Consider the following 144,179-nt stretch of genomic DNA (forward strand, 5'->3'; position numbering starts at 1 on the left):
ACGAAGTGGAATCCAATAGCTACTGGAGCTGGAGGAATTTTTTTTAAGTCTTGTAACTCCCATCTAGATCGCCGTCCTCTACACCAGCAGTAAGAAAGTGATCATTGTCTATTCGTATTTCATACATGTTGCCCAGAAAATCTTCTTGTAAAAGTATTTTCATCCTGCTACTTCACTTCATTCTCCTCTCACTGTTTCATTCTTTTTCTCTTATTTTCCACGTTTTTTCCACTACACTTTCCTCTGTCTTCGTTTTCTTCCCTCGCCTTTGTCCACTCCACTCACCATTCTCCTCTTTCTTACTTTGCCTTTTGGATTCTCTTCCTCATTCTTAACTTGCTCCCATTTCAATCTTTCAATTAGGGTTGCCAAGTTTTCAGAATGTATATGATTGTATAAGGGACAGTTAGGGTCAAGTAGGGCTAAATCGATACTTACTTACTGGCTTTTAAGGAACCCGGAGGTTCATTGCCGCCCTCACATAAGCCCGCCATTGGTCCCTATCCTGAACAAGATTAATCCATTCCCTATCATTATATCCCACCTCCCTCAAATCCATTTTAATATTATCTTCCCATCTACATCTCTGCCTCCCTAAAGGTCTTTTTCCCTCCGGCCTCCCAACTAACATTCTATATGCATTTCTGGATTCGTCCATACGTGCTACATGCTCTGCCCATCTCAAACGTCTGAATTTAATGTTCCTAATTATATCCGGTGAAGAATACAATGCGTGCAGTTCTCCTTTCTCCTGTAATTTCATCCCTCTTAGCCCCAAATATTTTCCTAAGCACCTTATTCTCAAACACTCTTAACCTATGCTCCTCTCTCAAAATGAGAGTCCAAGTTTCAAAACCATAAAGAACAACCCGTAATATAACGGTCGTGCCAGAGAATCAGTCCCATTCCGAGGCTTATTTGAAGGATTCGTAACAAGCTGTTTTTTACGGTGATGGGTTGTCAGCCCTTCGCCCAACCCCCAAGCTGGAGGACCACCCCTCATCGGCTGTCCGCGACTGCTTATTCAATATATTCACAGCTACCCTCCATAGCTGGAGGCCGTCTCCTCGATCCGCAACCTGAGGACGCACCATGACGTGGTGATAGGGATCCACCATACATGGGGGGCTAAATCGATACAGTAAAAAAAAAGCAGGGGTAATCTAATACAGACTTTCATGCTATAACGGCTGGGGTGTCATCGTACTAACCACAAGATACCTCCATACTGATTGGATAATCGTCCACCTCTGTTTCGGCATATGAATGTGAGGCCAGTAACCGACTGGTCGGTCTTGGCCCTTCATGGGCTGTTGCACCATGGATTTATTTTTTATTGTATGTATTTTTATACTGGTTGAGTGGAAGAGAAGGCCTTGTGGTCTTAACTCCGCCAGTATCAATAAAATTAAATGAAATAAATGAATGAACAAATAATTTAAATTGTAGCAAAGGCCATCCTAGTATCAATCTTTATCATTAGAATACATGTTCAACAGTGTCTGTGGTTTAATTTTGAATCCTGAACAGAACGTCAACTGGAGCACAAACAAGATGCAGGTTTTCCCTGATATTATCTTTGCCACGCGCCAAATATGATGTTACGCCAATATAGTAGTAGTACGTTTATTTTGCCTGGCAGAGTTAAGGCCATGAGGCCTTCTCTTCCACTCAACCAGGTTTCAATAATACAAATACATATAGTGTATGAACAACTAACCTTACCTCCATATGTCCTGGAAGAGAATAAGGTTCCTATTTATTATCTTCAAGAATTTTAACTGAGAATGAACATGTTAATACAATGATGATAGGGCCTATTGAATTTCAGCCACCAAACTTTCCATTAAAGATGTTCTATCCCAAAAAGCTACAAAATGCTAAATTGTTACATTAAAATTGCTGTTGTTGAATTTTAAAGTGTTATACTCCTGAGAAATTTACGCCATCATAATATCCGAAAACTAATAGCACAAGCCCTTAGAAAAAGATCCTTCGAGGTCCATGAAGAGGTGCACTGCGTTGCGTCTGAAGGCAGCGGAATTAGAAGAGCGGACATCGTGGCTCTAGACAAGACTAACAGTAAAGGCTTTATACTGGACCCAACTGTTAGATTTGAGATGAGCCAGACCCAACCCTCTGAGGTCAACAAAGAGAAACAACAAATTTATGAGCCTACTATTCCGTATTTTCGTGAAAAATATCAGATGGAAGGCACCTGGGAAGTACATGGTTTAATGATCGGAGCGAGGGGCACCATCCCACGATCAACTGTAAACACTATCAAAACATTTGGAATCCATGACATCATTCCAAAAATAATTACTTCTAGCATTAAAGGGTCTGTGGCAATTCTGAAGAATCATTTATACGGAATATCATAATCCCCTCCCTCTTTCTATCCGTTAGTGTGTGATTGTTACAATATATGTACAAATTTATTATTTCTTAAATTTAAGCTCCTAGTTCACATTTCAATTTGACTCACCTATTTTACTGTAATCGCTATTATTCTTATATGTGTGTTATTCTGTGTTTTTGGCAACCCAGGATGCCTGGGCAGACTATTTCTTGGAAATAAATTATATATAAGTTGCTAAATTCTACCATCTTTACATACTAATGTAAGTCAAATCACGCCAAATGCTCTGAATGTTTCGGGCGATTTCTAGACGAAGAAGAGAAATCAATTAATTCATTTTCAATTACTAAGCAGCGCTAAACTTGAAGATGTAATTCGGCTTCATCAAAAGGCCTTGAAGGTCAAACATGCGGAAGATCGGTTGGAGGCTGATTAAGACGAAGATTCGATTGCAGAACAATTCCGCCTTTGAGCCTGAGCACGTAAAGCAGAACACCACAAAGTTAACCCTATGAGCAATGCGAAGCAAATTAATAACCGAACTTCTGCCAAACTTCTGTCACTGACTGCTGTCTGTTCAAGATTCTATTTCGAGCTTTGAACGCCAATGAAATCTAATAACAATTCTAAGTCTTTGTATTACGTAATCTTCAAAATTTAATGTCTTCAGTAATGTCTTAACAAACTCTAAAAATCTCAAATGATGAACATTACACATTTCGGTGTAGCATTACTGAAATTTTTACGTGAGACGACTGTGTTCGAGGTACAAATGATAAAAATTGTAACGTTTTGACATGAAAGTTTACTGTGACGTCACTCGTGGTTTACCTTGCGGTTCGTCTCGCTATAGTGGAGAAGTGGGTACACTAAGACAGGGATAACAGTGAGACATTTTTTATTAGATGGTAAATTTTGATGTTGAGATGTTGGTAACAGTGGAGCTTTATGTTGTATGAGCAAAGTAACAGTGTTTTCATACTCAATTTTATTCTAGTTATAAAGGTGAGTGATGAAAAAATAATTCGTATTTTTTCACTCTAGAAATAAAATTTTGGCTTGTGTTTAATGAAGGTTATATTGGTTATACAAATGAGATATACATATGAATGTTTTGTTACCTAATACAATGGTATTTGAGGTTATGTTTGGCAAAGTTTCGTCCTTCTTGTTTTAATTTTGAAGTGATGGCGTCATTTTTAAATGAACTATGCTTAAAGGGAACAGTGAGACATGCCATTGAAGGGTACACTGAGACGTCTCACTGTTCCCATGTACCAATGATTTGCAAAAACAAACTGTAATTATATTACATTTACCAGTAACTAACATTAAAAATGAACATACTAGTAACCAATTTAGGAACTATAGCTTAAAATAATGGATACATTACATTTTGATGGTTTCTTCTTATTCACAAAATTTAAAAAATAGTTAAACAAATAACAAAGAATTAATTAAATTCTTATAATTATATGCTTTGTTGTCACCAAAAATTCATTTCATTTTTTCGCAAAAGTTCGAAATGTCATGAAAACTTCACTTTTCCAAATGTTCCAGATGTTTCAATGTTTTCGAAGTCAGACATCAAAATGATTCTAAATAAGCCTACAGAACATGTCAAGATAAAGAGACAGCAGGTTTTTGTTTTCTTTTGAAATAAATGTAAATCCTGAATGGGAACAGTGAGACATTTGCATTTTTTTGAGAAACACGTATTGTATATTATGTCCTTTATCTATTAACATTTTTGTTTATGTATTATTATACTCCATGTTTTAATGTCTATTTCTATTGCACTTGATGTTAAAAACACTTGAATTATCACTTGCATACATATGTCTTAATATTTTGTGTCTCACTGTACCCACTACTCCCTTATTGTTTGTTTTAATGTGACTGGAGTTCAAAACCTTCAACCGGGATATACGAGGGAGAGTCAAAAGTAACCTTAAACATTGTTCTATGGCTGGGAGGAAAAAGGTCTTAAGTAAAAATTTTATACCTTTCAGGAGAGCAGTAGAAAGACTGAAATTGGTGTCAATTATAGAGTTTTTTTAAATAAGAGGTTTTTCCTGGATATTTTTTGTTTATATTTCTTATAAAATAGGTAATGTTGCCCATTTAACAATTTTCTTGATTATTTCCAAAAATAGCCGCACTTAAGCTCTTTTAAGACTACAACCCAAACTGAGTAGAAGGGACTATTAAACATAAGACCTTTTTCATGTCAAAATAAATAGGAAATGTAAATTTTTAGGAATGCAAAATGGGTCTTAAACAATTATAGGACTGTCTACCCTGATGCTTAAAGTTTTAAAAGAAAAGGGCATTTGTATGTGATAAAATAGCTAAAATACAAGTTAGACCTTTTTAATAGGGAAGCATGGGAAGTAACCATGTGATGTTTGTAAGGAATAAAGTATTAAATATTCTTAAGTCCTTTATTCTGTGTGTGCTCGATTCAAAAAGTACTTAGGATATTTGGTAACGCTTTATAAATCCAGTCAGGAGTCTTATTTGACTTTAACCGTTTTACCAGATTGTAGAGAATTGTTTCTAGTTTCAGAATATATAAAAATCTCATTTTCACAAAAAATTGACTTAAGACCTTTTTCCTCCCGGCCACAGGTTTTATCAATTGAATATGTACAATAAGACTACAAACACTTCAACACTTTTCAACATAGTCCCAACTACGTTCAATGCAAGTGTTCCTGTTATACTATTTTGAAAAGTGATGAAGTGTTTGTAGTCTTCTTGTACATGTTCAATTAATAAAACAATTATTAAGGTTACTTTTTGACTCTACCTCGTATTTCAATAGATTCACCTCAGACCCAATTCTCCTAAATTGAGAAAAGTCATCCTGTCCGTGGTTTTCCTAAAACGCTAAGTTGTCGAGATAAGTCCTAAAAGGAACGTACCCTCCCTCCCTAACAAGTTACAGCATTTTTCCTAATTGAAGCCTCAGAAATAGTAGTCTTGTCTTTGGCATAGCGCCTTCGGTATTTGGGGCGAGTTAACACGAATGTCCCTCGCACAGTGCAAGGGCTCGGAACGCTTCTCTTGCGAGGACTCCGGCAGTCCCACTTGATGAGCAGACTTTTAACATCTTCAGCTATCCTGACCTGTTCCTGTTCTGTTATTTTTCTCCCCCTTATGTGGTAGCTATTATGTTACGTCAATGTTTGGCTTTCTACTTCAAAATTCTTTAAACGGCGAAATTCGGAATGAGACAAGTGGCCAACTGTCTAGGAGCTCACAAATTCAGTTTTTCTCAGTCCCAAATTTACTTGCAAGGACGAGTTTTCGCGTAACACTTATTAAACGTTTCTCTTCCAATTCATCCATCCATCCATTCATTCATTCATTCATACATTCATTCATACATTCATTCATTCATTCATTCATTCATTCAAAATTATAAACATTACAGTAACTCCCTAGGAACAGTCAATAGTATGATGGCTTTGGATTGTAAAGAATCCATCTCTTGTCAGAAGTCAACACACTGCTGAGTAGCTTCATGGCCGTAATGAGTAAGCAGTGAAACCCAACAGCTAACTGTAACGTCTATACAAAGTTTAATAAAAATCTGTTAGGACAGAAGTTATTAATTTTGTTCAAATGCGCCCCCTCTAAGCGGATAGTTTCTCTTATACTAACGTAATCAGAATTTGAACAGAGAAAATGTTTGCTACCTGTAACGTCTGTACAAAGTTTCATGAAGATCTGTTCTAAAGGAGAGAAGTTACTAATTTTGTCTAAATGCGCCCCCTCTAAACGGTTAAGTCCTCTTATACTAACGTAATCAGAGTTTGAACAGAGAAAACTTTTGCTACCTGTAACGTCTGTACAAAGTTTCATGAAGATCTGTTCGATAGGACAGAAGTTACAAATTTTGTCCAAATGCGCCCCCTCTAAACGGATAGTGCCTCTTACACTAACGTAATCAGAATTTGAACAGAGAAAATGTTTGCTACCTGTAACGTCTGTACAAAGTTTCATGAAGATCTGTTCTAAAGGAGAGAAGTTACTAATTTTGTCTAAATGCGCCCCCTCTAAACGGATAAGTCCTCTTATACTAACGTAATCAGTGTTTGAACAGAGACAATTTTGGCTACCTGTAACGTCTGTACAAAGTTTCATGAAAGTCTGTTCGATAGTAAAGAAGTTATTAATTTTGTCTAAATGCATCCCCTCTAAACGGATAGTTCCTCTTATACTAACGTAATCAGAATTTGAACAGAGAAAATGTTTGCTACCTGTAACGTCTGTACAAAGTTTCATGAAGATCTGTTCTAAAGGAGAGAAGTTACTAATTTTGTCTAAATGCGCCCCCTCTAAACGGATAGTTCCTCTTATACTGACGTAATCAGAGTTTGAACAGAGAAAACTTTTGCTACCTGTAACGTCTGTACAAAGTTTCATGAAGATCTGTTCGATAGGACAGAAGTTACAAATTTTGTCCAAATGCGCCCCCTCTAAACGGATAGTGCCTCTTACACTAACGTAATCAGAATTTGAGCAGAGAAAATTTTTGTTACCTGTAACGTCTGTACAAAGTTTCATGAAGATCTGTTCTAAAGGAGAGAAGTTACTAATTTTGTCTAAATGCGCCCCCTCTAAACGGTTAAGTCCTCTTATACTAACGTAATCAGAGTTTGAACAGAGACAATTTTTGCTACCTGTAACGTCTGTACAAAGTTTCATGGAAGTCTGTTCGATAGTAAAGAAGTTATTAATTTTGTCTGAATGCACCCCCTCCAAACGGATAGTTCCTCTTATACTAACGTAATCAGAATTTGAACAGAGAAAATTTTTGCTACCTGTAACGTCTGTACAAAGTTTCATGAAGATCTGTTCTAAAGGAGAGAAGTTACTAATTTTGTCTAAATGCGCCCCCTCTAAACGGATAAGTCCTCTTATACTAACGTAATCAGAGTTTGAACAGAGACAATATTTGCTACCTGTAACGTCTGTACAAAGTTTCATGAAAGTCTGTTCGATAGTAAAGAAGTTATTAATTTTGTCTAAATGCACCCCCTCTAAACGGATAGTTCCTCTTATACTAACGTAATCAGAGTTTGAACAGAGAAACCTTTTGCTACCTGTAACGTCTGTACATAGTTTCATGAAAGTCTGTTCGATAGTAGAGAAGTTATTAATTTTGTCTAAATGCACTCCCCATAAAGTGGTGGTTCCTCTTAATATAAACGTAAAGAGAGTCTGTACAGAAAAAAAAAAATACATACTTCCTATAACTTCTAAAAACAAAATTTAATAAAAATCTGTTAGGTGGGAGAGACGTTATTAATTTTGGTTTAAATGCACCCTCTATAAAGGGATAGTTCCTTTCATACAAATATAATCAGAGCTGGTCCAGAAAGAAATAAATGCTATCTCTAATATCTGTGCAAAGTTTCATGAAAATCTGTTAGGTAGGAGAGAAGATATTGTCTAAATGCACCCCCAATAAAGGGATAGTTTCTCTTATAGAAACGTAATCAGTGTCTGTACATAAAAAAATTATGCTACCTGTAAAGTCTGTATAAAGCTGCTTAAAACTTGTTAGCTAGGAGAGAAGTTACTAATTCTGTGTAAATGAACCCCCTATAAAGGGTAGTTCATCGTATACATACATATTCAGAGTTTGTACAGAAAAAATATGTGCTCTCCCTGTAACAACAGTACAAAGTTTCATAAAATCTGTTAGTCTAAATCAGCGGTCGTCACCGCAGAGCACCCTGGGGCTAGCGTCGCTTACCCGCGGAAAACACAGTGCACCATGGTGAACTCGTAGCTGCTAGTGGGCATTCTCTCTATCTCTTCCTGCTGCACGACGGTGCACACGGCACGGAACCGCTTACCCTTTGCACATTTCAGCGAGTGCTGACGACCACTGGTCTAAATGCAGTCCCCATAAAAGGATAGTTTTTCTTATAGAAACCTAACCAGAGTGTGTTCAGAAAAAAAAAATGTGCTATCTCTAACTCATGTTTAAATTTCAATAAAAATATGTTAGATAGGTAAAAAGAGTTAATTAATTTTGTCCAGCTAGATTTTCGTTTGATCCACTGTGGGGTCCACACCTGTGGAGTAACGGTCAGCGCGTCTGGCCGCGAAACCAGGTGGCCCGGGTTCGAATCCCGGTCGGGGCAAGTTACCTGGTTGAGGTTTTTTCCGGGGTTTTCCCTCAACCCAATACGAGCAAATGCTGGGTAACTTTCGGTGCTGGACCCCGGACTCATTTCACCGGCATTATCACCTTCATTTCATTCAGACGCTAAATAACCTAGATGTTGATACAGCGTCGTAAGATAACCCAATAAAATAAAAATCCACTGTGGGCTGCTCTGGAATTTTTGGCAACGAGAAAAATTCCGTCATCATCCGGGATTGAACCCGGAACTTTTATAAAAAAGAAGTAATTAAAATAAGTAATTCAAAGCAATATGGCAGGATTTTTAAAACATGTAATATTTTGCAACACACTTTAATAGACACGATACAGGTGTTCTAAGAACAGTTTGGTTCCACCAACAATATCATCTTCATTTCCATCTTTAAGCACATCGTCGAGTTTGAAGTTCATAAGGGTCGTTAAGTAGAGAACCAACACAACAGCCCAGAGTCTGTTCTGCGTATCTACAGGTTGGATCCACCCCTCAGATTCTTGCTGATTACATCTAACAGGAGACTTTGTGCATCACGTAGTACAGGCACGTGCAAAATCCGCTCGTGAAACCACGTTGTAAGTAACTTTCTGGGAGTGATAGATGAGAGGGTTTGTGTGAGGCGTCCTCAAAATTTCTAAGAGAAACTTCTCCGACTTCCTATAGATATCCAAGGTCTCACATTCCATCCATTTCATATGGTCGCAATTGAAATGAAATCAAATCTACTCTTATTACTAAAAATGAAATGTTCCGGACGGTGACTGTTTCTATATGAATGAATTCAACTTAAGTATTTTATGACAGGTACCAATACCCAAATTAAAAATGAAAAAAGTTTAATGAAGTTTTGTGTTCGTAATTTTCTGTTCTTTGTATTATTATTATTATTATTATTATTATTATTATTATTATTATTATTATTATTATTATTATTATTATACTCATATGGGAAATGCGTGTTATTATTCGGTTGAGAAGCTTTTGTCATCTAGTCTTCTGTCAAAAAATCTGAAAGTTAGAATTTATAAAACAGTTATATTACCGGTTGTTCTCTATGGTTATGAAACTTGGACTCTCACTTTGAGAGAGGATCAGAGATTAAGGGTGTTTGAGAATAAGGTTCTTAGGAAAATATTTGGGGCTAAGAGGGATGAAGTTACAGGAGAATGGAGAAAGTTACACAACGGAGAGCAGCACGCATTGTATTCTTCACCTGACATAATTAGGAACATAAAATCCAGACGTTTGAGATGGGCAGGACATGTAGCACGTATGGGCGAATCCAGAAATGCATATAGAGTGTTAGTTGGGAGGCCGGAGGGAAAAAGACCTTTGGGGAGGGCGAGACGTAGATGGGAGGATAATATTAAAATGGATTTGAGTGAGGTAGGATATGATGGTAGAGACTGGATTAATCTTGCTCAGGATAGGGACCAATGGCGGGCTTATGTGAGGGCGGCAATGAACCTCCGGGTTCCTTAAAAGCCAGTAAGTAAGTAAGTAAGTAAGTAAGTAAGTACTCCTATTATTACATTCTTATTATATTATTATCATTATTTTATCATTATTATTATTATATTATCATTATTTTATCATTTTTTATTGTTATTATATTATCATTATTTTATCACTTTCATTATTATTATTATTTTATCATTTTTGTTATTATTACGTATATTATTAAACTTATTATATTCTTATTGTTGTATTATTATTATTAGAATTATTTTATTACTATTATATAATCATTATTTTATTATTATTATTATATTATCATTATTTTATTATTATTATTATTATTATTATTATTATTATCATTATTATTACTACTACTACTACTACTACTACTACTATTATATTATCAACAATAATCTCACTAGAAGTTTTGATGTTATCGATAAATCTGCGAGTGGAACACCAGCAGATTTATCTAGAGAAAATCAAATACTCGAGTGGGATTTAATTGACTATTACACGATTAGAATAATGTATATAAAGATTAGAAGTAACGAAGTACTCCAATAGGTACAATAAAATATTAATTGACTCACGAAAATACAAAACTGTCTTCAAATTTGTACCATCTCAACATTACAAATATTACGCTAGTAGATGGCAGTAGTGTGTTATGGTTAGCTATTTTCTTGTTATCAGTTGTGCCAACTATGGAATCTTCATTGAACTCTGGTCGGTTACTGGTCAAGAAGGCTTTGTTGATTCAGTTTCATTTTTATTAAACAGTTACATTCCACTTCATTATATCGATCCCAGTAATCAACGTCACTTGACAGATGATTTTCAATAAATCTTAGTATTAAACAATCTCTGATACATGACTATTCATAATATCACATAGCAGAAGCTATAACATAACCTAAATAATATGAACAAGTGTTAAAAAAATTTTAATTGGGGATGAAATAAACAAGAAACGTTTTAATTAACGATGATGAAATAAAAAATAAACATAAATAATATTAAAAGAAACAATTATTGAAAGTACAATTTTCAAATCTGAATGTTTTAGTGGTTGGTGGTTCAGTTGATGTTATATTGGAAGTGTGCGTAAAAGAAGTGAATCGTTGATGTACATGGTGTATCCCTCAAGTTATTCAAGATTTCCGAATGGTGCTCTTCAATTATTTCAGGGAAGATGCATAGCTATGACCAGTGATCTTTATTAATTCTTGTTCTTGAATGCCAATGCGAGTCATATTTGAAAGTGCTGTGCATCGACTGGAGTGGTTTATAATTTCATGTTTTTTGACTTCCAAACCAGAGCAGTTTGAAATGTTAGCAAACAAAGAAACAAATACTAGGGTAGTGATAAAAATAAACAAATGCTAGGGACGCGATAAAATTAAACAAATGCTAGGGACGCATAAAATTGTGGGATAAGCAGCCATGATTGGTTGAAAGACGTCCTTTCGTACGGCTTTATTGGTCAAAAGTAGTGTGACGCAGTAAAAGTGTAACAGTAATTATTTTATAATTTTTGTTATTATTATTATTATTATTATTATTATTATTATTATCTTTGTGAACTTCAATTATAATATAATATATTGAGAGAAAATTTGGTACTATTGTCACCAGGTGCTTAAACGTTTTCATTGTAAATAATAAATACATATTGTACATACATTACCTATACGAGTACCACATACAAACGTAACATAACATAAATACATAATGTACATACATAAAATAAATACATATCCTACGTACGCAACATATATATATATATATATACATATATACAGTCCTATTCCAAGGCTTATTGTAGGGATTCGTAACAAGCTGTTTTTTGCTGTCCAAAAATGTCAAAGTTAGAATTTATAAAACAGTTATATTACCGGTTCTTCTATAATGGTTGTGAAACTTGGACCCTCACTCTGAGAGAGGAACATAGGTTAAGGGTGTTTGAGAATAAGGTGCTTAGGAAAATATTTGGGGCTAAGCGGGATGAAGTTACAGGAGAATGGAGAAAGTTACACAACACAGAACCGCACGCATTGTATTCTTCACCTGACATAATTAGGAACATTAAATCCAGACGTTTGAGATGGGCAGGGCATGTAGCACGTATGGGCGAATCCAGAAATGCATATAGAGTGTTATTTGGGAGACCGGAGGGAAAAAGACCTTTAGGGAGGCCGAGACGTAGATGGGAGGATAATATTAAAATGGATTTGAGGGGGTGAGGTATGATGATAGAGACTGGATTAATCTTGCACAGGATGGGGACCGCTGGCGGGCTTATGTGAGGGCGGCAATGAACCTTCGGGTTCCTTAAAAGCCATTTGTAAGTAAGTAAGTATATTTACAGTACGTACATAACAAATACATACTTTACATACATTACATATACGAGAAGATAAATACATAACATTCATACATAACTTGCAATCATTTAAGATTGACTTTGGAACAGTTCAATTTTTTGCTTATTTTTTTAAATTTGGGTCATTGAAATCCCACAAACACATTTGCACTGCATATAAATCAAGGCACTTAATACTCGTGATTTCCTCACTTCCTCACTTCATTTTGTAAATCAATCCAAACATCAGAATGTGCTTAACCTCGAAACGCCGTGAAACTGCAAGTTTCATTTGACGAAAAGTTGGAAGTAGTCGAAACTTTCTTGTGTCGTAACTCAGTTTAGTCCACCCCTGTGGAGTAACGGTTAGTCTCCCTGACCGTAAAACGAGCAGGCCCTGTTTCAAATCCTGGTTTGGGGTTTTTTCCGAGGTTTTCCCTCAACCATTGGAAGTAGAACTGCTGGGTAACTTTCGGCGTATAGGGTATCAGTATCGACTTCAAGCGGGAATAAGTTGGAAGGACCTAACACAGCACTCACCAGCTCTATTAGGGACTCTTTGCAAACAAAGTTAATATGTGGCCCTTGGTTCAGAAGTGGATTACAGATATAAGAAAATAAAAGGTTACAAAGACTCTACGGTTGCGTCACAATACAATGAAACCAATTTAAATGACTGTGGAGGCATAATAGTTATGGTAATGTATGAACTGGAGTGTAAAAAGACTTTTGTTTAGATAATTGCTTCCGTATACAGCCAGACCGCCATTTTGTTCCCCACTGTGTTACTTTGAAGTAATGTAAATGAAAGATAAGTCTATATCCGGTGATAAGTCAGACTTGCAACCCGAAGTTCACCATGGCAACGAACTCTGAAATAACAAGCTAAGTCTGTGTTCATTGGAATGCATTTGAAGTCTGTTATGCAACAAGAACTAGGTGAGTCTTTTAAATGAACATAGTACGCCTATCATCACTTGAGAACGGATTAAGATATTATTATTATTATTATTATTATTATTATTATTACACCTGACATAATTAGGAACATTAAATCAGACGTTTGAGATGGGCAGGGCGTGTAGCACGTATGGGCGAATCCAGAAATGCATATAGAGTGTTAGTTGGGAGGCCGGAGGGAAAAAGACCTTTAGGAAGGCCGAGACGTAGATGGGAAGATAATATTAAAATGGATTTGAGGAATGTGGGATATGATGGTAGAGACTGGATTAATCTTACTCAGGACAGGGACCAATGGCGGGCTTATGTGAGGGCTGCAATGAACCTCCGGGTTCCTTAAAAGCCAGTAAGTAAGTAAGTAGGTATTATTATTATTATTATTATTATTATTATTATTATTATTATTATTTACTATTACCATTAACTTCGCTCTAGAATATGCCATTAGGAAAGTCCAGGATAACACAGAGGGTTTAGAATTGAACGGGTTACATCAGCTTCTTGTCTATGCGGATGACGTGAATATGTTAGGAGAAAATCCACAAACGATTAGGGAAAACGCGGAAATTCTACTTGAAGGAAGTAAAGCGATAGGGTTGGAAGCAAATCCCGAAAAGACAAAGTTACGATTATGTCTCGTGACCAGAATATTGTACGAAATGGAACTATAAAAATTGGAGATTTATCCTTCGAAGATGTGGAAAAATTCAATTATCTTGGAGAAACTGTAACAAATATAAATGACACTCGGGAGGAAATTATACTCAGAATAAATATGGGAAATGTGTGTTATTATTCGGTTGAGAAGATTTTGTCATCCAGTCTGCTGACAAAAAATCTGAAATTAGAATAATAAAACAGTTATATTATCGGTTGTTCTGTATGGCTGTGAAACTTGGACTCTCACTTTGAGAGAGGAACAGAGATTAAGGATGTTTGAGAATAAGTTTCTTAGGAAAATATTTGGGGCTAAGAGGGATGAGGTTACAGGAGAATGGAGAAAGTTACACAACGCAGAGCTGCACGCATTGTATACTTCACCTGACATAATTAGGAACATTAAATCCAGACTTTTGAGATGGGCAGGGCATGTAGCACGTATGGGCGAATCCAGAAATGCATATAGAGTGTTAGTTGGAAGGCAGGAGGGGAAAAGACCTTTAGGGAGGCCGAGTCGTAGATGGGAAGATAATATTAAAATGGATTTTAGGGAGGTGGGATATGATGGTAGAGACTGGATTAATCTTGCTCAGGATAGGGACCAATGGCGGGCTGATGTGAGGGCGGCAATGAACCTCCGGGTTCCTTAAAAGGCAGTAAGTAAGTAAGTAAGTAAGTAAGTATTGTATTATTATCATCATCTCGAGCCATGGCGTCGTGATCTAAGGCATCCTGTCTAGGACTCGCATAACGGAATACGCGCTGGTTCGGGTCCTCATGGGGCAAAGAATTTTCTCATGAAATTTCGGCCAGTGTATAGGGCCGATGCCCACCCATCATCGTGATACACTTGGGGAATTAGGATAGGTAGCAAAATCCGGTTACGAAAACCAGCTATAATGGCTGGAGGATCATCGTGCTAATCACATGATATCTCCATTATGGTTGGATGATTGTCCACCTCTGCTTCGGCATGTGTTGTGAGGCCAGCAGCCGGCTGGTCGGTCTGGATCCTTAAAGGAGAGTAGCGCCACGGATTATTATTATTATTATTATTATTATTATTATTATTATTATTATTATCATCATAATCATCATCATCATTATATTTTAAGATTGTAACAACTGGACATGTCAGAAATTATTGCATTATCGCTCCTAAAATTGCGCTTAAACTAGCATTTATAGCCCTATGCCTATGAAATGTAGTAAGTCATGTAACATCAGTAGTCCGTCAACACTCGCTGAAATTGGCAAAGGGTAAGCGGTAAGCATCGTGTTGTGCCCCGTCGTGCAGCAGGAAGAGCTAGGGAGCATACACGGCAACAGCTACGAATACACCATAGTACAGTGTCTTCTCCGCGGGTAAGAGACGCTAGCCCGAGGGTGTAGTGTACTGATGACCGCTGTATTACACCGTAGCAAAAATTTATACACGGTGTAAGGAGTCGTCGGGGACGGTCTACAGCAGGCCTGCACAAGATTTGCGCTCTCTGAGCCGGCTCGCAGCTCATGAGCGGAATGCAGATATTAGCTGCGCTCTGCATAAGGGTTGCGCTCTGTATAAGGGTGGACTTGAAGAAGGGGTGATATCGTACAAAATATACACAATAGGAAGTACTAGTAAGAGTGTCTATGAAACGAATTCCCGTTCAGTGTTTGCAAAACTATCTTGGACTATTATTAATGAATAAAGAAATATTTATTTTACAGACATAATAGAAATTCTATAGCTACTTAAATGTACAATATCATTTTGTTATATTTTTATTTATCAGGACATGAAAACCAGGTTTTATGCTGTTGGCAGCTGAAAAGAACAGTAGCCTACTGATCGTAATGAAACATCAGTTACAGATGTTCGATGTCTGCCTTTATTAAAGTTGATTATGGAAAACAGTTGCTCACAAATATAAATGTTGAGCCAAACATAGCAATCATTTTCACAGCCAACCTGTGTAGTCGTGGATATTATTGCTAATGTTTAGTCTTGTAAAACTCAACCAGGCTAGTAGTATTATTCAAACGATCTTTAGCCTTTAGGTCACATTGATGACCAATAAGTGAGAGCTGTAAATCATTAAATGTTAAATGTTATGTTCCGTCTTTTAGATTCCTCCATACTGTACTGTAGCAGTAGGTAAGCAACGTGAAACAGTTACTGAGAATAGGCCTACACACTGCACTCCACTAGATAACTGAGTGGTCGTTTCCCTCTCCTCTACCTAAGCAAGTCTATGTCATTCTGACGTATCTTCTTCTCCGTTTCGGCGAGCGGTAAACACCGCTCTCCCGCTCTCGTAGAGCGCTGTTTGTGCAGGTATGGTCTACAGGATCAAGAAATGTCCATACAACATAGGGTCAAAACTTGATAGTTTTCCCAGAAAAAAATATATTAATTTTCTTATTTTATTTGCGTTATACTGCTTATATCGTTAGTAAAATTATGAAAACAATTACATCAGTAGATATATCTATGCAAAGAGTTAACTTACTTACTGCCTTTTAAGGAACCCGGAGGTTCATTGCCGCCCTCACATATGCCCGCCATTGGTCCCTATCCTGAGCAAGATTAATCCAGTCTCTATCATCATATCCCACCTCCCTCAAATCCATTTTAATATTATTTTCCCATCTACGTCTCGGCCTCCCCAAAGGTCTTTTCCCGTCTGGCCTCCCAACTAACACTCTGTATGCATTTCTGGATTCGTCCATACGTGCTAAATGCCCTGCCCATCTCAAACGTCTGGATTTAATGTTCCTAATTATGTCAGGTGAAGAATACAATGCGTACAGTTCTGTGTTGTGTAACTTTCTCCATTCTCCTGTAACTTCATCCCTCTTAACCCCAAATATTTTCCTAAATTAGCCAAAATAAATATGTGTGTGTTCTATTAGGTTTTCGTGAAATTAAATAAAATTGCAAGCTTTAATTTGTTAATATTCTGGCGTGAGAAACTTGGCAACGGTCAGCAGGCAGTACTCTGCACAGACGTAAGTACGAGTCAGCTGAGTTCAAGCCCCCTGTCCATAGGTCTACTGCCGAGCGGATGGCAGTTCAGTACAGGGTATTCGATTAACAAGTTACAATGCCATTCAGAGTTTAGGAATGTCATATGTTATTAATTTATGGAGAAAGTCGTCGTAATTCAAGTGAGGCAAGAAGGATGTTCCGCCAGCGTTTTCCTCAAAGGAAGTTACCCAATTGGCGAACTTTTGTAGTAGTTTCTCAACGATTATTAGAAACTAGAAGTCTCTTACCCCGTTTCGAAAATCACACAACCAGATATTTGTTTAAAAATGATACATAGGAATGAACGATCATCGACCTCCACTTGACAGGCACTTTATCGAGGAGAGAGGGCCCTTGCCATCCATTGTATGTAAGGTTCTTCCCCCTTCCGACCCTGGAAAGTTAGGCAGTGCAGTGCAATGATTTTAAACACGTGTGTGCAGATTCTACGGCGAGACGCATTGGGGATGCGTGGTTACACCGAACCCCACTGGCTCTGCGATGAATGACATATTTGGTCCACAGGGACACACAAAAATATGAATAAACCGAGTAACGTCCATTTCTGTATTCACCGTAATGCACTCTCATGGCTTTCCAATGTATCACCATCAGGCTGCGCATTTTCGTTCCCAAACAAGTTAGAGAAGTTATCGGTTAGTACAGGGACATCATTTTATTTTTACTTACTTACTTACTCACTTACTTACTTACTTCCTTACTGGCTTTTAAGGAACCCGGAGGTTCATTGCCGCCCTCACATAAACCCGCCCTTGGTCCCTATCCTGAGCAAGATTAAGCCATTCTCTATCATCATATCCCACCTGTCCACACCTGTGGAGTAACGGTCAGAGCGTCTGGCTGCGAAACCAGGTGGCCCGGGTTCGAATCCCGGTCGGGGAAAGTTGCCTGGTTGAGGTTTTTTCCGGGGTTTTCCCTCAACCCAATACGAGCAAATGCTGGGTAACTATCGGTGCTGGACCCCGGACTCATTTCACCGGCATTATCACCTTCATTTCATTCAGACGCTAAATAACCTAGATGTTGATACAGCGTCGTAAAATAACCCAATAAAAAAAATATCCCACCTCCCTCAATATTACTAACATTTCTAATATTAACCTGGCTATACATTTGGACCAACGATTTAGAACCGGAAACACCGTTTGCTGTCCCCTTCCACGACTGGAGTTCGATGATTTTTTTTTTGTATTTTATTGGGTTATTTTACGACGCTGTATCAACATCTAAGTTATTTAGCGTCTGAACTATATGAAGGTGATAATGCCGGTGAAATGAGTCCGGGGTCCAACACCGAAAGTTACCCAGCATTTGTTCATATTGGGTTGAGGAAAAACCCCGGAAAAAACCTCAACCAGGTAACTTGCCCCGACCGGGATTCGAACCCGGGCCACCTGGTTTCGCAGCCGGACACGCTGACCGTTATTCCACAGGTGTGGACAGTTCGATGATACTGGCGTAATATACAAACAAATCACTTTACTAGGTATAGGAGCGAAGAAAAGTAGTTCATCCATTTACGTAAACTAGGAAATATCACGCTTTTGAGTTTGATAATTTTCATTAGGTTTTTGTTTAATCAAAATACAGTACAGTATTAACAATGAGTGTTTTTACTCACGAACTGAGTTGTCCATGCGAACGTATTCATTATGCAGTGTACTGTCTACAGCACATTAGCGTACACTATAGAGAATGAAGTCAAATTGAAAAATAATCATAATATGGATATTTAAACACATTTTTCTAAATTGTGGCCGTTCATTTCGATATAGGCTTCAGTTCTAATGTGCATATTATCGCACTATAGACTATTGTACGTAATTCTAATTACCAGGTTCGTACTTCGTATCAGTAACTCATGTTGAAATAATTCTGTACCTACTCTATAAAAGAGTACCTTACGTACTGTAAATTCAATCTTTACTTCTGCTCGATCCGAAAAGATAAAATTACTCAGACATGCTATCTACTGTCCGTCCAAGTGGTTATGTCGCAGGGTCGTAGAAAGGGAGGCAATCACGTGACAGTTAATTACTTAACGAGGCCCTTCTATTTAAGATAATTTAAACAATTGTATGGGTATAATATTACGTAGACGTCCAATTCCTAACAGAAATTAATGTTCTCAGAAAAGAGCTAAGACAACCCAGCCACTAGCATTTACAGAGAGGCGAATAGAAGCAGGTGGGGGAAACCGGGATGCGACGTAGGCAAATGGACGAAAATGATTCAATATTGAAAGCTCTTTCGTCACTGGAAAAGGTGAATATATTTTTGGAACGTACTGTTTAATATGACCGTAAGGCTACTATGACTGTATATGCTGTCTTGGATGTGTGTGGAGGACGGTTGAACTTCATTAGTAGAAGGAGTGGGAGTGAAGTACATTAAAAAACTCAGATACAATAAAAATTGAAGCAAAAATAGAATGATGTCCCTGTACAACCTGGCCGTTCAGAGTTCAAATTCTGACGCTAAATGCTTACGTCAGGACGCTACGAAAGGTATAGTTTAGTACATAATAATAATTGATAATGATAACTGTAAGTGGGATTGCTACTAAATTGAAATGGTCTGTCAGCAACTTTTTAACCACATAAACGCACTAAAACTTCGAAACTAGCGCTCTACAAAATATTAGTGTTAGATATGACAGAAAATATAATTAGATAATAATACTGAACTAGTATATAGAATATAATATATTATACAACATAATAGTAAACATGATACACGTTAACTGTAAATATTCTACAGGAACATCATTTTATTTTTACTTCAATTTTTATTGTATCTGAGTTTTTTAATGTACTTCACTCCCACCCCTTCTACTAAGGAAGTTCCAACTCCACACAGAACCAAGACCGCAGATAGTAAGCAGTACTGAGTTACTGAGTATAGTACGTTCCAGAAATATGTTCGCGTTTTCCAGTGACGAAAGAGCTTTCAATATTGAATTATATTTTCGCACAGGTACTGTCGTCCGTTTGCCTACGTCGCATCCCGATTTCCCCCACCTGCTTCTGCTCGCCCCTCTGTAATAGCTGGGCTGTCTTAGCTCTTTTCTGAAAACATTAATTTCTCTTAGGAATTGGAAGTTTACGTAATATTATACAGCTGTTTAATTTAACTTAAATAAAAGGGCCTCGTTAAGTAATTAACTGTCACGTGATTTCCTCCCTTTCTACAATCCTGCGGCATAACCACTTGGACGGACAGTAGATAGCATGTCTGAATAATTTTATATTTTCGGGTCGGGCAGAAGTGAAGATTGAATTTACAATACGTAGAGTAGGTACAGAATTATTTCAACATGAGTTACTAGTACGAAGGACGAAACTGGCAATTGGAATTAGATGCAATAGTCTATAGTGCGATAATATGCACAAAAGAACTAAAGCCTGTATCGAAATGAACGGCCACAATTTTCAAAATTGTGTTTAAATATTCATATTATGATTATTTTTCAATTTAACTTCTTTCTCTATAGTGTACGCTAATGTGCTATAGACAGTATAATATACACTACATAATGAATACGTTCGCATGGATAACTCAATTCGTGAGTAAAAACACTCATTCTTAATACAGTACTGTACTTTGATTAAAGAAAAACCTAATGAAAATTATCAAACTCAAAATCGCGATATTTCCTAGTTTACGTAAATGGATGAACTACTTTTCTTCCTTCCTATACCTAGTAGAGTGATTTGTGTTTTACGCCAGTATCATCGAACTACAGTCTTGGAGGGGGGAGCAAGCGGTGTTTCCGGTTCTCTAAAGGTATAGACAGGTTAATATTAAAAATGTTAGTAAAAAATAAAATGATGTCCCTGTATATAAAATATATGCAATTAATTCATGTAGCAAAATCAGTTTCGTTACGGTGAACAAAACATGCCTTATATTCTGAGATTATGAAATTCATACCTTTTACCATAACTATCAGTAAAAAATTTGTTTAAGCTAATAAAATGTGCACGAATCATGAGAAATGAAGCATTCTGATGAAGTTTGATCTTGCCTTTTTTGTCGTTTACGCCTTTTTTTACTTTAATATGTACTTTTTTTGCTCTTTTCTTGCTTTTATATGTACCTTTTTGCCTTTTTCTTTATATGACTACTCACTCAACAATACTGCATTTATCTCTGCGTTTGAAACTAAGGAAATTGCAGTTATTACAATAGCCATACATATGGGACACCCTGTTGCTATGCAGTGTTGTTTCGCTTACTCCGGAATCGTCCTTGTCCTTACCCAGCACTACTACCTGACTCCAGCATTGATAGCGCTGAATTGTAGTGAATGATGGGGGAATTTCAGAGAATGGTGGGGGAATTACAGACCATGGTGAGAGAATTGTACAAAATGGTGGGGTAATTGTATAGAATGGGAAGGGGATTGTAGGAAATGGAGGGGAATTGTAGACAATGATAAGATAAATGTAGACAATGATGAGGGAATTGTAGACAATGGTGAAAGAGTAAGTGGAGAAATGTGAGGGAATTGTAGAGAGTAGTGGATGAATTATAGGCAATGGTAAGGGAATTGTAGTGAATGATGGGGGGAATTGTATAAAATGGGAAGGGGATTGTAGGAAATGGAGGAGAATTGTAGACAATGATAAGATAAATGTAGACAATGATGAGGGAATTGTAGACAATGGTGAAAGAGTAAGTGGAGAAATGTGAGGGAATTGTAGAGAGTAGTGGATAAATTATAGGCTATGGTAAGGGAATTGTAGTGAATGATGGGGGAATTGTAGAGAATGGTGGGGGAATTGTAGAGAATTGTGGGAATTGTAGAGAATTGTGGGAATTGTAGAGAATTGTGGGGAATTGTGGAGAATGATGGGGGAACTGTAGAGAATAATGGGGGAATTATAGAGAATGGTGGGGGAATTGTAGAGATTTGTGGAGGAATTATAGGTAATGATAAGGGAATTGTAGTGAATGATGGGGGAATTGTAGAGAATGGTGGGGGAACTGTAGAGAATTGTGGGGAATTGTAGAGAATAATGGGGGAATTGTAGAGAATGGTGGGGGAACTGTAGAGAATTGTGCGGAATTGTAGAGAATGGTGGGGGAATTGTAGAGAATAATGGGGGAATTGTAGAGAATGGTGGGGGAATTGTAGAGAATTATGGGGAATTGTAGAGAATGGTGGGGGAATTGTAGAGAATAATGGGGGAATTGTAGAGAATGGTGGGGGGAATTGTAGAGAATTGTGGGGAATTGTAGAGAATTGTGGGAAATTGTAGAGAATGGTGGGGAATTGTAGAGAATGGTGGGGGGAATTGTAGAGAATGGTGGGGGAATTGTAGAGAATTGTGGGGAATTGTAGAGAATGGTGGGGGAACTGTAGAGAATTGTGGGGAATTGTAGAGAATGGTGGGGGAACTGTAGGGAATTGTGGGGAATTGTAGAGAATGGTGGGGTAATTGTAGAGAATGGTGGGGGAATTGTAGAGAATGGTGGGGGAATTGTAGAGAAGTGTGGGGAATTGTAGTGAATGATGGGGGAATTATAGAGAATGGTGGGGGAACTGTAGAGAATGGTGTGGGAATTGTAGACTATGGTGAGAGAATTGTACAGAATGGTGGGGTAAATTGTATAGAATGGGAAGGGGATTGTAGACAATGATAAGAGAAATGTAGACAAAGATGAAGGAATAAGTGGAGAATTTTGAGGGAATTGTAGAGAATAGTCGATGAATTATAGGAAATGGTAAGGGAATTGTAGTGAATGATGGGAGAATTGTAGAGAATTGTGGGGAATTGTAGAGAATAATGGGGGAATTGTAGAGAATAATGGGGGAATTGTAGAGAATTGTGGGGAATTGTAGAGAATAATGGGGGAATTGTAGAGAATAATGGGAGAATTGTAGAGAATTGTGGAGAATTGTAGAGAATAATGGGGGAATTGTAGAGAGTTGTGGGGAATTGTAGAGAATAATGGGGGAATTGTAGAGAATTGTTGGGAAATTGTACAGACTGGTGGGAGAATTGTATAGAATGGTGGGGAATTATAGAGAATGGTGAGGAATTGTAGAGAATGGTAGGGGAATTGTAGAAATTGATGGGAGATTTATAGAGAAAGGTGGCCGAATTGTAGGGAATGGTGAGGGGAATTTTAGAGATTTGTGTAGGAATTCCAGAAATTGATGAGGGTATTGTAGAGATTGGTGAGGGAATTCTAGAGAATGGTGGGGGGAATGTTGGAGAATGATGGAGAAATGGCATTTTAACCACTATCTTACACTTTATTTAACGTCGTTTTCAACTGTAAAGTTTATTCATCATCTAAAATCAACATGAGTGGGGAAACGGCCGATGTATTGGATCTCTTAACGCTGTTAACTACAGGGATCTTTTAGGCTCATAAATATACAAGGGAGCCACGACATTACTTCGCTGTCGGAGAATGTGGTGATAAGAATTTTATTGGCTTCCACCGGATTTGAACCCACGAATCTTGAATAAAATGGACGTAATGTAACTGTGAGATCATCGAGGATACACCCTGATCGTGTAGTTAACCAGGCGCAGGCCACAGTCTGTGATAACGTTAACAGCCAACAGCTAAGTCTCACACAGTCTGTCCCTGGGGCAAATCTCTCATTGTCTCAGTAACCGCACATCACTCTCCTGGATTTTTACACGGAGAAGGACACATTATTACGCACATAAAGTCACCAAGTCAGAGCGAATGAGGTAGAAGCAACGCGACAACATTCAAAGGTTAAATTAAATTTTCCTAATGCAGAGTCTGGCCTCATGAATGATGAAGATGTATGTCAGTGGCGTTGATTTCCCCGGGTCTGAAGTCTGTTTACTGTTTGCCGCGTCCAACTCTTCAGGGATGCCTCTGTCTCCCTCAGGAACAATGTTAAAATTTTCATGACTTCGGACCTGAAGGCGTAACAGACCCGCCCAACTGTCGTGCTAGACAAGTTGCGTACTAGAAAGGCGAAACATACAGCTCGCCTGCTGTTTCCAGCACCAAACAGGATCAACGTGTGACTCTGATGTTACACACACGCTGAATGCATGACAAGGTGAAATAGTAATACAAAAATATTGCTTCTCTTTTCTTCATTTGGTAGTATGCGTGGTGAAAATAGTTTGGCTGCTGAAGTAAAAGGCGAGGGCATTAAAATATAAAATGCAAATTGTGAAATATGCAGCACTAATCAATTAAGAAATGAATAGGTAAAAGGGGAGAATATAAAATGTACTTAGAGATATTTAGTTTTCGCAAACCAAGGACTCAAGAAATTCACTTTTTCAGCCGATAATAGTTATTTATGGTACTTGTGAGGTAAGTGCATCTTTATTGCGCGAGTGGAAAGATTTAAGCACGAGGCGTGAGCCGAGTGGAAAGATTTAAGCACGAGGCGTCAGCCAAGTGCTTAAATTACACGAGCGCAATAAAGATCACGCTCACAAGTACCATACGTAATTTTATCCATGACCATAACGAAAAATTATGTTTTATAAAAGAAAATATGTTGAAAATAAATCCTCATATAATCACATATCATGGCATGGATTTTAGAATCAATACGTGTACTAGGTAGGTTATGATGTAGGAGGCCATGATTAGTGAAGAATGGTATCTAAGGCGTTGGATAAATAACAAATTATAATTAATTATATAATTTTAATATATATTTTTCAATTTTAAACGTGTATTTTCGTCTTTTTGAAGTTTCAGGCATTATTTAGAAGTGTTCACGGGACTAATGTTATTAAAATAATTTCACATTTTATTTCTGTAAACTTAAGAGGAATATTAAAACGTAATTAATCATCATGTCTGTTTAGGTCAGTTAGCGTGTTGTTATAAAATCTTATAAACTATAAACGAAACTTCGTACGTTCAAGTCTCCTCGCCTCCCAAAAAGGTAAACTATTACAAATTAAAAAAAAATACATATTAGATATGAATGCATTGCGCAAATTACGACGTAGTAGATAGAGAAAAGAGAAGGAGATTGAGTGTATGTATATTTAAGAAATGGTAATAAAGAAGTTCAGGTAGTGACATCTAGTAACTAATATATTAACTTCTTGAGTAATAGTTGAATGGAAAAGTATACGTGTGTGCCCGGGTACTAGGAAAATACTAATGAACTGTGAGATAAAGTTCAAACTGTGAGGTAAAGTCTTTATCTCACTAGTGGAATAAAGTAATGTTGAATAAAAGTCTACTTTACAAACACAAAAGTATTTAGTAAAGGCATGTTTTTCGTTATGGTCTTGGATAAAAATAAAAATTCTATTGATCAAACCCTTCCAGAATAAAATATCGTAAGTTTAAACTCGCAAAATGACGCGAAATTTTGTGTATCTCGAAATTGTTGTTTTTTTGCACGAATTTATTTGAAATTGGTGTTTTTTTTACGAAATTTTAAAGTGCACAAAATATATTATATTGTGTTTATTGAAAGTCACATGATCTAATATGTACGTGAATTAATACAATAAGCTTTGGTTAAGCTAAGTTCTCTGCCTGCTGTATATTGTTTTGGCAGGCCTGGCAGTGAAGTTAACTGTATGTACAATAATTTTGTTTTAATTATTTAGATAGTGGAATTTTCTTCAAAATTGTAATTGAAATATTTTTTGCATTATTATCATGTACAAAATTTTGAGTTCAATATTAAAATCCTACTTCAATAACCACAAAATTTTCAATATAGTATTGAAATTGTATTTCGAGTGACTTTATCTTTAAATAGCCTGAATGTTCTTTTGGTGCCAGTTAGTTCATATTATTAACATAAAATATATGAGGCTCTTACACAACAGTTGCTGTAAATTTAGTTTAGTTGTGGCTCTTAAGGAACCCACACGTTCATTGCCGCACTCACATAAGTCCGCCATCGGTCCCTATCCTGAGCAAGATTAATCCAGTCTCTATCATCATATCCCACCTCCCTCAATGTATATGTGTGTATGTATGTATGTATGTATGTATGTATGTATGTATGTATGTATGTATGTATGTATGTATGTATGTATGTATGTATGTGTGTATGTATGCATGCATGTATATGTATGTATGTATATATATGTATGTGTGTACGTATGTAATGTAATGCATGTATGTATATATGTACAGGGACATCATTTTATTTTTACTAACATTTTTAATATTAACCTGGCTATACCTTTGGATTAATGACTGAGACCCGGAAACGCCGTTTGCTACCCCCTTCTACGACTGGAGTTCGATGATACTGGCGTAAAATACAAACAAATTACTTTAATAGGTACAGGAGGGAAGAAAAGTAGTTCATCCATTTACGTAAACTAGGAAATATCGCGATTTTGAGTGTGATAATTTTGATTAGGTTTTGTTTAATCAAAATACAGTACAGTATTGACAATAAGTATTTTTACTCACGAACTGAGTTATCCATGCGAACATATTCATTATGCAGTGTATATTATACTGCCTACAGCACATTAGCGTACGATATGGAGAATGAAGTTAAAATGAAAAATAATCATAATATGGATATTTAAACACATTTTTGAAAATGGCGGCCGTTCATTTCGATACAGGCTTCAGTTCTTTTATCGCACTATAGACTATTGCATCTAATTCCAATTACCAGTTTCATCCTTCATACTTAGTAACTCATGTTGAAATAATTCTGTATCTACTCTATAAAAGAGTACCTTACATACTGTAAATTCTGTCTTCACTTCTGCCCGAGCCGCACAGATAAAATTACTCAGACATGCTATCTACTGTCCGTCCAAATGGTTATGTCGCAGGATCGTAGAAAGGGGGAGAATCACGTGATGGTTAATTACTTAACGAGGCCCTTTTATTTAAGTTATTTTAAACAGTTGCATAGTATTACGTAGACGTCCAATTAATTCCTAACAGAAATTAATGTTTTCAGAAAAAAGCTAAGAAAGCCCAGCCACTAGTCTTTACAGTGGAGCGAGCAGAAGCAGGTGGGGGAAATCGGGATGCGACGTACGCAAACGGACGACAGTACCTGTGCGAAAATGTGATTCAATATTGGAAGTTTTCGTCACTGGAAAACGCGAACATATTTCTGAAACGTACTATAATCACTAACTCAGTACTGCGGCCTAGGTTCTGTGTGGAGGATAGTTGGAACTTCGTTAGTAGAAGGGATGGGAGTGAAGTACATTCATAAACTCAGGTATAGTAGGATCGCTCTTTGGATCCCCAGTTAAAGACAGAGGCTACCACACGCTGAGCGGTTGTCTTTTGAAGTAAGACGGTCCCCCCAACCTTTTCTGTCCATTCGGGGGATGGGGTAATCTCTGTTTCCGCTTTCTGAGGCAAACATAAATGTTGCCAATTCTCCCCTGAATGCTAACACTAACTGCAGTCTTTCTTAATATGTTCAAACAATATCACAAGTGCTTTTGTTCGCTGTTTGAAAGTCTTCTGCAATTTTATTATTATTATTATTATTATTATTATTATTATTATTATTATTATTATTTCGTGGAGTAGCCTATATTGTAAATTACCTAGTTTTTTACAACACCAAGATAGCAATGATAGATAAACAGCAATTTTAAAGACATAATTAACTTTATTAGGAAAATAATATAACCCTGCCCAACCCCGTACCCATCAAGGGAGTTATGTTGCAGGATATCAAATCAGCAATGCAGTAAGAAACATGCAGTGGAGGAGCTCGCAGCCTCATATGGACACGTTGTGTTACGATTTCCTCCGTACAACTGTGTTCTAAATCCTTTGGGAATGTTAAATGCTCGCAACTGCGAGGTTATATCAGCGTCACCGGTGTGCCGGGATTTTATCCCGCGGGAGTTCTTTTACATGCCAGTAAATATACTAACATGAGCCTGTCGCATTTAAGCATACAAACGCCATCGACCTAGCCCGGGATCGAACCCGCAACCTCGGGCATAGAAGGTCATCGCTATACCAACTGCGCCAACCAGGTCGACCTTCGGAAATGATCTGGCATCAACTGAAGTCTTATGTTAGGAAAAACAATATTATCCCGACTTGAGTTTAGTGTGTTAACTTCTGCGTGATGGAGATGCAACAATCGGTCCTCATAATTGGTCCTCCTGTGTTCAACATGCAATTAAAACGGAAGTGAATTATATGAAGCACGACAGGGACAGTAACCAAGAGAGATTTGCGATTCCTTTAGGAGAGAGTGACGACGAATAGAGGTAAGAGAAGAAAATTGCCATATTTTATTACATAACATTTCAGATTTCGCTGCGAATTTAGACACGAAACACAAATTGACAATATTCTTTCTGTGTTATTATTATTATTATTATTATTATTATTATTATTATTATTATCTTTCGTAAAATTAATAGTTCGGCTGATTGTCAAATTCTTCAAAATGACATTAATTCAATTTTACAATGGTCTGTTGAAAATGGAATGAAAATTAATCAATCCAAAACTTTTGTTATTTCCTTCTCAAGGAAAACTATTTCCCAAAAATTTAATTATTCTCTTAGTAATGTCGTAATTACTAAGAGAGATTGTATTAGAGATCTTGGTGTTCTACTTGATTCAAAATTATATTTTCATGATCATGTGCAATATATTTATACCCATTCATTAAGAATGCTTGGTCTAATTAGGTCTATAACTTATTCTTTTTCTACTCCTATGTGTTTATTAATTTTATACTATACATTGGTTAGATCCAAGCTTGCATATGCATCTGTTGTATGGAACTCCATTACTTCCACTGACTCGGCTAAATTGGAGAATATTCAAAGAAAATTTATTTCCCTGTGTTCTTATAGATTTTTACCAAATTTCGATTATAACTATGAGACTAATTGCGAATATTTCAATTGCGGTAGTTTGTTCACCAGACGTCAGGATCTTGATTATTTATTTTTTTGTAAAGTCATTAAGGGTGATATTGATTGTGAATCTTTCATAAGCAATATCAGTCTTCGTATTCCTGCTAAGGGTTTAAGATTTCATAAATTGTTTTATAATAGGAATTCTAAATCTCTCTCTCCGGTCTGCAGATGCATTAAATATGCTAATTTGCATGGATTGAACTTGGATCCATTTAATGTGTAGTATATACTTTTCGAGTTTTATGTCAGTTTTATTATTTATGCCATTGTTAGATATGTATCATACTATTCTCGTCATTTGCATAACTTACAATATTAATTATATGATTCCTGTCTTCATTTATATGATTTCATTAATTCATTTGTAATACATTTTATTTAATTGCCATCATTTTAATTATCTCACTGAACTAATTTTAATAATATTATTTGTGCTATTTATTTTGTTGCATTTTGGTCAATTGAGTAATGCATACTATTATATTGATTGTATTTTCATCTCATTGCCATTTTCTATCATTCATTCTCATCATCATTTTGTTTTGTTTCGTTTTGTACCTGTGCTAAACTGTAATTGGCCTTGTGCTGTTGTTTCGCACATTAATATTCTAAATAAATAAATAAATAAATAAATAAATAAATAAATAAATAAATAAATAAATAAATAAATAAATAATAATAATAATTATTATTATTATTATTGATATAGTCTAAGTATGGAAATATATTAGTTTGAAGAAGTTGACCGTACAATTATTCTATAAGGATATTTATACACACAGTAACTCAAAATTAACCATTCATTAATTCGTGATTGATTGCATGAAAGTACAATTTGTTGTATAGAAATAAATATACCATTGTTTCATACCTACGTGGCGAAGTCAATGTAAAACGTGACAACTGCGCGCCTAGAAATTTCCGCACGCGTCCCTTAATGACCGGGTGGACCGTGTGGCTAAGTTCTTCTAGCAACAAAAGAGACCGACTGGGGATCCTTTGAAAAATCCTACTATACAATAAAAATTGAAGTAAAAATAAAATGATGTCCCTGTATATGTATGTATGCATAGAACTAGGAAATTTATAACGGTGGCTATGTTTGTGTGCTATGCGCACAGTCTACTATATACAGTCGCGAAGCTTGAGGTGTTTTTTTTTGCAAATCTCGTGATAAAGCGCTCCAAGCGGTTAGCAACTAGAAACAATAGATTGTCCATGGTCGACTTTGGACTGTGTCATATTTCTATCGAGTACTAGCTCGTTGCGTATTTCACATTGATGTTTGTGAAATGTTCGTTATTGGTTGTAATGAAAATGTTAATGGCTGAAATATAATAATTGGAATAATAAAATGGGACAAGGATGAGACGTTTGTAGTGCTATAAATTGTAGCAACAGTAAGAGAAAGAGACCAGAGTTATCCTTTGTCCGATTTCCGAAAGATTCAGAAAGGTTCCTGGGTTTCCACAAGAATGCTGTGCAGAAACAAAACTCTTAATTTTGAAGTTCTTTGTGACTGTTAGAATACATTATATCCTTAAATTTCACAATGAAATGTTTTAGTCTAACCGAAAGGACATTAGATACCGGTTAAAGTTCTGTCACTTAGGCTGCTAAATTTCCAGAGAAATAAAGGTTAGGTCTACTTTTTTTTCAGAGGATATATTTTTAATTGTAGCTATTAATTTTGTTATTATTTTTATGTGTTATTTTACTAAAGACGTAGAAAAATTAAGTTTGTTTTAATGAAATTTATTGATCACGTTTTATTTTCAATTCTGGTGGGATTATTATTGCGTAGGCCTATTTTTTTCAAAGGATATGTTTTTAATTATAGCTGTTAATTGTGTTGTTATTTTTATTTGTTGCTTTACTAGAGACGTAGAAAAAGTCTGTTACAATAAAATTTATTGATCACGTTTTATTTCCAATTCTGGTGTGATTATTAATGCTTAACCTCATCCCACTTTTTTAACTACGTAAGCCTACACTACAAGTACCGGTACGAGTAAGTTACTCCATTAATTCCTATTTCCATTATTATTGTTATAAAGGGAAATGAAAATTGATGTTTATTGGTTTCATAGTTAATTATCGCTATAATCTTGAATGAGTGAAGCGATTATAGTAAATTTCAGTTCGTTTTGCACAAACAAAAATTATATTAACTTATTTCTTGCAGGTATCTTCGAGTTTATGGTGGAATTTAATATACCTCATTAAAATAGTAAATTAACTTTATGCATTTAATATTTCAATAATGGAAGGAAGGTGTTAATTTTTCCAAAAGAACAAGACAACGAAAGTGTAACATATTTTGTCGTCTGCTAGGAGAGAGATCTGCGATGATGAGGCGATAGTAGCGATCCTAGTGGTGGGCAACTACCCATGTTTGCATTTTTACTACATATTGACCTTCGCGACTGTATATAGTAGACTGTGCTATGCGTGTATTTTTGTGACAACAGACATTGATCTATATAAAGTTGTAACTGAACTCCCTGATAGAAAAGTTTTTTTTCCTACAGTTGAGGGACCCTGAAACATTAGCACATTCCCCCACCCCCTTCGTATGTCCATGAAGCGCACAGAAAAAGAGAGAGGACTTGCGTTGTTGTTGTTACTTAGCAACAAGATTCGTAGAAGTGGAGCTGGGAATAGAGATAACTTCGTAGTCGGGGTGAAAGAAAGAATGACGTGCTCCTGTTTTTGCATTTAATATGTTAAAATAATTTAATTAAAAGTTGCAGTAAAACAGAGCACGTGAAGCTGGAATTAAAACAAAATTTAGAATGTCAGATTCACGCCACTCACAATGAAAGTAATGTGACTTGTACCTGTCATGCGGAGATGAGGACTTACCAGGGTTCGCAACGACTGCCTAATATCAAGATAAGGAGCAAGACAAGTCAACATATACATTAAGACATAGGTACATTTATTAGCTGAGGGCGCGTCTTAAGTTGAACTTTATCAAGAGAGAGTCCTACTTGTGAAGTAAAATTCAATGTAGGTTGCTTCTCATGTAAGGAAAGTACATAGGAAAGTCTATAGATGAAATTTTGACAAAATAAAATTACTTTTGTACGAGATCGTGCGTATTTGCTTGGTTTCCGCACAAAACCAATCCGCGGTAAGTCTAAAATTCCACATTCAGTATTCCCAACCGAACACACATAACAATTTCCCTCTTCTTACCGCTTAAGTGACATATTCATTTTACTGCTCTAGGCTTTTAACATATTATTTTTAGAGACATTCAATATAGTAATAATTATAAATTGGAAACTTGCCACTGCAATTTCACCTAAATTGCACTGTTAATTATTGGTTTTAAATATTTGCAAAACTTCAGTAAACTCTACAACTCCACATTAAGGAAGCCGTTTGTTTTAAGTTCGCATTTATAAACTGGGGAAAAAAAAGACAGACGTATATCACGGCCTGCTGGAGTATAGTAAACACAGAAAACATTTTAAAGCAACAATGTTGAAGATAGATATTTTTGTTTTGCAAATTTGCCGTCATTGAACAGAAACCAAGATGGAGATTTCATTGCAACTAATTAGAAATTCCTCTTTCAGGTATGTAATAAACGATCTTCGCACAAAATAATGTACGATACACGAGCGATATGTTTTCTTTCAATTCTCGGAAATTAAAAAAGCTCAACTACGTTTCGCTTTTTCAAACTTTTCCTCGAACATGAAAACTTCAACATACAGCTCTCGTAACGCATATTACTATAATGCATTCGCCGCTATTAAAATGGGGTAGTGCCTTATTTCCATAAAAATGTTTACATTTCGTTTTATAAGTGTTAGTCACTTTGGTAAGTAACTATGGCAACATTTAGCAAGATGATGTTACTTTGTACTGATTAGGCATACGTCACATAAGTCTTATCCGTGCATAACGAGAAAAATAGGGTACGGTGCGACGTCACATTCTTAGTCTTCTCCGCAACCGTCCAGAGTTCTCAGCCTTCCGCAATATCTCTGCCAGGATTCATTCCTTAAGAGGAGAGGATGGTATTTTTTTGTGAAAAATGCGTAAATTAAAAAAAAAATTCTTTGAAATACTCTGATATGTGTGGAATGCATAGCATAACATTTTGTGGGCATTTGTGCCCTTATCGGATGTTGAGTCGCTATTTTTAAACTTCCTGCGTTATGGATTTTTAAATCACCCGCCCACTTTCATTGTTGTTTCCGGTAAATTAAATTTTCAAAAAAAAAATGTTTTTTTTTCTTTGAAATACCCTTTGATATGTGTGGAATGCATTGCATAACATTTTGTGGGTATTTGTGCCCTTATCGGATGTTGAGACGTCATTTTTAAACTTCCTGCGCTATAGATTTTTAAATCACACGCCCGCTTTTATCGGTTTCCAGTAACTTCATTTTTTTTCTACATTGCCAGACAAAAATGGATATAATTTCTGAACTATTAAAGATAAATGCATGAAATTTAGAACACACATTCTTTAGACTATTAGAAAACTTTTCTCCATAACAGAATTTTGTTAATTGATTTAATTTTAAAAATACGTCCGTTTGTTTGCAAGAAAGGAAATCAGAAAATTGTTATTAAATTTTAATTGTTTATTTTACAAACGTAGGGACCAATATCAAAATTCTGTTACAGAAAGTTTGTAGAACATGCTTTTTCAAATATATTGCAAAAAACTGTTTGAATCTATCTTTAAAAACGGTTTAGATATATCGGTTTTAGTAAGGTAAAGTACCCAAATAAGAGACAGGGCACTAATAAGAGATACCTTGTTAACTTCTCAGATATAATTTGCCATCTCTCGACAACTATGGTAAATCAATGTTTGAGCTTCTAAGACATCGTGTCCTTTGTCTAACCTCAGTTGAAAGTAAGCAACGCAGCTGAGAGCAAGAAAAGTAATTTTTCACATTTTGAACTTTTTACTGCTTTTTGTTGAGGAAGAGAACAACAGGTAATGTAAGCTACAAAAAATGTATTATTAATTTTATAAAATTGCTAGCAAAATGTTGCATATAATAAGGTAGATTGCCAATAAGGAAGATAATAACTTATGACCTTGGGAAGCTATTTCACTTTTATTTACTCCGTCCCCTAATAAGAGATACCTAGGGGTCCTATTAAGAGATAGTATCTCTTATTTAGAACCCTTATATTGATGCTCAACTTTGAGAGTTTACGAAAAGCGTTAATGCTTCCAGTCATGTCAGTTTGTCTGCCAGCAGCTACATAAGAAACAATGAAAGATTAATTGAACTATTAATTAAAATTAATTACGAATTAGGTCAATCATTAATTATCCATTGTCCTCAATTATTCATTACAAAAATTATTAATTGAAATGATTAAGTTATCATTATGAATGACTAAAATTATGCAAATCAAGATTTTCAGGTATAACTCCCTGTAAAGTTAAATTATTTAAATCAACTTTACAGGGAGTTATACCTGAAAATCTTGATTTGCATAATACACGTTACTGTACGTTAACAGAAAACCACAATTTAAGTCACACGGAGTTAGTGTGCACTCGAAGTTGGTTGCTTGACGGTTGTCAGCCCACTTTGAGGTCTGTGGATATAGAGGGAAAAATTGGATCGGTGTCGGTTAGAGTTCCCGAGTAGCTCAGTGGTAGAGCGTTGGTACGTTAAACCAAAGGTCCCGGGTTCGATACCCGGCTCCGGAACAATTTTTCCCTCGAAATTATTCAAATTATTCTGACTAAAATTAATTATTCATTGAGATGACAATAATATCAATAGCTAAAGTCAATTAAAATCAGCTAGTCCGACAATATTACCTTACTTAAAGATTAAAATATAAGCGCTTAATTCGTAAAATATTCTCTATACATTTCAAATAAAAATCTTGTGTAATTATAAAACTATTAAATTTAATTGTGATTCCTGATTTCGAAAATTTCGTCGGACCTGTGTAAATATCGCCACTACAGCCAGTCCCAGCGTTTGTGTCGCGTGTTCTTGAGTAAAAAGCCAGTCAGTGAGCACTTGTTGCCAGTGTAGCTGAGAACAGTATCACCCAACACGTCACGTAAGTAATCTGCCAATCACAGTTGCCAGTCTTGTCGCCAATTGTCTGTTTCAAAGGCAAGACACTCGCACTTTGCGTTTCTGGTATGTGTCCTTGAGTACACTGACTAGTCCACTGACTGGTCAGTGTACTCAAAGATCTGTGGCATCTGTTGCCACTTCGGTTGAGAGTGGTACCACCTCCTAAACAGATGTAACGTAAGCAATCTGCGAATCACAGTTGTCAGCTTTAATGCCCACAGACTATGGAAAATATGTTACTCGCTCTCAACGTTCCCATTACTTATTTCACGCGCCGGAAACGGTGACTTTGGTTATACCACAATTAGGCCTACAGAAGCAGCAGCAAGAGCAGCAGGAGCAACAATCACCACCTCAAGAGCCGTAAGCTTCAACCAGTCGGTAGTCGCATGTAAAGTCATCCAGGGCAGTAAAAGGAGCTATCATAATATCATTTCTGATCAGAAAAAAATTAGAGAGAGTTTAGATAAAGAAAGTCAAAGAAAAGACGAAGCTCGCAAGAAGTTGTTCGAAAAACAACAAAAACCACAGAAAAACTCAGTCCACTGCTTGAGTTCGTCCAGTGATGAAGAATCCGATGTGGAAATGGAATTAATTAACTCTAGTGACTCGGAATATGGAGAAAATTATGATGATGGAGAGTGCTTGTTTTGCACTGAATTTTTTTTTTCAGAGGACACCAGGGCTCAGGGGGAAGAAATAGTTTCAGTGTTCAAAATGTCGTCGTTGGGCACATGAAGACTGCAGCACTGATGATGAACCTTTCGTTTGTCCAACTTGCTCAATACAGCGAAATAAGAATTGTGTCAATTAAAGGGGTCGGCAAAATAAGTGCAATCAACCTAAAATTAAAATGCAGATCGAAATTTAATATTGTATCATTTTTCTTTCTCTAGCAAAATATTAACGTTACCAATAGTAGCCTAAACAAGATTAGTACATTCATGTCCGATTTGACCGACTTTGTGTTCTTTTCGTAAACCATCTTAATTTCACTTGGAAAAATGCCAAATAAACAACAGAATTTCTGTTAAGAAGAGTTGGGTCACTGTTGCACTGACCTCTTCAATTTTAAAATGTTCCTGAATTTATTAAAGTGTCTACATAACTTTACAATGTTATATATTGCTTCAATTTTCAGTCAAATTATGATAATTTTAGTCCATGTTCAAAAATAAACTTAAATAACACAAGTATCTCTTACTTGGAACCCCTTTTCAAAACATCAGTATTTCCCAGTTTTACTTTTTTTATAATTTAAAGTAATAATAAAAACTGACTAAAATTTGTATTGTCAATTCTAAAAATAGACGAAATGCTGTATGTATTCCACTCATTCAGATTAAAAATGTCTATTCCCATCCTCATTTATAAGCAGTTAAAAAAAGTGTCTCTTCTTTGGGTACTTACCTTACAATCCTGCATTGGGTATATATTTTTTTTCCAAATTTGGGCCCCCAAATAATTTTTTTTTCAAAATATTTTTATTTGGTTGATTTTCCACAGCTATGAGCGCTCTACATACAAAAGCTTAATATTTTACATCAAATATGAAAAAAGTTAAAAAAAATACCATCCTTTCCCCTTAAGAGCACTTTCAAGGGCGCTTCGACACCTTGGAAGGGCCGTTGGAATGGATTCTGTGCTGCTTGGTCACCTCGGCGGTATGAACTTAGAGCGGGAGAGGGTAGGAGGCCAATTGGGTGAACGGGTGAGGGGTCACATGCTGCCAGTGGGCTAGTACACCCTCATCGTCATTCATCCCATAATATTCGGGGTGTACAATAGGCCTCAGTATGGCCGAAATGCAAAGGATCGTTCTAACCCGCCCGCAGCCACCGTGACCTGACCTAACCTAACTTAACCTAACATGGTGGAAGAAAAAATATTAACTTTTTTATCTGCGTCCATGAGAACGTTTGCTTGTAAGATGTTTTGTGGTGGTTTAATACGAATTCATCTGTTTGCTTTTAGTTCGGATTAAGTCATTGTTCCATATTACTAAGTCTCACCTAAAGAGAACTCAAGCAGAAGCTTCTCGAATTGTGGCGGACTAAGAAACTTTATGGTGATCAACTACAAATGCATCTTACATACTTACTGGCTTTTAAGGAACCCGGAGGTTCATTGCCGCCCTCACATAAGCCCGCCATTAGTCCCTATCCTGAGCAAGATTAATCCAGTCTCTACCATCATATCATACCTCCCTCAAATCCATGTTAATATTATCTTCCCATCTACGTCTCGGCCTCCCCAAAGGTCTTTTGCCCTCCGGCCTACCAACTAACACTCTATATGCATTTCTGGATTCGCCCATACGTGCTACATGTCCTGCCCATCTCAAACGTCTGGATTTAATGTTCCTAATTATGTCAGGTGAAGTATACAATGCGTGCAGTTCTGTGTTGTGTAACTTTCTCCATTCTCCTGTATCTTCATCCCTCTTAGCCCCAAATATTTTCCTAAGCACCTTATTCTCAAACACCCTTAATTTCTGTTCCTCTCTCAAAGTGAGAGTCCAAGTTTCACAACCATACAGAACAACCGGTGTCTGTTTTATAAATTCTAACTTTCAGATTTTTTGACAGCAGACTAGATGACAAAAGCTTCTCAACCGAATAATAACAGTCATTTCCCATATTTATTCTGCGTTTAATTTCCTCCCGAGTGTCATTTATGTTTGTTACTTTTGCTCCAAGATATTTGAATTTTTCCACCTCTTCGAAGGATAAATCTCCAATTTTTATAGTTCCATTTCGTACTATATTCTGGTCACGAGTCATAATCATATACCGTACTTAGTCTTTTCGGGATTTACTTCCAACCCAATCGCTTTACTTGCTTCCAGTAAAATTCCCGTGTTTTCCCTAATCGTTTGTGGATTTTCTCCTAACATATTCACGTCATCCGCATAGACAAACAGCTGAAGTAACCCGTTCAATTCCGAGCCCTCTCTGTTATCCTGGACTTTCCTAATGGCATACTTTAGAGTAAAGTTAAAAAGTAAAGGTGATAGTGCATCTCCTTTCTTCAGCTCACAGTGAATTGGAAACGCATCTGACAGAAACTGACCTATACGAACTCTGCTGTACGTTTCACTGAGACACATTTTAATTAACCGAACTAGTTTCTTGGGAATACCAAATTCAATAAGAATATCGTATAAAACTTCTCTCTTAACCGAGTCATATGCCTTTTTGAAGTCAGTGAATAACTGATGCCATGCCCTATGTAATAATATAAAAGGCAAGAAAACTGAAATAAGTTGCGAACATATCACTTCCTAAAATGACGAAATTTACATGACATACCGAACGGTCGAACCCCGAACCCTTTGGTGAACAATGATTAAACTGAGCTACGGTTGAATCCGCTCTTTATTACAGACACCCTCGGGCGCTTGTGTAGTAGCGGCGATGAACCACCAGGCCCCTAGAGGGGAGTTCCATTATCCCTAAGTCTGGGCCCGTGTTATCGGGTCTGGTGTCTGTCATTAGGCAGTACGGGAGGTCCCGCACACTAAAAGCATTTCCTTGTTGCGTAGCGACAGACAGATATCGGGTGCGCTATTCAAATAGAGAAACAAGTGATTATTATTAACAATAAACCGACGTATTGTTGAATAAATCATGTCATTAACAATGGATTATTAGTAGCGCAGGTACATCAATAAACAAGGATTTAACAATGTTACAACAGCGGCATTACTGTTATTGCGTAATTAATCAGGATAATACACCGCGCTCATTCGTTGAAACAGCTGCCTGCGCCGTCTTTCCATTCCGTGCATGTCTTTTATTCCGCTAATACAATTTTGCTCCATTTACACCCTCTAACGTGTTTCAATTTTTTTCAATCTTTCTGTTAAACAGTGTGGTAAAGTTGCATATGTTCATCGACGTGTTTTGTTTCAAACAAGATAGACACGAGAGAAAGAAAGGAAGGCAAAATTAAATTGAAGTGAAGGAATTTAAAGAAATGAAGAATTAAAGTAGAAAGACAAAGTAAAAAGAAAGAAAACTAAAAGACAAATAAATAGGTAATGTCAAAATAAGGAAAGAACACTGTATATATACAAAAAAAAAGATATACAAATACAAAAAGAATTAATATTTCATAAATGGAGAACGAAACATTTTTTGCACGTATAAAGGAATGTTGTTCAATAGATAAAGGGATATTGTATAAACAGACAATGAAATATTGCGTAAATAGAGAGATAATAATTATTGTAGAAAAAGAGAAAAACATGTTATATGAATAAACGAACAGATATTGTACAAAAGAGAGAAACAAATACTGTATAACTAGAGGAACAAATATTGCATAAAATAAATAGAGAAAAAATATTTAATGAATAGAGGAGGAAGTACTGCATAAATATAGACACATATTATATACTGTAAATATATAAACAACTTACATGTATGTATGTATGTATGTATATATAAATATATATATATAGAAAGAAAGAAAGAAAGAAAGAAAGAATGAAAGAAAGAAAGAAAGAAAGAAAGAAAGGATTGAGTAAACAGAGAAATAAAATAAATATATTATAAACAAAGAAACAAATATTCTATAAATAGGGAAACAAATATTATGTAAACACATAAACAAATTGTGTATGCTATACAAACAGATAAACAAATATTCTATAAAATATTGTATAGAGAAACAAATATTTTATAAATAGAGAAATAGTGTATGAATAGAGAAAGAAATACTATATAAATGTAGAAACAAGTATATAAATATAAATAGAGAAATAAATTGTGTATGAATAAGTAAAGGAATACTATATAAGGTAGAAATAAGTATTGTATATGTAGATAAACAAATAGGCTTATTCCATAAATAGAGAATCAAACATTCCTGTATTTATAGCTATTGTTGTTAGGCCTTGAAAGTTAGAATTCTCACACAGAAACTTGTTGCTAGGGAAACCATTCTTCATAACATAAAACTATACTGAAATAGATCCATTACAGTGCACTTATTGTTACTTAGTTACCATTACAGTGCAGTTTTGCGAAGGCTTTGGAATAATATTACTCTAAATTTTCAATGCAAAATATATTGTATTTGAAATTTTGAAAAATATGAAAGTGCAAAAAGTGTTGTGTAATACACGTTTGTGAAATTCATTTAAAAATCTCGGAAATTGAAAAACTGGCTCTGCTAGTTTTTCAAACTTTTCCTCGATTTTGTAAAAAGCACTTCCCAATTTTGTATCATAATATAGGCTACTTTTCCATTTCTTTTGGCTTCTTGGACTGGCCTTCCTTTCTGTTATATTTTTCAAACACTTAGAACACTTAAAATAGTAGTTTGCGAAGCCAAGATGTTAACATAACAGCCAGAGAACTTTCATTGTGACCCATTTAGTACCTAGAAGAAATGTTAGTGGAGTATTGAGGAAAAAACACCCATTGGAATCCTCTTGCAATGTGTTTATCTCTTCAAAGTTGCAGCACGCGTGGTATTTTTCCCGCGTGATTTAACGGTGCGTCATTACCGTTCACGTCCATTAGAGCGCGCCAATATCTAAGCAAGGCAACCAAACAAAAGAGAAAATACCTCTCAGCTGGATGTTGGTATTGAAGTTAAAAGCCAGGGGGAAAACACGCACAATAGCAGTCGATTGTTTCGAATCTCAGCGAGAGGGCATAACTGCAAGAAGTTAATGTCGCCGTGGATTCTTATTGTTGCTGTGTTCATTAGAACTGAAAAGGTTGCGGACAGCTTTTACCACTAAGTGAAGCTTTATATTGCTCTCAGTGCGGTCCGGTACGATTGCAAAGGGTGATAATCTTTGCCTCGAAGTACGTATCAAGGCAATTTATTACACAAATATAATATCAACAAAGTCAGATGATAGCAGATTTATAGTATTACTGCGGTTCTTTATGGAGATAATCATATAAATAGTTAGTAATTTCTGCAACAGCTATTGCTTTTTTTATTCATATTATCTGTTAAGGGAAGTTGGTCGTTAACAGGATAAAAAATCACAATTTTTTATACGTTTAGATTAATGAGCGTTCTTTCCTGAATATTTTTATATTTGATTTATTGAGATTAAAGGTTGGTAATATTGTGATACGAGTAATATTATGATAGTTTTTTTTTTTTTTAGAATTTATTACGATTTTACTGAGCGAGATCGAGAGAAGGACCGATTTTGTACAGAAACTTGTCCACGAACATTCCCTTAAGGGGTTAGTTACAGCTTACAGCAGTAAAATGTTTGGAAATTTTCAACATTTTTTCCTCCATTACTTTATCTTGTACGATGATGAAAATTGGTATATCTAAACACTGTCCTTCTAATATATGAAAAAATATTTTCACGATTAAAAAAAATATTTATATATATATATATATATATATATTTTTTTTTTCAAAATGCAAAATGGTGGCAGTTCACTGTGCAGTGATGAAGAGTTTCCGTCATAACTCATAACCTTGTTAACTTTTTCATGTTCTCTCTATTTTATTTTATTTCTGAAACTCATGTTTACAATATCATACTCTCAACTATTCATTATTTTTTAATTTTGTGTTAGAAGAAAATAGGCCTAATGATATTTGACCATTTTTAAACGAATTAATTTTTTTATCAGACAATCTAACGAAGTTAGAAAAGTGATCTTGCATCGTATTGTAGATATGACATGCATAAATACACACAAACAATTTCATCAGAGAATGTTGGATAGTTTTTGAGTTATGTGGGAAATGCTTCATCACTGCACAGTGAACTGAATTTTGAAAAAAAAAAAATGTAAATAATTTTTTTAAATAGTATTTTTTTTTTCATGTAGCAGAAGGACAGTGTTTTACACATACCAATTTTCATTATTGTACAAGATACAGTAATGGAGGAAAAAATGTTGAATATTTCCAAAATTTCACTGCTGTAAGCTGTACCTAACCCCTTTAAATGTGCAGAAATTTGATATATAACTTTGTGTCCTGTAAAGGAATTTTACAATGTTACATTTTATTCAGATCTATATTCTATCTCATGTGAATTCGTTATCATATAAATTTTTCTGTCTCATTATAAATTCCATGTGTCTCTCATTGGTATAATATACATAATCGTCCAGTATATCTCGAGCAGTTTATGTCTTATAAATTGTATACATTCCAATTATACTTTGTAACTGATCTTGATTATATGTTATTTTCTATTTTATTTAATGCAATCTCTAAGGTATCTTCTTTTGTGTTTTTTGTATTCTGTTTATGTATTCATGTATATTATTCAAACCTGGTTGAGTGGAAGAGAATATAGGCTAGTTTCTATCTGATGCTTTTCCAATTCACTGCGGTCTAAAGCAAGGTGATGCACTATCTCCTTTACTTTTTAACTTCGCTCTAGAATATGCCATTAGGAAAGTTCAGGATAACACAGAGGGTTTGGAATTGAACGGGTTGCATCAGCTGCTTGTCTATGCGGATGACGTGAATATGTTAGCAGAAAATCCACAAACGATTAGGGAAAACACGGGAATTTTACTGGAAGCAAGTAAAGCGATAGGTTTGCAAGTAAATCCCGAAAAGACAAAGTATATGATTATGTCTCGTGGCGAGAATATTGTACGAAATGGAAATATAAAAATTGGAAATTTATCCTTAGAAGAGGTGGAAAAATTCAAATATCTTGGACCAACAGTAACAAATATAAATGACACTCGGGAGGAAATCAAACGGAGAATAAATATGGGATATGCGTGTTATTATTTGGTTGAGAAGCTTTTGTCATCTAGTCTGTTGTCAAAAAACCTGAAAGTTAGAATTTGTAAAACAGTTATATTACCGGTTGTTCTGTACGATTGTGAAACTTGGACTCTCACCTTGAGAGAGCAATATAGGTTAAGGGTGTTTGAGAATAAGTTTCTTAGGAAAATATTTGGGGCTAAGAGGGATGAAGTTACAGGAGAATGGAGAAAGTTACACAACGCAGAACTGCACGCATTATATTCTTCACCTGACATAATTAGGAACATCAAATCCAGACATTTGAGATGGGCAGGGCATGTAGTACGTATGGGCGAATCCAGAAATGCATATAGAGTGTTAGGTAGGAGACCGAGGGAAAAAGATCTTTAGGGAGGCCGAAACGTAGATGGGAGGATAATATTAAAATGGGTTTGAGGGAAGTGGGATATGATGATAGAGACTGGATTAATCTTGCACAGGATAGGCACCGATACGGGCTTATGTGAGGGCGGCAATGAACCTTCGGGTTCCTTAAAAGCCATTTGTAAGTAAGTATTTTATGAAATCTCTAAGATATCTTCTTTTGTGTTGTTTTGTATTCTGTATATGTATTCATGTATATTATTCAGACCTGTTTAAGTGGAAGAGAAGGCCTTTATAGTCTTAATAAAACTACCACCGCCACCACCACCACCACTGCTAATAATAATAATAATAATAATAATAATAATAATAATAATAATTATTATTATTATTATTATTATTATTATTATTATTATTATTATTATTATTATTTACGTAACAGTATGGACAGATACTTTTCCCTGCCGTGACTTATAACATTGTTATTCTGAAAGAGACGTGTCATTCATCGTCGCTCGAGAATGTATAGAAAATCGTTGTACTCGTATAAGCTTCAGTGAACTTTGAAATTAATATCGAATAAATACCTCTACGACGAGAAAGGAATGCAGCGTCACTGTGTATCTCAGGAATAAATGAATTGCGGTTCGCGCAGGACATCTGCGTGCCGATGTTGATTAACAATTGCGACTAATGCCTATATCTAGTGATTAAGTCACAAACAGAAAAACGTACAGTACCGTGAAACCTTCCTGACATGGCTAACACTGATTCCTCTCGCTCATGATTAACTTATCAAACAATTCGAATTCATTTGTTATGTAAACGTAAATAGCTTGTTGATGACGTTACCTGATTCAAGCAAACTTGTAGAACAGCGTTTCCCAAAGTGTGGGTCGTGACCCCCTGGGAGGTCGTGTAAAGAGCTGAGGGAGTTAGCGAGATGATTTACAAAATAAAACAAAAATGCCTTCTTATTATATTTATGTTGTATTCAGAAACATAAATAAAATTGAACATAAGAATAAAATACAAAAGTTTCAGTAGTCATAGCTAAAGTAAAAAAATAAAATTAATGCTATAAATGTGTCTGTTTTTGAGAAAGTAGCTCCTCAAATCTTCGCTCTGTATTCAGTATGCACGCAATTGTATCATTTCAAATTTCAAGGAGGTTTCTCGCTTTTGTTTTGATGGGAATCATGGACTGGAAACTTATTTTGCTTAAATACGAGTTTTCAAATGCTATCAAAACTGTAAAAGTTTATTTTACATGCTCGAGGTATTCTTACATTCTTTTGATCTAAAACGAATCTACTCTGTGAAAACATTATATGTAGACTGATCATGTAGAAATGACAAACGTTGTTATGGTGTGACTGCGTAGTCAACCTTGGAATTTCCTGAGTCACTTAATGGAAACTGGGAGAGGGTTGATGGAGTCGGAATCTTACCTTCATTCATGCTCTGGACATAATGTCCGTCCCCTTTTAATAAAAGATGGCAATTTCATTTTCCGTTGTTTCGATGGTATCCGTCATAATGCAAATGTTTCTGAGAACAAAAGGCAACTCTTTGACGGTGGAGAATTAGAAATAACCGTAGAGTAGTGTGCCTGAGAACTGAATGGCAACTCCTCGATGGTGGAGTGAGGCAAGGTCGTCACGCGTTGCCTGGATTTTCAGTACACCTCACTGTCTAGGAATCACTAATCCCACCTTTGTCCTTTTACTACAGGAGTAAGGAGCTTATAATGCTGTTCTTAGCACATTTTTTCAATTTTTTACAAGAAGGCCTGACTTCAAATAAGAATTTGTCAGGATACAACTCTTGTAAATTCAATTTTTAAAGTTCAATATAACCGAAGCGAGGGCCCACTATAAACGGAAATATTAATGTACTTTTTAATGTATGCGGGTCAGGACCAACGATTTAGATTCACTATAGCCGAATGTTCACTATAGCCAAAGTTGACTGTACTGCATTTCGTACTTTTTTTCTTAAATATTGATCACCTTAACACTATATAAGTATTATTTTAATGTACCGAAGTACATATGATATTTCCATGCAGATATTCTGCGTCATCATACGATGAAAGAGTAATGGAACGCAGAAAAATTCTCTCCGGCGCCGGGATTTGAACCCGGGTTTTCAGCTCTACGTGCTGATGCTTTATCCACTAAGCCAAACCGGATACCACCCCGGCGTCGGACAGAATCGTCTCAGATTAAGCTCCAACTCTTGGGTTCCCTCTAGTGGCCGCTCTCTGCACTACGTCATAGATGTCTATGAACGTAGGACTGAAGTCCACACATGTGCTGAGGTGCACTCGTTATGAGTGACTAGTTGGCCGGGATTCGACGGAATAAGCGCCGTCTTAAATCACGAAGTGATTTACGCATATCATATATATTATTTTAATGTACCGAAGTACATATGATATTTCCACGCAGATATTCTGCGTCATCATACGATGAAAGAGTAATGGAACGCAGAAAAATTCTCTCCGGCGCCGGGATTTGAACCCGGGTTTTCAGCTCTACGTGCTGATGCTTTATCCACTAAGCCACACCGGATACCACCCCGGCGTCGAACAGAATCGTCTCAGATTAAGCTCCAACTCTTGGGTTCCCTCTAGTGGCCGCCCTCTGCACTACGTCATAGATGTCTGTGAACGTAGGACCGAAGTCCACACATGTGCTGAGGTGCACTCGATATGAGTGACTAGTTGGCCGGGATCCGACGGAATAAGCGCCGTCTTAAATCACGAAGTGATTTACGCATATCATATATATTATTTTAATGTAGCGAAGTACATATTATATTTCCATGCAGATATTCTGCGTCATCATACGATGAAAGAGTAATGGAACAGAGAAAGACTCCCTCCGGCGCCGGGATTTGAACCCGGGTTTTCAGCTCAACGTGCTGATGCTTTATCCACTAAGCCACACCGGATACCACTTAGTGGATAGAGCATCAGCACGTAGAGCTGAAAACCCGGGTTCAAATCCCGGCGCCGGAAAGAATTTTTCTCCGTTCCATTGCTCTAGCAACTATATAAGTAGCCTATATAAGTGTTCTTTCATGAACATCTTTCAAATTCTGTTACAGATTTGGTTTCTTCGCCTCAGAACATAACATATGCATATACTTTCAAAACTTACCAAATTCTCAAGGGTTGTTAAAACTCGCCTTAGCAACGCGTTGCTAGGCGCACGTGACGTCATCAGCGCAGCGGCAGTGTTTTAAATCTGATCGACTGCGCCAGCGAGCGAGCAGAGAACCTCAATTGTTTGCTCGCGGTCTGTTGTACAAGCCATGATGAGTGTCAATGTTGCCAACTACAAATGTCGGTGGTAGCCCCCCAAGTACACTTCTTGACTGAGTGACGTGACGGGTATGTATAGGAAAACTGTCATACGACGCTGTGTATTGACAGGGCTGTGTCCCAATGTTTGTATACCGTCCGGAGAAATACAGCCTTCAAACAGATTCCTGACATCTGAATCGAAATTTACATTTTAACACCTTCCACTCCTAAATTCTCGATTTATCTTCTCTTACGCAAACCAGAAGTATGCGGACCGCAGCGACAACGAGAATAAGCTCTGCATACTTTATCTTTAAACAAATTTTATGATCCTTAAATAGGAGTGGAAAGTTTGGTTCAAATTGCTTTCACTTGGCTTTCTGGAGTGGATAACAGATCGTCCACGGGACTAGGTACTCCTGTGTTCTCACAGCGATGGCTGTGTCATGCTGACCACACGACCAGGAAGGGCCGCAGTATGAGCTTGTCTTCAGCGCCTGAACAAGAATGTATCCTTCCCTATGCCGGATTGGATTGTGGAAAAGGGCGGAGGAAAAACAAGACGAAGAAAGAAGATAAGAAAGAAAGAAAGGATGAAATAAAGGGAAATAGGATGAAAGAAAAAAGAAAGGATGAAAGAAAGGCTGAAAGGAAAAGTAGTGATGAAAGAAAGAGATAAAGGATGGCAGAAAGAGAGAAAGGATTAAAGAACGTAAGAAAGGATGCAAAAAGAAAGGACGAGAGAAGGAAAAAAGGATAAACGAAATAAAGGATGAAGGAAGGAAATAAGAAAGAAAAAGAAAGAAGAAAGAAAAAGAAAGAAGAAAAAGAAAGAATGAATTAAGGAAAGAAAGAAAGGCTGAAATAAGAAAGGAAAGAAAAAATGAAGTAAGAAAAGAAAAGATGAAGGAAGAAACGGGTTTTTAGCTCTACGTTCTGACGCTATCCACTAAGCCACACCGGATTCTAGTTCCGATGCCGGATTGAATCTCAGTTTAAGTTCTATCTCTCTGTTCCCCTCTGTACATAGTGTTGGACATTGTGCCACTGTCACATACTCGTATTCTGTGACACAGTACGAGGATAGGCCACCAAAGGGCTTCCACTAAGACACTTACAGGACAACATTAATAAGGGACATACACCAATGTCCGAAGCTAATTCGAAACTTCCAACACGTTGCATAATGGGAGCACGCCTTAAACAGCGTAGCCACCAGGCCAGCCGATAAATTCGTAATTCCTGATTACACTGCAACCTGCGCAATTGACGAGCAGAAGAAGTTGCCGCCTCAGCAAGGAAAATTGAATTCATTCAGATGTATGACACAGTCTCTCTGTCACGACAGGCTGAGAAACTATCCGCCATAGGAAGGAATGTATGAACGTGTGTAGGCTACGTACGATCTATGTATGTATGTATGTATGTATGTATGTATGTATGTATGTATGTATGTATGTATGTATGTATGTATGTATGTATGTGAATGCAAGGTAATCTATGACGAATCCTTGGCCTCATCTCGCCAAATACCATCTAGCTATCACCAATTTCATCGACGCTAAATAACCTAGTAGTTGATACAGCGTCGTTAAATAATCAACTAAAAATGTATGTATGTATGTATGCATGTATGTATCATCATTTTACTAGCTATCTCAAATATTAAATTAATTATAATTCATTGAATTAAATTAGCTCATAAATTAAGTTACTACTTTACCTTATAGATTTATCTAAATTTAAATAAATGTGTAGTGAAGATTATTGCTGGAGAACCTTTTAAGTGTAGTGAAAATATTTGTAATTTAAATTTATGTATTGTATTGATTAAGGCTGGTTGAGTGGAAGAGAAGGCCTTATGGCCTTAACTCTGCCAGCGAAAATAAAACATTATTATTATTATTATTATTATTATTATTATTATTATTATTATTATTATTATGCATTTAACCCATCGTTTCGATGCCGGAACATAGGTACACCCCGACTGAGGTTTCATTATCTAATGGACTTTAGTTCTCTAAAAGATTTCAGTTCCATGGGAGGATAATATTAAAATGAATTTGAGAGAGGTGGGATATGATGGTAGGACTGGATTAATCTTGCTCAGGATAGGGACCAATGGCGGGCTTATGTGAGGGCGGCAATGAATCTCCGGGTTCCTTAAAAGCCAAAAGTACGTAAGTAAGTACGTGAATAAAGAACTTTAGATCCATTTAGGCCTATTTGCCGACAGAGACAGAGGGACAAGTGAACTCATCGCCTCAAACGCTACCTAGTATGCAACTAAGGTATTACTGGGACGCGAGATAGGAGAAATTTTGTCTAGAAGCTCTATTTTAGGCTTGGAGATCTTTAACGTGTCGGAAAATTCGGGACACATGGCTTAAAATTCCTCCCGGAGGACTTGCGCCACGGATTTTTTGTCCTGAAAAATCCATCGATTCCAACCCGGGTTTGAACCCGCAAACCTTGGGCCTTAGAGGAGAGGGCTTTATCCCTAGACAGGTAGTTATACAGGAATTTGAAATTTCCCTTCTGGCCTCCTCTTTATGTTCGAAAATCGTACGACGCCCCCTAAAATCCAACCTCTGTCGTCCACGTCCCAGGGGGCGGGCAACGGGAAGTAGAGGTTTGCTTTTTGGGGTGAAGTAAGATGGGGACTTCGTGTGCTCCAGGCCGCTACGGTAGCCGTTAAGGCCCAACAAAAAATTCGAAAACCGGTAGAAGGGGCTCTGGTCTAGTCCTCCAAGTAGGGTGTTAGGCAAAGAGTTGGCACCACTGTAAAATAACCTCGCTACGTTTCCCCAGAATAATAATAATCAATAATAATAATTGTACGACGTGGCTAAATTTACTCACGACAAATTTTCCAATGAAGTAGGCTATTCTTCATTATGTTTACTACTATGCTAATTTTGACATGAATACTTCTTTGTTAGAGACAAAATTTGTGAGAAAATCTATCATTTTTAACGTAACACGAAGTTCAATAATTCTCCGCTAGATGCTGCACATGCTAGAGCGTGCTCGTGCTGCCATCTATTGAGTGTTAAGTAAACCGCTTGTAAGTGAAGAAAACATCAATAGGCTAATGCCATTAATAACCAAAAATAAAAAACAATGAAAATATTAAACATTAAATAACCATATCGCCAATATGATATAAATAACAATGAAATACACGACAATGAAACAAAGGCTATTCATTCTATCGTCATTCAATCCCCGTCACTTTTTGTTTCTGCACAGAAGATTCTTTACACAATAATTCCCATGAAAAAATAAACTTCCCTTTGTGAAGTTTTTCATGTTCTGAAAATTAGCGTAAATGAACCATTCTCACTGTACAGACGAGGCACACATTGTGTAATTTGATTGCTGTATGTTTTCATAACCACAAGCTTCCGCGTTGGCCAATCGGCATTGATCAGGAGATCAATAATAATTACTCATGGATGAAGGGGTGGCTCCGCCTCCATTGTTGACTTTGTCAGCCTACGTGCAGAACAACCAAGTGGTAACAGAGGAAGGAAAACTTTTGTTTGTTACGGAACCATCGAGGAATAAGACTCTCTATCAACCGTCTTGGAATTCTCCGTAATAAACTGAATTATAACCTGGGTACGAAGTGAACCTTAGAGTAATCAGTCAGTGTGGGTTTGGAAAATAAAATACAAATAAATTGAATAATTAAAGGAAGAAAATTTAATCCAAATCGGGGAAGGATGCAAGAAAACTTGTAGCATTACCGCGCTGAATGGCGATATCAATGCGCTGACGTAGATATTGACTGCTTCGAGGGTCCCCAGAAAGCTGCACTAAACTTCTGCCTATGGTGGAGATGAGAGCTTTGGCTTCACTACACCATGGTCCAAACGTTTCAACCGCAAAAGGGACAAAAATATAATTATCTGCAAGATGTTTATATTTATGGTGTTTACTGACAGCGGCAGATCCTGGTGTCTTAGAGGTTGAAGACAGATGAGAAGGGGCCAGTGTATCCACACATGTGGAATCCAAAATTAAGGATTTGTCTACACGCCACGGGACTAGAGTCAGACCATCGGGTCTCTTGCCGTCTGAACGGCTGATCCCGGAAGGTTCTAAAGGTACGGTCACACGTCGCTACTTTTGCAGCGCTACATTTATACTGCAGCTGCAAAAGTTGCGTGTCGTGTTCACACGTAAGCCAAAAGTAGCGCGCTGCACGCTACTTTTCGTGCTGCGCAACCCGAGTGCTGCAAAAGTTGCAACTGGAGGTTGCGAGTCTGTTCACACACATGGCGCTACTTTTGCAGCCGCAGTCATGCTGCAGGTTCCCATCTCCGTGTTGACTCCTCAATATACATTTTGTGGTTATGTTCGCATTATTAAGAAACTCATGCGAAAGCTTCCTTATCTATTATTTGCTTTTCTGTCGTATCTAGTATTCAGAAATTGACATTATTTTTACTATAAAGGTTTTAAAAACGCCTATATACTTAAATAATAACCAACAGTATATTCACGTAATAAATGTTGGCAATCCTCCTGTTTGGAACTACGCTACGGAAAATTTAAAAAATGAATTATATCGTCACAATTATGCTCAGACTGTGTTGTGTATTTAATAACTGTTACAAATAATTTATTTTCATCACATTTAACATTAAAATATATCCAAACAATAAAAGTATCATTGGCACATTTGGGTGGTAACACTGGTCGTAACCGCAGCAAAAGTTTCAACAAAACCGATATCAAAAATGCTGCGGCTGCAACCCTGAGAACCCTGTTCACACGTCGCTACTTTTAAGTTGCGCGCAGCATGGAAAAGTAGCGGGCAGCAGGTTCGGCAGCCGCTACTTTTCGGGTTGCACCGTTGTTCACACGTCGCAGTACAAGAGTTGCGCAGTTTTTTTGTACTGCATCGCTGAAAAAGTAGCGACGTGTGACCGTACCTTAAGGTAGATGGAACCCCTGAGGATGTTAATGCTCTTTTAATGATGTCATTGAGAGATAAATGACGAGAGAGACGCCCCTTACTCATGACACAACTTAAGGCATGGTGGCCATAAGAATCTACAATATTGCCACAGATTGAGAATCCGCCTAGCTTGAGGGTTAGCGCAATAGATAGTGAAAGGTTGTAGTGCTGGATCATATTGCTCCCCCTCCTCTCCCATTCCATTCCTGTATTTCATTCATCAGTGCACGCTACTGCTTGTGACGCCGTCTTAGTTTTAGCCTTGAAGTATTTACGTGTAGCAATGGAGCGTTTCACGTGAGCTGAAAAAAGGACATGCTGCTTGCACACGGAGCAAGATGTTGCAGTGACATTCGCATCACTTTCATCGCCAAAGACTATTTAAAGAAGAACTGTGTTACCGGATTCGATACTCTCTACCGAAGAAGAGTTACGTTTCCGATTCGTCTTCCCGTTTTTTTTTAAGGAGAGGCAGAGGTGAATATTTCAAAATCCATAAAATTGATCCGATTTGTTTGAAATTGATCATGGATACTAAGTATGTTATTAGTAATGGACATACCAAGTTTCAACTTTCTAAGTACAATAGTTCTGTAAATATTAGTAATTTTATAAAATTTTATATCGTTTGACATAAAAAGCACCATATTGTAAGAAATTTTCAATATTTCTTTTTATTTATATGTTCAGAGAAGGTATATAAATAATGATAAGTATTAGTTTATTATGGGAATAATATAGTAATACAGTTATCTTGGTTTTAATTTCATACTTTTAAGGGCACAAAATCAAAAACTAACATCGGAATATCAAAATAAAGATAATAAAAATTGAAACAAACCAAATTTTAATTTTTTCTTCAGTTTTGTTCAAAAATTTCACTTCTGCCTCCCCTTAAAGATCAAATGCTTTGAATCAATCTATTACCTCACGTATTTTGCCGGTTGAAGTTTTCTGCATGCTGATCATAGCCGAAAAACAATTATTCCTGGTTTGAACTAATGCATTCCCAATGTACAGTAGTGGCAAAAAAGAACCGGACCGACCCTTGTAGCTGATATCATAGCCTTGTTCACTCCAGAGCACGATAGACTGCTAACTAAGACTTTCGTGGTTCGAATCCTGCCTGGGAAGGACACTTTTTTTTTGTTCCTTACTTACTTACTGGCTTTTAAGGAACCCGAAGGTTCATTGCCGCCCTCACATAAGCCCGCCATTGCTCCCTATCCTGAGCAAGATTAATCCAGTCTCTATCATCATATCCCACCTCCCTCAAACCCATTTTAATATTATCTTCCCATCTACGTCTCGGCCTCCCTAAAGGTCTTTTTCCCTCCGGTCTCCCAACTAACACTCTATATGCATTTCTGGATTCGCCCATACGTGCTACATACCCTGCCCAGCTCAAACGTCTGGATTTAATGTTCCTAATTATGTCAGGTGAAGAATACAATGCGTGCAGTTCTGTGTTGTGTAACTTTCTCCATTCGCCTGTAACTTCATCCCTCTTAGCCCCAAATATTTTCCTAAACACCTTTTTCTCAAACACCCTTAATCTCTGTTCCTCTCTCAAAGTGAGAGTCCAAGTTTCACAACCATACAGAACGACCGGTAATATAACTGTTTTATAAATTCTAACTTTCAGATTTTTTGACAGCAGACTGGATGATGAAAGTTTCTCAACCGCATAATAACAGGCATTTCCCATAGTTATTCTGTGTTTAATTTCCTCCAAAGTATCATTTATATTTGTTACTGTTACTCCCAGATATTTGAACTTCTCCACCTCTTCAAAAGATATTCAATATATTCACAGCTACTCTCCATATCTGGAGGCCGTCTCCTCGATCCGCAACCTGAGGACGCGCCATGCCGTGGTGATAGGGACCCACAATACATGTTCTTTTTGTTCCTTATTCAAATTTATTCCAAATACTTTTCGATTGCAGCGATATTTTGCTACTTAATTAACTTATTATTCTCAGAACATGAATTTTACCAGCAATCGAAAAGTATTGGGAATAAATTTGAGTAAGGAACAAAAAAAAGTTTCTATCCAAGGCAGAATTCGAACTACGAAAGTCTTAGTTACCAGTATATCGTGCTCTGGAGTGAACAAGGCTCTGAAATCAGCTACAAGGGTCGGTCCGGTTTTTTTTGCCACTACTGTACTAATAAGTAATGAAGGCGGATAGGCTACACTCTATTCACATCACGATTAAATTCAGAGCGAATTGCGTACGTCCTCCAGATAAGCATTAGGTAGGCTGTAAGATGTGTCCTGATAAAACATTATTTTTCAGCCATTTAATAGAAATATTCAGACCTCCGGCCTGTCACACAGGCGGCGCGGGTTCGAGTCCCAGTCAGGTCTTGAATTTTTCATTGAAAAATCTATAGTGACACTTGTGGCGGTCAAGGTGGCAGTTGGTGTTTTTCTCGGGGTTCTCTCGTTTTTTCCCCATATTAGGCATCTACATCATTCCGTCATCATTTCTCCATTTCGTCATCATTCCATAGCATTCCCCGATCACCGACTGGCGACCACGGAGTTGGCTGGCCTAGGAACGGCGTGAAAGTTGCCTGCTCGAAATCTTGGTACGCAGCGAACCTTAGTGTAGTCAGCCGGTGTGGGTTTGGAAATGCGCCTAGCTTAAGGGTTAGCGCAATAGATCGTAACAGGTGCAGTGCTGGGCCATAGTGTCCCCTCCCGTAAATTCCATTCCAATTCCATTCCATAATAGAACTTTGCAACTTGCATAAAAGTTACAACTTTAAAAGTATTGAAATGTTAAAAAAGGTAATTACCTTGTTGGCAGAGGTACCGTTTCTACATCGGTGTAGTGTCGTCATGAATGTACCTCGAACTACTGCGGCTCCAGTTCGTCTTGATTTTCAGCGATTGCTGTCGTCAGTGGCGGGGATGTGCTGCTCTTACGGTGGTGGGGGGTTGTTTGTATGTTGTACACTATAACATAGAACGTTATTTTAACAATAAGTTGCATGAGCATGTACTCGTACAAGGTGAAACAATTACAATGTTCAGATTTACAGAAGAATTTAATAAATTTTAAAGAAGGAAGGGTTCGTCCAAAGGGCTGGATTCGGGAAGAGTACCTAAAACGCTCATTGCATTTCCGCGTTGAATAGCTACATTTAAGCGTTGACGCAAATAATTGGTGCAACGGCGATCACCAGTAATGGAGATCAAAATCTGGCCGATTTGAGATAGGCTACCAATATGTTGAGATATGATCAATTGTTCATTTCTCTTTATATGACATGTTCAAAAATGTCACCGTCAACCTCAATGAACTTTGCAGCTCTTGTAAGAACCTGTGTTGCTAATTTGAGCTGGTTCGGACATTCATTAATGTGTTCACAAACGCGGACAAACAATTTAATTTCATTTCATTTAATAATAACATATCAAACATAAAAACTTGCATGAAAATACGGCGAAAGAGCAAAGCTCGTGTTCGGGTACAGTTCCGTTTTAACAAAGTAATATGAGAATGACATGAAATGTTACATACTTACTTACTTACTGGCTTTTAAGGAACCCGGAGGTTCATTGCCGCCTTCACATAAGCCCGCCATTGGTCCCTATCCTAAGCAAGATTAATCCAGTCTCTATCATCATATCCTACCTCCCTCAAATCCATTTTAATATTATCTTCCCATCTACGTCTCGGACTCCCCAAAGGTCTTTTTCCCTCCGGCCTCCCAACTAACACTCTATATGCACTTCTGGATTCGCCCATACGTGCTACATGTCCTGCCCATCTCAAACGTCTGGATTTTATGTTCCTAATTACATGTTACATAATTCACAAAAATATTTCCGTTGTTTCTAAACTAAAATTTAAAATTCGAATACCAGAGTATTCCACAAATTATACGTAATTTACAGAAATAAAAGTTTCTGTAGTTTCCAATACGAATTTCAAAATTTCTTATACCAGAATCAAATAGGCCTATTGTAGAGGAGTAGACAAAAAGAGACATAAATCACATATATACATAATTTTTAACATTTAAACACCAGGATAAATGCATAAAAAGATGACAGTAATAAGTTAATAATAATAATAATAATAATAATAATAATAATAATAATAATAATAATAATAATAATATATGGTTTATTAGTAAGTTTTTATATTCCAACATTAGTTCTGCATTAGTTTCGTATAAAAATTATACACGGTTTACTAGTAATATCGTGAGAGATTAAAATCCATTGACTCTTATGTACTATAAATTATTTGATCCATTATTGATGTCTAAATTTCATTACTCTTATCTAAATTTAATTTAAAATGTACCTCTTTTCTTTGTAAAAGAGTAACAAAACTAGAGAATTAATAGAATACATATTTGTACAATTTCACGTGTACAAAATACTTTTATCCCTTTTATGTCCTAAATGACTCACTTAATAAAATAGGCATTTTACTGAACCAGACTAGTTCATGACAGAAATAGGATTACATCACTATATAAATAAACTTACGCACACAGAAAACTTAGTACATTTTAAAGAAGGAAAAGTTCGTCCAAAGGGCTGGATTCGGGAAGAGTACCTAAAACGCTCATTGCATTTCCGCGTTGAATAGCTACATTTAAGCGTTGACGCAAATAATTAGTGCAACCAGACGTAAGTGCAAGTTTGAACCAATAAATTATTGAGATTTGCGATAAATTAATTAGTTTAGGAAATTGTATATTTATTATATATACTAACTACTTTTGTATATAGATCTTTTTGTTAAATTATTAAGTTTGTGAACTAATATCAATAAATCTGTCTATCTATCTATCTATCCATCCACCCACCCACCCACCCACCCACCCACCCACCCACCCACCCACCCACCCACCCACCCACCCACCCACCCACCCACCCACCCACCCACCCACCCACCCACCCACCCACCCATCTATCTATCTATCTATCTATCTATCTATCTATCTATCTATCTATCTATCTATCTATCTATCTATCTATCTATCTATCTATCTATCTATCTATCTATCAGTAATGGAGATAAAAATTTGGCCGATTTGAGATACCAAAACTTTAGCGTCATGACTCCAAGGACCGAAGGTCTCCACAGCAAAGGGGATAAAGATATAATTGTCTAAAAGATGTGCATATTTATTGACTTTTTTCTTCACAGCTAATTCAGCAGCAGATGCTGCGTGTCTGGAGGTATTCGGCAAGTGAGATGGAGCTAGAGTGTCAACGCAAGTGGAGTCCCAAATTAAAGATTTTCCTCTAGACCATGGAATTAAGGTGAGACCATCGGGTCGTTTACCATCCGCGCGGCTAACACCTGGTGGTTCCAAAAGAGACGGGATGCCACAAGAAGTCAGAGATGAAATAATGTGTGTTGAATTGTAATTGTGAATTAAATATATGTTGTGGATATACTATTGTGGATATTAACAGATACTTGATATCTGGGGCCACTGCGTCGTGAGACGATATTCAGCGGGATGAGGTCGAGGATTCACCATACATTTCCTGAGATTCACCTTACGGTTGGGAACATCTCGGAAAAAACCCAACCAGGTAATCAGGCCAAGCGGGAATCGAACCAACTCAGGATCGGTAGGCAAACGCCTCAGCCGACTAAGCTACGCCGGTGATCTCATTCATATTAAGGAACTGTATGTAGATGCCTTGTTTTCCCACTTATTAGTTCAGTTTCAGTCTTCATTTTGGCAGGCTATATGCTACCATTTTTACTAAGAAACTTTATGCATAATATGTCCGTTTTTTTCCCTTCCACTTCCTTCAGAGTTTATTTTATTATTGACATTAGGAAAGTCCAGGATAACAGAGAGGGTTTGGAATTGAACGGATTACATCAGCTTCTTGTCTATGCGGATGACGTGAATATGTTAGCAGAAAATCCACAAACGATTAGGGAAAATACGGGAATTTTATTTGAAGGAAGTAAAGAGATAGGTTTGGAAGTAAATCCCGAAAAGACAAAGTATATGATTATGTCTCGTGACGAGAATATTGTACGAAATGGAAATATAAAAATTGGAAATTTATCTTTTGAAGAGGTGGAGAAGTTCAAATATCCTGGAGCAACAGTAACAAATATAAATGATACTCGGGAGGAAATTAAATTCAGAATAAATATGGGGCATGCCTGTTATTATTCGATTGAGAAGCTTTATCATCCAGTCTGCTGTCAAAAAATCTGAAAGTTAGAATTTATAAAACAGTTATATTACCGGTTGTTCTTTATGGTTGTGAAACTTGGACTCTCACTTTGAGAGAGGAACATAGGTTAAGGGTGTTTGAGAATAAGGTGCTTAGAAAAATATTTGGGGCTAAGAAGGATGAAGTAACAAGAGAATGGAGAAATTTACACAACACAGAACTTTACGCATTGTATTATCCACATAATTAGGAACATTAAATCCAGACGTTTGAGATTGGCAGGGCATGTAGCACATATGGGCGAATCCAGAAATGCCTATAGGGTGCTAGTTGGGAGGCCGGGGGGAAAAAGACCTTTAGGGAGGCCGAGACGTAGATGGGAAGATAACATTAAAATGGATTTGAGGGAGGTGGGATATGATGATAGAGAATGGATTAATCTTGCTCAGGATAGGAACCAATGGCGGGCTTATGTGATGACGGCAATGAACCTCCGGGTTCCTTAAAAGCCGGTAAGTAAGTATTGACATTACATCACACGATTCCATAGTAAAAGGTATTTTGCATAAGCATCCCCGCCTTCCCCTATATTTCCCGCAGTGTTTTGTCTTAAGATTCACAGACTATACGCTCCCCTTCTACGGCGAGGGGCCGTATTTCAGAAGCAGCGTGCTAGATAATGCGCCGTCAAGCCTGTAATTACAGAAATATTTTAAGTTATTAAATAACTATATAAATTAAGCGGCTTGCCTGGTTGCATGTCTGGAGCAAGCAAAATGGCCACCTCCACGAAAACGGATAACAAAGTCTCGGGGCGCTATCTCGTTAGTCCCTATTCACAAAATGTGACGTCACATAATGACGTCATCATCTACGAACAATGCGAATGCAGTATGACGCGTGTGATGACGTAGGTACCCCCCATTACCCCATTGTGTCCGCTTGCCTCGCATTACCCCATTGTGGCTGATAATCGTAATAATGATTGGTTGCCTGGCAGAGATGGATAGATACCAGAGAACAAAGCTGTGTATAGTGCGACGGCAACTCCATCTATGAACGTCAGATTTGAACCATGAGCCAGTCTCTCTAATAAGATACATTAATTAATGCGAAACTTTGTTTGTGAATGAGGTGCTTAAAGAGATATTTCTATTTTTTTTTTCATTTAGGACGATTCATTTTATTTTATTAGCTTATAAACCCTGTTAAATCAGCGAATTTACTGTGTAAAAAGAGGCGTTGGGCGAAGTTATGGTGGCACCGGCATAGCTCAGTCGGCTGAGATGCTTGATTGTCGAAGAGGAGTTGCGCTCGGACGCGGGTTCGATTACCGCTTGGTTACGTTTTTTGCGAAGTTTATTCCATCCGTAAGGCGAATGTCAGGTAATCTTCGGAGACTCTTCGGCTCATCTCGCCAAATACTATCCCACTATCATCAATTCCATCGACGCTAAGTAACCGAGAAGTTGATACAGCGTCGTTAAATTACCAACTGAAAAAAAAACTTTATGGTTAGGTTCATTAGCAAACCTACCATCGTTTCCATTTCAATTTCAATAATAGGATTGCTCTGATATAAAACCATTGTCGGGTGAAGTTCCCGGGTAGCTCAGTTGGGAGAGCGCTGGTACGTTCAACCAGAGGTCCGGGGATCGATACCCGGCCCCGGAACAATTTTTCTCTTGAAATTATTCAAATCTGCTTTACAGGAAGCTTTACCTGAAAGACTAGATTTGCATAATATATACGTCACTATGTACGTTAACAGAAAACCACAATTCCAAGTCACACAGAGTTTGTGTGCACTCGATGTGGGTCTCTGGCGTTTCGTCAGCCCAAGCGAGTTGTGTGGATATAAAGGGAAAAGTTGAGACGGTGTCGGGTGAAGTTCCCGGGTAGCTCAGTTGGGAGAGCGCTGGTACGTTCAACCAGAGGTCCCGGGATCGATACCCGGCCCCGGAACAATTTTTCTCTTGAAATTATTCAAAACCATTGTTATTTATTAATAGGTATTTTACAGAAACGCCGAAGAAATATAGTTCTATGTTCTTTACCCGTATTAGATAAAAACGTAACCACTACACTACTGAGTACATGACAGAAATCATAATGTGGTGGTACTTTTTACTGAATGTGATTTAAAATATCCGAGGCGTAATTTCTACAAAATTTGCGAATAGCTTCATTATGAAATGGACAATATATTTGGATTATTGTGCGAACAATGTTCTTCACAGAACTCCAAATAAAATATTCAGGTGAAACCAATACCAGCACGCAATTAGACGAACACATCATTACTCACTATTGACTGTGCCTTTGTGTACCGTTTAACTCAACTGGTGAAAATTCTACTGAGCCTGCTGTTTCAGGCTTATATTTCGTGCTTAGAGAACATCACACATACATACTAGGCCTACATTGAAAGTAATAAAATATAGACCGCACTTCGCTTCTTTCAGTACAATAGCAACCATTTCTGTTTCCAGCTATTTACTATACTGTAATAACCATTTATGTTTTTCGCTCGTTACTGCACTGTAATAAATATTTATGTTTTTCGTTGCTGTACTGTAATAACCATTTCTGTTTTTCGCTCGTTACTGCACTGTAATAACCATTTCTGGTTTTTGTTACTGCACTGTAATAACCAATTTTGTTTTTCGCTCGTTACTGCACTGTAATAACCATTTCTGTTTTTCCTTACTGTATTGTAATAACCATTTGTTTTAACGCGTTAGTGTACACTAGCAACCATTTCTATTTTCGTCTATTTACTGTACTGTAATAACCATTTCTGCTTTCACTCGATACTGTACTGTAATAAACATGTCTGCTTTTCACTCGCTATCGTACTGTAATAACCATTTCTGTTTTCACTCGATACTGTACTGTAATAAACATGTCTGTTTTTCACTCCCTATCGTACTGTAATAACCATTTCTGTTTTCACTCGATATTGTACTGTAATAAACATGTCTGTTTTTCACTTCCTATCGTACTGTAATAACCATTTCTGTTTTCATTCGATACTGTACTGTAATAAACATGTCTGATTTTCACTCGCTATCGTATTGTAATAATCATTTGTTTTTCGCTCATTACTTTTGTGTAATAAACATTTCCCACAAACGATTAGGGAAAACACGGGAATTTTACTGGAAGCAAGTAAAGAGATAGGTTTGGAAGTAAATCCCGAAAAGACAAAGTGTATGGTTATGTCTCGTGACGATAATATTGTACGAAATGGAAATATAAAAATTGGAAATTTATCTTTTGAAGAGGTGGAGAAGTTCAAATATCTGGGAGCAACAGTAACAAATATAAATGACACTCGGGAGGAAATTAAACACAGAATAAATATGAGAAATGCATGTTATTATTCGGTTGAGAAACTTTTATCATCCAGTCTGCTGTCAAAAAATTTGAAAGTTAGAATTTATAAAACAGTTATATTACCGGTTGTTCTTTATGGTTGTGAAACTTGGACTCTCACTTTGAGAGAGGAACATAGGTTAAGGGTGTTTGAGAATAAGGTGCTTAGGAAAATATTTGGGGCTAAGAGGGATGAAGTTACAGGAGAATGGAGAAAGTTACACAATTCAGAACTGCACGGATTGTATTCTTCACCTGACATAATTAGGAACATTAAATCCAGACGTTTGAGATGGGCAGGGCATGTAGCACGTATGGGCGAATCCAGAAATGCATATAGAGTGTTAGTTGGGAGGCCGGAGGGAAAAATACCTTTAAGGAGACCGAGGATAATATTAAAATGGATTTGACGGAGGTGGGATATGATGATAGAGACTGGATTAATCTTGCTCAGGATAGGGACCAATGGCGGGCTTATGTGAGGGCGGCAATGAACCTCCGGGTTCCTTAAAAGTCAGTAAGTAAGTAAGTAAGTAATAAACATTTCTTTTTTCACTCGTTACTGTAATCTAATCATTTCTGTTTTTAACTTCTTACTGTAATAACCATGTCTGTTTTTCACTTGTTACTTTATAGTAATAAACATTTCTGTTTTTCACTCGATACTGTACTGTAAAAACCATTTCTCTTTTCTCGCTCGCTTCTGTACCATAATAACCATTTCTGATTTTCTCTCGTTACTGTACCTTAATAATCATTTCTCTTTTTCATTTGTTACTGTACCTTAATAACCATTTCTCATTTCCATTCGTTACTGTACCGTAATAACCTTTTCTGTTTTTCATTCGTTACTGTACTGTAATAGGCGGCCGGGTAGCTCAGTTGGTAGAGCAGCTGGCTACGGACTGGAAGGTCCGGGGTTCTGTCCCAGGTGGTGACAGGATTTTTTCTCGTTGCCAAACTTTCAGAATGGCCCCGAGGTTCACTCAGCCTCCTATAAAATTGAGTACCGGGTCTTTCCCGAGGGTAAAAGGCGGTCAGAGCGTGGTGCCGACCACACCATCTCATTCTAGTGCCGAGGTCATGGAAAGCATGGGGCTCTACCTCCATGCCCCCCAAATGCCTTCATGGCATGTTACGGGGATACCTTTTTTTTTTACTGTACTGTAATAACCATTACTGTTTTTCATTCGTTACTGTAATAAGTATTTCTGTTTTTTGCTCGTTACTGTACTCTAATAACAATGTCTACCTTTCGTCGTTATTTTACTGTAGCATCCATTTCTATTTTCGATTGGTTTCTGTGCACTAGTAGCTATTTGTTTCTATCGCTCTTTGCAATGCTATAGGAACCATGTCTGTTTTTCGCTCGTTACTATACTGTGGTAACCATTTATGTCTTTCGCTCGTTACTGTACTGCAATATCGAATTCTGTCTTTCGCTTATTTGTATACTGTAGTAAACATTTTGACTTTCCGCTCGTTTCTTTGCAGCAGTATGTATTTTTTTTTTTTAGATTGTTGCTGTGCTGTAAGAACCATTTCTGTCATCGCTCACTGTACAATAGTAGACATTTCATCTCCTCCTTCGTGTGTATTTTCTTCTTCTCCTATTCCTCTGCCGCATCTCTTTTTCCCCTTTCCCTCTCGAACTATCCTTTTTTTTTTATTTCCTTTTCTTTCCGGTCTTTTTTGGACCATTTCTTATCCTTCCTACCTTCTTTCCACAGGCTTTTTAATCTGTTTTTCTAGGGATTACGTCACTTCCCTTCACGGTATCCGCTGTGACTAGAACGAGGATCTTTTTCCTAATTTTCAGGCCAGGTTGTCAGATGAAGGCAGAGAGACGTTTTCGCCGGTTGGCCTGAAGGATCGCATGCGGCGCGGCAGTGAAAGCAGTAACACAAGGTTTGCATCCTGTGATTAAATTATGATTCCTCAGCGGCTCTTTGGCTGGGCGCGGTGCAACAAGGCCGACATAAATACTGAATTTGTACCAGTGGACTGGAAGGTAGGAGCAGAAGGTTATTTAATCCATTCTCTACATTCATTCTGTTTCTCTTCTCCCCCCTCACCATTCCTTGCACATATTTTTCGGATTGCTGTCAGCGGAGGGATAAGGGCGGATTCAGAAACACTTGCGACGCGTGCTTTCGAAAGTACAGTTCAAAACAATTTCAGAAATACTTAGAGTAAGGGAGGAAATGGATAATATTTTGCTTTTTGAGAACAAATTCAATTCAAACAGTTACAATCTGAATTGCTCTGTATTACAATATTCTTCTAGTGCTTTTTCGAACTCTATAATTAATAAGTGGTCACTTACATAGTACTACTGTCCGATCGAATGATTAAGCCGCAAGGACGACGAAACGTGGGGGAAATCACGTCACAGTTACTTAAGATACTTATCTAACCTTGGGAGAAAAATTTGTAGTTTTTATCAAAATTTTAAAAATAATTTCTCCCAGTTTACTTGCACATAATTAAGGATTTTCACACAAAATAAATCCCTCAAATATATTTGGAGTGCAGGGGCGCAATTTTTTAAAGCGAAAACTGAAATTTGTTTGTTTTAATCCTTGGCCTACAGTTTTTATGTTAGAACAAAATTTCTTTCACAGTTCTTACTTCTAAAAGAACACAGAATAACCTATGAAAACAATTTTTTCCTATTTTAGCCCATTAAGGAAAAATGCAATTTTATTTTTGAAAATTTCAAACATAAAATAAAAATTTAAGATCTTGGAGTTTTAAATCAACTTTCTTAAGCAGTAGGACACTGTTTGTAGTTTGGCACGTAGCTACGTTAATCAGCTTCATTGTGGTACAAGAATGATGAACTTCTAAAAGAACACAGAATAACCTATGAAAACAATTTTTTTCTATTTTAGCCCATTAAGGAAAAATGCCATTTTATTTTTTGAAAATTTCAAACATAAAATAAAAATTTAAGATCTTGGAGTTTTAAATTAACTTTCTTAAGCAGTAGGACACTGTTTGTAGTTTGGCACTTAGCTATGTTAATCAGATTCATTTTGGTACAAGAATGATGAAAATATCTCAATTCTAAGTGCAGTTTCTGTTAACATTAGTGTTGTAACATGCTGTATAACTGAACATGGTGAAAAATCATCTACATCCTCAGATATGAAAAATTGTAAAATCAAACACACAGCTTCCCGAGTGTATGAAAAATAATACAGTCAAATTCTAACGCCAAATTCGAATTATTATTACACGAAAAATATATAAAATTTCCAGAATGTGACGGATTGACACTTGCAGAACTGCACTTCCGGTTTAAATAATGAATTGACCAAACAGCATAGACATAAAAATTGATATACATGGTAATGTCATTAATGTTAGGACGTTAATCTTAGAGATATTTCAAGCAAAAGAGTTTAATGCAGTTTTGCTCATTTTTGCTTCCTTTTCAAGATTGTTTTATATTAAATATTTCATATCGTGTTTTGGGAAATCCATTGATTTAATTCCCAGTTTCTTTAGTCAATTTAAGAGCACAGTTGCGAGATAGATTACATAACAACTATATTAATCTGGAGACAAGTCAAACTAATGTTACATTATTTACAAGAGCTAAAGATTGGAACATGTATTGTGGGTCCCTATCACCACGGCATGGCGCGTCCTCAGGTTGCGGATAGAGGAGACGGCTTCCAGATATGGAGGGTAGCTGCGAATATATTGAATAAGCAGTAGCGAACAGCCGATAAGGGATGGTCCTCCAGCTTGGGGGTTGAACGAAGGGCTAAGAACCTATCACCGTAAAAAAAATAGCTTGTTACGAAACCCCAAAATAAGCCTCGGAATGGAAGGATGAAGCACGTATGGATGAATCCAGAAATGCATATAGAGTGTTAGTTGGGAAGCTGGAGGAAAGAGAGGTCAAGACGTAGATGGGAGGATAATATTAAAATGGATTTGAGAGAGATAGGGTATGATGGTAGATACTGGATTAATATTGCTCAGGATAGGGACCGATGGAGGGCTTATGTGATGGCGGCAATGGACCTCCGGGTTCTCTAAAAACCATAAGTACCTAAGTAAAGATTTGAATTTTCCATTGCTGTTGGTGAAGAAGGAACTCACAACGTGTCCAAGATTGGGTCAATAAAGCAGACTTTAAAGGATAGAATACTCTTCTCAGCCGTGTTTTCATGTAAAAACGAAGACAAGTTCAAAGTACGAAACGTTGTGAATTTCTTATAGTTATTAACAGCAATGGAAAAGTCCAACCTTTAGCCTATTTCCATAATTATGGAGGTTGCGAACAAAACCGACCATTTCCACCTAAAACAAAAAAACTATGTTTAGAGACACATCTTTCATAATATATTATTGCATTTATTCCAACTCGGTCATTTCCATGAGAAAGCGTATGGTAAAATCAATATTTTCGATCAAAATCAGTATTTTCAATCAAATCAATTCCATATCATACTAATGCCAATATTTTCATTGTCTTTTTTGTATCAAAAACGGACATTTACAAATTCTGTATGTGTTGCAATTACCAATCCATTCAAAATCGGTCATTTTCACTTTACGTGCAACAGTGTTATAATACATTCATTTTTCCATGATACAGTATGTATGTATGTATTTATTTACACTGCAAGTAGGCAAGCACCCGGTGGCAGTGGTATATACAATATTAACAATACACAATAAAATGATTACCAATACACAATAAAATTTACAATACACAATACAATTTTACAACACATATACTATTTTACACACAATACAATAAGAATACACAATACAATAAGAATACACAATACAATTTAACACAATAATAATAAAACATAAAATAAAATACCTAATTTTACAATACAACCTACATAATTATCTATAGGTCCTACATAAGTTTCAATAGTCTTTCACTTTACTGTCATCTCATTCCCTGTAGTGGCACTATGACGCATTTCACTGACACTTTAGCACACATTTCACTGACACTCTGTAACACATTTCACTGACACTATAGAACACATTTCACTGACGCTATAAATTATCACTGATCGGAACTGTTCACTGTACTGTAAAACCATAACTTCACTGACTCACCTCGCTTCACTGATACAACAGTTCAAATAAGTCAAATAATTACATCCTTATGCATACTTATAAACAGAACTACATTTAAACTAAACATTTCTAGTCTAAGGCCCTCTTACACGCTATTTTTAAATAATTTACAATTCAGACCAAGGAAGTAAACTCGTCAGCCTAGATAAATACATGTCACCTTAAAAAATTAAATATTGAATGTCACCTTAATTTTAATTTTCACTTTATATACAACTTTTTAAATTATTCTTGAATCTCCTTAAGGAAGGACAGCCCTCAAAGACCGCTGCAGGTAGGTCATTCCAATCATTTATAGTTCTATTTAAAAATGAGAATTTACCTACATCCGTTTTCTGTTTCCTACATTTGATTTTAAAATCATGATCGTTCCTACCATAGTACGTTGGCTTTTCTAACCGAGCCGTTATGTCTACCCATGCTTTCTGACCTAGATGTGCTCTATACAATGATGTTATTCTAGTTTTCCTACGTCTGTTTTCCAAAGTTTCCCATTTTAGTTCTTTTATCGTATCGTTTCCATCTTCTCTTTTACCTTTAACAAATTTCGCTGCCCTATACTGGATTCTTTCTAAGGAATTTATCTGGTATATTCTATAGGGATCCCAACACGTAGTTCCGTATTCCATTAACGGTCGCACTAACGTTAGATATGCTATTTCCCTCGATTTGGGGCTAGCCTTTCTCAAGATTCTCATAATAAAGTGAAGTGCCCTCCATGCTTTACCCGTAACATTATCAACATGCTCTCCCCAAGATAGTTTGGAGTTTAAATACACTCCTAGGTATTTACAACATTGTTCTTGCGGAATTACAACACCACTGAATTCGTAATTAAGACTAGTTTCCTCTCGGGTTTTACAAAATGTTATAGATTTACTTTTAGAACCATTTATTTTCATCCTATGCTTTAACGCCCAGTTATAAATTTTATTCAAGTCTGTTTGAATAGCATCTACATCTGAATTATTTCTAGTCTTTCTATAGATAATGCAGTCGTCTGCAAATAGCCTCACATTTGATGTAATATTCTGGCATAGGTCATTTACGTATATTATAAAGAGTAATGAAAGTGAAGGATATCTAGGGAGATGTGTATGTTTTACTGTTATAAATGTCAAATACCTTTTTTCGAACAAAAGTGATCATTTCTTTCATATTTACAAACAAAACCATACATTTCCAAAATATTTTTGTCTATAAAAAGCACAGAAAATGACTAAAATCATGACTATTGACACCATTAGAACAACGGAAGTTACATGTACGACTCATAAAATTGTCGTTCTTTTGAGGAAAAGTGAAGGCTCGTTACAGTTTTTCCTACTTCCTGAAAAAAATACTATTTTGGAAATGGCCGCTTTTGTTCGCAACCTCCACAGTTCAGAGAGACTATTTAAAATAATGCAGGAAAAGGCAAATGCAGAGCACGCTAACTTTTATGCCTGAGTGTACGTCTCGAGTTAGCAGACAATGTGTATATAACACGTTACCATGGAAACAGGTATAAAAATATCCCTCTCTGTAAGATACAAATCCCTTTCTTTCCAATTGTAATCGATTCAGCGGGTTTAGGTATGTTAATTTCTATAACGTTGGATATTAAATTTCCATCTCAATTGTTAAGCATTTATTTATTCCAATTTATTCTTTTATGAATTTAAGACGGAATCGTAAAACTGTGAACAAAGAAGAATTCCAAACATTTAGAGAACAACCACGTGTATCTCAACAGAAGAATATTACAGGAAAATTTTAAATTATAATAAGAAATATACAGATCTACTACCCACCACTTTGGCTCACAACCGTATTTATAGATACAAATGAATCAAAATAACAATGTTATATAACATTTTAAAGAAAAAAGTGACGGACGATTTTGAGGAAATTCCTATTATTTCGTGTAACCACAGTCATGAAGCTTGAGTTGTTGAGGGTACTAGGAACAACAGACTGTGCCGGTACTATTTCGCATTGTCTGTGATGAGGCGATAGTAGCGATCCTAGTGATTAGCAACTATCTATGGATGCATATTTCCTAGGTATTGAGCTTCGTGACTGTATATACTAGACTGTTTATACAGGAAATAAGATAATATATAATAAAATTTGCTGTAAGGTTTAAGAGGGTCTTTATTAGAGATACCCACTTTTCGAAAATCACGGATTCGCAAAATATGGGTTTTCAGCTCATAAAAGCAAAATTTTTGTGTTTCAAGGCTTTCCAGATCAAAATGCCGTAAGTTTAAACTTGCAAAATAATGCAAAACTTAATAGTGTGAATTTATTTGAAATTGATTTTTCAAGGGAAATTTTGAAACTTTTTAACGAAATTTTAATTTTAAGTGCCCAAAGTTTGATATTTATGTGCAAAATACTGGCAAAGGAAGCATCATCTGTTAACTTCTGAAAAAAGAACTACGGAAAAGACTAGTGAAGTGTTTTGTGTGGAGTGTGACTTTGTATGGGGAGCAGAAACATGGACTTTACGACGAAGTAAAGAGAAAGCGAATAGAAGCATTTCAAATGTGGATATGGAGAAGAATGGAGCGTGTGAAATGGAAAGACAGAATAAGAAATGAAACTGTGCTGGAAACAGTAGGTGAAGAAAGAATGATGTTGAAAACGATCAGGAAGAGAAAAATTAATTGACTTGGTCACTGAGAAAGAAACTATCTGATGAAGGATGGACTGAAAAGAATGGTGAACGGGAGAATAGATCGTGGTAGAAGAATCTATCAGTGATATGGGACATTAAGATATATGGATCATATTCAGAGGCAAAGAGGAAGGCACAAAATATGAAACATTGGAGAATGCTGGGTTTGCAGTGAAAGCCCAGCCTCAGGTAGAAAAGAATGAATGAATGAATGAATGAATGAATGAATCTGAATAGAGAATTTTGAATCTAATAATGACACCTGATTCCACATAAGTTAATTTTTAAATATCAAGTATAAATCCTGAATGTTTTGTCGTGTCTATTAGTTACATTATGCACACACACAGATTTCTCTTCGCACTATGCAAGTGCCGATAGAAAACTTTAAGTATTGTTAAAATGTAATAAGATTCCCCTGACTATGACTATGCTTTATTTAACGACGCTCGCAACTGCAGAGGTTATATCAGCGTCGCCGATGTGCAGGAATTTTGTCCCGCAGGAGTTTTTTACGTGTCACTAAATCTAGTGACATGAGCCTGTCGCATTTAAGCACACTTAAATGCCATCGACCTGGGCCAGGATCGAACCCGCAACCTCGGGCATAGAAGACCAGCGCCACTCAGGGCGATGATTCCCTTGATGATAGACATCTAATCTTTGTAGAAATATGCAGTAATGCATTTTGCAAGACAAGAGTAAAAAAGTGATATTTTTTAAATGTAAAATAACACAGAATTTATACGTTTTCTGTACGAAATAACACCAAAATTAAACAAAATTTTATCCAGAAATTTAAGATTTTTATTCACCATAAATTTTATTTTAGTAGGTTATTTTACGACGCTTTGTCAACAGCTTAGGTTATTTAGCGTCTGAATGAGATGAAGGTGATAATGACGGTGAAATGAGTCCGCGGTCCAACATCGAAAGTTACCCAGCATTTGCTCATGATGGGTTGAGGGAAAACCCCGGAAAAAATCTCAACCAGGTAACTTGTCCCGACCGGGAATCGAACCCGGGCCACCTGGTTTCGCGGCTAGACGCGCTAACCGTTACTCCACAGGAGTGAACTCCACCATAAAATTCGATCATAATTTCTATAGATAAGAACCAATTCCTTAAAAATCTAAATATCACAGTAACATTGCATTCACGTTCCTGTAACAGTTCAAACGAATTTGACATAAAGCGTTCTCCTGTTGTGTTTTATTACTTCTTTTAATGACTCGCTTTAAAGCTATGTGACGGGTTGGTAATATTTCTGTTAGTTGAGAAAATTTATTTTTGTTTCAGCTCAAGAAATTCTTGCACCCATTCAGTGATTTATTAGACGTTTTTATTTTATATTTTACTGCTTCGTGTCACGGGCTGTCATCTCCGTTTATTTTCAGGTGCACATTTACAGTAACTTGCGCTACATTTAAGCTACACGAAATTAATGCTACCAAAGGACATTAAGTGTTTTAAAAACTGTGTTAAAATCAACCTAAAATAACATGCATAACACAACATACGCAATCTCTAATATTGTTGTAATACCGCTTTTTCTAAATGTGAAAATGTATAATAAATTTTATAAAGGAAAAAAAACTCATTCTATGTAAATTAAGGTGATTATTTTGCCCAAAATTCAGATACTACTGCTATATCGGTAAAGTTAAACACTTTACCTATGTAATTAAAAGTTACCTGAGTCTCTCAATAAAAGTGTGATAAAACTTTCCATACTCAGTTTATACCAGTGACTTGTGCAGCAAATGCTGCAAACTAAGGTCATTAGACGTTCAAATAAAAATTTTTCAGATTTATTTTCAATGAAGATTATCAGACATTTTGAAAGTTATTTGCTTCCGTAATAATGAAATATACCCCTCTGAATGTTTTTTTTTTATGCCAAATACTTTTTCTTGAATCTATCCACCTTCAGTTTTTGAGTTTCAACGCGAAAACGCAAGTAACAATGTCAGGACAATCAGTGGGTTTTTCAGGTGGGAGTAAAGCAATAGCTATTTCAGGTCATTGTGGATTATAGGTGAAAGTTAAAAAAAAAAATCAGGTTTGCTATGCTTTAAAGCAATAGACATAGCATATTGGTATAACTGCTGCATGTAGAGCTTGAAATGTAGAGGGTAAAATCATTTTATCCTACTAAGAGGTCTTGCTGAAATGATCGGGAGACTACATAATTTTATAGGCTTCTTATTTTATCAGTGAGTAATACATTTTGGTCTTTCCTTAGGAATTGTAATTTTTGCGCTTTCTCGAGTCAGTACTGAAGAGAATGACGCATATAAATATCTACATCACATCGCCATTAAGTAATATGAAAAAGACCCAATTTTACTTGATTAATAACTATAAAAATATTATTATCTTACGTAAGTTTTGTAGTTACATAAAATAGCCGCCACTCAGTGAATTATAAAAATGAAGATCTAATTTAAGATACTCTCTACATCTACTTACATAACCCCAAAACGTTTCACTTTCATATGCATAATTAATGAAAAATAATCATATCATGGCATTAACTATAATAATATTTAATTCCTAATGGTAATAATGTCATCAAACCACCTCAAGTTTTGTAGCTTTCAATATCCAATATACAGCTGTACTCAGAAAATTACACACAGCAGAATCAGAGCTGTAAATTATTTTGAGTAAGTCTTGAAGTTTTTAATAACCAATTGAATTTGAGCTCTAAATATATTAGCAATCTTGCAGGACATGGTCTTCGTGTAATATCCTATTGTTTATTGTAGTGTGTGTTTTGTTTTATACTGAAATGCAATTAGTTCTCAAAACTAACGAAAGATGGATTTTGGAAAATAGGAAAATTATGTAGAAAAACTAACGCTTCATTGAAAATTACTATTTTTCTGAAAAATCCTTGTATGCCAAGCTTCAAAATGACGGGTCATTCATTAAAATCCGTTCAGACGTCTTCCCGTAATTTCCATTACCATTTCAAATTATATACATAGATTTTCAGTGCATATTTAAGTGCATATATATATCTAAGATTTTGTTGGTACGCATATTTTTGGCAGTCTTTAGTATATCTATAAATTCTGGTTCTACTCATGAGACAGATCTCACAAAACTATCTGAAGACTAGCTCTCCCCCTTTGAAGAGCTTTCCAGTTATATGTCTCAGCGCCCCAAGAACCTCTGCTCCTCTGTGACAAAACTTGTATAGCTATCAGAAAATGTTAAGCTTGTCCGTTTTAGTTAAAATTTCAGACTTTCTGTCCTAGTTGCCATAGCAGCCACATTGATGACGCAATACAGTGGATATTCCTGAAGTTTTGGCGCTGCTATAGCACCGTGAAATATCAGCAGGAACGTCACAGGGTCAATATCTCCTCGCCTTCCCGGATATCACCATTGTTTAAACAAGACAGAGACAAATGAAGGTACTGAGCGCGACCCAACAATTAAATGATCTCATTGTTAGCGGGGGTATAGGGAGTCCCTGAAACATATTCCTGCATTTCGGTCATTTCCACGTATCAAATTAGCGTGAAATTAACTTTTAATTAAATGGCATTCCCCAATATCGGATTATCGTTCTCTAATTTAAAAAACTGGCATCGTGCAGGAATTACATAATATTTTTTTAAAATCGAAAATGGTTTCCAGTAGTGCAGTGGTTCCCAAACTGGGGATACGCGCTCCCGAGAAGGTCGTGTAAAGAGTTGATGGAGGTCGCGAAATGATTTACAAAATAAAATAAAAACACCTTATTAACATACCTACACTTACAACATTTAACATAAAATTAAATAAAAGTTTCACTGCCTACTGAAGGATGCAAAGGATGCACTGGAAGGAATGGTAAACGGGAAAAAAGTTCGGGGTAGAAGAAGATATAAGACGATAGATGACATTTTGACTATGCTGACATTTTACTGACTGACCTTTCCAGAGACAACAAAATGAAACTTCAACGTGCTCATAATTTGTGTGTACGTTTTGTAAGCAATGTTCGTAAATATGATCATATTACCCCATCCCTGGAAGCAATAGGTTGGCTTAAACTAGATAAGAAAAGAAATTTACATTCACTTCTCTTTCTCTTCGAAATCTTGAACTCTTCTATTCCTTCGTACCTGTCGTCTCGCTTCACTTACCTTTCTTCCCACCACAATCTGAACACACGCTCTCGCCATGAAACAATACTAACAATACCATCCCATCGCACCTCCTCATACTCATCCTCTTTCACAATAGCCCTGCCAAGACTCTGGAATTCGTTACCTGCTAGCATCAGGGACTGTCGAAATAAAATTGAATTCAAACGCAAACTTACTAGGCACTTGGTCAGTAATTGAGACTCGTTCAGACATGGTTTCTTGTAAATAGTTCTTTTAATCTACCACAAAATATCTCAATATCCGGTAATTTCATCACTATAGAATTTTGTTATTGTAGGTTTAATTTGTAATTTAGTAAATACAAAAATATTCTTTGTTCTTAACTTCTATGATAAAATGTCTAGCTTTCATTAATCAGGTATTCTTGTCGTACTTTAATTTTTATTGTAATTGTAATTGTAAATTTAATATTAATTGTAATCTTATTGTTCATGTTATAGTTGTAATCCCCTGGTAGAGGGGCAGAGAAGGCCTGACGGCCTTATCTCTACCAGGTTAAATAAATAAATCTAATCTAATCTAATTAAGATATATGGATCATATGCGGAAACAAAGAGGAAGGCAGAAAATAGGAAAGATTGGTGAAAGCTGAGTTTGCAGTGAAAGACCTGCCCCTTGATTCATTCACTCATAGTTGTCTGTCCAAGAGCAGGTCCTTCACTGCAAACACAGCATTCTCCAATCTTTTCTATTTTCCGCCTTCCTCTTAGTCTCCGCATATGATCCATATATCTTAACGTTGTCAATAATTTGGTGTAGTATTCTTCCCCGGGCGTTTCTGCATCCTTCAGTAGACAGTTTCTTCTTAGCCAGTGACCCAACCAATTTCTTTTTCTCTTCTTGAGCAGTTTCAGCATTATTCTCTCTTCACCCACTCTTTCTAGCACAGCTTCATTTCTTATTTTGTTTGCCCACAAGTTCCAATCTCCTCTTGTCATAGGATTATCTAACATTCTCATTACTAGGGCTAGGATTTGATGAAATCACATCTTTTTCCTAGTAAGCCAGAAACATAGCTGCTTTAGTATTTATATGTTATGTGATAAACTGAGTGTTTTAAAACATAATATGTTAGGGCATTTTTTTAATTTTCTATCTCTTACGACTCATAAGAGCATTTTTTTTGTTTTATTCGGTCATTTTTGGGGTATTTTCATATGATTTTGGACATAAATCCCCATTATTAATGTAATAGTACATTATGCAATGGTAGTAATTAAGACGCGAGTATGTTTATGAAACGAGCGCAGCGACTTTCATAATTTTCATACGAGCGTCTTAATTACCATTATAGGCAAGTTTCATACGACTTTTTATGCTCGACCATATTTCTAACTTGAAATTATTCATAAGTATTCATATTATTCTTATCTGAATGGGAGCGGAAGTGACCTTGTGCAATCTCGTAAATTGTGAGATGTGCGCAGACGCGAAAGTATTGATTTTTTCCGAGGAACAAATGTCATTGACCTTGATATAATCTAGAGAGTAAAATAAACATTAATCTTGATATAACCTGGAAATTGATTTAGACATTGAAAAACGAGATGACAAAATGAATCTATTTGAATATTATTTACAATTAACGCTAATTATTATAGTAACAGAACATAACCTTCTGCGACAGTATTGGATTTCCAGCCTCCGTGACTTTGCGCTAGTTGCATATCCGAGAATAATCGATACTTGCGCTTTCATATTACTTTCTGATTGGTGGAAAACCTGAACTTTAATGAATAGGTGTACTTTAATGAGGTCCATTAAAGGGCTGCTAGCAGGTGTATAATTACTACATTTCGGCATGGTCGAGCATAAAATATTATTTATTTCCTTTAATATTTTCTCTACGTATTTTTTCAATTGATACCCATTATTTTAATCGTTTTTCTACATAAATATTGTCATTTTAACGTAGTACACCCCATGTAATGGATCAGTCCAACCACCCATTCAATATAGACTCCTCTATACCTGCTAGTTCCGGATAATAGTTGTCTTGTGGTGAACTATATGGAACTACATCAGGTAAAATAGTTAATTAAAGTGTACTAATTAGAAAAATTATATAAAATTAAATAAACTTGAATGTTGGTACTAGAATTTAATTTAATTACTAGTCTAAATATTAATATTCCTACTAACAAGGAGAGGACACGCTCTGTATATCACCGAATGGAATAAGATTGTGTGAGATGAAAGTACAAGACGTACTGTTTAAAGTCATACCTGGTATGGGTGGCCAATGACCCCTCGTTTTGGAAATATTGGCTATTGTTTGTGACATACTTCCGTTAGGTGCTCAACAGGGAAGCATTATACTGTGTAACAGCGTAGCCCATATGGTTGGATACTGAGTTGTTATCCAGGAACCTGAGTTCGAATCTTAACTGGTTCTATATTTTTTTCTTTTAATAATTATTCACAGTAATCTATTTACATACCTATATCATATTTCTCAATGTATTGAATGCTTCATCATGTTTTAAACAAATTACTAATTAACAAATATTGTATTGTAAAGGATAAACAATGAAATACTGCTCACGTAGGAAGGTAAGATGTCACTGGCGTCTGTTCTGTTTCTGTAGCAGCTATTCCATTTCATTTTGTACCAGATTCATTACGATGTCATAAAAACACACAAAACATACATATTTCCTGCACCATGCACAGCAAATGAAAGAAGGTTGTCCACAGTCCACACATTTTTCCCACTTCTGCTGCGAAACAGACGTCCTTCACATTCACAAACACTTCTCGTTCAAATCAAGATTTCAGGTATAACTCCCTGTAAAGTTGATTTGAATAATTTCGAAGGAAAAATTGTTCCGGAGCCGGGTATCGAACCCGGGACCTTTGGTTTAACGTACCAACGCTCTACCACTGAGCTACTCGGGAACTCTAACCGACACCGATCCAATTTTTCTCCCTCTATATCCACAGACCTCAAAGTGGGCCGACAACCGTCAAGCAATCAACTTCGAATGCACACTAACTCCGTGTGACTTAAATTGTGGTTTTCTGTTAACGAACAGTGACGTTTATTATGCAAATCAAGATTTCAGGTATAACTCCCTGTAAAGTTGATTTGAATAATTTCGAGGGAAAAATTGTTCCGGAGCCGGGTATCGAACCCGGGACCTTTGGTTTAACGTACCAACGCTCTACCACTGAGCTACTCGGGAACTCTAACTGACACCGATCCAATTTTTCCCGTTCTCGTTCGTTTATCAATTTTGATGCATACCACGCATATTTCAACATGGCTTTGAATATAGGAACTGACAACTGAAAGTGAATTAAAATAATAATAATAATAATAATAATAATAATAATAATAATAACAATAATAATAATAATAATAGTAATAGTAATAATAATACCAAGCTTTAAAAAATGAGAAGGCATTAGGATTCGAACTCGGGTTGCCTGGATGACAACTCAGCATCCGACCACATGAGCTACGCCGTTACACAGCCTAATGCTTCCCTATTAGGCACCTAATGGAAGTATGTCACAAACAATAGCCAATATTCTCAAAACGAGGGGTCATTGGCCACCCATACCAGGTATTACTTTAAACAGTGTGTCTTGTACTTTCATGTCACAAAATCTGATTTAATTCGGTGATATACAGAGCATGTCCTCTCCTTGTAAGCCAATTATGTAAGATCAATTTTTAGGGCACTTTTAAGGGCATTTTTGAAAGGTTTTTAGTTCACAAATGCATTGTTTTTAGGACATTTTTTCATGATTTATAGGTCCTCAAAATCCAAGCCCTACTCATTACAGTTTGGTAAAACTTCGAAAAATCCCATTTAGGTAATCGAACCGAGCGGCATTCGAACACATGCTCGAGCATAGCAGGTAAACGCGCTATCGTCTGATCTACTCCGGTGGATCCATTCAGACAGCGTTGTGAAGACTTTGAACAAGAATTACATTAACAAGAAGTAGGGTCCCTAGTCGTGGGCAAGTACGATGCTCAATGCTTTGCTTATGACATTACAGGACGAACACGAGGGAGACAGTTCTCAGAGGATGAAGACAAATCTCCAAACTCCCTCTGGGAATCAAACCCTAATCCCCTGGCTTTGTAGCTACAATCTCGACCTCAGAGGAGTACTCCAGTGGCGGATACTTGATATATTCATTGTTAAATCTTAAAATTTTAGGAGCCAAATTTTGTCTATCTTTCGAAGTGTATTTACGATTTTATCAATTTTTAAATGTCATCTTAGGCTTTAAACGCTTTTATTTGGAAAAGAACGAAAGATTGGAGAAAGCTGCGTTTGAAGTAAAAGACCTGCCCTTTGGCAGAACACTAACGGCAAACCGACGCTGTAAAACACCTTGACATTTCCCCCGTTAAAGTAAGTACACTGCATATCCCTTTCAGTTCTTCAGTAAAAAATCTTGGCATTCACATGGATAATAATCTCAACTGGGACATGCAAATCACAGAAACCTGCAGATAAGTATATTCTATTATCCATGTGCTAAAAATGATAAATGTTCATCTTCCCTCTTGCTTAAAAAAGTCCCTTGTGCAGACACTTGTATTTCCCTATTTTGACTATGCTGACATTTTACTGACTGACCTCTCCAGCGACAACAAAACGAAACTTCAACGTGCTCATAATTTGTGTGTACGTTTTGTAAGCAATGTTCGTAAATATGATCACATTACCCCATCCCTGGAAGCAATAGGTTGGCTTAAACTAGATAAGAAAATAAATTTACATTCACTTCTCTTTCTCTTCGAAATCTTGAACTCTTCTATTCCTTCGTACCTGTCGTCTCGCTTCACTTACCTTTCTTCCAACCATAATCTGAACACACGCTCTCGTCATGAAACAATACTAACAATACCATCCCATCGCACATCCTCATACTCATCCTCTTTCACAATAGCCCTGCCAAGACTCTGGAATTCGCTACCTGCTAGCATCAGGGACTGTCGAAATAAAATTGAATTCAAACGCAAACTTACTAGGCACTTGGTCAGTAATTGATTTCTTGTAAATAATTTCCTTAATCTATCACAAAATATTTCAATATCCGGTAATTTCATCACTATAGGCACCGTGCAAGCTCCTCTGGTGGCGACTGTTGTTACTAACTGCGGGACAGCAGCGATAGAGTTGTGCTTGAAGCGTATGAATATACTTAACATCTCAGATTAAATGATTAGAAATATGTATGATCCTAAAAAGCGGAAAGATAACGCAAATTGCTGCGTTCTTGAGTGTAGTAATGCTTATAGGAACACACCAACCGATATTGTTTTTATTCATTCCCAAAACAGAAAACTGAAGCGCAAAGACGCTAATTGTGGATCCAAGCAGTACGCAGACGAAAGTAAATAGGGCTACACTGCTTGTAATCACAGTATTATTACATACTAGGCCTGATATAAAAAATAGAATATAAGTTATATTGTATTATGTTTATAAATAACCATTGAGTTAACAACGACAGGAATTTATCATTTAAATTTCAAAAAGTACATAATTACTGAGTTCTTTACATATATATTATGTATGATATTAGCAACAATAAATAATAATATACTTATTTTTAAATGTATTCATCATACAATTATAAATATGATGTATTTTTACCGCCACTTTAATGTAGTTGACATCCACAATGGTTACTGTAATTTTGGGTTTTGGCCTAGCAGAGAAAGTATTCAGAAAACAATGCCTGCAATATTGAAAAATGTAGATGTTCAGAAGTAGAACAGCCACCCAACGTGGATCAGATGGTGGCCTTCAAATCTAAATGCTACTGAGGCAGATCGAGTGACACATTCATAACAACTGACTGCGGATTATTGACTTTATTAGAAGGTGGTGATGAAGTCAGGTTTTCCCGGAATAATAATAAACCTCTACGATAAAGGGATCATTGTTGTTACTCCACCGTATCTGCACGATGGTAAATTAACAGCTGAAGAAGTTGAAACTACTTACAGCGTTGCCAGTGTTCGAATTCATGTTGAAAGGTGTATTCAGCGAATTAAAATATACAGTATTACATTTTACACAAACTATCAATTGAACTGCTTCCGCATGTTGATCTTGTTGTTTATTCAACTGTCCAAAGAGAAGTCTGAACCTCATAAGTGATACCAACAAGGCACCACTTATGAGGCAACTAGGCCAGAATATCATGGGGTAGAGTGGCCAGCTCCTTTTCCCTTCCATTGCATATATCGCCGACTAGCTACAAATTACACTAGTCAGACTTCATATGCATACAAACAATATTGTTCTTCCTCTGACACATGTTGTCAAGTGAGATGTAGACCGTACTGCCTGATAACAGATGTACAAATCAGTCAGAACCTCAATCAGAAGTAGTATGTTGATGATATTGTTCATATGTGTTGTGGTTTAGAGAATTTGCAGTCGCCCATTATTCAGGAAGTGTAATTAAGACTACTTTTAGAATAAAATCACATTAAAATACGTAATTTATAGACACATTATACACACAAATATTACGCACGTCATGACATAAAATATAAGTATATCAATGTTTTCGTAATATGACTGTTCACCCTCATTCAATGGTCTGAAATCTGATTTAAATGCCAAACAACTTCACTGATATTTCAGGAACTTTGTAGTTATATTTTTACACTCCTCTAGCAGTACTGAACTTTCCACTGAGTCTATAAAATAATTAAATACTGGAGATTGCTGGGTTTGCAGTGAAAGACCTGCACTTGGGCAGAAAACTATGAATCAATGAACCCATTCTCACTAATATTACAACTTTTTATCGGCAGAAAGCCGCATGTAATTTCTATATCACACATGACTGTAATTAATTAGGAATTGAGACACTACGCGGCGCCACCAGTACGATTTTGAGACCCATGCACGGTGCCTATATAATTTTGTTATTCCAGGTTTAATTTGTAATTCAGTAAATATAAAATATTCTTTGTTTTTCTATGATAAATTATCTAGCTTTAATTAGTCAGGTAATCTTTTCGTACTTTGATTTTTATTGTAATTATAATTGTAAATTTCATACTAATTGTAATTGTATTTGTAATTGTAATTATAAATTTAATACTAATTGTAATTGTATTTGTAATTGTAATTATAAATTTAATACTAATTGTAATTTTATTCTTCATATTATAGTTGGAATCTCCTGGTAGAGGGGCAGAGAAGGCCTGACGGCCTTATCTCTACCAGGTTAAATAACAACAACAACCACCACCACCACCACCACATGAATGAATGAAATTATTTCTTATCATACAGAGTACTGAAATTACAAACATACTCTGAAAATCAAGATAAGTCATTATAACATGCAAGGCGACATAAGACTGATCCCGTACGACGGAACTTCTCGACGATAGCTAACATTGTCGTGTTATTTGGTGCCGCATTGTTAAATCGCTCTGGGTCATTCCATGCAAAAAAGTATGTTTTTCAACCATGATGTCTCAAAAGTTAAAAAATATTGTAGTAGGTTATTCCGTGTGTTCTAAATGCGAATTTCAAGCAATACTATATTTATATCTTTCATAGTTTGACAGCAATCAGAATTTGAAATATTGGTTTAACAAAGAACACGGTTTCATTCATTGAAGTTTTCATACTATGTAAAGGAAGATGGAAAAGTGATTTAATGCAATTCGAAAAAGAAGAGCCTTGTTCATAAATGCGCTTAAAATGAAAATATATATAATTTTTTAAATAGCTACCCACCGTAAAGTAATTTGAAAAAAATAGAACACAAAATGCAATTCATTTTTACAGACGAAAAAAACATGTGTTTAATTCTTTAGGGTATATTGATTCCACTGTGAAAATTTCAGAAAGTTGACTTAAATATCATGTCAGTTTTTAATAAAAAAATAACTCACCGGAACAAAGGAGCTCAGCAGGTAGGCTCTCCCGTCGTACAGAATGTTGCGCGATCAAGGTCAGGGAGACGGACGTTTCAGATTACTCATCGTTACGAAGTCTCACGAACTCTGCGACCGCCACACATAGCAAGCGATTTTCAACTGTAGGAACAAAAATTAATAATTTTATTAATTTAATTATTCACAGGTTTCTTGAGATAAAGTCATAATAAAATTTTCTTCAATACGAATGAAATTCGCATGAATTTAATTTGTTGCATTCGAATATAAAACTATTTTTTTTTCAACGAGGTGTTTTTATGGGCATGCCTTAATATTATTCGGATTAGTCTTTAAGGTATTAAAATATGGTTATTCAGGTTTACAATGGCGTCTGTTTAGTTTCGATGACACTTCATACAGGGTGTCTAGAATATTTTAAATTATGTATAACATGTAACTGCCACCCATTTTTCAGTCATCCGTATGACTAAAATATTAATGATATGGCGGTCATAAATGGCAGTTTAATTTATTTTTATAACAACATTATTATATTAAAAGCCCAAAAAAATGAATGACATCGCTGGCATATTCTTCAAATTTTGTATGGAATGACCCCCCCTGGTACTGCTCTTCAAATTATCATATAAAATAAATGAATACTTCGTTGCTAAGGAAACATGGACAGCAGACGGATGATTTCAGTATTGTTTGTTTTGGCGCATACTGTATTTCATTTAATACCTTATTTGCAGCATCCTTATGGAGTCTAAACCTCTTAAAAACTCACTTTCTTTCGATCGTTGAAAACAACTTACTCTGTTTTCGCCTAAGAGTTCTTGCTCTGGGAAAAATTCTTAATACCTCATTATATCTTCAACTTCAGTGTGATTAAAAATCTCAATTAATTTCCCCATCACTCACAATATTATTAGCAATATTTTTTCTCCAATAAACAGCTTGCTTTCTAGACCAAAGCAAGATACAGTATTTAAACATTTTGCATAGTTTTAAGCTATCATCACAGTCTTAGTATATACAGTCACGAAGCTTGAGTTGTGAGGGTGCTAGGAACAATAGACTGTGCCGTACTATTTCGCATTGTCTGTAATGAGGCGATAGTAGCGATCCTAGTGGTTAGCAACTATCTATGGGTGCATATTTACTACGTATTGAGCTTCGTGACTGTATATATTAGACTGTGCTATTATATTGACTGGTTTACACTGAACTATTGTTTAGTTTAAACCAAGAAAAGCTGCTGAACTGAACTTCAGAGTACAGTTTTTTTAAACCACAATTTAAATTTAAAATAAGATAAAATATAGCTTAAACTACTATTGAGAATATGGCTCTACGAGTGTGTGTGTGTGTGTGTGTGTGTGTGTGTACGCGCATAGGTAAATAAATACAGTGGTGGGTTTTTTTTTATTCGGATATCGATAGCCCAATAATTTATTTATGTAAATGCAATTTATACTAGTAGGTGTTTCGTATGTATTTTAAAATTGAATTTATTTGCGTAATGCCTTTCCTGCTGCATCACAAACACAATTAATCGCTCAGAGAGTGGGAATATCCGCTGGTGATTTCATTATTTTGTCATAATCACCGAAAATATTTTTCCCTTGTAATCCATGCCTTATTATATTTGTACTACTATTTTTTATAAAACGTTCTTATTTATGTACACACACTTAATAATTTACATAATATAACAACAATAATAGTAATAATAATTATTATTTTTATAATTATTACTAGTGGCTTGTGTAGCAAATGCTGCAAACCAAGTCCATAAGAAGTTCAAATAAAAATTGTTCGGATTTATTTTCAATCAAGAATACCAGACATTTTGAAAGTTACTTGCTTCCACAATAGTGAAACATACTCCCTCTGAATGTTTTTTTTATGCCAAATACTTTTCCTTAAACCTATCCATCTTCAGTTCTTGAGTTTCAATGCGAAAACGCAAGTAACAATGTTAGGACGATCAGAGAGTTTTTCATGTGGGAGTAATGCAGTAGCTATTTCAGGTCATTGCGTTTTGTAGGTGAGAGTTAAGAAAATTTCAGGTTCGGTTAAACCAAAGAAATATGAAATTAATTTTGATTTAGTTTAAAGACGCAGCTGAAGTAGGAAGCATGACTCATTACTACCTAGAAAAATTAGAGAATCACAGACAAAAATATCTACATCACACTGCCATTAAATACATGAAAAAGACCCAGATCTCTTGATTAATAACTATAAAAATATTTCATTTTTAATAACAGCATTGTTACCTTTCATAAGTTTTATAGTTTTCAGTAACATTATATATAGCTATTACTCAGTAAATTATAGAAATGAAGATCTAATGTAAAATATCCTTTCTCTGTGTCTACTTATATAAAATTTCAAAAGGTTTCACTTTGATATCATCCATATAGCATTAATGTGTGTAATTAGTGGCAAATAGGTCTACTCACATAATTGCATTAACTATAATAATATTTCATTTTTAATGGTAATAATGACATCAAATTTTCTTAAGTTTTGTAGTTCTTAATATCCAATACACAGCTGTACTCGGAAAACTACAGATCAGAGAATCAGGCCTGTAAATTATTTTTATATGTTATCAAAAAAATACACAAATGAAGATCGACATATTGGCATTATGATGTTATGATGTCAGAGAATCTGAGCCATCTGAACTCTAAATATGTTAGCAATTCTGCAGGTCATGGCCTTCGTATAATATTGTTTATTGTAGGGTATGTTTTGTTTTATTCTGAAATATCATTAGTTCTCAAAACTGACGAAAAATGAATTTTGGAAAATAGAAAAATTATGTAGGAAAACTAACGCTTCAATGAAAGTTACTATTTTTCTCAAAATTCTTGGATGCTAAACTTCAAAATGACGGGTCATTCATTAAAATCCGTACAGCAGTTTTCTCGTAATTTCCATTACCAGTATATATTACATATATTTTGTCATTATAGGTACAATTTATTACAATTTAACAGTGTTCAGATTATTTCCACCGATTTTAGAATTCTTCGTGACTTACTTTATGATGAACAATCACTCAAGTTGAAATAACCGCAACAAGGAACTGAATCGATGCCTGGTTGTACCTGTTGTCCAATTTCTCTACTTTACGTCAATCAAATTAATGTAATAAAAATGGATGTCAGGAACGTGACAGTCAATCACGAGCATGTTAATCCCCGAAACACACGCTAGATGGAAGCACGGATTGACACTGATACTATTATCACACAACTGCATCGTCATTCAACTGTTAAAAAGAAATTCCTGTCTCTGTGGAAACCTGTCCATAACGACTAATACTACCTGGTGTGCTTTATGCCTGTGTTAATCTTTGAATGAAGCTTCCGGCAATTGTTTCTGTATATCCATGAAGTCTATCACAGAATCAGTTTAATTCTCAAGATATAGATAAAATAAATAGGCCGTGCCTGTAGTTTACACTAGGTACTGTTCTTTTGTTTTGTCAACAAATGAATGCAGCCATGTAGTATTAATGAATTAATAAATAAATGACATTCATTCATTCATTGTTCTGCCCAAGGGCAGGTCTTTCACTTTCTCCAATCTTTTTATTTTCTGTTTTATTAAATATTTCACGGAATTAGGCAACCTTACCCTACTTCGAGAAATATCGATTGTTTCACAGTCGATCATTTTCAATCACTTTACGATAGATAATATCGATTGCAGTATAAGATTAGGCCTAAATGAGAAATTTAAATATAGGGAACTTAAGGAATTATGTAAAAACTGGGGGTATTTGACGAAAATGGATTTCATCTTTGCAGAGAGCATGAAAAAGTCATTCAAAATGACCCTTCGTCATGTAAAGCGCCAAAACATGGCAACCCTGTGTAATTAACTTGTGTATTCCTAATGCTTATGGTTTATTTTAGTACTAGCCGTACCCGTGCGCTCCGCTGCACCCGTTAGAAATAAATATAAAGTAATTACATCATTAAAATAGGACATTTGATCCAGGGAACATTCGTGATTGATGGAAGAATAAATCGTTTAATATGTTACTTCATTTAAATTGTATTAAAAAATTAAAATGCGATCATTTTGATCCAGAGACCACTCATTTGGTCATAATTATTTTAGGAAATACAGGAAACGAATGCCTATCAAGTTTTCTGTGCATAAGAAGCTATTTTAATCTTACCTGTCCTCGATTCAGTCAGAAGTTATTGTAATAATAATATAGCATTATGTCCATCTAGAGAAACTACACTTTCCAATGGTGAATTAATAATTAATTATACAAATCGGTTAATTTAGCTTCCGATATTACTTCATACGAACACAGAAACATTCTCTGTAGGCTACCGTATGTTTCATAGCTTTCGATTGTTGTTGTCCAAGGCCACTTATTGACGAAGTCATTTGTTTTTTATTTCATTACACCGCCTTAGATGGCGTTGTTATTGTAATTTTGAAACTCATTTATCTCATTAAATATCAATCCTATCAAAATTTTGCATGGAATAAAACTTATCGGAAATTATTTTTAAAGAAACTTTTGTTATGTAATATTTTTCAATAAAATTAATAATAAGGGAGATATTTCGATTTATTTGATTCAAGTCCCCTTATAACCCTCCTTTTAAATAAAATATTTTGAATGCCATATAGCCTAAATTCTAAGTTAACGAACTTAATTTATATTCCAATTTCCATACAAATCGGTTCAGCCATTATCGCGTGAAAAGGAACAAACAGACAGACAGACAGACAGACAGACAGACATACAAACAAAAATTTCAAAAAAGCGATTTTCGGTTTCAGGGCGGTTAATTATATATGTTAGGACGAATTATTTTTGGAAAATCGAAAATTACCAGAAAAATTTCGGCTACAGATTTATTATTAGTATAGAATAGATATAAAATTTTATCTATCTCTTAGACAATTCTGATGCGTATATATCCTAGGGCTTCTTTTTATAATAGAAATATCTCGAGCAGAGTACTCGGTGAGTAGCCTTAGGCTAAGTGACTCAGCCACTGAGAGAAAAGGCTGAAGTGTTCCCTGGTAAACAGAAGTGTGCTCTAGCTGGGTACAGATGGGTTTGCTTGATGTGACGTCACGACGGCTTGTAATTACTGCGAGTTGAAAGAAAATCTCTCCGCGGATTTTTATATGATCCGTCGGTCGGCGGCTTTCTCATGAATATCTGAGCATCTCTATTGTGATTCCTGACAAGCCAAACTCTTCCTTCACTTCGCGGAAGTTATTTTGAAAATAGAGTTAAATTGAACTCCTTCCCCACGGCTTGGTCTGCATGGCTAGTCCTCCATTTAATCGCTTCGAAGAAGAGGAATTCTGAATTGTAAGTCATGGTTTGATCACCACTTGTGACTGCATCCAGGGTACTGTACAATGACTAAATATGCTAGGGTTCAATGATTATTTCGTATCTGTGTCTGTCGTTATCAAGAATTTTCATTGTCATAAATTTCTCATTCTTCTAACAGAATTAGTTTCAAAATTGCTTCCTTTTCTGTTTCATTATTTCGATGTTCAATTTCTACGTTCCTTCAATCGAAATTTCCTTAATTCGTTCCCTTCCACCTTCGCTTCTTTAGCTTCTCTTTTATTCCCACCCTCCTTTTGTTACAACATTCCTTCTACTCTTCACAATTTCGTTCCTTTCACTCATCCATTCCTCCATTATTCCCTTCGTACTTCCCTTCCTTCCTTCGCCATTTTGTCTTTTCCTTCCTTCGTTCCTTCTTCGCTTTGTCTTTCCTTCCTTCGTTCCTTCTTCGTCCCTTCGTTCTTCCTTCCTTCGTCCACTCTTCTTCTTCCCTTCGTCCTTTATGTTTGCCCATTCTTTTTCCTTTCCTTCGTCCCTTCCCCTTCCCTTCTTTCCTTTGTCCCTTCGTTCTTCCCTTCCTTCGTCTTTCCCCTCTTCCTTTCGTCCTTCCCTTCCTAACTTCGTCCCTAGTTCTTCTTTCTTTAATCCCTCCCTTCCTTCACCCTTTCTTCTTCCCTTCGTCCTTTTCTTTCTTCCTACGTCCCTTCTTCGTCTTTCATCCTTACCTTCTTCCTTCGTCCCTTCTTCGTACCTTCGTCCTTCCCTTCCTTTCTTTGCTCTTCCCTTCCTTCCTTCGTTCCTTCTTCGCTTTGTCTTTCCTTCCTTCATTCCTTCTTCGTCCCTTCATTTTTCCTTCCTTCGTCCACTCTTCTTCGTCCCTTCGTCCTTCTTTATGTTCGTCCATTCTTTTCCCTTCCTTCGTCCCTTCCTCTTCCTTTCTTTCCTTTGTCCCTTCGTTCTTCCCTTCCTTCGTCTTTCCCTTCTTTCTTTCGTCCTTCCCTTCCTAACTTCATCCCTAGTTCTTCGTTCTTTCGTCTCTCTTCCTTCAACCTTTCTTCTTTCCTTCGTCCTTTTCTTTCTTCCTACGTCCCTTCGTCTTTCATCCTTCCCTTCTTCCTTCGTCCCTTCATCGTACCTTCATCCTTCCCTTTCTTTCTTTGCTCTTCCCTTCCTTCCTTCGTCCTTCTCTCCTTCCTTCGTGCTTCCTTTTATTTCCTTTCTTCTTTCTTTCTTTCTTCCCTTCCTTACTTCGTTTTATTTCCTTCTTTCCTTCGTCCCTTCTTCTTCGTCCCTTCGTCCTTCTTTATGATCGTCCATTCTTTTTTCCCTTCCTCCGTCCCTTCGCTCTTCCCTTCTTCCTTTCGTCCCTTCGTTCTTCCCTTCCTTCGTCTTTCCCTTCTTTCTTTCGTCCTTCCCTTCCTCACTTCGTCCCTAGTTCTTCATTCTTTCATTCCTCTCTTCCTTCATTCTTTCTTCTTCCCTTCGTTCTTTTCTTTCTTCCTACGTCCCTTCTTCGTCTTTCATTCTTCCCTTCTTCCTTCGTCCCTTCTTCGTACCTTCGTCCTTCCCTTCCTTTCTTCGCTCTTCGCTTCCTTCCTTCCTTCCTTCGTCCTTCCTTTTCTTTTGTCCCTTCTTTCCTTTCTTATTTCCTTCTTCCCTTCCTTCCTTCGTCTTTCCCTTCTTTTCTTCGTCCCTTCGTCCTTCCCTTTCTACCTTCGTCCCTTGTTCTTCGTTCTTTCGTTTCTGCCTTCCTTCGACCCTTCTTCATTCATTCTTGGACTTTAAAATTGTCTTTCTTAATCAGTAGCACACTGTTTGTACTGTAGTTTGGCACTTAGCTACATTAATCAGTTTCATTTTGGTGCAAGAATGATGAAAAGATCTCAATTGTAAGTGCACTTTGTGTTAACATTATTTTGCAAAATGCTGTAAAACTGGATATGGAGAAAAATCCTTAGGGTATGAAAAATTGTAAAATCTAACACACAGCTTCCTGACTAACGAGAAATAATAGTCGAACCCCACTGCCAAATTCGACTTGTTATTACACGAAAAATAAATAAAATTGATAAACGGTGACGGATTGACACTTGCAGAATTGCACTTCCGGTTTAAAGAAAGGGTGTTTCCGGTCAATAAAAACTCAGCTAATTAATGAACCAAATACCATAGAGAGAAAAAAAAAACAGATATTTTTGAGAACTAGAAACTTCAAGCTTTCAGACGACATAAAAATAAATTTAAAAAAATCAAATTTTAGAGGGGAAATTAAAAATAAAGAGTAGATGAGTACCTTATCATAACTTTTTTTCCTGCTTCTTTAATTACTAGTGAGGATTTTCAAATAACAGTAAACATTCAGGGGAGAGGATGGTATTTTTTGATGAAAATGAGTAAATTTTGAAAAAAAAAAATCTTTAAAATATTCTGTGATATGTGTGGAATGGATAGCATAACATTTTGTGGGTATTTGTGCCCTTATCGGATGTTGAGTCGCCATTTTTAAACTTCCCACGTTATGAATTTTTAAATCACTCGGCCACTTTTATTGTTGTTTCCGGTAAATTAAATTTTCAAATTTTTTTCTTTAAAATACCTTTTGATATGTGTGGAATGCATTGCATAACATTTTGTGGGTATTTGCACCATTATCGGATGTAGAGACGTCATTTTTAAACTTCCTGCGCTGTGGATTTATAAATCACACGCCCGCTTTTATCGGTTTCCAGTAACTTCATTTTTTTTTGCTACATTGCCAGACAGAAATGGATATAATTTCTGAGCTATTAAAGATACAGGCATGGAATTTATAATACACATTCTTTAGACTATTAGGAAACTTTTCTCTATAACAGAGTTTTGTTAATTGATTTCATTTTAAAAATAGTCCGTTTGTTTGCAAGAAAGGAAATAAGAAAATTGTTATTAAATTTTAATTGTTTATTTTACAAACGTAGGGACTAATTAACTTAGAAAGCATGATGGAAATATTCAGATTGTCAATTAATATAGATAAACATATTATAATATTTGTTACTCAGTCAAATGACAAATCAATGTAAAATAATGACTTATATTATATGGCCATTAAGTTTTATATACATGAGCTACAAATTGCAAACGTTTCCGCCCATTCAGGCATCTTCAGGCACAATTATACAATATCTCAATATCAAACTATGTAGCTATTACATTGGTGGTAGATAAACTGTTTGAGATTAATGGTGTACAAAACATCTCCATAATTAAAATGTAATATTATAAGTCATAAATTAAAATAATGTTAAAAACCACGTAGTGTTGTAATTAAACTTCATAATATTCTGTGGAACTCTTGTTCAGTAGAGTCCAGTGAGTGATGAATTATGTCTGAAATATATAAATAAATACGAAATAGAAATAGGAAATTATCAAATGTAAAAGTGTAATCGGAATTGGATTGGATAAGTAAAAGTACTCACGTCGTTTGAACGTGGCAACTGTATAGATCACTATAAAACAATATGTTAAAAACCAAGTAGGGACTAATATCAAAATTCTGTTACAGACAGTTTGTAGAACATGGTTTTGCAAATACATTGCAAAAACTATTTGAATCTATCTTTAAAATAGGTTTAGATATATCGGTTTTAGTACAATCCTGCATTGGGTATATTTTTTTTTTTCAAATTTGGGTTCTCAAATTTTTTTTTCTCAAAATATTTTTATTTGGTTGAGTTGCCACAGCTATGAGCTCTCTACATACAAAAAATTAATATTTTACATCAAATAGGAAAAAAGTAAAAAAAAACACCATTCTCTCCCCTTAAGATGTCCCAGGACTCCCTGGTTACATGTCCAGCTAGGCGTGAGACCATCGCTTCAACACGACACCAGAGCTAGGAACAAGACCGAAGCTGCTACAAAAGGGGATTAATTCTCCACTCATTGATATTATTGGCACAGTATGGCTGTATACCACCTAACAGACATCTGAGCAATCAAGAAATGGCCACTTTGTGTCCCGTCAGAACACGCGCAACAGTCCCCCACTCACTGCGATGTTCCGAATGCACCCCTCTCAAACTAGATTCTTCCCACCTCCCTCACTCACCCCCAACAATTCTAGCTTCTCCGAGCACAGCGACTCCTCGAAGGGGAGAAACAGAAAAAACTTATATAGAATCATTTGGTTTGTTTTTGTTTCACGTTTTGAGCACAGGGTGGAATTAATGAGGCTTCACGTCATGGCGACCAGAAGACAAATGACAGTCGCTCTTTTCTGCCTTCTGGACCATTTTTCAGAAGATGGGTCTTCCCCTTTCACTTCTAGAGTGCAATTCGGAGAGATTACTTTTTGCTACTTTTTAGAGAGCCCCTGTTATGATACTGCCAACGCATTCAAAACTTTTTTAACGCCTCTGGCTTTGATACCTCAGACAGTCCCGAACTCTGCTGGCCGGACGAGGTGGATTCTTTTTTCTTATGTGTGATACTTCCAATACAAAATTAATAAATTGTTTTGTGCGAGATCGTGCGTCTTTGCTTGTTTTCCGCACAGGACCAATACGCGGTAAGTGTGAAATACCACATTCAGTATTCCCAACGTAACACACATAACAATTTCCCTCTTCTTACCGCTTAAGCGCGACATTCATTTTATTGCTTTAGGCTTTTAACCTATTATTTTTAGAGACGTTTAACATAGTAATAATTATAAATTGGAAACTTACCACTGCAATTTCACCTAAATTGCAATGTTAATTATTGTTTTTAAATATTTGCAAAAATTAAGTAAAGTCTACTACTCCACGAAACTGATTGCATTCCTGATACAAGTAACATTAAGGAAGCCGTGAAAAAATCAACAAGATTCCAGATGCCGATGTTATTACTGCAATATGTTATATAAATAATATTGTTAAAATATTAAAATGAAAAATAAATCATTACATAACCTTACCGTTTGTTTTAAGTTCGCATTTATAGACTGGAGGAAAAAAAGACAGACGTATATCACGGCCTGCTGGAGTATAGTAAACACAGAAAACATTTTATAGTAACAATGTTGAAAAAAAGATATTTTGGTGTTCCGAAGTTGGCGTCATTAAACAGAAACCAACATAGAGATTTCATGCAGCTAATTAGAAATTCGTCTTTCAGGTATGTAATAAACGATCTTCGCACAAAACAATGTACGATACACGAGCGGTATCTTTGTTTTCATGTTCTCGGAAATTAAAAAAGCTCAACTACGTTTCGCTTTTTCAATCTTTTCCTCGATCATGAAAACGTCAACATACCGCTCTTGTAACGTATATTACTATTATAATGGGGTCGTCGACAATGACGATAGTCAATATAGATTAATTTTTCACATGGACGAAAAATTGTCAGGAAGTTCTGTCTTGAGTCCCCTCGTTTCATTCTTACTCCCTCTCAGCTAAGTAAAACGAAGCCTGCTTAATTTCTCCTTCAAACTCGAATACATTATTTTTAATTTTATCTTTCTCGGCATTACGTATGTAAGAATCTAGAAACTTTCATTCTTGTAGCTATTTCATTACACCGTTTTCTAAGTTTGTTGCAAAGTGAGGTTTTTCCTCCTCCTACAGCTGCCAACATTAGTAACAAAACAGAAAAACAGGGCATAAAGACGAAATACTAATAATACTAGTATTTCATATTTGTGACCCACTGATGTCCTGGGAGCCTGCCCTTATGACGAAACATTGCGTATACATGGGCACCATACAATTAGGACTAAACTGGCCGATGCCCTTAGAAAACTAAAATACACCGTCTATGAAGAAGTCGCCGGAACTGCCGACAATGGCAGTAACAGACGAATTGACGTAATCGCCATTAGCGAATCCCTGTCTCAGGGTATGATAAGCGACCCCACCATCAGGTATGAAACGTATAAAGGACAGCCTGAAGACGTACATGAGGAGAAACGAGCAATCTACGTTCCAGCCATCCCGTATTATAAAGATAAATACCAACTTCACGATATCAGTGTTACGGGATTGATGTTTGGAGCAAGAGGAACGATACCTAACTTCTCTTCTCAATTCTGTAAGACCCTAGGACTGCATAAATCGTTTCTGAATGAACTGGCCCTCCTCATAATTAGAGAGTCAGTCAAACTCTTACTGAACCACCTATATGGACTCTAATTCAGTGTACTGAAAAAACTGACGCACCATAATCTTTTTTCTTTCTCTTATTAGCTTTCATTGCTTCTTTACTTGTAACTTTTTTTTATTCTGTAAACTGCCATTGTTTGTTGGTTTGTGTACTTGTTTACTTTTTTTTCCTTACCCTGTTATTTTTCATCATCTATTTGTTCTTGTATTGTTTTGTATGCTTTGTCTAATGGCAGCCTCTAATTTGAGGACGCTCAATAAAATAACCTCAAAACATATAATTTAAAAACGAAATCAATTAAACACACATTGTTATAAACATCGATTACTTATCTTTAAGAATATATGTAATTAATATTTTTAAGATTGAGGAATAACAATGTATATTTAAGAAAAGAACTTGCAGGAAAAATTTTCACTTTCCTCGAAAACGCAATAAAGATAAACGTTTCAACAGTTCAGCTTCTAACTGCAAACTAACACATTCCCGCTAAAAAGAGTATCAGTGCGTAGTAATCTGGAATGCTTCCGCTAGAATACAACACGTCTCATGTTGTGTATCACATTATTTCATATTTTGTACTTCTATGTCATATTTGTAACACTTCCTCTAGTAATAGTAGTAGTAATGGTGATACTAGCAGTAATAGTAGTAGTATCAGTAGTAAAAGTAGTAGTAGTAGTAGTAGTAGTAGTAGTAGTATTAGCAATAGTAATAGTAATAGTAGTAGTGGTAGTAGCAGTAGCAATAGCAGCAATAGTAATGGTAGTAGTAAAAGTATTAATAAAAGTAATAGTAGTAGTAGTAGTAGTAGTAGTAGATAGTTGTAGTAGTAGTAGATAGTTGTAGTAGTAGTGGTAGTAATAGTAAAAGTAGTAGTAGTAGTAGTAGTAGTAGTGGTAGTAATAGTAAAAGTAGTAGTAGTAGTAGTAGTAGTAGTAGTAGGCCTAGTAGTAACAGTAGGCCTAGTAGTAACAGTAGTAGTAGCAATAGCAGCAATACTAGTAACAATAGTAGTAGTGGTAGTAGCAGCAGCAATAGTAGTAATAATAGTAGTAGCAGTAGTAGTAGCAGTAATAGTTAGTAATAGTAGTAGTGCTAGTAGCAGGAGCAATAGCAGCAATAATAGTAGTAGTAGTAGTAGTAGTAGTAGTAGTAATGGTAGTAGTAATAGTAGTAGCAGTAGTAGTAGCAGTAGTAAAAGTATTAATAAAAGTAGTAGTAATAGTAGTAGTAGTAATAGTAGTGGTAGTAGTAGTACTAATAGTAGTAGTAATAGTAGTAGTAGTAGTAGTAATAGTAAAAGAAGTAGTAGTAGTAATAGTAAAAGAAGTAGTAGTAGTAATAGTAAAAGAAGTAGTAGTAGTAGTAGTAATAGTAAAAGAAGTAGTAGTAGTAGTAGTAGTAATAGTAAAAGAAGTAGTAGTAGTAGTAGTAGTAATAGTAAAAGAAGTAGTAGTAGTAGTAGTAGTAGTAAAAGAAGTAGTAGTAGTAGGTAGTAGTAATAGTAAAAGAAGTAGTAGTAGTAGTAGTAGTAGTAAAAGAAGTAGTAGTAGTAGTAGTAGTAGTAGTAAAAGAAGTAGTAGTAGTAATAGTAAAAGAAGTAGTAGTAGTAAAAGAAGTAGTAGTAGTAGTAGTAGTAGTAGTAGTAGTAGTAGTAGTAGTAGTAGTAGTAAAAGAAGTAGTAGTAGTAAAAGAAGTAGTAGTAGTAGTAGTAGTAGTAGTAGTAGTGCTTTATTTAAGGACACTTTGTACTGTATAGGTTATCCAGCCCTTTGTTATAGCAAAATAGTAATAGTAACAGTCGTAGGAGAGAAAGGAGAGAAGAAATCTATGATAGGGACCTTGGCTTTACTTCTTTTCCAAACCCAACTATGCTCAATACGATTATCAACTTTCAAAAACCATGGGTCCTATGAACTAGGGAACCTCATTTCTAATTTATTGTAATGAACAAACCACCGAAAAGACGAAGGTGTACGTATAATATGCTACGTGTGAGTTGAGCATCGAATGGAAACTGCACGGTTCGAAGTCTTGTGGTTCGTGTAGGCTGCAAGTAACATTGCCTATTGTAAGGGTAGTTAAATCAATGAGCAAGGGGAGTGGATGTATTGCTTGCGTAGGGCAAAGAGGTTAATTCCGAGAATTAGTTGTCAGTCCTGTTGAAACGGTGAGACGGAGGTACGAGAACGCTATCGAGGGGAATGCTGGGTAATTGGTTAGCATATCTATTCCAATGAGCATTGCAAAAGGTACAGCCTGGAGAACACGTCTGAACTTGCCTCTAGCAGTACGTTTAGAGTATTTCATATATGAGCTAATTTAACACATTAACCCTCAATTTCATATTTAATATACAGTCTGGCCATGAAGTCTAAACACAGAGGTAAACATATTAATTTTTTTCCCTTTCCTTACGTCTTCTTCTCTTCATATTTTCTTTTTCCTCAAATTTTTATCTCCATTTTCATTTTCCATTCTTTTCCTACCCATTTTCTCCTTTTCTCCTTCTTCCCTCATTTTCCTCTCCCATTACTTCACAGCTTTAACTTTTTCGTTTTTTTCCATTCTTCATTACCTTCTCTTCCATTTTTTACTTCTTTTTTCCTTCCATTTCTCCCCTATCTTCTATTCTTTCTTACTTACTTACTTACTGGCTTTTAAGAAACACGGAGGTTCATTGCCGCCCTCACATAAGCCCGCCATTGGTCCCTATCCTGAGAAAGATTAACCCATTCTCTATCATCATATCCCACCTCCCTCAAATCCATTTTAATAGTATCTTCCCATCTACGTCTCGGCCTCCCCAAAGGTCTTTTTCCCTCTGACCTCCCAACTAACACTCTATATGCATTTCTGGATTCGCCCATACGTGCTACATGCCCTGCCCATCTCAAACGTCTGGATTTAATGTTCCTAATTATGTCAGGTGAAGAATACAATGCGCGCAGTTCTGTGTTGTGTAACTTTCTCCATTCTCCTGTAACTTCATCTCTCTTAGCCCCAAATATTTTCCTAAGCACCTTATTCTCAAACACCCTTAATCTCTGTTCCTCTCTTAAAGTGAGAGTCCAAGTTTCACAACTATACAGAACAACCGGTAATATAACTGTTTTATAAATTCTTTTCTGTGGTCGTGCCAGAGAATCAGTCCCATTCCGAGGCTTATTCGAAGGATTCGTAACAAGCTGTTTTTTACAGTGATGGGATGGTAGCCCTTCGCCCAACCTCCAAGCTGGAGGACCAGAATGAAAGTCTAATTATATATAGACCGCGGATTTTTAGGCTCTAATAGGATAGGTTGCAAAAATGTTATGTAATACTCCCTAAATGTATGCAAAACGAGAAACTCTCAAGCGATGATATTGCCTAAAACTAGGTGTATTTAACAAAGTATGTTTCAGCCTACGCTAAACAGACCTAAAATCCGAGGTATGGTTATAAGAAATACAAAAGATGAAAATTTTAGCGTTTTGACATAAAATACTTAAGCCCCATTCACATTGAAAACATTAGCGTTAATTACCATTATAGGCAAGTTTCATACGACTTTTTATGCTCGACCATATTTCTAACTTGAAATTATTCAGAAGTATTCATTTTATTTGTATCTGACAGGAGATCGAAAGTGACCTTGTTCATAGCTCATGAATTGTGAGACGTGCGCAGACGCGAAAGTATTGATTTTTTCAGAGGAACAATAATGTCATTGACCTTGATGTAAAGAATAACATGAACTAATTTTGATATAACCTGGAAATTGATTTAGAATTGAAAAACGAGATGACAAATTGAATTTATTTGAATATTATTTACAATTAACGCTAATTATTATAGTAACAGAACATAACCTTCTGCGACAGTATTGGATTTCCAGCCTCCGTGACGTTTCCCTTATTATCTTTCGATTGCATATCCGAGAATAATCGAAAACCTGAACTTTAATGAATAGGTGTACTTTAATGACATGCATTAAAGGACTGCTACCAGGTGTATAATTACTACATTTCGGCATGGTGCAGCATAAAATACATTACAGTTTTAAAAAAAGAACATATTATATATTTTTTACTTTAATTAGATTATACACATTTTACTCAATCATTGGAATTTCTTTAAATCAACTACTGTTATTCTTTTTTCAGTGTTAGGCGTTTGACTTTGAAGTCATTCACCCAAAGAATGCACAGGAGCTATAGTTCTTCATCCCAAGATATGCATTGCCTTTAGTACACTATGTAGGGCGAACTTGATATTTAACACCACATGGAAATGATAATTCATGGATCAATGACAATGCCGGTAGGGGAAACGGGAGTCACCTGCGACATCTATCAAGCATCGTCTTTGTCATCACTTGGACCCGCTGGGATTCGATCTCGGGTTACCAGCGTGGATAGTAGATGCTCTAGATATTCTTATAACAAAGAGGCAATATCACTATTATTGAATCAAGTAAATTTGTCAACTTATTCCATTATTTCGTTATCAATTACTACTGAGCTTAATTATTCGTAAATTTCCCGAGAAGATACGCACAGAATGTATAGCTAGTTACATAATATCTTCCTTTTTCTTCTATATTTATGTAACGATCAGGAAATAACTTTGAGTCACTTGTATATGTAATAAAATGTACTCTGGTTTAAGTTTCGTTATTACATAAAATGTGTAGAGACTACACTAGTAGTTTCTGAGTAACGCCTGAATTGTTTTGTTTATATCAAACGTCATACACGTGTGGTGGAGAAGTTGCCGCATAGTCACGGCGAACTGAACTTCCCTGACTGCAGCTGAAGCAAGTCAGCATCAAGCATTTTCTGGAGACAGACATCCAGTCAGTCCCTGAAGGAAGGAGATAAATCTTGCACCCCCAGCTGTCAGGTTGACGTTTATTGCTGAGCGAAACCCCCATATACATACGATTTTGCCTAATGCCGGAATAATAGCTCAAAAATTATTCAAGACCCTTCCCCTCGAAACGATATTCCCCTCCACTATAAATATTACTGTCACCAGTGGTGAAGATATACGGAAACACATCTAAATAAAGTAACAAATGAATAATCATCAGTGACGTCAGAAGTAACATCCTACGTAAATCCTAGATTAAATATCTTAAAGCTAGTCTGTTCCACGATGTTGTAACACGGACAGCTTTATCAGAATGTCGTCGTCTTACATTAGAAGGTTAGCAGTTATTCACTTCCTCACTGACTAACGAGTGCGATGACCTGTTCACAAGTGTATAGCAAGGGAAATACAAGGAGAACAAGGGAATACAAAGAAAACAAGGGGAATACAAGGAAAACAAAGTGATTACCAGTAAAACAAGGGGAATACAAGAAGAACAAGGGAAATATAAGGCGAACCAGGGAAATACAAGGATAACAAAGGAAATACAATGAGAACAAGGCAAATACAAGGAAAACAAAGGGATTACCAGTAAAACAAGGGGAATACAAGGAAAACAAGGGAAATATAAGGAGAACCAGGGAAATACAAGGATAACAAAGGGAATACAAGAACAAAGGAAATACAAGGAAAACAAAGGAAATACAAGGATAACGAGGGTAATACAAAGAGAATGAGAGAAATACAAGAATAACTGAAATACAAGGAGGAAAATGGGAATGTATGTTAAATGTTGTGTTTTATTTAACGACGCTCGCAACTGCAGAGGTTATATCAGCGTCGCCGGATGTGCCGGAATTTTGTCCCGCAGGACTTCATTTACATGCCAGTAAATCTACTGACATGAGCGTGTCGCATTTAAGCACATTTAAATGCCATCGACCTGGCCCGGGATCGAACCCGCAACCTTGGGCATAGAAGGCCAGCGCTATACCAACTCGCCAACCAGGTCGACGGGAATGTATGGGGAACAAAGGAAATACAAAAAGTACAATGAGAATATAAGAGGAACAAGGGGGATATAAGGTGAACAATGGAAAATACAAGGTGAACAATGGGAATACAAGGTGAACAATGGGAATAAAAGGTGAACAATGGGAATACAAAGGTAAACAATGGGAATTTAAAAGGTGAACAATGGGAATAAAAGGTGAACAATGGGAATACAAGAAGAAAAAATAAATACATGGAGATGAAGAACAAGGGTAATTCATGTAAAAATATTGGGACTTTAAAGAGAATAATGAGGGTTGAATTTTTATATGACGGTCAATTTCCAAGTTACCCCCGCATACCTAGTAAGGAGAAAGACGTGATTTTAGGTCAAAGGCCTATTTTGGTTGACTTGTTGATAATATTCCATGTCCTATCAGATAAGCAGCTCTACCTCTGCCTCTAACACTATCAGCGGAATTGTTAGTGTCATTGCAACATATGCGGTAATTGTGGTAATTTATTTAACAACTATTTCAACTACAGATGTGAAGAGCTAAAATAAAAATGCTTTACCACACATCCAAGATGTGATGATAATTGTTATCTGAGGGTGAATTTCTGTGACTTTCACCTTCAAAGCGTAACATATTGTCCGATATAAACGGCTGGAAAGTATCTTAGAAAACATGACAAATCCTGAAGTGATAGATTCTAATGTTAGTAAAAAAAAAAGATTCAGACTAATTCAATTGGGTTGACTTATTATTGTTGTTATGAATGTAGACTACCGTTGCTACGAGAGTATCAATGAATACGGGTGTCGCTGAGAATTTGTTTTTCCAAGGCCGGCTGCAGTAACGTAACAATTGTGAGGAGGCTTAGTTAGATGAGCGGTCGCGTGGTGGCACTGCCTGGCGGCCTGATCGATACAGCTCTCGACCTCCCCGTGTTACATGGGGCCCCTGCAAGACAACACACGCAGCCCGCGCCACAATGAGTCCCAACTTAATGTCTGTCTGTGCTCATTAAAACTTGCCTACTGCTTCTTGGACTGCAATCTGTGATTGAGAAGTCGGCGATTTAAACTAGCGAATAAAAACACGCTTGCTCGTCAGTTTGGGTGCCATACACACAACAGGAAGGGCATGGGGCGCTGCAAACGAATCACGGACGGCTTAAACAACATGTAGACGTATATTAACGCTCGTAATCGCTATTAGTTGTGGTTTATTGGTAAATAGATTTACTATAACCTTTTCTGTGTTCAGGGTATTTTTGTTACGTATCAGAATAATATTTTATTTACTGGATTTATAAAGACAACAGTTACTTACAAGGGAAGGGTTTCGGCTCGAACAGGAATTTTTGGTTAAACATTTGTACAGAGGCTTATCTCACAATGGTGATGAAGTCCGTAAAAGCATTCATTTGTGTAACTCTCCGTTTGGTTGGTATTAGTCAATACACTTCTTTAAAGATTCTCTCTAAAATGCATGAAACAGCATGGAGCAGACCAATAAGCACAACATGCAGAAGCAACACCTGTACAATCTTCTGAACCACACTGCAGTGCTGAAAAATCAAATGCCACCTGAATTACATTTTTGAAGTCCAAGACTTGTTCACTATTCACGTAACCAGCTGACTGCCAGGAATACTGAAGCATAGGGCGGTATACTGGAGCAGACAACTGGATATGAATAACAGAGTGCATTTTCATTATAAACACTCGATGTCCCAAGTTAAGTTCTGGATTCTCAGCAAGAGTCCTTATGCAATCTGTTATCCTCCGAGCATATATTTTGTATTGTCTAAGGAAATAGATATTCAGAGGCTGGAAATATTTAGTTTTTTTAGGTGGAATGATCATACATTCCGTGTCCTAGCCTTGGAATGATCCATTTATGAAGGTTGTGTCCTTGTGCGCATTCAATGACTCGCACAACAGTGTACATTTTTGATTAGCTGCAATATTTTCGGACAGAGCGTTGGAAAAAAAATGTTTTTAAATTGGCTCTAGACATTTCACCACTCGCACTAGCTTCTAGGCTAGGCTAGGCTTTACGGGTAAGGTGTCCCATCCCCTTAACTTGTGCAGTGCTCTCCCCACCCCTCAACTTGTACAGTGCTCTAACAGACAAACCACACATTACACAAACGAATGCTTTTGGAAGCTTTACAGAGATGTAAAGATGGGCCTGTATACAAATTTTGGATACGAAATTCCTCTTCGAGCCGAAACCCTTCCCTTGTTAGATATCCTTCTGGGGATAATAGCTGATGCATTTATCACAACTACGAGAAAGAATACAGAATTCAGTCTTCATTCAGAAATATGAAAAAGCAGGCACATTATGAGATAGACACAGACAAAAACAGGCCCACAGATAGACAAACTATTGAAAAGATAAATGAATAAGACCTATATTTAGATTGATGCATAAATACGTAGAATGTATTATTAAATCAAAAGTAATTTATTTTACTTACTTACTGGCTTTTAAGGAACCCGGAGGTTCATTGCCGTCCTCACATAAGCCCGCCATTGGTCCCTATCCTGAGCAAGATTTATCCATTCTCTATCATCATATCCCACCTCCCTCAAATCCATTTTAATATTATCCTCCCATCTACGTCTCGGTATCCCTAAAGATCTTTTTCCCTCCAGCCTCCCAATTAACACTCTATAGGCATTTCTTTCTGGATTCGCCCATACGTGCTACATGCCCCGCCCATCTCAAACGTCTGCATTTAATGTTCCTAATTATGTCAGGTGAAGAATACAATGCGTGCAGTTCTGTCTTGTGTAACTTTCTCCATTCTCCTGTAACTTCATCCCTCTTAGCCCCAAATATTTTCCTAAGCACTTTATTCTCAAACACCCTTAACCTATGTTCCTTTCTCAAAGTTTCACAACCATAAACAACAACTGGTAATATAATTGTTTTATAAATTCTAACTTTAAGATTTTTTGACAGCAGACTGGATGATAAAAGCTTCTCAACCGAATAATAACAGGCATTTTCCATATTTATTCTGTGTTTAACTTCCTCCCGAGTATCATTTATATTTGTTACTGTTGCTCCCAGGTATTTGAATTTTTCCACCTCTTCAAAAGATAAATTTCCAATCAATATATTTCCATTTCGTACAATATTCTCGTCACGAGACGTAATCATATACTCTGTCTTTTCGGGATTTACTTCCAAACCTACCTCTTTACTTGCTTCAAGTAAAATTCCCGTGTTTTCCCTAATCGTTTGTGGATTTTCCCCTAATATATTCACGTCATCCGCATAGACAAACAGGTGATGTAACCCGTTCAATTCCAAACCCTCTCTGTTATCCTGGACTTTCCTAATGGCATATTCTAGAGCAAATTAAGAAGTAAAAGAGTAAAAAATAAAATACATATACTTACTTACAAATGACTTTTAAGGAACCCGGAGGTTCATTGCCATCCTCACATAAGCCTGCCATCGGTCCCTATCCTGTGCAAGATTAATCCAGTCTCTATCATCATATTCCACCTCCCTCAAATCCATTTTAATATTATCCTCCCATTTAGGCCTCGGTCTCCCCAAAGGTATTTTTCCCTTCCGGCCTCCCAACTAACACTCTATATGCATTTCTGGATTCGCACAACTAATAATAATAATAACAATAATAATAATAGTAATAACAATAATACATTTTTCATTAGTATATAAATAAATAAATAATACTCAGGCTGTAGTGCTAGCCTTCGGGTCATTCCTCCATACAAGAGGAAAAAAAGTAAAATTGTCTGTATATTTTGTTACAATTTCACTTCATTTTACAATACCTTTATTAAATGATCGGGAGGAGATAAATTATTTCTCCCATAATCTCGTTATATGGGGATTCTATGGTTTTGCTTTACCTCCTCCCCCCAAGGAAACGGTTCTCTCTCCGCCTATGGGCTGGAGTGGCATTTCAGCGTTATTTCGGAAGGAAACCCAGATTGTATCGTTACATCCGACAATAATGACCATTAAAACTGGATTAAATATTTCGTATAACTAAAAGCATCCATTACGAAAGGGAAAACAGACGCAACAGTCTGTTACGAAACGTGATTGGGTTTAAATTGATGAGCAGGACGACAAACCTGCAGGTGAGCGTTCATTAAGTCCCCAAATCCGTCCTTAATGTACACTCGTCTCCATTAGGAAATGATAAACTCCATAGCAACGTCGATTCGATTCTGTTATTTCCACCAACTCGCATGCGGGGGCAATGAAAAGTTGTCGCAAATATTTACAGAGCGCCGTGCAGGTCGCCTATCGCGCAGGCGTCATAATTCATAATCACTCTCACTTACGCCCACCACAGGCCAGACTTATCGCGGACTCAATCTCAACATCAATCAAAGCAAATCTCCATTTAATTTCCATGCGACCCCTCCTCCACCCCCTTGCCTTGTGATTACACGACTTGCACGACTTTTCCCAGTCGCAATAAGAGGGTGGAAATTGAGAGAGACTCCTGCGCCCCCTTCGGAGGGTGTGGGGGTGTTTTTGATTAATATTCTGAACGTTGCAAGTGGAGATATCGTCTCAGTTTAGCTTGTAAATTGAGGGTAGTGGACAGCGCTTCGTACAGAACGATGTATTTTCCGCAGTACTACAGCGTGTATCGAAAACATCTTGACAAATTTAAGAGATGTAAATAATCACTGAATAGGAATTACGCGTCTGGTTTTACAGATAAGGCAGCGTGGTAGAGAAGGTATTGCCTTCCTTCCCCAATACGTGGCGGGCTATGTTATTGCGTGAAAAGATGTCAGGTAACTTTTCTTCTAAGGCCAACTATTAATGAGAACTTTTCAACGTTTAATAACGTTATTGTTCGAGGGTCAGTAGGAAGAAAATACAAATTTTCGCGTAAAATTGACGTAACTCCGTCTCTGGATGCTAATATGATAACTTGACACTTATGACGTATTTATAGGAACATGTTAATTGTGATCGTAGGAATAAATAATAATAATAATAATAATAATAATAATAATAATAATAATACATACTTACTGGCTTTTCAGGAACCCGGAGGTTCATTGCCGCCCTCACATAAGCCCCCCATTCGTCCCTATCCTGAGCAAAATTAATCCAGTCTCTATCATCATATCCCACCTCCCTCAAATCCATTTTAATATTATCTTCCCATCTACGTCTCGGCCTCCCTAAAGCTCTTTTTCCCTCCGGCCTCCCAACTAACACTCTATATGCATTTCTGGATTCGCCCATACGTGCTACATGCCCTGCTCATCTCAAACGTCTGGATTTAATGTTCCTAATTATGTCAGGTGAAGAATACAATGCGTGCAGTTCTGTGTTGTGTAACTTTCTCCATTCTCCTGTAACTTCATCCCTCTTAGCCCCAAATATTTTCCTAAGAACCTTATTCTCAAACACTCTTAACCTATGTTCCTCTCTCAAAGTGAGAGTCCAAGTTTCACAACCATAAAGAACAACCAGTAATATAACTGTTTTATAAATTCTAACTTCAAGATTTTTTGGCAGCAGACTGGATGATAAAAGCTTCTCAACCGAATAATAACAGGCATTTCTCATATTTATTCTGTGTTTAATTTCCTCCCGCGTATAATTAATATTTGTTACTGTTGCTCCCAGGTATTTGAATTTTTCCACCTCTTCAAAGGATAAATTTCCAATTTTTATATTTCCATTTCGTACAATATTCTCGCCACGAGACATAATCACATATTTTGTCTTTTCGGGATTTACTTCCAAACCTATGTCTTTACTTGCTTCAAGTAAAATTCCCGTGTTTTCCCTAATCGTTTTTGTATTTTCTCCTAACATATTCACGTCATCCGCATAGACAAGCAGCTGATGTAACCCGTTCAATTCCAAACCCTCTCTGTTATCCTGAACTTTCCTAATGGCATACTCTAGAGCAAAGTTAAAAAGTAAAGGTGATAGTGCATCTCCTTGCTTTAGCCCACAGTGAATTGGAAACGCATCTGACAGAAACTGACCTATACGGACTCTGCTGTACGTTTCACTGAGACACATTTTAATTAATCCAACTAATTTCTTGAGAATACCAAATTCAATAAGAATATCATATAAAACTTCTCTCTTAACCGAGTCATATGCCTTTTTGAAATCTATGAATAATTAATGCAGTGTACCCTTACACTCCCATTTTTTCTCCAATATCTGATCAATAGTGAGATCAATAATAATAATAATAATAATAATAATAATAATAATAATAATAATAATAATAATAATAATAGTAATAATAAATAAAATTGTCGTAATATAATAACAAAACCATATTTTATAAAATCTGAGTTTGAATCCCGTTCGGACTGATTACAAGGTTTGCTTTTTCCGAGGTTTTTACGAACTGTAAGGCGAATATTAGGTAATCCTGCAGTGAATTTGGTGACTCATGTAGCCAAATACCATCTCGCTATCAATCACCAATTCTATTGGCCTAGATAATCCTGCAGTTGACACAGAGTCGTTGAATAACCCTTTAAAGATTAGATTAGACGAACGCATATGAGTTGCTGCATATACTAAACTATACGTGGCTGAACAGCTGAAATTCATTAAATTGGTAGTGAGGGCAACTCGACTCCGCCTGCAATGCGAAGTGACAAAGTTCCTTTCAATGTGCAGACTTACACTTCCGCCATTTCTTCTTGTCCTGCCCGTAATCAGTTTGATCACATTCCCCTCTCCCCTCGCGTATGTAGTACCTAAGAGGTTTCCGTCCATTTTCGGGTTTTCCCCTTCAAAATTGTCTAGAGCTTCTTCAGTGGAACAGCGTAGCCTGGAGTGAGACAAGTGGCCAACAGGCTTGGAGCTCACATATTCAGTTACTTTCAATCCCGAAACCTTTGCGAGGACGCGTTTTGCGTAACTTTTAAATTTCTCCTCCCACTTCTCCTCTTTTAATTCAATTCACTAGTCACTAATAATTCACTAATAATAAATCTGTAGCCGAAATTTTTCTGGTAATTTTCGCTTTTCCAAAAATAATTGGTCCTAACATGTATAATTAACAACCCTGAAACCGAAAATCGCTTTTTTTTTAATTTTTGTCTGTCTGTCTGTCTGTCTGTCTGTAAGTTTGTTACCTTTTCACGCGATAATGGCTGAACGGATTTATATGAAAATTGGAATATAAATTAAGTTCGTTGTAACTTAGATTTTAGGCTATATGACATTCAAAATACTTTATTTGAAAGCGGGGTTATAAGGCGGCTTGAATAAAATAAATCGAAATATCTCCCTTATTATTGATTTTTGTGAAAAATATTACGTAACAAAAGTTTCTTTAAAATGATTTCCGATAAGGTTTATTCTATGCAAAAGTTTGATAGAACTGATATTTAATGAGATAAATGAGTTTTAAAATTAAAATAACGATGCCATTTATTGGCCTGTAATGAAACAGAAACAAATGACTTCGTCTATAAGGGGCCTTGAACAACAATCAATCTTCATTAAACTATGGTTGCATGTAATAACAATTAGGAAACATGTTAAAGGAATTATCATTGCACCAAATGAGTGCTCTCTGGACCAAAATGATCGCATTTTAATTATTTAAATACAATTTAAATTAAGTGACATATTAAACGATTTGTACTTCTATTAAACACGAATCTTCCCTGGACCAAATGTCCTATTTTAATTATGTAATTACTTTATATTTATTTCTAACAGGTGCAGCGGAGCGCACGGGTAGGGCTAGTAAAATAATAATTCTTAAATATATTTTTTTAAATTGTTACGTTCGAGGATCAGGAAAGAAACAAATGACATACCATATTGAATTATGATTCATGTGATTCATTTTGAAACAAATGTTGTAGATCATGACAATTCACCTCGGTTAAAAGGTGGTAAAGATGCAACAGAAACTGTTTTTAATTAAAAAAATGAGATGTCTTCTCAGTGATTTCTGTTTATCCGGCGAGATGTATAACATGATTCATCTAAGAGTCAACTCTCGTCGAAAAAATCATAGATTTCATTTACTCCACAAAAAACGTTCAGTGAAAATAGAACCGAAGACCGTGCTAGCCAATTCCTGGCCACACACTGTCATTTCAGGAATGAACTGGTTCAAGATATTCCTCGTGCAGCACGTTCCATGAAAGGCGTTTGCTGAACACAAGTTAGGCTGCAAATGCCCTGGTACTGCCTGCAGAAGGTGTATCGCATTGCAGACCTATGGTTATTTAATAAAATGTATTGTGTTTGCTTTCGTCACTTGTCTTCCCCTCAGAGTTTTCACAGCCAAGTTTACTTCACACTCTATTATGTACAGGCCTATCTGCAAGTATGTACCGGGTGTCCAGATAACAGATACCCAAAATAAAACAATGTATGTGACGTTTTACTCAGGGTGAAGAACATCCATTCTCACTTCCTGACATATTCTCAAAGATGAGTTCGTAATAAATCTATAGAGATTTTTAATAAAATTCTATCTTAAACCAATAAAAAGTTATTGAATTTCGAATATACAGTTATACAATCGCTCACTTTAAATAAATAGAAGTCAAAGTTTATTAATACTAAATTTCTTTATCTTCATCCAATTTTAAATAAAATCAAATGAAAAATGACTTGCCTTATTCAGAAATTAATACTAAATTCAGCTATAATGGCTAAATTTGCGTAGAACAAGTTTCGAGAAAGCTTCCTTCCTTCCTTCTTGTCTCCCTTCCTTCGTTCCTTCCTTCCTTTGTTCCTTCCTTCCTTCTTTTCTTCCATCGCTCCTCCCTTCCTTTGTTCCTTCCTCCTTTCCTTCCATCGTTCCTTCCTTCTTCCCTTCCTTCCTCTGTTCCTTCCCTCCTTTCCTTCCATTGTTCCTTCTTCCCTTCCTTCTTTCTTTCTTTCCATCGTTCTTTCCTTCTTCTCGTCCTTCCTTTGTTCTTCCTTCCTTCTTTCCTTCCATTGTTCCTTCCTTCCTTCTTTCCTTCCATTGTTCCTTCCTTCTTTCCTTCCATCGTTCTTTCCTTCCTTTGTTCCTTCCTTCCTTTGTTCCTTCCTTCCTTCTTTCCTTCCATCGTTCCTTCCTTCCTTCGTGCCTTTGTTCTTTCCTTCCTTCTTTCCTTCCATCGTTCCTTCCTTTCTTCTTTCCTTCCATCGTTCCTTCCTTCCTTCTTTCCTTCCATCGTTCCTTCCTTCTTTCCTTCCATCGTTCCTTCCTTCCTTCTTTCCTTCCATCGTTCATTCCTTCTTTCCTTCCATCGTTTCTTCCTTCCTTCTTTTCTTCCATCATTTCTTCCTTTGTTCCTTCCTTCCTTTGTTCTTTTCTTCCTTCTTTCCTTTCATCGTTACTTCCTTCCTTCGTTCCTTTGTTCCTTCCTTCCTTCTTTCCGTCGTTCCTTTGTTCCTTCCTTCCTTCTTTCCTTCCATCGTTCCTTCCTTCCTTCCTTCTTCCCTTCCTTTCTTTGTTCTTCCTTCCTTCTTTCCTTCCATTGTTCCTTCCTTCTTTCCTTCCATTGTTCCTTCCTTCTTTCCTTCCATTGTTCCTTCCTTCTTTCCTTCCATTGTTCCTTCCTTCTTTCCTTCCATCGTTCCTTCCTTCCTTTGTTCCTTCTTTCCTTCCATCGTTCCTTCCTTCCTTCGTGCCTTTGTTCTTTCCTTCCTTCTTTCCTTTCATCGTTCCTTCCTTCTTTCCTTTCATCGTTCCTTCCTTCCTTCTTTTCTTCCATCATTCCTTCCTTTGTTCCTTCCGTCCTTTGTTCCTTCCTTCCTTTGTTCCTTCCTTCCTTTGTTCCTTCCTTCCTTCTTTCCTTCCTTCTTTCCTTCGTTCCTTTGTTCCTTCCTTCTTTCCTTCCATTGTTCCTTCCTTCTTTCCTTCCATCGTTCCTTCCTTCCTTTGTTCCTTCTTTCCTTCCATCGTTCCTTCCTTCCTTCGTGCCTTTGTTCTTTCCTTCCTTCTTTCCTTTCATCGTTCCTTCCTTCCTTCTTTTCTTCCATCATTCCTTCCTTTGTTCCTTCCGTCCTTTGTTCCTTCCTTCCTTTGTTCCTTCCTTCCTTCTTTCCTTCCTTCCTTCTTTCCTTCTTTCCTTCGTTCCTTTGTTCCTTCCTTCTTTCCTTCCATCGTTCCTTCCTTCTTCCCTTCCTTCCTTTGTTCCTTTCTTCATTCATTCATTCATCCATTCATCCATTCATCCATTTATTCATTCATTCATTCAATCATTCATTCATTCATTCACTCATCAGGAGTCAGTGTAAGGACAAACTCCTTAGACTATTTACTCTGAAACTAACCATGTCAGGACCATGTTTACATGAACGTTTCCCAATGTTTGTTCTTAAGACTATGTTCTCAAAATATCTGACACCAATGTCCGTACACCCGGTATAAGTTCTCATAGATCTACAATATTGATCTGGCTGTCGTAAAACTCACACCTGAATCCTAAAGTCTTCGGTATTTCCACAGAATGTGGAGGATTCTTTCGTCAATAAACGTCTCCGGGTTTCGAACCGCTGAGTGGTTTCACAAGATCCCCGGTGCCAGCCCATAGAATCCGCAGCACCGCGGATCTGCATATCGCGTGATGCCTGAATCGAGTCTGAAGCGGGGACACGACATCGGCCCATTTGAAGTAAAACATTGTACGAGACTTCACGTGCGATCTCTTGTTTACAGCATTCCGATACATCTCCATTGCACAAGACGCTTGTCCCCGCGACTCTAAGAAAGAAGCGACTGCCATACTGCAGCCAATCCAGTGCGGCATCTATTTTAACGGCGCATCAACACGCCATTCCATCTAGATCCAACTTTCTTTCACCCCGCTTTAAATAGTTAATCAAACTGACAACAGACAGCACTAAGAAATGTATTCGTAAATATTTTCAAGTACTCTCTTATCAAGTTTTGGTGTTCCAAACTGGAGACAAAATCTTTTGTGCGAGGTCGTGCGTATTTGCTTGGTTTCCGCACAAAACCAATCCGCGGTAAGTCTAAAATTCCACATTCAGTATTCCGAACCTAACACACATAACAATTTCCCTCTTCTTACCGCTTAAGTGACATATTGATTTTACTGCTTTAGGCTTTTAACATATTATTTTTAGAGACGTTCAATATAGTAATAATTATAAATTTGAAACTTATCACTGCAATTTCACTTAAATTGCACTGTTAATTATTGTTTTTAAATATTTGCAAAAATTAAGTCAACTCTACAACTCCACTAAAGTTACTGCATTTGTGATGCAAGTAACATTAAGGAAGCTGTTTGTTTTAAGTTCGCATTTATAGACTGGGGGGAAAAAGAGACAGATATCATGGCCTGCTGGAGTATAGTAAACACAGAAAACATTTTAAAGCAACAATGTTGAAGATAGATATTTTTGTTTTGCAAATTTGCCGTCATTGAACAGAAACCAAGATGGAGATTTCATTGCAACTAATTAGAAATTCCTCTTTCAAGTATGTAATAAACGATCTTCGCACAAAATAATGTACGATACACGAGCGGTATGTTTTCTTTCAATTCTCGGAAATTAAAAAAGCTCAACTACGTTTCGCTTTTTCAAACTTTTCCTCAAACATGAAAACTTCGACATACCGCTCTTGTAACTCATATTACTATTATATCAAATGTAGGCCCTAGATATTTACTACTGAGTTTAGTTATTTAAATTGTTTGATTTTTATTTATTATTTTGTGGCCCACTAGTCCATAATTGTTCAAGAGAGGATGGTACGTTTTGGTGAAAAATGAGTAAATTAAAAAAAAAAATCTTTAAAATACTCCGTGATATGTGTGGAATGCATAGCATAACATTTTGTTGGTGTTTGTGCCCTTATCGGATGTTGAGTCGCCATTTTTAAACTTCCTGCATTATGGATTTTTAAATCACTCGCCCACTTTTATTGTTGTTTCCGGTAAATTAAATTATCAATTTTTTTTTCTTTAAAATACCCTTTGATATGTGTGGAATGCATTGCATAATATTTTGTGGGTATTTGTGCCCTTATCGGATGTTGAGACGTCATTTTTAAATTTCCTGCGCTATGGATTTTTAAATCACATGCCCGGTTTTATCGGTTTCCAGTAACTTCATTTTTTTGCTACATTGCCAAACAAAAATGAATATAATTTCTGCACTACTAAAGATACATGCATGAAATTTAGACAACACATTCTTTAGACTATTAGGAAACTTTTCTCTGTAACAGAATTTTGTTAATTGATATCATTTTAAAAATACGTCCGTTTGTTTGCAAGAAAGGAAATCAGAAAATTGTTATTAAATTTTAATTGTTTATTTTACAAACGTAGGGACTAATATCAAAATTCTGTTACAGGCAGTTTGTAGAACATGCCTTTTCAAATACGTTGCAAGAAAATGTTTGAATCTATTTTTAAAAACGGTTTAGATATATCGATTTAATTATAATTCTGCATTGGGTATATATTTTTTCAAATTTGGGCCCCCAGTAATTTTTTTTTTTCCAAATATTTTTATATGGTTGAGTTGCCACAGCTATGAGCTCTCTACATACAAAAAATTAATATTTTACACCAAATAGGAAAAAGGTTTGAAAAAATACCATCCTCTCCCCTTCTCCATGGAAACGATATAGCACGTAGGCTATTCTTTTTTTTTATAGTATACACAGTCTCTAGATACCAAAACAAAACACACTAAACAAAACATGCAAACATAAAGAGAATTTCTAACCTTAAAACTCTTATCAAAAAGTTTTAATTTATTCAATTATCTACTACAGCGCCACAAAATAATGAATGAACCTTCGGCGTAATTTCATGTTTAAACTTCGGGCCACTTGCACTCTCGGGCCAGAGGTCCTCGGCAGTAACCCCGTAGCCCTTGCTATAAAAGTCTTCATTTCGCCCTTGATACATAAATTACTATATTTATATAGTAATAAAACTTTACTTACATAATTTTCAACTAGTATTCCACTGCCTTCTAAGAGCGCCAATTCCATCTTAATTTGTATAAAGATACAGTGGCGGCCGGTTAACTTAGTTACTAGAGCAACTGGCTAGGACTGGAAGGCTCCGAGTTCAATTCCGATTTGTAGATTGATTCACCTCATTGTCGGAAGTTCGAGATATACCTTGGGCACAGAGGTCAAAAACGTAAATCTAGCCCTACAAAACAAGTAACTTTCTCCTATTTATATTTTTATATATTTTTTTTAACGGATGAAGGCTTATATTCCAGCCTGAGGCTTAACCACTCCTATTCTTATGAATGATTGGGTAGCCGAACGGCCACGCTCTTGTACAAATACAGCACGCCGCACTGTGAACTTAACCCGGGCTATTGTAGGGATCAGAGGTCTGCATCGGAAGTTTTCGCTCGAGCGCCAAGTAGTTCATAGCATAATCCGATAGGTAGCGCACATGCATGATGGGTAAAATTGTCACGAGCGATAAATCCTCGAACGGTATAAGCCGAGCGTTAGACATTCGTTCTTGTTACAGTGATGAACTGTGTAGTAACATCATAGATGTTTATCATTTCAAAACTTTGCAGTGTTTAACTAACCTCTCCATAGTACAACTACAAAACTCTTTCATCGTATAAATATTGTAGGTAAATGTTTTTTTTTCCCCCCACACAGGAGTGATTTTGTTTTTGCCACATCTGATAGATGTTATTGGATGTAAATGTAACTATTATAAACGGAGAACACAATCACGATAATGCAAGAACTGTATCAAGTTTTCTAGTAGTAATAATAATGATAATGATAATGATAATAATAATAATAATAATAATAATAATCTCTAATAATTAGTGTATCAATCTTTGCGTCTGTAACGGTTGTGCAGTATGATTATTCGTTTTATTATATTTTCTGTGACGTTATCTATGTACTAATATTGTTATTAATCTACTGCTATATCAATAATATTTTGTAAAATGTTTCTACATTGTCGCAATATATATGCGGAACACTATGTATGGACCTATCATATTATATATGTGGTAAATCAAATACTGAATAATTATTAATTAGCCATAATAACTGTATATCGAAGTTTTTCATACTATTTTATTTATAACTTCATGTTCCTGTTTTGGTACGTTCATTTGACTGTTCCATTAAACGTTTGTCATAAACGCAGAAAATAAAGCCTTATTTTTACCGTGTGAGCAAAACATATGTGTATCTTATCTGTCGCCTTCCATACAAGATAAGACATGTCGGTGAGATGACCTTGTACTGTGCTTCTATTACATACATATCCACAAAGCTATCAAGAGTTTTATATTTGTTAAAGAAATTAACGACTTGCGTTTCTCAAAATTATTTAAGATGTGCCTACTTTTCTTTCTTCAGTCGATAATCCGATATGCCCTAATTTTCTGGGGAAATGGAACCAAAATTGGAAGCGTCTTGATTTTACAAAAGAAAGCCATTAGAATTTTATGTAAAGCAAACTATCTGGAACATTGTCGGCCACTTTTCAGACAATCACGGATTTTAACAATCATAAATTTATATATATATGATCTAGTACTTTACACTCGACAAAATATCGACAATTACTCATTAGTGGCCAATATACATGATCATGAAATTAGAAATACTCAACAAATTAATATTCCATATTGTAGATTACACAAGAGCAACACAAACTTTTTAATTATGGGGATGAAATTATATAATAAGCTCTCAAGTCAATATTATAAATTACCAATCAATAGCTTCAAAACTAGATTTTACAATTGATTATTAAATAATCCTTTTTATTCTGTTGCTGAGTTTTTCAATACAAATTTGTATGAAATTGTATTTTAATAAATAAGTTTAATTGCAATTTAGTTACTTTTCTTTAATTTAAAAGTTTCAAATTATTTCATGTTTTCATTATATTATTAAAATTTTACTATTTCTTTTATTAGTGTTTTTTTAATGTATTTATATGTTTTTCAATGTATTCTGACGAAGCCTAAAACTGTATGTCTAATGGCCAAATAAATTTAATTTAATTGAATTGAATTACGAGCGTATCACGACCGATCGTATCTCACTCGAGGGTGCGACACTCGACCGAGTTCAAGCGAGCGATTTAACTCCAATGCAGCACTCTGGTAAGGATGATAATGATACGTGAATTAATGATGGCAAAATGAGTCCTTATTTTCGATTTCCATGTTTCATTTAAATCTCGTTGCATGCAGTACTCGCGAAGTCACGGACACATTTGTTTCTTGTCATTCGTCACGTACGAACTTGCCATGCACCTCTCACTCCAGGGTTCTGAGCACTGCACACAATTAAGGCAAGCGATGTCATTCAGGGACCCAGGGACTTCCGCGCCACCTTGATTAGTTCTGCGGCTTCTGCTCCTCGAGGTTGCAGGCCTTGTTACACAACTTTCCAGCGAGGAGGCACAACACGCCCGGTGCAGTATCTATCGGCTCTTAGTGTGCTCCAGTTTTACTTAACGAACAGATTTGAAGTTCACCGGCTAATCACATTCGATAAGATGACGGTTACAATTCTTCACTCAAATTCTGTTGTTAACTACTCAAACTAAAATGACGCGATGAGATGACGGAACAAAATACAGAAATGGTGAACTGTGAACGGCATATAAGCAGGCTAAGGTACTCGGGGAAAACTGCTTCAAGACTCTGTTGTTTACTCAACTGCCCGAAGACTGATTGGAACTTCATAAGTGACACCAATAAAGCATCATTCACGAGGCAACTAACCCTGGAAATAAAGAAGCATACTAACCAGTTACGTTCCCCCTCCATTGCATACAGGGCTGACCAAATTACAACTATGAAACAGAAAATGAAATTCATTATTCTGAAATATATATATATTTTTTTTTTTTTTCATTATCTCCTGGCCTAGTTGTCCCATAAGTGGTGTCTTGTTGGTAACATTTGTGAGGTTCAGGCCCAGTTTCACCAACCTTTGTTAAATAATATGTTAAGGCAGTTTAACAGTAAACTTAACGGAAGAGATGTTTCATCGACTTTTCTTAGGACGTTAATTATTATTATTATTATTATTATTATTATTATTATTATTATTATTATTATTGCAATTATTATTATTACTACTATTATTATTATTATTATTGTTATTATTATTACTATTATTATTACAATTATTATTACTGTAATTATTATTATTATTATTATTATTATTATTATTATTATACTCCATATATTGTGGGTCCCTATCATCACGGCATGGCGAGTCCTCAGGTTGCGGATCGAGGAGACGGCCTCCAGATATGGAGGGTAGCTGTGAATATATTGAATAAGCAGTCGCGGACAGCCGATGAGGGGTGGTCCTCCAGCTTGGGGGTTGGGCGAAGGGCTAACAACCCATCACCGTAAAGAACAGCTTGTTACGAAATCTTCAAATAAGCCTCGGAATGGGACTGATTTTCTTGCACGACCACAGCAAAGGAATAAGGTTTTTGGATTTGATACTTGGAATGTTACAAGTCTATATAGAACAGGAGGGGTAACATTATTAGTGATAGAGACAGGATTAATCTTGCTCAGGATAAGGACCAATGGCGGGTTTATGTGAGGGCGGCAATGAACCTCCGGGTTCCTTAAAAGCCGGTAAATAAGTAAGTTATTATTATACTAAAGTAAAGAGATAGGATTGGAAATAAATCCTGAAAAAATATAGTAGGCCTATATGATTATCTCGTGACTAGAACATAGTAGGAAATGGAAATATAAAAATTGGAAATTTATTCTTTGAAGAGATGGAAAAATTCAAATATTTCGAAGCAACAGTAACAAATATAAATGGTACTCGGGATGAAAATAAATGCAGAATAAATATGGGAAATGCCCATTATTTGGTTGAGAAACTTTTGTTATCCAATCTGCTCTCAAAGAAAGCTGAAAGCTAAAATTTATAAAACAGTTATATTACCGGTTGTTCTGTATGGTTTTGAAAATTGGACTCTCACTTTGAGAGAGGAATAGAGAGTAAGGGTGTTTGAGAATAAGGTACTTAGAAAAATATTTGGGGCTCAGAGGGATGAAGTTACAGGAGAATGGAGAAAGTTACACAACGCAGAACTGCACGCATTGTATTCTTCACCTCACATAATTAGGAACATTAAATCCAGACTTTGAGATAGACAAGGCACGTTGCTTGCATGGGTGAATCCAGAAATGCATATAGAGTGTTAGTTGGGAGGCCGGAGGGAAAAAAACCTTTGGGGAGGCCGAGATGTAGATAGAAGGATAATATTAAAATGGATTTGAGGGAAGTGAGATAAGATGGTAGGAACTGTATTAATCTTGCACAGGATAGGGACCGATGGCGAACTTATGTGAGGGCGGCAATGAATCTACGGGTTCCTTAGAAGCCATTTGTAAGTAAGTAAATCAGTATTATTATGCTATGGTTTTTAAATATTATTCAATAATAAAATAACATTGAGATTAAAATACAATTTCTGTAGCAGAAATTTAAGACATTTCTTTCATAGGTACAAAGGTATAATTAAAAAAGAAAAGAAATAACCCCTTCCCAAAAAATCTGCATTATCAGTTCACAGAATGACGTTAGAAGCAACTAAATGTAGTACTAGGAGGCGTTTTCCATCAAAGCCAGTGGATATTTAGGGCTATTCTGGCTGTAGATTAATTCCTGTGGTTCGACTGCAATATGCTCCCCATCCTGATAACAAGGCAGAAGACTGGCTTACGTTAGTCCGTCCTAGCTGACCCACCAAAGATAGCATTTCCCCCGGCCCGCTCTGGTATTCGGACCCCGGCTTAAGGAATTGTGCCGTTACGTCAGCCTGCATGGGGTTACATCCCCTGTGCGTCGTAAAACAAGTCCCCTCTGACGTCACAACGTGGGTCACTCAGCTTTACTGCTTGACCTCTCTGAGTCACAAGTTACTGCGATTGGAAGGCCCTCCCTTGGGCTCTTCTCAAACTACACAAGTTTCACATATGCAGCGTCCGCTGTAGTTTTAAGCATTTTTATTTTCAGATTTTTAGTGTTTTGATATTTGATATAAAAATGAGTCGGACTTATCCGGATATCTGTTCTCCCATTCCCATGTATCGAACATCGTTTTACATCAAAGCAAGACAGGAATATGGAACAGTGTTCCGGTGGTTCAGTCAAACGTGCGAAAGAGTTCACACTTTAAGGGGTTAGATATAGCTTAGAGCAGTAACATTTTTGCAAATATTCAACATTTTTTCCTCCATTACTGTACCTTGTACAATAATGAAAATTGGTATGTGTAAAACACTGTCCTTCTGCTATATTAAAAAAAATATATATTATTACGATTAAAAAATATTTATATATTATTTTCAAAATTCAAAACGGTGGCAATTTACTGTGCAGTGATGAAGCGTTTTCCTCATACCTCATAAACTTGTTAACTTTTTCATGTTCTCTTTCTTTTATTTTATTGCTGAAACCCATGTCTACAATATCATGCTCTTTCAACTACATTCCTTAATAAATAACATTTTTTTATTTTGTATTAGGAGAAAATACTGGTATTTGACCATTTTTTAAAAAGATTTTATTTTTTATCTGACAAGCTATCAAAGATAGAGAAGTGATCTTGCATCATATTGTAGATATGACATGCATAAATACATAGAAAAAATTTCATCACAGAATGTTGGATAGTTTTTAAGTAATGTGGGAAACGCTTTATCACTGGACAGTGAACTGAATTTTGAAAAAAAAATGTAAATATTTTTTTTAATCGTACAAATATTTTTTTCATATAGCAGAAGGACAGTGTTTTACACATAGTAGTTTTCATTATTGTACAAGATACAGTAATTGAGGAAAAAAATTTGTTTTTCCAAAATTTTACTGCTGTAAGCTGTACCTAACCCCTTGAGGTATAAAAAAAAACAATCATATTATCATCTATGCTGTTGAACAATCTTAATTTCTTGCTAATAAAACTTATAATTATAAATATACCGTCATGTCTACTTTAAAGTCGGCCTGGGTAGCGTAGTCAGTATAACGCTGGCCTTCTGTGCTCGAGGCTGCGGGTTCAATCCCGGCTCAGATCGATGGCAGTTAAATATCCTTAAATGCGACAGGCCCAATTCAGTAGATTTACTGGCATGTAAAAGAACTCCTGCGGGACAAAATTCCGGCACACCGGCGACGCTGATATAACCTCGAGCGTCGTTAAATAAACCATGATTTTTTTCTACTCTGAAAACGAAGTATTTTTATAGTGTAGTTATTGTTTATAAAATTTGTTTAGTTTCTTGTTGATATAATTTCTTCTAACAGTACGGGACACTAATTTCTAAATAAATTAAATTGTTTACCTGTTATTTTTTATTTATTTTTAACCATTTTCACATTATGACTTGTCCTCAAGAAATCCAATCATTTTCGTTTTTTATGCTACGGTACATACATTACCGGTTGTTCTTTATGATTGTGAAACTTGGACTCTCACTTTGAGACAGAAACATAGGTTAACGGTGTTTGAGAATAAGGTGCTTAGGAAATATTTGGGGCTAAGAGGGATGAAATTACAGGAAAATGGAGAAAGTTACACAACACAGAACTGCACGCATTGTATTCTTCACCTGACATAATTAGGGACATTAAATCCAGACGTTTGAGATGGGCAGGGCATGTAGCACGTATGGGCGAATCCAGAAATGTATATAGAGTGTTAGTTGGGAGGCCGGAGAGAAAAAGACCTTTAGGGAGGCCGAGACGTAGATGGGAAGATAATTTTAAAATAGATTTGAGGGAGGTGGGATATGATGATAGAGAATGGATTAATCTTGCTCAGGATAAGGACCGATAGCGAGCTTATGTGAGGGCGGCAATGAACCTCCGGATTCCTTAAAAGCCAGTAAGTAAGTATGCTACGATACATAATTTCTTTCAAGTATAAAATATTAAAGCAAGCTAGCGTAGACAACAATATTTCATAAATATCAGTTCCATCATTCGCATTGTGATGTACAACATTTGAATCTTCAGAGAGGTAATTTATGGATAATGACGTAAAGTGTCAATGAAGTTGTATAAATTTCACACAGCTCTAAAACGGTGTTACAGTCATGAACTTGCAGTGAATTTACTAGGCTTCTCAAATCCTAACTCAGAGCTACAGCACCCACATCTGCTGCAAAACACTCCACTTCTGTCTCTACGCTGGATGAAGACTTTCATTCAATCGACAGTGAGCCAAGATCGTTTGAAAAACAAGCTTTTGTTTGCCATATTCCACGTGAAGATGAAACCATTAACGAGTGCCCTCATGGACGTGCTTTGCTAGGCAACCATTCCGTCATATACCAGTCGAATTAGCTGTCCATACAAATAAGGTCCATGGTATAGTTGCATTTGTTGTGTACAGTACGGAAATAATTTTTTTTTTCGATTACGATCGTAACTCTAACTACACGTCCATTATCCCGCGTACAAATAAATCCAAAGCTACAGTTGCATTTGTTTAGTACACTTCGACATTAAATTATGAGATTTTAATCTCAACTTTGAACGGGGGTGTTATTTGAAATTCCTGTTTCCTAAAATTTTAAAGCAGACACAATATTTTGTACACCCCGTCTCCTTCCTACTCACATAAGTATTTTCGCATACAAGTTTCATTGCGATCAGATCAATAGTTTTTGAGTTATTCAAATTTTCTAAGTGGCAATTTTCATATTTTCAAAATCTATCTCCCCTTACAAAATTTAAGTTTCATGAGTAACTTTTTATGACATCTCTGCCAAGGAGAACAAGAAGAAGGCAATAAGGTCAAGGGAAAGAAAAGAGGAACAAGTCAAGGGCAAGGAGAATAGAAGTAGAATAAGGAGAAGAGAAAGAGAACAAGGGGAATATAAGGAGAACACGGGGAATATAAGGAGAACAAGGGGAATATAAGGAAAACAAGGGGAATGGGGAATATAAAGAGAAAAAGGGGAATATAAGAAGTATAAAGAAAATATAAGTACAAGGGAAATACAAGGAGTACAATGGGAATACAAGAAGTACAAGGGAAATACAAGGATTACAAGGGAAATACAAGAAGTGCAAGGGAAATACAAGAAGTGCAAGGGAAATACAAGAAGTACAAGGGAAATACAAGGAGTACAAGGGAAATAGAAGGAGTACAAGGGAAATACAAGAAGTACAAGGGAAATACAAGTACAAGGGAAATACAAGAAGTAGAAGGAAAATACAAGAAGTATAGGGGAAATACAAGAAGTACAAAGGAAATACAAGAAGTACAAGGGAAATACAAGTATAGGGGGAATACAAGTACAGGGGTAATATAAGAAATACAGGGGAAATACAAGAAGTACAAGGGAAATGCAAGGAGTATAGGGGAAATACAAGGAGTATAGGGGAAATACAATTACAAGGGAAATACAAGAAGTAGAAGGAAAATACAAGAAGTATAGGGGAAATACAAGAAGTACAAAGGAAATACAAGAAGTGCAAGGGAAATACAAGTATAGGGGGAATACAAGTACAGGGGTAATATAAGAAATACAGGGGAAATACAAGAAGTACAAGGGAAATACAAGACGTACAAGGGAAATACAAGAAGTACAAGGGAAATACAAGAAGTATAGGGGAAATACAAGAAGTATAGGGGAAATACAAGTACAACGGAAATACAAGAAGTATAGGGAAATACAAGAAATACAGGGGAAATACAAGAAGTACAAGGGAAATACAAGTACAAGGGAAATACAAGTACAAGGGAAATACAAGAAGTATGGGGGAAATACAAGAAGTACAAGGGAAATACAAAAAATACAAGAGAAATACAAGAAGTATAGGGGAAATACAAGTATAGGGGAAATACAAGAAGTACAAGGGAAATACAAGAAGTATAGGGAAATACAAGAAATACAGGGGAAATACAAGAAGTACAAGGGAAATACAAGAAGTACAAGGGAAATTCAGGAAGTACAAGTGAAATACAAGAAGTACAAGGGAAATGCAAGAAGTACAAGGGAAATACAAGAAGTATAGGGGAAATACAAGAAGTACAAGGGAAATACAAGAAGTATAGGGAAATACAAGAAGTGCAAGGGAAATACAAGAAGTACAAGGGAAATGCAAGAAGTACAAGGGAAATACAAGAAATATAGAGGAAATACAAGAAGTACAAGGGAAATACAAGAAGTATAGGGAAATACAAGAAATACAGGGGAAATACAAGTACAAGGGAAAAACAAGAAGTACAAGGGAAATACAAGAAGCATGGGGGAAATACAAGAAGCATGGGGGAAATACAAGAAGTACAAGGCAAATACAAGAAGTATGGGGAAATACAAGAAGTACAAGGGAAATACAAGTACAAGGGAAATACAAGTACAAGGGAAATACAAAAAATACAAGGGAAATACAAGAAGTATAGGGGAAATACAAGAAGTATAGGGAAAATACAAGAAGTATAGGGAAAATACAAGAAGTACAAGGGAAATACAAGAAGTATAGGGGAAATACAAGTATAGGGGAAATACAAGAAGTACAAGGGAAATACAAGAAGTTCAAGGGAAATACAAGGAGTATAGGGGAAATACAAGAAGTATAAGGGAAATGCAAGGAGGACAAGGGATTAGGTAGCTTACTTATATGACGGTCAATTTCAAAATTACCCCTCAAATCTCCAAATCTAATGAGGAGCTAGGTGTATTTCTACATTAAAACGGAAAGCTATTGTATTGTATCACATCTGCACGACACCAAAGATCCTACGTCTAAAGGAAGACGGGAGGAGTAACTAACACATAATATTCGGGTGCATACAACAGCATGAAGAAAGTGTAACGTTAGAAAGCAAAGAGAAAAAAACTTTATGGACATTTATGCAAAGATGAAACGATCGAAAACGGGGACTTTTCCCCTCGTTACATGGAGTGATACATACGGTCACATGTCTATAATAAAACCCAGTGGAAAGTTGACCTTCTGACTAGACGGCTTGTATCGGATGATGCTATATTTACATTTTATAGGCTATTTCCTACACGCTTTACGAGTTTCATCTGTCTCCGAGTATAATCGTTACTTGGAGACGAGGCCAAGCGATCGTGCCTCAAGTGCAGTAACGCAGTATATTCCAAAGAAACGCTTGTTGATTAGGGTTCAGAATTTCCATAGCAACGTTATGAAATGGAATTGGCTGGCGGCATTATCTTTGAACTCGTAAAGACAACGAGCAGAGGAAAATGCAAGGAGGCACAACTCCACGCTACCTGGCATGCGGCGTACACACAGGACTTCATCAGGTGCTGATGGTGGACGATTCTAAAGCTGCAGGCATTTACTAATATGAGTCTCATTGTGTAACCAAGCTCCGGACCGCGTACGAACAGAAACGAGCAAGGACTGTGCGAAAAGAAAATATAGAAGCAAAATCTAAAATTGTAAATTTTTACCTTTTATTTATTCACTAACAAAATTTTCCTCATTAGAGGGCTGCCACATGGATAAAGTGATATAAACAGCAAAATTCATAATAACGTAACAAAAGTCTAACACTTATAAAAATAGAACAGTAACTCTAGTATATTTCAGACAATACACATAACATATCTGATGTGAGAATGCACAATACTACATCTGTTCATTTACTTATTTTTTTTTAATTTATACACTATATATATTTACTTATTTAATTATTAATTTAAGTAAATTTATTTATTTAAATTTATTTATTAATTTAAGTTAATGTATTTATATATTCAACTTTATTTATTTATTAATTCAAGTTACTTTATTCATTTATTCAACTCAATTTATTTATTAATTCAAGTTAATTTATTTATTCAAGTTAATTTATTTCTTATTTTAAGTTAATTTATATATTTATTCAAGTTAATTTAGTTTTTCAAGTTAATTTATTTATTTATTCAACTTCATTTATATACTTCTTCAAATTCATTTATTTATTCAATTTTATTTATTTCTTAATTTTATTTATTTATTCAAGTTTATTTATTTACGCATGTTGATTTATTTATTCAATTTAATTTCATTATTAATTTACGTTAATGTATTTATTTATTCAAATTTATTTGTTCATTTATTAAAGTTAATGTATTTATTTATGCAACTCAATTTATTCATTAAAGTAAATTTATTTATTCAACTTAATTTATTTCTTAATTTAAGTTTATTTATTTATTTATTCAACTTAATTTACTTCTTAATTTAAGTTTATTTATTTATTTATTAAACTTAATTTATTTCTTAATTTAAGTTAATTTATATATTTATTCAACTTCATTTATTTACTTATTCAAATTCATTTATTTATTCAATTTTATTTATTTCTTAATTTTATTTATTTATTCAACTTTATTTATTAATTTACGTTAATTTATTTATTCATTCAATGTAATTTAATTATTAATTTAAGTTAATGTATTTATTTATTCAATTTTATTTGTTTATTTATTAAAGTTAATGTATTTATTTATGCAATTCAATTTATTTATTTATTAAAATTAATTAAATTATTCATTCAACTTAATTTATTTCTTAATTTAAGTTTATTTATTTATTTATTCAGCTTAATTTATTTCTTAATTTAAGTTAATTTATTTCTTAATTGAAGTTAATTAATTTATTTATTTATTTATTGAAGTTACAGTAATTAATTAATTTATTTATTCAAGTTAATGTAATTATTTATTCAAGTTAGTTTATTTATTTATTCAAGTTTATTTATTTATTTATTCAACTTTATTTATTTATTTATTCAACTTATTTATTTATTTATTCAACTTTATTTATTTATTTATTCAACTTTATTTATTTATTCATTCAATTTAATTATTTATTTATTTTTAGTCAACTTATTCAAGTTAATTTTTACTTATGTATTTATCTACTTATATGCTTACTTTATTAATCAATTTATTTATTTGTTTATTTATTTATGTATATATATATTTATTTAACAGATTTTAGTCCATTATTATAAACATTCATATAATTTTTTGTTTTAACTTTTTTCGTCGTTCACCCATATGAAACTAGATGTGCAGAACAATTTATCGACAGAGTCGTTGCCCAGGATTCGCCATAGGAGTGTGGTCTACGCTACACCCGCGATGAAATTAGGGAGGTTCACCTTATGTTTATTTTAATCCCATTTGAAGCTTATTCATTATTTAGAGAGCGAATATGATATCTGTAATTTGTAATCCGCCTCTGCCAGCTGTTTTTCACTGCAGAGTTGGCAGGAGTATTTCGTGAACAAGAGCCGCTCTCCGCTGCTGCACGGAGCGTTCAGTTGCCCGGGTCAGACCTGCATATTAACTTACCTCTAAATGCATATATACATGTCTGTAACCTCCCATCTATGCATACGCGCAAGCACATATTGGTCTTAATCTCTATCCGCTGTGAACCACCTCGCGGGCCACGTTTTGCGAACCGTCTCATTTCTTTGTGTAGCGACACTTCTCATTATGGAATTTGTCTCCACTTTGATGAATGCTTCATCACGTCTCTCGGATTAAAGCTAAAAATGACGACGGCAATTTCGCTAATTATAAATCGATTTTGCCACTAAAAAAGCCTAACACTTGCGGTGTCTTCCCCCCCTCCGAACCCCCGCTGTTCCTTCTTCCGTCTATTATCGCTGCCAGAAGTTCCACTACAAACGTCTTCGCCGCGCACTTTCCAAGCGAAATAATTTGAAAAGGCGGCACAAAATCACGATCTGTACTTTGTAAATATTCAACCATTTCTAGCCTTGTTTATCACAGGAGATAACTTAAAACTTCAAGAATTCTCCTTTCTCCGGTTGTGCTTCCTGTCACCTACCGCAATTATATTCTTGCTACGACCTTTGAGAACTGACGAAATTTTCATTTTTGCGTATTGAACAATACTGGGTTGACCACTAGGTAGGTAGGTTTTCAAGTATTTCTATTTTGAATCTTGCGTACACTTTTAACACTTGAATATAATTAATTGATGAACTAGTGGACTTACTCGTATTAAATATGTAATATTTGTCAGGCTTACAGCTGTTTCAGTGCTTCATGCACCATCATCAGAGCCTACTAGATCGCTGCTTCATCTCGAACTTCTCTGTCTGTTAGGAGGGTGTGTTTTATTGTTGGAAGGTGTTGAAGTGTGGAGTCGAATAGTGTGTGTGTACTGAAATTGATCTGTGTGTTGAGAATTTGATCGGGGCGTGTTTTAGTGTGTTTGTATATTTCGTATTGTTCTAGTGTGTTGAGTTTTTGGTTCTTGGGATGTGTGAGTAGGATTTCCATGTCCATATTTCTGTTACTGTATGTATGGTTAGTATTGGTTATGTGATCGGCGTATGTAGATGTATTGTGTCCTCTGGTTATAGCTTTAATGTGTTCTTTGTAGCGTGTTTGGAATGATCTGCCTGTCTGTCCTATGTAGAACTTGTCGCAACTATTACATTTGAGTTTGTATACACCTGTGTGGTCGTATTTATTTGTTTGTGTTTTTTGTGTGTTGAGATGTCTTTGTAGTGTGTTTTCTGTTCTGTATGTTATGTTGTATTTCTGTTTCCTGAGACACAATACATCTACATACACCGATCACATAACCAATACTAATCATACATACAATAACATAAATACGGACATGAAAATCCTACACACACAACCCAAGAACCAAAAACTCAACACACTAGAACAGTACGAAATATACAAACACACTAAAACACACCCCGATCAAATCCTCAACACACAGATCAATTTCAGTACACACACACTATTCGACTCCACACTTCAACACCTTCCAACAATAAAACACACCCTCCTAACAGGCAGAGAAGTTCGAGATGACGCAGCGATCTAGTAGGCTCTGATGATGGTGCGTGAAGCACTGAAACAGCTGTAAGCCTGACAAATATTATATATTTAACACGAGTAAGTCCACTAGTTCATCAATTAATTATTTCTACAAGCTTATCTAATAATAATAATAATAATAATAATAATAATAATAATAATAATAATAATAATAATAATATGATATTCTTATTCAATTTGGTATTCCCAAGAAACTAGTTCGAGTACTTAAAATGTGTCTCAGTGAAACGTATAGCAGATCGTATAGGTCAGTTTCTGTCAGATGCTTTTCCAATTCACTGTGGACTAAAGCAGGGAGATGCACTATCACCTTTACTTTTTAACTTCGCTCTAGAATATGCCATTAGGAAAGTCCAGGATAACAGAAAGGGTTTGGAATTGAATTGGTCACATCAGCTGCTTGTCTATGCGGATGACGTGAATATGTTAGGAGAAAATCCACAAACGATTAGGGAAAACACGGGAATTTTACTGGAAGCAAGTAAAGAGATAGGTTTGGAAGTAAATCCCGAAAAGACAAAGTATATGATTATGTCTCGTGACGAGAATATTGTACGAAATGGAAATATAAAAATTGGAAATTTATCTTTTGAAGAGGTGGAGAAGTTCAAATATCTTGGAGCAACAGTAACAAATATAAATGATACTCGGGAGGAAATTAAACACAGAATAAATATGGGAAATGCCTGTTATTATTCGGTTGAGAAACTTTTATCATCCAGTCTGCTGCCAAAAAATCTGAAAGTTAGAATTTATAAAACAGTTATATTACCAGTTGTTCTTTATGGTTGTGAAACTTGGACTCTCACTTTCAGAGAGGAACATAGGTTAAGGGTGTTTGAGAATAAGGTGCTTAGGAAAATATTTGGGGCTAAGAGGGATGAAGTTACAGGAGAATGGAGAAAGTTACACAACACAGAACTGCACGCATTGTATTCTTCACCTGACATAATTAGGAACATTAAATCCAGACGTTTGAGATGGGCAGGGCATGTAGCACGTATTGGCGAATCCAGAAATGCATGTAGAGTGTTAGTTGGGAGGCCGGAGGGAAAAAGACCTTTAGGGAGCCCAAGACGTAGATGGGAAGATAATATTAAAATGGATTTGAGGGAGGTGGGATATGATGATAGAGAATGGATTAATCTTGCTTCGGATAGGGACCAATGGCGGGCTTATGTGAGGGCGGCAATGAACCTCCGGGTTCCTTAAAAGCCAGTAAGTAAGTAATAATAATAATAATTATTATTATTAAAAAGGCAGATCATGCCCAGATGGATATTTTACACTGAAGCTTTTGATCGAAAAACCTAGAGAATTTAATATTGAAACCCACCTGGCATTTATTGATATGAAGAAAGCCTTCGACAGAATAGATAGAAACAAATTATTGAATATTTTAGCACATGATAGTATTCCAAATCAATTAATAACAGCTATTTACAGCTATTTTATAATAATAATTATATACAGGTTAGGATTGAAAACAAATATTCAGAATGGAAACGAATAAATCAAGGAGTGAGACAGGGTTGTAGCTTATCTGCTCTATTATTTATAATATACATGAATCACATTATTGAGGAATGGAGATTGAAACCACATGGAAGTATACCGATAACTCGTTTGCCCCGAATAGATACTTTATTATTTGCTAATGACATTGTTTTTATAGCAACTTCAGAAGATAATTTACAACGTTTGGTTTACAACTTTAATCAAATGGCAGAAAGTTTCAATATGGAAATTTCAACTGACAAATCTAAAGTGATGGCTTTTTTAGGAAAGGAACCAGTCCGTAGCAAAATTTACATCAATAATAAGATCATCGAACAAGTCAAAAATTTTAGTTATCTCGGTTACCAAATTTCATATGAAGAAGAAAAGGATTTGAATGAGAAAATTATTAAATTCAACAGAGCAATGGGGATAATTAATCAGATATTCAAACCAACCTTAGTACAAAAACACACGCGCACCAGAATTTATAAAACATTGGCCAGACCTATACTCTGTTTTGGTAGTGAAGCTTGGACGATTCATAATATTGATTCACAAAGATTAACGGCGGCAGAAATGAGATTTATGCATCGTACAGCGGGATACACGAGAATGGATCACATTAGAAATTTTGACATTATGAAAGAACTGCAGATTGAACCGATTACGGAATACCTACAGAAATACAGACAAAACTGGAGATCACATGTCATCAGAATGCCTCGTTCTAGAATTCCACGCCAAATTTTAAATTACCATCCTGTGGGCAAGAGATCCTTGGGCAGACCGTTGGCAAGAGACCGTAACGGGCCACTAGGCCCAACACATGCAAGGATGATCATGATGATGATGGTTATGTTCACAAAATTCGACGGTTAATTAATATTGTCCTCGGGTAGAGATCTTGCAAAGCACAAACATATAGAACTATAAGAAGAGAAAAATTAATCTTTTAAACCTTTTTTATTCACCTGCAAATTGGCAGATACAAGTTATCATTTCTCAGCCATTGAATTTATTTGAGAAACACAGTGTTGCCACAATGTGCAATTAAAAATTCTTTGGACGAAATTTTATGAACAGGATTCATACGGTATAGTCCGTGTACGCGCATTTTGGGACACACTGTATAAATAAAAAAAGTAGTAAATGCTCCCCATTGAAAAGCAATATGATCTCAGGCGATTGAATCTTTTTTTTTACAATTCATTTTAATATATCAATATGCCTGGTAAATTATTAATAAGTATTTAATGAATTTCAATCTTAAGGCATATAAACTTGCAAATGTTTATTTGCTATTTAATAACAATGTATGAACGTTTTCGCCGTTTAGGGCATCTTCAGATATAACAAAACATATTATCTGGACCTATAATAGTATATTATGCAAATAACAAGGAAATAGAGAACAATATGTGATACATGAAATTCATGAGCTTTATGTAGATATAACATGATACAGGATGAATATTGAGATAATCTTTGAATTTGAACTTAGACTGGACGAATGTGTTATTTTATACATATAGCTCATGTTACAATTAATATACAATGTTTAAAATTTGTCAATGATGTTAATTTTAAAATTTACAATGATGATAATAAAATATTTAAAGTAATCATGGCTGAAAGTTGTCGTAAGTTACAAGATAGTATGCGCAGTTAATGTTCGTGTGTTTTGTAATTATTTCACTTAGAGAGGCCGTTGGCATTTGAGTGAATGTTGTTTGACGTTGATGACTACTTTACAATTGATATACAGTGATTAAATTAGTCAATGTTAAAATTTAAATTTTATAATGAAGATAATAAAATATTTAGAGTAATCATGGCTGAGAATTGTCATAAGTTCAAGATAGTTTTCGTAGTTGATGTTGTGTGTTTTGTAATTGTTTCACTTAGAGGTCATTGACTTTGAAATGGCTACTCTGATGTGATGACATCCTATTACGTGTTCTCAGGTTTATTGAAGTATATGAATGAAGAAGTTCTATAAATTTGTATGTACTGGTGTTGATGTGTTGGAGGTTTTAAGATGCCCTAAACGGCGAAAACGTTCATACATTGTTATTAAATAGCAAATAAACATTTGCAAGTTTATATGCCTTAAGATTGAAATTCATTAAATACTTATTAATAATTGAATCTTTGTCTGATTTCGATAATTCCTTCTGTCTGCAAGTCCTTCACAGAATTAAGAAATCACAATTGAAGCACTGAGTTCTAGAGTAAACTTACTACGGGAGCCTTAAAAACATAAACACACAGATAACAATTCCCTCACATTTGTGCCATTTCCCGAAACCAGACTTAAAAGGTACACAACAGCAGACTAGGCTTGGTGCAACAGTTTCGAAGGCTATTACGAACATTTCCGCTGGTGTACCTCAAACTATGTCTGCTACTTTCGCTTCAGTGCAAAGAACTCTAGTCTATTGTTAAATTCCAATATAAACTGGCACGTAGGTTGGGTTGCATAACGCTGAGGGTAATCTTTTATTCTCAGCGTTGCTTAGCAACGTGTTTTATTAGTGTGCTGCTGCTATGTATTGATGGAAGCCACTTGCACAAAGTATCGTTATTTTAACCATCAGTTACTGCTTACAGCGAAACATTTCTGAGCGCTAAACTTGTCTCGTGTTCCTATCCCTTCCCCTATTCTTCATTTCGAACCGATATATTACATTCATTGTATTCCTATTGGAACCGATTACAGCTTTTAAAGAGATAGAGCAATGTCAGAGGTTTGCCAGAGACTCCGTAACTTTGAGAGTATCGCTCGCTGTTTCTCTGGTTCATTCCCAGGACCGGGCAACATGCGTTAATTTTATTTTTCGCTAAAAATTGCCCTAGTGTAAAATATGATAATCTCACAACTTGTATTACTTATTTACTTACTTATGGCTTTTAAGGAACCCACAGGTTCAATGCCGCCCTCACATAAGCCCGTCATCGATCCCTATCCTGTGCAAGGTTAATCCATTCTCTATCAACATTATCCCACTTCCCTCAAATCCATTTTAATATTATTCTCTCATCTACGTCTCGGCCTCCCCAAAGGTACTTTTCCGTCCGGCCTCCCAACTAACATTCTATATGCATTTCTGGATTCGCGCATACGTGACAACATGTACCTACTAGAAAACTTGAAATGCTTTCTTTTTTGATAAACGTGCAAATAGAATATGATAAACTTCCGAACATCACGTCACTCCAAAACGCCATGCAATTGATGTGATATCACAACACTTTCCTTCTCTTAGTGATTCTGTTCCTGTCAATTGTTTGTTCATCATCCATTGTAGAAATTCACTAGAATGTGTAAAGGGGAGAAAAAGAACGAAGGGTGGATAGAGGAAAGCACAAAGAACAAGAGGAAGTATAAGAGCAAAAAAAGACAAGAGCAAAGAAAATAAGGCCGAAGAAAGGACAAAACGAAGAAAGGACAAGAGCAAAGAAGAAAGGACAAGAGCAAAGAAGAAAGGACAAGAGCAAAGGGAAGGGACAAGAGAAAGGGAGAAAGGGCAAGAGTAAATAGGGACAAGCGCAAAGGAGAAAGGACAAGAGTAAAGAGGGACAAGAGCAAAGAAGAAAGGATAAGAGTAAAGAGGGACAAGAGCAAAGAAGAAAGGACAAGAGCAAAGAAGAAAGGACAAGATCAAAGAAGAAAGGACAAGATCAAAGAAGAAAGGACAAGATCAAAGAAGAAAGGGCAAGAGCAAGGGAGAAAGGGCAAGAATAAAGAGGGACAAGAGCAAAGGAGAAAGGACAAGAGTAAAGAGAGACAAGGGCAAAGAAGAAAGGATAAGAGTAAAGAGGGACAAGAGCAAAGAAGAAAGGACAAGAGAAAAGAAGAAAGGATAAGAGCAAATAAGAAAGGACAAGAGAAAAGAAGAAAGGACAAGAGCAAATAAGAAAGGACAAGAGTAAAGAGGGGCAAGAGCAAAGAAGAAAGGACAAAAGCAAAGAAGGAAGGACAAGAGCAAAGAAGAAAGGACAAGAGTAAAGAGGGACAAGAGCAAAGAAGAAAGGACAAGAGCAAAGAAGAAAGGACAAGAGCAAAGAAGAAAGGACAAGAGTAAAGAGGGACAAGAGCAAAGAGGAAAGGACAAGAGCACAGAAGAAAGGACAAGAGCAAAGAAGAAAGGACAAGCGCAAAGAAGATAGGACAAGAGTAAAGAAGGAAGGACAAGAGCAAAGAAGAAAGGACAAGGGTAAAGAGGGAAAAGAGCAAAGAAGAAAGGACAAAAGCAAAGAAGGACAAAAGCAAAGAAGAAAGGACAAGAGTAAAGGAGAAAGGACACGTACAAAGAAGAAAGGAAAAGAACAAAGAAGAAAGGACAAGACCAAAGGAGAAAGGACAAGTAAAGAAAGAGAGATGAATAAAATAAAAGGACGAGAAGGGAGGAGGACGTGAAAAGGAGGACGAGGAAAGGAGAAAGTTTATAAAGGCAGGAAAAAAGAAACTAAAAATAAGAAGGGAAAGTCCAACGATAAAGAAAGAAGAAGACAGGAATAGGAACGGACAGGGAGAGCAAAACAGAAGAGAAATTAAGGGACGGAGACGAAGGAAGAGGGAAAAAGAAAAGAGAAGAACGGTACAAAGAGCAGAAAGTAAGATAGAGAGAAGATGGATTAAGGTGATAGATATGAAGACGTTGACGATTATGATGAACCTGATTGTAACACACTGTGATTATGATGACAACGATGATGATTATCATTATGAGAAGAATATAAGGTGAAGAGGATAGATCTTTTGATAGTTGTATCAACAGTATAAGAATGAAACAGTTTTCTTCGAATTCTATAGCTGCTGCTAAACACAGGTATCATCATTAAATTACTGTGCAGTGAATGGAAGTTCAATAGCGTAGTATCACCTAATACTCCCCATGTTTATAATATAAAAGTAGTTGAACAATGATTCCAAAATCCGGTACTAACTTTATACCGACTAAAATAATTGCTCAGTGTATTGTAAAAGTAGGCATGTATCATACACACGATTATGTGTGTAATTAACACAGTGCAAGGCAGCAGTCGCAAAAAAAGCCTCCAAGTCAACCATTTTTAATTTGCTTTATGAACACAGTAAATTTCATTGTTTTCAGTTTAAAGCTTCTCTCACTTTCACAGCTGTTAAGCCTCTTAGTGTAAAGAAAGTTAAGTTAGCGAAATGAACCGTAAAACGGTAAGCTGCTTTGAACATCCACATTATATTTTTAAAATCTTATCGCGTAATTTACCCGTTCCACTGAGCGCCTCAACATATGAACCTACTGCTCCAGTTAAAAATTAGTTAAGATATTATGAACAATGTTTAAACGTTTGTTTTCATGGTATTACCTTGCAGAGAAGGACAGAAACAGTGCTAGCAATATTAGTGGCATTGGTAGTGGTTGTGATTTTATCATTGTAGTAATACAGTAACAATATAAGTAGCATTGGTTAAGTTTAAAAATAAAGTAAAAATGTTTGTATGAGTATTGTTTCATTTTATTATTATTTTAAATGTTACTAACATTATATGTTAATAATATTTATGCTCGACCATGCCAAAATGTAGTAATTATACACCTGGTAGTAGACCTTTAATGCATGTCATTAAAGTACACCTACTCATTAAAAGTCAGGTCTTTCAGCCAATGAAGACTCAGGTTACAACTGTTCAGCCAATGACAGGTCAGCTTTCTACCGTTATAAAACCGCAAGTATCGATTATTCTCGGATATGCAATCGAAAGAGAATTAGCGAACAGTCACGGAGGCTGGAAATCCAATACTGTCGCAGAAGGTTATGTTCTGTTACTATAATAATTAGCGTTAATTGTAAATAATATTCAAATAAATTCAATTTGTCATCTCGTTTTTCAATGTCTAATTTAATTTCAATGTTATCTCTGCAGGTTCTTATGGCCTAGCAAGGTCAATGTCGACATCTGTTTCTCGGAAAAAATTAATACTTTCGCGTCTGCGCACATCTCACAACATACGGAATATTGCTCCAGGTCAGATACAATAAAATTAATAATATCAAGTTAGAAATATGGTCGAGCATAAAAAGTCGTATGAAACTCGCCTATAATGGTAATTAAGAAGCTCGTATGAAAATTATGAAACTCGCTTGCGCTCGTTTCATAAATATCCATACTCACTTCTTAATTACCTTCATTATAGGCTCGTTGCATAATGTACTATTATGGTATTTATCTGATACATGTAACCTATAAGATAAAAATTGTAATAAATATAAACAGATAATTTTCTTAATTAATATCAGTGCATGTTTCCACACAAATGATTTCTTAGTATCCCCACAGAGACACTTGATTGTACTTGTGTCTATAGATTTCTAAACATTTATATTTTACCCGCCATTCAAAAAATATTTTAATATGATACTCTAGCACCAAAGGGGAGACCTATAATTGAAATTGAATTAATATTTCGGTATTATTATTGTATTTATCCTGGTAATGATAAACAGTTTGACTCGTAGATACTTTGTTTTTCAGCATTAACTCCCTATGGTTGTATGTTAGAAGATTCGAAGAGAACGTTAGGAAGTATACCTTCGGATCCCCCCTCCTACCTCGAAAATGCATAACACAATATCAATACGGCGGTTGCTGTCGTCTGCGATAGAAGAAACTTTTTAGTTGACTTCGAGCTCGTTATTTTATTTTTTCGTTATTACATGCTTTAAGTTGTGTTAACTCTCGCTAGGTAGTTTTTATATTTATTTTATCATTCTTACAGTTATTATTTTTATTGTTAATATTTGTTAATAGAGGAGCAAAAGCAGCGGAGGCGGCTCGAAACATTTGTGGCGTGTACGATGAGAATACCATCGGAGAAAGTACTGCAAGAAAATGGTTCTGTCGTTTCAACACACAACATTCCGTGGATAAGTTAGTGCCCATTCACAGAAGATGATGTTATGCCAGTTGTCCCAATTTGGCGGGACATGTACCGATTTTCATATAAAAATCCCGAGCCCCGCTTAGATTCGAGACGGGACGCAAATCTCTCCTTTAGAAAATTAACATCACTTGAATAATTTTATTGTTACCTAGTAACTATTATCTTCTAGGCCTAAATAATTACTTCTTCTTCTTCTTCTTCAGTCCCTTCTGCTGCTAAGCTTCGGTTCGCCTCTCTTCGTCCATTTCATCCATTTTTCTCGGTCTCTACACATTCTTTTCATCTCTACCATTGTTTTTCCTTTCTGTTGGCCTATTCTTTCTGTTGTATCCTCCCATTTAATCCTTGGTCTTCCTCTTCCCTTTCTTCCTTCCACTCTCATTTCCATCACCTGTTTAACCTTCCTTTCCTCTCCCATACGATATACATGCCCAAACCATTTCAATTGCCTTTCATTAATCACCTCTGTTAATGCTTTTCTCAGTTTAACTTCTTCTCTTATCCTGTCATTCCTTATCCTATCTCTTCTGGTCTTTCCTATAGTTCTTCTAATATATTTCATTTCCACTGCTGTTAATTTACTTCGTTGTTTATCTAAGAGTGGTAAGCTTTCGGTACTATATTGTATTATAGGTTTAATTATTGAATTATATATCTGTATTTTTGTCTTAGTGATTATTTCTTTTTTCCCAACTATTGTATTACTTATTTGATAGTATGCTGATGTTGCTTTCTTCATCCTGTTCAGTACTTCTTCATCTACTCTTCCATCAGTAGTTATTATTGTTCCCAAATATTTAAAACGTTCCACTCTTTCCAGATTTTGTCCTTCACATTCGATGTTAAATTCTGTTTCCTGTCTATCTTCATTAGAGATCCACATTACTTTACTCTTGTTGACATTAATCCGCATCCCTTTTCTCAGTAACTCTTCGTTCCATTCCATCAGCATGTATTCCTTTCAGGTGTTTCTGCTTTTAATATTATATCATCCGCATAGATCAACATTAATTGTAGATATATTAATCTTAATCTCCAATTTCCCACTTTAGTTCTATCTAAATAATTACACTATATTAAAATTAAGTTTCTTAACAATGTTGGTTTGTACACTGGAAAAAACTAATATTTTGTCAAGTGTAAGGTTTGTGACAACGAATTGTGTGTGAATATGTTATTTCTAATCATTTGAAAATAGACGTTCATCAGAAATGCATGGCACAGAGAATGGAAAAAAGTTCGTTAAGTTCAGTGGTAAATATGTAAAGCTCTGAAAATGCGTACTGAATGTTTAATGATGAATTTGGAGCAGTAATATACTAAGTCACAAAATAAATACCAATTTAGGTATCAGTACATTTTATGTCTTTGCAATCAATTAATAAACTTTGAAATTGAAATATTTTGTCACTTGTGATGCCATCTTTTGGAATTTGTGCTTTACAATTTATTAATAATAAACATCTGGGGAAAACTACGAGACAGAATTATTTATTAGGCGTTAAGTTAATAATTGGGCATGACATATCATTGCCACAAGGAAGATGGTGTTAATTTTTGAAACTCATTTAAGAAAAATGTTTGTTTGAATTTTTCAATTGTGACTGATTGGTACATAGGCTATCCGTTATTCTCCACATATTGCTGAGCTCTGCCATATTATGTAATATCACAACACAACTTCGCGTGATGTTCTGTAAGATTATTTCGATAATATAATAATAAATAATTTTATTAATTAATGAAGAGCTGACGTAAATTAATATTTTATGAAATTTGATTTAAGTACGTCGTATTATATGTATTTCCTTCGCTCTAAGTCTACAACACTCGTAAACAAAGAATGAAAATATTTATTTAAACATGACCAGAGCGATTTTATGTTAAAGTACTCTTACTACATAATAATGGCGGAAGAAGATAGCAGATGATAGACGACATTAAGATATATGAATCATATAAGGAGACAAAGAGGAAGGCAGAAAATTGGAAACATTGGAGAATGCTGAGTTTGTCGTGAAAGACCTGTCCTTGGGCAGAACACTGAATGAAAATGAATGGCAAATTATATGACTATAGACAAAACGAAATTTAAAACAATACAGACGTGGACAAATTATTAGCAAAATTGAAGATTTTTATTATATATTTTTACAAAATATGATTCTTCAATTTAGACTACAGTTGATATTTTTGCTATTTCCAAATTATTAGCAAAATTGAAGATTTGTATTGTATATTTTTAGAAAATTTAACTCTTCAATTTAGACTACATTTGATATTTTTGCGTATTTACAAATTATTAGCAAAACTGAAGGTTTTTATTATATATTTTTACAAAATTCGATTCTTCAATTTGGAATACAGTTGACATTTTGGATATTTCCAAATTATTAGCAAAACTGAAGAATTTTATTTTATAGTTTTACATAATTTGGCTCTTCAATTTAGACTGTAATTGACATTTTTGCTAATTTACAAATTATTAACAAAATTGAAGATTTTTATTATATATATTTACAAAATTTAACTCTTCAATTTAAAGTACAGTTGACATTTTTGCATATTTCTCTCTAATGTAATGATAGAATATGCAAAATTGTCAACTGTAGTCTAAATTGAAAGTCAAATTTTGTAAACAGAATTATCATAAATCGTTAATTTTGTTAATAATTTGTCCACGTCTGTAGTAATATAATTAATTGTACGAGGGGAAATTAGAAAAACCAATATATTCCCGAACTTTACTTGCATTTATTGTACTGTTAAACATATATGCGCGTGTCACTGAAGATCGTTGCTTCCATGCCTGTTGAGTCAGTCTATCAAACAGCGTCAGATTGTCTTTAAGAACTGAGCTTCTACATTTTGTACAAACATAACAACGACCTATTGGCACTATTGCGAATTTCCATTGCCTTCTAAATACGTGTATTTACCTGTTGTAACAATAAGGAAACAATTGGGAATCAGAGATGAAACAAAAATGGCAATATAAAATCGACGAAATTGCTCTGATAGACGACTCTGGCTGAAATTCAACTAATTCTTACACTCCATTGGTGAATTGGGAGCTAAATAGTCAATACACTAACCCAGGTCGGTTAATTAAAATTACAATTTTATTTCGTCGACCTTATATCGCAACAGATTTACACCCTGATCCTATGACAGAGAATCAAACCTGGTTTCAATAAACTGTCAGAATAGAAGCGGGAGATACATAATTAATTTACACACAATAATTACAAAATAACTGCTCGTTTGAAAAAAAAAAAGTAGATGTTATCTCCTGGTTTAGTTGCTTCATGAGTGATGCCTTATTGATGTCACGAGGTTCAAACCTGTCTTCGGACAGTTGACTAAACAACAATGATACAGTTACAGAAATGGGAACAATGTGTAATTTATTGTGAAAGCATTTATTTTATATTATACGGTATGAATGCACCAAGTATTTGCTTAATAGCGAACAACCAGTATTTTTTTTACACCAAGCCAGTGTGTATCCTATTACAAATGGAATATTATTCAAACCACAGAATTACGGACTCGATATTTTACATATTTTAAGCCGACTTTTGTTGGTTATTTTAGTTTGTATTTAATTTAAAATTCCTCGACTTGTGTTCCGCATTGTTTCAAACGATGGCGAAGTGATCTGCAATTCAAACAATTGAAACGAGGCCCGCGTCGTCGTGATAGCTAGACTTTCACTTGTTTTCGTAACCATCGGGCGTTTATAAATTCCTGTCCGACTGTCTCTGTTCTCATGTTTAAGTTATAATCATAAATTCGAAGCTTTAGTACAACACTCTGTCTGTTAAGTATTATTCGTAACGTTGTAAGTAATATGTTTCTCGCCGTAGCGTTGTGGCCTAAGAGAGTGGTTCCCAAAGTGTGGGTCAAGAGCTAAGGAGGATCGGAAAAAAATCTACAAAAAAAAACTTGCCTTATTCACCAACATTTTATACAGGGTGTTTCTGTTAAAGTGTGCGGATCTGAAGCTTAAAGCAAGAATTTTCGTGTAACATAACTATGTACTACAACATTAAAGTTAATTATACAGGGTGTAAGAGGTATAAGTGCCGTCCGTTTCACAATCGTCGGGAACGGTCTACAGCAGGCATGTCAAAACCCTGCACGTTGTGCACTTGTCTCTGTGCGATGTGCATTTCCTATTCCCCTACCTGGAAGGAGTGAATCGGCTTGGAGGAGAACGCGACAGGGCTGTACATTACCTGCAGTAGCAGAACAGTTTTGGTTTCAGTAACACAGATCAGTACGGGTGCTCATTGAGCTGTGATTGTGAATGCGTTATGAAAAATAAAGTGAGGAGTCCACAGATATAACGAAGAAGAGAAATCACGAATCATACAACATAACTGTTATGATGTTTTCCTCAGCCAACAGTAATTATTTTAAAATGAAAGGCTTTCATCATATCATGTGGACCTAATAGTGATGTGAGAATTTAAATGAGATTAGTAAAGTTCTCAAAATATGATATTCGCCAGCTCTTATTTCTTAATCAGTACTCTCACGACAAGACAAACATGACAATGATGTTGTTTTGGAGTCTGTACTAACACAGCCATCAATGGTTAGACGACTTACAACTTTTATTTGATAAGCTGATAAGTAATGAGAATATTGAGTGAAGAATACATGTGAGGCTCTTGAGGTTGTAAGAGAAGGAAGAAAGCAACTATTTGTAAGGCGGAAAAATTTTCTGGAAAAATAATACATAATGGCGAATTTTCCATCTCACGTTACTATGTTATCTTAATATACTTACGTTAATAAATCTTTAAACCTGACATAAAGAAAATGTCCTCGCTTCACAGCTTGTGAAGTACTCTTTTAACTCAATTCAGTAACGCTCCCAACTTGCTAATACTTGCTCTCAACGTTTCCCAAATAAACTATATATAAATTTAAATTCAAGCTTAATTTATCCAATTTATTAATAATAATGTGAATTTATATTAATATACAGCAAGGAAATGATTCCAGTGTAAAAGCCTCACAATGTCCTATTGCATGTAATTGCGAGTAAAATATTTTCTTTAACATTTGTGCACCAATGGACCCAATAATGCTTGAGGAGCAATGAAAGAGTATTACTTTGAAATAATCAGTACCTACTACGTAAAATGAAATACTGTGTTCGTTTTTTGTTGTTTCGAAATTACTGCAATATTTATATTTTCTTCAAATACTGTATACAAATCATGTAAATAAATTATTCTTTACAATCGACTGCTTTGTGAATTGTAACTGAGTAAGTCTATTGTTTCTTGTGTTACAATTATAGACACTGACAATAATTGTGTTTTTTCCTTCTCCTAAGTATGTTTATAATTTCCAAATGTCAATTTAATTGAACACTAGAAGTGCAGAATAGATTCTTGTACATCCCTCCCGCTAAGAACTGGTAAGAGCAACACGTGAATGACGCAATCTGCACAGACCGGCGTTCCGCGCACATACACTGCACTTTCAGTGTCTGATTTCTGACATGCCTGGTCTACAGGATCAAAAAATTTCCATACAACATAGGGTCAAAACTTGATAGTTTTCCCAGAAAAAATATTTCTTCTCTTATTTTATTCGCGTTATACTCCTTATATCGTTAGTAAAATTATGAAAACAATTACATCAGTAGGTATATCTGGCAAAGAGTTAATATTAGTTTAAATAAATATCTGTGTGTTCTATTACGTTTTCGTGAAATTAAATAAAAATGCAAGCTTAAATTTGTTAATATTCTGGCGTGAGAGACATGGCAACGTTCAGCAGGCAGTGCTCTGCACAGACGTAAGTACGAGTCAGCTGAGTTCAAGCCCCCTGTCCATAGCTCTACTGCCGAGCGGATGGCAGTTCAGTACAGGGTATTCGAAAAACACTACAATGTCATTCACAGTTTAGGAATATCATATGTTATTAATTTATGGAGAAAGTCGTCGTAATTCAAGTAAGGCAAGGAGAATGTACCGTCAACGTTTTCCTCAAAGAAGGTTACCTAATCGGCGAACTTTTGTAGCAGTTTCTCAGCGATTATTAGAAACTGGGGGCCGTATTCATAGACATTCTTAGCGCGGGCTTCCGGTGGATGATCAGCGAACTAACGTTTCTCGTATTTATAAACCAGTGTAAGCGATATCATATGATATGATATGGTACGATATCGTCCCTCCTCTTGCAAACTTAAAGTACAATATAGACCTTAAGTGCAGGGGCGCTTATTTTCACTTTCGCTAGTTTGCCAGAGGAGGGACGATATGATATGATATGATATGATATGATATATGATATGATATGATATGATATGATATGATATGATATGATATGATATATGATATATGATATGATATGATATATGATATGATATATGATATGATATATATGATATGGTATGATATGATATGATATATGATATATGATATGATAAGATATGATATATGATATGATATGATATATGATATGATATGGTATACGATATATGATATATGATATGATATATATGATATGATATATGATATGATATATATGATATGATATATGATATGATATGATATATGATATAATATGATATATGATATGATATATGATATGATATGGTATGATATGATATGTTATGATATATGATATGATATATGATATGGTATGGTATGATATGTTAAATGTTATGTTTTATTTAACGACGCTCGCAACTGCAGAGGTTATATCAGCGTTGCCGGATGTGCTGGAATTTTGTCCCGCAGGAGTTCTTTTGCATGCCAGTAAATCTACTGACATGAGCCAGTCGCATTTACGCACACTTAAATGCCATCGACCTGCCCCGGGATCGAACCCGCAACCTTGGGCATAGAAGGCCAGCGCTATAACAACTCGCCAACCAGGTCGACGGTATGATATGATATGATATATGATATGGTATGGTATGGTATGATATATTATATGATATGATATGATATATGATATGATATGGTATGGTATGATATGATATGATATGATATGATATGATATGATATGATATGATATGATATGATATGATATGATATGATATATGATATGATATATGATATATATGATATGATATGATATATGATATGATATATGATATGATATATGATATTCATTCATTCATTCATTCATCCATCCATTCATTCATTCATTAATACATTCATTCATTCATTCATTCATTCATTTTATTCCTTAGATCTTAAATGAGCAATGAAGCTTTAAGATGTGGAACAAGTCAAAAGTTTACAATATTACAATTACAATTTTTACAAATTTTTATAGTTTTACAATTTAGTAATTTTCTACAATTTTTACAATTTTGTGCAATTTTTTACAATATTTTACAATATTTTGGTGAGATGTAGTGAGATAAGGTGAGGTCTGAGGATTCGCCAATGATATGATATATGATATGATATGATATGATATGATATGATATGATATGATATGATATGATATGATATGATATGATATATGATATGATATGATATATGTTATGATATGATATGATATGATATGATATGATATGATATGATATGATATGATATGATATGATATGAATCTTGTACAAGGAACCAGTCGATAGCCGGGGCTAGTTTAGCACGCTCATAGCGCGGGCTAGCGAAATGTCTATGAATAGAGTGTCTTACCCCGTTTCGACAATCACACAACCAGAAATTTGTTTAAAAATGATACTGCTTTACGGAAGCGGGAGAGATTAAAATGTTGCATTAGAAAAAAAGTTCGTGTGATTTTGTGCAGAAAACCATTACTGTTTATTCTTTAGACGTACTATTAAAAAATGGAGCAATATTGTTACATAAAATGTAAATTTATCTTAACGGATATATTAATGAGATTGAAAGTTTGTATTTGCTGCTCGTTTTATATAACCAACAGTATTGTCATGGGTGCTCCTGCATTAGAACAGAGCATCTGTTTTGCACCGGTATGTCTGCACCAGCTTGAGCTGTACTATGTACTTCTAAACCCCCTCTTCCCCGCTTGAGCTGTACTGTGTACAGACCGATTATTTAGTCCTGACAGCTCGGCGACGCGAAATAGGGGAAGTACTGTAATAGGAGTAGTGGGGAGAGCTCCGGAGTAGAGATAAGGACGAGCGGTCGGTAAAAGAATGCAGTACAGCTTAATTGTACTAGAAACATGCGGCTCTACCGCACGCATGACATCAGATCGCTCCAAAGGCCAGCGAGTGAATAACCCAAACACCCCTTGGCGTAACTAAATGGACTCGCCTGACCCAGGCGCACATCTCCGGCGACTGTTAGGACTAAATAATCATGCTGTACTTCTAAACTTCCTCCTTCCCATCCAGCAACGTTGCAAAACGTCTATTATTGTAAACTTTAATAATTAGTTAAATATTGCGATTAGAAAAAAATTGTAAGGATATTTTTTCTTCCTTATGACATGAATAATCATCAGTTAAAATAATGGAACTTATACCCCTTACACCCTGCATATATTTTGAATGATAGTTATTTAAATAGCATTATTTGAAGGTTGTAGAGTTTATTATTTAGCAGGAGTGAGGTTTTACGATGAAAGAGTAAAGGAACAGAGAAAAATTCTCTCCGGCACCGGGATTTGAACCCGGGTTTTCAGCTCTACGTGCTGATGCTTTATCCACTAAGCCACACCGGATACCCATCCCTGTGTCGGACATAATCGTCTCAGTTTAAGTTCCAACTCTTGGGTTCCCTCTAGTGGCCGCCCTCTGCACTACGTCATAGATGTCTATGAACGTAGGACTGAAATCCACACATGTGCCGAGGTGCACTCGTTATGAGTGACTAGTTGGCCGGGATCCGACGGAATAAGCGCCGTCTTAAATCACGAACTGATTTACGCATATCACATAATATTATTTTAATGTACCGGGGAGAATTTTTCTCTGTTCCATTACTCTTTCATCGTATGATGACGCAGAATATCTGCATGGAAATATCATATGTACTTCGGTACATTAAAATAATAGAAGTGAGGTTACTGATGTCAGTAATGAGAAATGTTAGCCTACATCCGAAATACAAACGTATACCATTGTTTATCATTTAGAAATAAACATACATGAAACTGTTGCTAATTTTATTAATTTAGAGTTTATGAAAAAAATTAAATATGCAAGTAATAAGAAATGCGTAGGGGTACCTTACGGAATAATCAATACGTAATGTCCACGCCTGTGGAGTAACGGCTAGCACGTCTGGCCGCGAAACCAGGTGGCCCGGGTTCGATTCCCGTTTGGGACAAGTTACCGGTTGAGGTTTTTTCCGGGGTTTTCCCTCAACCCAATATGAGCAAATGCTGGGTAACTTTCGGTGCTGGACCCCGGACTCATTTCACTGGCATTATCACCTTCATCTCATTAAGACGCTAAATAACCAAAGCTGTTGATAAAGCGTCGTAAAATAATCTACTAAAATAAAAATAAATAAAATAAATAAAAATCAATACGTAATATACGCCGCATGTATATTTATAAAGTTATTCAATCTCTCACTCCATGCTCCACGCGACCACTGCAAGTCGTAGAATCTGCTCGGAAGTGAACTAAGAAATAGTCGGACAACAAAGTCATGGCATAACGGCAAAGCTACAAACAGCTCATACTTGTACACAAACTGATATTTCCTGAGCGGAGACATTTCGAACTGTTGTTGACCTGTCTTATTTATTGTGTTCCAACGCACCTCTTCTTCCCACTTTTAATTGGCGTGCCATACTGCTACGAATGGAAATCTGTACAATTTCGTTAGCAGCTTATAGCAGATCAAACTTTTTTGAGTTATGGTTATAATTTGATTTATGTTTCGTATACTAACGCTTGTTAGTGGCACAATAACAAAGTTCATTGTTCGTAATTCATTGTTCTTTAATTACAGCTTTTATTCCTGCCATACATATCATCCCATTTATTCCAGGCAATAAAATGGAAGAAAATACGTGTGCAAGAGCATGATTCTAAATTATACGTTATTTTTAATATCGCTGTTTAGTCATCATTTTTCTGAAAGCATCTAGCTTCAGGATCTAACGTTCACATCGCTGAATCTTCATCAATCAGCTAATTTTATTAACATATAAAGACTTTGAGAAATGTACACTTACCATCGCGGAAATTGCACGTCAATTCAGCAACTGGATCACATCTTCCGAGACTTCGCCTCCTGGACCTCTTTCTCTCTAAGCGTCTTCTGAAAATGCACCATATTATTATTAGTATTATTATTATTATTACTATTATTATTATTATTATCATCATCATCATCCACAAACGATTAGGGAAAATACGGGAATTTTACTTGAACCAAGTAAAGAAATAGGTTTGGAAGTAAATCCCGAAAAGACAAATTATATGATTATGTCTCGTGACGAGAATATTGTACGAAAGTGAAATATAAAAATTGGAAATTTATCCTTTGAAGAGGTGGAAAAATTCAAATACCTGGGAGCAGCAGTAACAAATATAAAATGGTACTCGGGAGGCAATTAGACTCAGAATAGATATGGGAAATGCCTGTTATTATTCGGTTGAGAAGCTTTTAACATTCAGTCTGTTGTCAAAAAATCTTAAAGTTAGAATTTATAAAACAGTTATATTACCGGTTGTTCTTTATGGTTGTGAAACTTGGACTCTCACTTTGAGAGAGGAACATAGGTTAAGGGTGTTTGAGAATAAGGTGCTTATGAAAATATTTGAGGCTAAGAGGGATGGAGTTACAGGAGAA

The sequence above is a fragment of the Periplaneta americana genome, chromosome 2 (genome assembly GCF_040183065.1).
Source record: "Periplaneta americana isolate PAMFEO1 chromosome 2, P.americana_PAMFEO1_priV1, whole genome shotgun sequence".
Classification (NCBI taxonomy): domain Eukaryota; kingdom Metazoa; phylum Arthropoda; class Insecta; order Blattodea; family Blattidae; genus Periplaneta; species Periplaneta americana.